The 108,680-nt window shown below is 46.7% G+C and overlaps 12 protein-coding genes and 1 non-coding gene across 13 annotated transcripts; 8 read left to right on the forward strand and 5 right to left on the reverse strand.

The window, feature by feature from the left end:
- Positions 1 to 5,893: 5,893 nt before the first annotated feature.
- LOC117842790 (purine permease 3) lies at positions 5,894 to 9,435 on the forward strand. Its single transcript, XM_034723303.2, has 2 exons — positions 5,894 to 6,889; positions 8,876 to 9,435. Exons 1-2 carry the CDS (start codon positions 6,098 to 6,100, stop codon positions 9,218 to 9,220), a joined length of 1,137 nt encoding a protein of 378 aa, XP_034579194.1. The 5' UTR covers positions 5,894 to 6,097; the 3' UTR covers positions 9,221 to 9,435.
- A 4,075-nt stretch (positions 9,436 to 13,510) lies between these two features.
- On the reverse strand, positions 13,511 to 14,717 carry LOC117845371 (glutathione transferase GST 23). Its single transcript, XM_034726397.2, has 2 exons — positions 14,167 to 14,717; positions 13,511 to 14,059 (listed from the first exon to the last, which is right to left on the reverse strand). The coding sequence occupies exons 1-2, from the start codon at positions 14,482 to 14,484 to the stop codon at positions 13,709 to 13,711; spliced, it is 669 nt and encodes a 222-aa protein (XP_034582288.1). The 5' UTR covers positions 14,485 to 14,717; the 3' UTR covers positions 13,511 to 13,708.
- Positions 14,718 to 15,023: 306 nt separating this feature from the next.
- On the reverse strand, positions 15,024 to 19,064 carry LOC117845369 (phosphoribosylaminoimidazole-succinocarboxamide synthase, chloroplastic). The gene is made up of 12 exons (XM_034726396.2): positions 18,665 to 19,064; positions 18,479 to 18,580; positions 17,838 to 17,967; positions 17,610 to 17,702; positions 17,439 to 17,527; positions 16,876 to 16,956; positions 16,463 to 16,552; positions 16,039 to 16,128; positions 15,855 to 15,905; positions 15,707 to 15,753; positions 15,468 to 15,525; positions 15,024 to 15,388 (listed from the first exon to the last, which is right to left on the reverse strand). The coding sequence occupies exons 1-12, from the start codon at positions 18,986 to 18,988 to the stop codon at positions 15,332 to 15,334; spliced, it is 1,212 nt and encodes a 403-aa protein (XP_034582287.1). The 5' UTR covers positions 18,989 to 19,064; the 3' UTR covers positions 15,024 to 15,331.
- A 2,612-nt stretch (positions 19,065 to 21,676) lies between these two features.
- On the forward strand, positions 21,677 to 25,472 carry LOC117845142 (serine/threonine-protein kinase PEPKR2). The gene is made up of 3 exons (XM_034726072.2): positions 21,677 to 22,663; positions 24,492 to 24,788; positions 24,861 to 25,472. Exons 1-3 carry the CDS (start codon positions 21,904 to 21,906, stop codon positions 25,160 to 25,162), a joined length of 1,359 nt encoding a protein of 452 aa, XP_034581963.1. The 5' UTR covers positions 21,677 to 21,903; the 3' UTR covers positions 25,163 to 25,472.
- A 3,354-nt stretch (positions 25,473 to 28,826) lies between these two features.
- LOC117845869 (uncharacterized) lies at positions 28,827 to 31,134 on the forward strand. Its single transcript, XM_034726949.2, has 2 exons — positions 28,827 to 30,380; positions 30,478 to 31,134. The coding sequence occupies exons 1-2, from the start codon at positions 29,319 to 29,321 to the stop codon at positions 30,871 to 30,873; spliced, it is 1,458 nt and encodes a 485-aa protein (XP_034582840.1). The 5' UTR covers positions 28,827 to 29,318; the 3' UTR covers positions 30,874 to 31,134.
- Positions 31,135 to 32,657: 1,523 nt separating this feature from the next.
- LOC117846115 (uncharacterized) lies at positions 32,658 to 34,596 on the forward strand. Its single transcript, XM_034727230.2, has 2 exons — positions 32,658 to 33,904; positions 34,001 to 34,596. The coding sequence occupies exons 1-2, from the start codon at positions 32,885 to 32,887 to the stop codon at positions 34,394 to 34,396; spliced, it is 1,416 nt and encodes a 471-aa protein (XP_034583121.2). The 5' UTR covers positions 32,658 to 32,884; the 3' UTR covers positions 34,397 to 34,596.
- A 10,507-nt stretch (positions 34,597 to 45,103) lies between these two features.
- On the reverse strand, positions 45,104 to 48,667 carry LOC117841944 (putative wall-associated receptor kinase-like 16). The gene is made up of 4 exons (XM_034722268.2): positions 48,127 to 48,667; positions 46,970 to 47,393; positions 46,707 to 46,874; positions 45,104 to 46,507 (listed from the first exon to the last, which is right to left on the reverse strand). Exons 1-4 carry the CDS (start codon positions 48,565 to 48,567, stop codon positions 45,336 to 45,338), a joined length of 2,205 nt encoding a protein of 734 aa, XP_034578159.1. The 5' UTR covers positions 48,568 to 48,667; the 3' UTR covers positions 45,104 to 45,335.
- A 1,443-nt stretch (positions 48,668 to 50,110) lies between these two features.
- Positions 50,111 to 57,148, forward strand: LOC117844881 (uncharacterized). Its single transcript, XM_034725706.2, has 15 exons — positions 50,111 to 50,445; positions 50,874 to 50,962; positions 51,855 to 51,921; positions 52,006 to 52,121; positions 52,531 to 52,597; positions 52,690 to 52,738; positions 53,149 to 53,234; positions 53,367 to 53,620; positions 53,693 to 53,748; positions 54,197 to 54,282; positions 54,558 to 54,650; positions 55,083 to 55,494; positions 55,605 to 56,125; positions 56,233 to 56,461; positions 56,557 to 57,148. The coding sequence occupies exons 1-15, from the start codon at positions 50,266 to 50,268 to the stop codon at positions 56,850 to 56,852; spliced, it is 2,601 nt and encodes an 866-aa protein (XP_034581597.1). The 5' UTR covers positions 50,111 to 50,265; the 3' UTR covers positions 56,853 to 57,148.
- A 13,244-nt stretch (positions 57,149 to 70,392) lies between these two features.
- LOC117842547 (ABC transporter G family member 1) lies at positions 70,393 to 75,111 on the forward strand. Its single transcript, XM_034723020.2, has 7 exons — positions 70,393 to 71,021; positions 71,196 to 71,275; positions 71,379 to 71,843; positions 73,285 to 73,371; positions 73,500 to 73,628; positions 73,761 to 73,952; positions 74,047 to 75,111. The coding sequence occupies exons 1-7, from the start codon at positions 70,550 to 70,552 to the stop codon at positions 74,806 to 74,808; spliced, it is 2,187 nt and encodes a 728-aa protein (XP_034578911.1). The 5' UTR covers positions 70,393 to 70,549; the 3' UTR covers positions 74,809 to 75,111.
- Positions 75,112 to 86,746: 11,635 nt separating this feature from the next.
- On the forward strand, positions 86,747 to 87,275 carry LOC117844281 (EG45-like domain containing protein). The gene is made up of 2 exons (XM_034725023.1): positions 86,747 to 86,864; positions 86,959 to 87,275. The coding sequence occupies exons 1-2, from the start codon at positions 86,747 to 86,749 to the stop codon at positions 87,273 to 87,275; spliced, it is 435 nt and encodes a 144-aa protein (XP_034580914.1).
- A 9,490-nt stretch (positions 87,276 to 96,765) lies between these two features.
- LOC117843437 (uncharacterized) lies at positions 96,766 to 101,925 on the reverse strand. The gene is made up of 4 exons (XM_034724021.2): positions 101,061 to 101,925; positions 100,023 to 100,152; positions 97,809 to 99,947; positions 96,766 to 97,307 (listed from the first exon to the last, which is right to left on the reverse strand). Exons 1-4 carry the CDS (start codon positions 101,831 to 101,833, stop codon positions 96,927 to 96,929), a joined length of 3,423 nt encoding a protein of 1,140 aa, XP_034579912.1. The 5' UTR covers positions 101,834 to 101,925; the 3' UTR covers positions 96,766 to 96,926.
- Positions 101,926 to 101,988: 63 nt separating this feature from the next.
- On the forward strand, positions 101,989 to 104,578 carry LOC117843438 (protein WHAT'S THIS FACTOR 1 homolog, chloroplastic). The gene is made up of 2 exons (XM_034724022.2): positions 101,989 to 103,416; positions 104,090 to 104,578. Exon 1 carries the CDS (start codon positions 102,112 to 102,114, stop codon positions 103,342 to 103,344), a length of 1,233 nt encoding a protein of 410 aa, XP_034579913.1. The 5' UTR covers positions 101,989 to 102,111; the 3' UTR covers positions 103,345 to 103,416; positions 104,090 to 104,578.
- An 858-nt stretch (positions 104,579 to 105,436) lies between these two features.
- Positions 105,437 to 105,522, reverse strand: TRNAY-GUA (transfer RNA tyrosine (anticodon GUA)). Its single transcript is given in 2 exon segments — positions 105,437 to 105,472; positions 105,486 to 105,522. It is a non-coding gene; the product is annotated as a tRNA-Tyr (tRNA).
- Positions 105,523 to 108,680: the final 3,158 nt, after the last annotated feature.

Below are 108,680 nucleotides of genomic sequence, written 5' to 3' on the forward strand. Positions count from 1 at the left end.
ATCTGATTTCCCATATATGATGATGCTCCGTGAAAACCTATGCATAGGGTCATTTCCGTCCACCCAAATGGCCGCAATCCGTTCCATTTCAGGAGCATTGTATCTCCTCTGATCAACAAAAATACTGGTATTGAGCTCAATCGTGTACTCTTGAATGTTTGAAAGACTACCAAGGCTCTTGAATGCTTGGACGTATGGGTTGTCTTGTAGAGTTCCTCAAATCAAGCGAATTAAGTTTTCACAAGATTAGGGGACCTCTGGGTCTGGTGAGCAATACTTTCATCAGTGTCATATAAATAGAGCTGCATATGGCACGGTCCTTTTCTACCAGGCACAAGAGGATCTAGCTTGTGGTAAATTTGGCCAAATGTGCCTTAAATGTATACACACCGGTACCTTTCGCTGATGCGAGACGACAATCGATGGAAACTCCAAAGCAAGTGAAAGCGAAGTGAGAGTTAAAGTACCATATGTGCTTTCGAAAATACCTTGCATCCTTATCTGTTTGACTCGCAAACAACCTCCGGAGCTCAGCTGGCACTTCTGGTATAAATACGTTAACCTTCCCATTCTTGCAACAGAAAGCAGGACCTTCACCTAGGAACCTCTTTGCATGGCGGAACTGACAATTATTTGCTTTCTTCAACACAAGATGCTTCTTAGGAAGCCCTTTGTAAACTGCATCATATGGGTTGGGACCCTTTGGTACTAGATCGGGATCTCTAAAGTACTCGTATACGACATCTGCAGATATACGATCATAATTGAGTCAGGTACCAGACCATAGAGATGTATATTTGATGCAGTAAAGAAACATACCCTTCCGTTGAAATATCCTTGCCTCATCATCCTCTAGGATGTCCGGCCCATCATCGTGTGGGTCCATTTGATCAAGATCATTCTCTGTTGCATTAGAATATAGATTTATAACAGTTAGATATAAGCGTTTTAATTATCGATTCCTGAAAATATATATTAATAATATATCTTCTACTCCATGCATTGGATCGTCTGGTTCCCATATGCCTGAGTCATGTTGTTCTCCACCAACTGGATTGTTAATAAACCCCCTTGTTATTGGACCAGACCTTAATTGGGTTACTGCAGATTGCAAGGTTCCAATAGGAGGGGTTGGTAACCGTTCATCTTAAACAAGCAACAAAAATTAAGAACATATTTATTAGTATATGATGTCAATGCATTACTTAATAATGTCTGCACTGAAATAATATTAGAACCTAATTTCTGTAATTTCAAAAAAATGTATTAACCTTGTATAGCTCGTGTACTGCACCTTGGTTACACATGCTCTCATCGCCAACTCTCGTTACTTTTTAATATCTTCTATTGCTTTTTAAAGTCCGACAGCTCAGCATATCTTTTTCGGTCTCTTAACCTCTTCAGGTTCTCTGGAGACACCTCATTTCCAACTGAATTGAGCCAAAAAAACCATCAACATAAATGTACCGTCTTAACAAAAATAAAAACATATCATACATCTTTGTACTCAACAAAAAAATTATATATAGATATTAATATGTCGAACCTGCGTCTGGAGTAACGACATTCGTCGTTAGTGCAGATTGTACGGTTCCAATTTCATTTGGCTGTAACAGATTATCTACATGATTACAAAAGCATAATCTCAGCCTCTGAACCATAATTTAAGTGATATACAAACATCAACTTTAATTGATCATCTGAATATACACCATAGGTTTGTAGAGTCATGCTGGTCGAACATTTTCCTTCATCCTTGTGATGGTAATTTTCTCAACATTTTGCATTCCTCTTGGCCTTATGTTCTTCTATCATGTTAAAATATCTGTTCCTTGCCTTGTGCCTATCTTTCTCCTTCCGCCGTTCTTCTGGAGACACACCATTAACCCTGGCTAGATTGAACATCGACAATATTAATATATTATAATGGAAGAAAGCGTGCAAGGATAATTAATGGTAATATATTATAACCTGTTCCTGACAAGAGATTTTCTCCAATTAGCGTTTGATCTATTACAGATTCTTGATTGCTCGTCTCTATCCTTGTATATGTATCATTGCGATGAAGCCAATTTTCATGAGCATCTAGTGGAACATCCTTGGATAATACTGCGCACCAAAACATATCATGAAGACCATGTACAAACATTTTTGTTATGATTCTTTACAAATCAATAAACAAAATTTCATCTTACAGACAAACCTACAGTGTTTGTTGGGGCCATTATGGATGAAGCACCTGTCATGTGCAGTGAATTAAACTGTTGGGACATGAAAAATACACAAGAACAATGCATTGCACATAGTAGTACCAGGTGTTTGCAAAGTTGCATTGGTTGATTGTCTTTCGGCTTTTCTACGATAATAGTTTTCCCTTTTTTTGCATTCAGCTCTGTTTTCTTCTCCGTTGGCATGCTTGCATATCTTTCCCTTGCCTTTTGCTGTTTATACTCTTTGATCATCAATACCTCCATTGGCAAAACACCACAATGTAAATAAAATTATGAGGTCAATCACTCATAAGAAGTTAAGCACAAACACAGAAAAACACCAAGGTCGCCACTGGCAACATTTTCTCCTTCTCCCGACAATGTTGGCCCTAAATCCGAACCTTGCATCTTAAGAACACCACCAGAATGATGATTTGATGTGTTTGTAATATCTCCGAGGGGAACACGACGGTCCATTTGGAAGACATCAATCACAGCTTGCATTGTGAACATGCTATTTATCAGCCACGTACTCACATCGCATCTAGGTAGTAGAAATATATGTAGTTAGAAAAATTATAACGGAACGATAATTTTCTGGACAAATAAAGCAATCATAGAAAAATCGTATACATCCAACCTCCTTTGATACAATTGAATGCTTTTACCATTGACAAGTGCATTGTCCATACAACTAATAATCATATATTACCTCCAGGAGTAAGAAAAACATGGGAACAATTTTATTTCTTTGATGGCAAAGAATCCAAACATGATAATAATATGCTATGAAAACAGTAAGCTTTACTTGTTTTGAAACAGTCAGTTGCAACTGTCAATGCAGCAGTGAGAATTGAAAGGAACCAATGCATTTTGACAACATGACGAATCAGTGCAATTTAATCTTTATAGTATGGATTACAGAGGTAGCTAAACACTGGTCAAACGAATCCCATATGTGTAGATTATTATAATTTAAATGAACTACTTGGCAATGGTAAAAGGATTCCACATGACAATTGTGCAACTAATATTGGCATAATAAATTTGGTGAATTCAACACGATAACTTGTAAACAATTAATAGGTGAAAATCGTATATGGACAAGTTCACACGAACCTTGAGGTCACCATCTTGTATGTACCTATCAGATTCACGCATATTTCAATTCACATACCAGGCGAGTGGCTTTGTCGCGGAGGTATTTCACGGCACTCCGGCAGCGGACTGCTGTTGGTGCCCGGCGATGGAGGTCTCGCTAGTCGCTAGGTCGTGTCTTCCAGCGACTACACTGTCCTGTTATTCGCGTCTGCATGCAACATACCAGCACGTACGCAAGCAACCGGAATCAAATTTCATATTGACGTTGCAGCATGCAATTTGGATCGAACTTCACGTACCTTGCATCGTGCGCGGTGTTATTCATCAGCACTGTGAATTGTTGTTCCGGCAACTGCGTTCGTCGTGGTGGCCACGTTGCCGTTCCTGCTCTTACCTGCGTGGTTCCGATCGTCACGTCAATGCCGGCAAAAGATGTCGACCTCGACGTAGTTGAGGCCTCGCCGCCGTCTAGGGTTACGTCCGAGCGCGCGGCGGACGGATTGGAGCGCCTCGGATCAGGGTTGGCCAAGCGCGGCAAGCGGATGGGTACTGGACCTGGTGGCGCAGTTGTGATCTCCTCGACGTCGTACCGAGGGCAGGCTGGAAGCAAATCTATATTATCAAATGGAAAGAGCTGGCCGTGATCTCCAAATTTTGGCAGGGTGCTTCATTTGCGTGATTGATGATTGACCCATACCTTGATTTACGTCGGAAATGTTGGGCGGGAGGTAAAATTTACGTGGGTACGTCAGGGCGGGTAAGGGAGAGCCGCGGTGTCAAAACAAATTAGAATTTGACGGAATCATTTTTGCTTTTGTGTTTTTTCCCGACTCCCCCCATCCTATCACACACCTCACAAGTGGGTCTATTGTAAGGGTACTGGTGATTGAATCTAGGTAAAAATTGTTTTCAATTCTCTCACTCTTTATAGTACGTAGATATGTGTTTTTTCTATCTCCCTCATTCTATCACGTACGTTGACTTGATAAGTGAGCCTATTGTGAGAGGTACATGTGATTGAATCTGGGTAAGAATCACTCTTTGTAGTATAGGTAACGCGCTGGGAGCTTTTACATACGTTACGACGTTACGTCCCGGGCTGGACGCTGGACCGCGCCGTCGAACCTGCCTGCTGCTGGATCTCGTCTGGTGCGCGCGGCTTGCACGGACGTGACGCCATGATGGACCTACTATCTATCCTGTGAACCACGACCTGATCCAGTGAGGTCAGAGTGTGACTTGGGAGGAGACGCGTGCGTGCCCTGTGTCGGCACGCAAGGCATGGTCAATGCTCGCACAGGCACAGCCACCGAGGGCGTCTTGATGCGTTCCTATCGCATGTCGCCGTCTATCTATCCGAAGGGGGTGCTGGATCCGAGCAAAGTTTGAGTACCTGTAACATCCAATGTTTAGATACTAATTAGGAGTATCAAATATAGACTATTTACAAAACATATTACACAGATGAAGGCTAAATGACGAGACGAATCTATTAAGCCTAATTAGTTCATGATTTGACAATGTGCTGCTACGGTAACCATTTGCTAATGATGGATTAATTAGGCTTAATAGATTCATCTCGCCGTTTAGCCTCCATCTGTGTAATTAGTTTTATAATTAACTCATATTTAGCCCTCCTAATTAGCCTCCAAATATTCAATGTGACACGGACTAAACTTTAGCTTCAGGATCCAAACACCTCCGAAGTCTCGGGTCTGAAATCTGAACCGTAGGACAAAAAGCCGGACCGGAGAACGAACCGGTCAGCCACTGGTTCACCGGTCCAACCAGTGATTCATCATTTATCAATGTAATACTTATTTGTCATGATTTATAAGAGTAATATGCAAGTTTTATTACCAAAACATATCACATATGACATTATAGATGGGATTACATAGAAATAACATAATAATCTATTACCCAGAGTTCCAAAACCAATGTCCAAACGTCAAGCTGTTCACTGATTCAATAAAAAATAGGTTCATAATAGGTTCATAAGTTCAACCCAAAACAAGCCGGTTCGCACCGGTCCAATTGCATGACCGATTTTTAATTGAACTGAACCGATCTGGCCACCGGTTCACTATTTTTCCGATTCAACCGTGAACCTGTTCAGTTTTTTTCTATGCTCTGAACCGTGTAAAATGAACAAAAGTTCCATCCTTTTCTTATCTCGGAATACTATTCTGTTAGGCCATGTAGCTTGCCCCGGCTGCTCTCCGTCTCCGGCCATGGGAAGGTGGGGAGTCTATTCTGTTCTCGTATGCCGAACAGAGCCGTTGGCAACGTGTGGTGTGATATGGTGCTCGCGTGGTCCAGGTGCAGTGCTAGCATTAATTGGGCCGCGTTTCGGCGAATTCGGTCCCAGGGAGGGCACGCAGCCACGCAGGGGATGGGTCCAAAATGGCCCAAAACCGCCGCCAGACGTCGCCGAATTCCGAAAACCACCCGTCCCGCGCAGCTGATCTGCCGCTGTTCTGAACTGGAACTGGAGGAGCACACCAAACACCAAGAGAAAGAAGTCAGCAGTCCAAGCATCTACGGGACTTCGGCAGATATTGGACGCACAGGAGCTAGACAGAAAAGCAGCCTTTCGTGCTCTTCAGGAAATGTCAGTTGATTGGGTTCAAGGCTATCCCACAGTCCGAAAATGTCCAAGAAAAGGCAGCCTTTCGTGCACCTCCCCAATATATTATGGACACATCCGTTCTGGTGCTTTGCTGTTTGAGCACATCACCCAGCGACTCTAGGCCACCCCGTGCATACCCCGGCGCTGTTTCAATATGGAGGTCGAAACGCCGGCGCAACCCCGGGCGTCGCAGCCACGCAAGAACGCCGGCGCCACGCAGCCCGGCCAGAGCTACAGCAGCTCTAGGCTGCTGCGCAACCCGCTCCTCGTCGTCAACTTCGTCCTCATGGTCGTCGGCACGGCGGGCGGGCCGCTCTTCCTCCGCGCCTACTTCCTCCACGGCGGCGCCCGCAAGTGGCTCTCGGCCTTCCTCCAGACCGCCGGCTTCCCGCTCCTTCTCGTGCCGCTCTGCGTGTCCTTCTCCCGGCGGAAGAAGGCGGCCGGCGGCACGCCGTTCTTCCTCATGACGCCCCGCCTCCTGGTGGCGTCCGCGGGCATCGGCCTCATGACGGGCCTCGACGACCTCCTCTACACCTACGGCCTCGCCTACCTGCCGGTCTCCACGTCCTCCATCCTCATCTCCACGCAGCTGGCCTTCACGGCCGCCTTCGCGCTGCTGCTCGTGCGCCAGCGGTTCACGGCGTCCTCGGTGAACGCCGTGGTGCTGCTCAGCGTCGGCGCCGCCATGCTCGGGATGAACGCCGGCGGGGACCGCCCCGCGGGGGTGTCCCGGGCGCAGTATAGCGCCGGGTTCGCCATGACGCTCGGCGCCGCCGCGTTGTTCGGCCTCGTGCTCCCCGTCATGGAGCTCAGCCAGGCGCGCCACGCGGCGCGCCCCGGCGCCGCGCCCGTCACCTACACGCTCGTCATCGAGATGCAGCTCGTCATCGGCCTCACTGCCACCATCTTCACCGCGGTTGGCATGCTTGTGAACAATGATTTCCACGTAAGTTTGATTGTCACCTGCCAACTTTCTTTATTTTTGGCGGGGAACACCTACCAACTTTCTGTAGGAGTGTAGCTACTGCCTCCCGGCGCGCTCCGTCATACTTTCTCACACCACTGCTACACCAATAATGGCGACATCGCTGCAGCGCGCCATCTTCCTCGAATCCTTTTGCCACTCATGCCCCCACCACCCAGATGCGCAGCGCCACTGCTTTCGCAGATCGGCAGATCCCCACAGGCAAATCCCCCCAAATCCAAAGGCCATTGTGTCAATTTGATCTTGTTGACATAGCAAAAATTTTCCCTAGTAACGAACACTAAGGCCCCATTTGGATCCCTTTATTTTGAAGGAATCGGAGTCTAGTTAATGGGGTAGGCTATTTATCTTGGAATGTGGCATTCCACAACTTTCCAAAGTTTAGATATAAGTCTATCTTAAATTCATGGGGGTGGGAGATGGAAATTGATTCTATAGATCCTCATGCTACATCCTCACGCTACGTTTCTAATATGTAACTTATAGCACGCTCTTTGACTTGCTTCCCTATAGCAGAAGTGCAGCACATAAGTATCTCTCTCATATGGCCAACAATAATATACAAATATATTCCACATACAACTATATTAGCTTCATTAATTTGTATCTAAATTATGATTATTAGAATGGAATTCAATTCAAGGATCCAAACGGGACCTAAGTTGTAACCAAAAAGTTTCTGACATTTGTTTCTGGCGCTGCCAATATTTTCCCTAAGCTAGTTTAAAGTTTAAACTCAAACTATAATTTCAGGAGCCGCATTCCCACGCTCTGTGCTGTAGTAATGCTCTGATTGCAGATGCCTTTCTATTCTTTTTCCCTTCTAATTGGCCAAATTTTTCTAGTGAAAGTCAGAAAATTTAGGAGTGGAGTTGATCGCGAAATCTATACGTGCTAGTGCTAGGGATAGAGCATTGACAGCAATGGACCAATGGTCATCCAGATGAGGTTCCTTCTTTTCAATGAAGTAAACGAGTGGAGTTCCTCTAGTCATCCTTTAGTGATGTCATCAACAGACTACTAGTAAAAGGCAGTCCAAAAAAGTGCAGATATTGTAAACTACTGGGCCATTTAGGAATTTAATCTTATTTTATCCATAAAACCGTATACTAGTGGAGCTCATGTGCAAAGATTGAACGCCCTTTTAAAATGAAACGTGTGTAGATCAGAGCAAGTTTTTGAAAGATACACACTCAATCAGTGACATAAACAATTCCTAACAACTAAGATGAATATAGAAAAGTGTAAAATACAGCACAATACATCATTGCATATCTACATATTTCTATTTACGGGCACAAGAACACGGCACCGCCATTGTCTTTTGCAGATCGGCCGACCCCACAGTTGCCAATGTGCAAAATTTTGCCAAAAAATTCATCGTTGGGACAGTGGCCAAGCCAAAATGTGCCATTGTGTCAATTTGATCTTGTTGGTATAGCAATATTTTTCCCTGGTGATACCTTAAATTATTATAACCAAAATAAATTGCGTTTTTTTTTGCACTACCAATTTTTAGTTTTGATGTCAGTGGCCAAACAGACCCCTTAGCTAGTCTAAACTCGAACTAGAATCTGTAGTAATTTCAGGTAGATCAGAGCACTTTTTGAATAGATAGACACTCAAACAGTGACATAAACCATAATCAATTCATAATAACAGACAAAAGGACAACAAAAATACCTCATTGCATATCTCTTTGAGTTGAACGAGTTGTATGCATAGGTGGGTTAGGCTCACACAATCATGGGCAGTGTATGCTTGTATTCTTGAACAGGGAGCCCCTAGGAGTGTAGGCCTATAAAGGTTTCTTGCCAACACAAGTGCACTCCACTTGTGCATGTTGAATACGAAGTTTGGATCAGTACGAGTACCCCCAGCGCCTTTGAAATGGTGCCAGGCTGCTAGCTCACACTGACTTCAGACGCAGAGCAATGAAAAATGCAGGCAATCCCAGAAGAGGCGCGGCAGTTCGGGTTCGGGCGGTCAGGCTACTACCTACTTCTCGCCGGGTCGGCCGCCACGTACCAGTGCTTCTTCCTCGGCACCATCGGCGCCATCTTCTTCGGCTCGGCGCTGCTCGCCGGCGTGATCATGACCGTGCTCATCCCGGTCACCGAGGTGCTCGCCGTCATGTTGTTCAGCGAGCCGTTCAACGGCACCAAGGGCGTCGCCCTCGCGCTCTCCCTGTGGGGCTTCGTCTCCTACTTCTACGGCGAGGTCCAGACGTCCAAGGCGAATCACCAGTCCGACGACAGTGATCCACCAAATGCCGAGCATCTGGACCCGTAGATCATCTCGATCATAAATGTCCACACAATACTTTACGAGTAAGTTTTTACCCAACATTTGAGGGATTAAGTATTAAGTAGGTCATGCCAGACATGAAACAACATTATATGTAGATGGAGTTTACATGACAATATTTTGGATGAAAAGAAGCATCAACGCAGCAAAAGAACGGTGAATGCTGCCTTGTTCAAATATACTCGTACTGTCTACAGCGACGTTATAGAGTCAGGGCCGCAGGGCAGTTTTCACTTTTCAGTGTGCCTACTCCTCTGTAAAATTGATTTCCGAAATATCGACCGATGTGAACTCACCTTCTGGCGAGAACATGAACGCGCCACCAGCAAGCTTCTTCTGCGGGATCTGGCTGATCTTCAGCCGGTCCTTGTCGGTAGTTGTGGGCTTGTGGCTCACAGTGTGACCCGCGTGGTAGAAAACGATCGCGCAGCTGCGTCATTAAGAGGTATACAAGGGAATCGCTAATCAACACCCTTCTACCGTATTCGGATGTACACCTCTTTTACTGCACCTCCATGGTCCTTAAATATAGTATGCTGTTTAGAACAATCAAGCTAAGTACTTCTTTTTATATAATGTCTATGACAAACTAGTTCATTTATTTAAGAACTAATTAACTCAGGACCGAGCGAGTACAATCAAATTTTAGTTATATATTATTGAAGAAGGGGTTATTTTTATTCCAAAATTTTGAAGGGGCTACTTTCATTATTAAAGAAAAGCGAAGGAGCTACTCAGATACTCCGTCTGTTCAAGAATGCAAGGCTTTCTTCTATTTCAGAGAAGACAAATTTGTATATTTTAACTAGTCCAATAGTGCATAAAAGTTATACAAGTAATTTCGCTTTCACATACGACGCATGCTATATTGGTTTGTAATTATAGACGATACATTTTGTGAGAAAAATATCAAAGTTTCTCCCCATCCCCTTTCTCCGTTCCTTAGTTCTCGTGTAGACATGGTTTATTACGTGAGAAGATATTTCTTTCTCGGCAGGGCTATATAGCGCCTGTCGGCTGAAGACGTTGCATGCGTGTGCTGGTGATTTGGCCCAACTCCACCCTCTTGCTGTTTCGTTTTTTTTTTCTCCGAGCTGGCACGCGGAGGGAGAGGTGCCTCCGGTTTCTTTTTCTTCAGTGTTTCTTTTCCTTTTTTCCATCCGTTATTTGTTTCATCCCTTCCCTGTGTTATCTTTCATTCGTTTTTTTCTTTTCACTATTTATTTCTCTTCTCCGGTTAACATATTTTCTTCCTTTCTTTTTCTTTTTCTTTTTCTTACAGAAGCTTTTCCTTTTCACTCCATTCTTTGTTTCTTTTAGTCGTATGACAACCTAGCAGACTCATTTATATTATAATTTGTTTCGCAAGCTCATATAACTCTATTATGACTATTTTTCCTTCTTTTTTTCTTTTACTTCAATTTTCGTTTCTTTTATTTTATCTTCGATCTTATTTTCATTTCCTCATTCTTCTTTCCCTTTTGATTTCTTTTCCTTTTTATTAGTTTAATTAATTATTTTTTATATTTTAATTTAGATTCTCTTCTATATATTTCTTCGTGTACGTAATTTATATTTTTTTCTTTATTTGATTCATTTTCCTTTTCTATTTTTACTCTTCTCTTGTATTTTTTTATAACACTATATATTTTTCTTAGTACATAAAAAAAGTATATTCAAGATTATTACTTAGTAAATTTAGTTGTTCTATATATATTTATTAGTTTGGAGTGTAAAATTATGTGTTCAATAGACTCATTCATTCGCGAATGCAGTTACTTATCCTAAATGTATTTGTTCAGAGTGTACAAATTTGTATTCGGTGAGTTCATAGAATTTGTTCTAGGTGTATAAATACTTGTTCTATGAGTTCCAGCAATTTATTCGAGGTATGTAGATGTTTTATTCTGTGAATTCATATAATATGTTCGATGTGTACTACTATTTTGTTCTGTAAGTTCGTATAATTTGTTTCGGGTGTATTTATTTTTGTTCCGTGAGTTTATATAACTTGTTCAATTAGTATAACATATGATTTCATATAATTTGTTCCAGTTGTACATATTTTAAAAGAATGTTCTAAATTGACGTTCATATTCTACTATCTTATCTTACACAATCAAATTTTCAATCTTTTGTTTACTATACGTCTATTTTATTTGTATCATGCAATCTTCGTGATGTTTAGTATTTCATTCGCTATTTATAATCATTTGTTCACCCTATTATTTTTTTTGTTCATATTAGACAATTATTTGTTCGTAAGAAATACAGTGGTGCAATCGGACTTTAATTTGGATGCTCAGTTTATAATTTATGACTTTTTTAATTTCAAAACTGCATGCACGTGGATGATGTCATTAATAATGTCTTCGTTTGCATGCATGCAGAATCTTTTCTTCTTTCTTTGTAGTTTTCTCACATAGGTGAATACACCTCGACGCTCTAATTATTGTGTCCGCCCTACTAAAAAACACACTGGCCCACTAATCCCTTTGGGTGGACGGACGCGCTAATTAGAAGGTGACAAATGCAGATTTGTCGCCTCTAGCGACATATAACCGCGTCCATTTCCTTCTCTTTCCACGTTAACTCTCATGCCACATCAATTTTTTCCATACATAACATATATTTAATTAATGCTATAAAAAAACATACCAGTCACCGGGTAGAGGTTGGGACTGTCCTCAAAGAGGTTTAGATACTAAGACAACTGTTAAGGTACGCACTTGTGTAATATAAATACTAGTCCTTTTAGGAGCGGATCCAGGTAACAGCCAAAGGGGGGCTGAGCTCTTCTTCTTCCTCTTCCCCCACCTCTTCTCTCCCATCTTCTTCTCCCCTCACCTTTCTCCTCCCCTACCTCACCTTGCTCCAATGGAAACTGCCTGGGGGACTCCAGCCCCCCTTTGGATCCGCCACTGAGTCCTTCCAAGTTTCAAAACTTCACCAAACTGTATCATCTATTCGCTGCATACACTATAATAAAATTTGCATTGATATCCCAAGCCATAAAAACATAGTTTTAAAAAAACTCTTTACACTAACTGGATCTTAAACCCGTGCACAAGTTATTAGTGTTTTAATAGACCATAAAATTTGCGTGAAAACTTCCAGTTCCAATCGGATCAGATAGATCCGTGAATTAGGATTTACTCCTCCATCCCAAAATTGTAGAGTTTTTGTAATTTAGGAGCATGCGTTGGGATTTATTTTGTTATTTCATTTTATAATAAAGAAATTGAAAAATTTAGAAACACGTCCACTGGCTATTTGTTTCCATTGATATTTTACTCCTTTGTGAGAATTTATAGAATATCTTTTTTCTAGTAAGTATTGTCTCAGAATTAACATGAAGACTCAAAAAGGTTACGAGCTTGTCCTAAAACCTAAGCATGCAACTAGTTTCTACTGTTCGTATGACTTCTGGAATTACTTTCACCATGTACCTCAGTCCTCACTGATTTGATTGGAGAGCTATGTATAGTAAAAAAAGAAAAAGTGTACTTTTCATCCCTGTGTATTGCAAAAGTGTGATATTCATTTCTCATGTTTTATTTGGTGCAAATCAACCTCTTAGCTAACTAAACCGGTGCATTAATCATTCACACCTTAGTTTAACAATGGTTAGTACCATGCGATGGCAGTTTATGCCACGTAATCATCTTACTAATCCCTGCTCAGCATTGTAATATGCTGAGTTGAGGATATAGAGCATACAAAAATCAATAAATCCTCTAAATTGGCTGCTCCATAAAAAATTTATCGAAAAAATTAATGGAAGCAATTTATGCCGGGTGATTGACTCAACATTAGACGTGGCTAAACAATGACTAGTAAGATGATTACATGGCCTAAACTAATATTATATGACACTAAACCATTGTTAAACAAGGTAGGGATAATAAATGCATCGGTTCAGTTAGTTAAGGGGTTGATTTGCACCAAATGAAATATTAGGGATGAATGTCACACTTTTGCAATATTTGAGGAATGAAAAATACTTTTTTTATAAAAAAAAAGTTGCAGGCAACCATAGCAGAGCTGGGAGCTCGAGCTCGGCCAAACGGGCCACTAGCTGCTGGGCCTACTGCTGGCCCCGTCGGGCGACATATGAACCAGTGCTACTTCGTCGCGGCCGCACCAACGGTGCCAACTGCCAACTCCAGGCATCGCCCTTTTTAGGCAAACGCGGAGCATCCGAACCCCTAGGAAGATGATCGCATTTGGACATGCCTATACTGCGCATTTGCTTGGTCTTCGGTACTGAGGGAATTAACGGATAAGTAGCCAATACCATATCATATCATATGATACAACAGCGTACGGATAAAACTCTGGAGTTCTGAAACGGACAGAGATTGACACGTCTTCCAAACCTCTGTTGCGCGCCCAACGTGCTAGTGCAACTTATTCAGCTATAGGTGGCGTTGATGAAGCAAAGCGTAGCTACACTAGAATCACCAGCCGTCTCTACGCAGAGTGGAGCTGCTCACGGCGGGCCTTGTTGGCCGCGACGAGCCTGTCCCTGTCGGGCAGGGCCGCCTTCAACACGTCCACGGCGAGGATCCGGTCGAACCAGGCCTTCATCAGCGGCAGCTCCTCGACGGTGACGATGCTAACGCCGCACACCTCCTCGACGACCGGCAGCCAGTGCGCGAACCACCCGACGACGATGTCGAGGTAGCCCACGGCGTCGCCGCCGAAGAACTTCTTCCCCTCCAGCGCCGTCTCCAGGGTCTTGAGGCACTGCTGCGCCTCCTGCGCCACCTTGCGCTGCTCCTCGCCGGTCGCGGTGAAGATCGGGTACAGAGCGGCGTTGCACTGGAGTAGAAGCAGGCACACATTTCAGTCCTCCCTCCCGTTAGACCACACCCTCTGCTCCTTGAGCTAACAGAGTCTAGTAGATCATGCAGCTGCAGGTTGCGTACCTTGTCTTCAGCGTACCTGGCCCAGAACCTGGCCTGAGCACGCTCGTAGGGGTCGGCCGGCATGATGGGGTGGCCGCCCTTCCAGGCCTCGTCGATGTACTCCACGATGATGGTGGACTCGGCGATGGGCTTGCCGTCGTGGACGAGCACGGGCACCTTCTTGGTCACCGGGTTGTAGCGGAGCAGGTCGGCGCTCTTGTTGGCCAGGTCCTCGTCGACGTACTCGTACTCCACGCCCTTGAGCCGGAGCGCCCACTCCACCCGGATCACCATCGGGCTCGCCCACATGCCGAACACCTTCACGCCCTTCTCTGCCATTGCTGGAGCTCCGCTCTTCTGCTGCTAGTGCTTCTGTTGTTGCAAGAGAGATGATGAGATTTTGTCCCCTTATAGATCAGGATACCCTCCGAAGTCAACGGTTGGATTCCGGGTCATGGTTGGCCTTCCAAAGGAGTTAATGGTATTATTTAAAAGTGAGTCACAACAGACAAGGACACGAGGAGAGTGCCGGAAGATCTCTGGTCACAGAAGCTTACTAATCTGGTCTGAGTCTCAGAGAAGCTTACTAAGAGAGGAAGGTCTGGTCAGAGACTCAGAGAAGCTTACTAAGAGCGTGGTGTACTTCCACAATACGTAATCCACAGATAAGCTTTATAGGAAAATTTTACTATATTGGGGAAAGGTCCGATTACGCTAAAACATAGTACTGAAACTGTTTGGATTGTGATTTGCGACGTTTTCTTGTTTAAACAATTATGTTCTAAAGTGTGGACAAGACTTGGCAAACTCAGCCATTTGATAATGTTACACTGACTTACACGAGGAAATTAGAGGAATAACGGCATGCACACTGCATCTTCCTGTCTCAACTCTCAAGTATGCTTGTTGCATTTCTCTATTTAGTATCCCTTGTCATGCTCCAAGCAGATCAAACAGCAGAGCATGGCAGTAGCTCACTTAAATACAACTGGCTCCTGATAGAATTTATTACCACAATACATCACGGAAGATGTGGATAGTTTCGCTTCATCAAGCCGTCATGGCAACCTTTACTGGAAGGATATATGGCATGTGCACATGCTACAATTACCGCGGGAATATCAGTACCAGAAATTCACCTCTTGCTGTCATCAGCAATATCTGCTCCGGGATACTCCATCAGCAATTACAGGTCCCGTAAGGCTTGAGCAACATTCCTTGAGATCCTTTCATGAATCGGTTCCTGCATCTTACAAAACATTGCTTCTAAGGATTTGTTTATCTGCTAAATTAGAAGCACACAAATATAGTCTTCTGTGTACCTGTGTTTCAGGGATCTCGAATTTTGCATTTGTGATTGTCTCGAACAGGAAAATGTAACTGCAGTGCATATTCAAGCAAACTCTTATTCAGCTAGAACAAAAATCATCCTTGCATGAGTTTCATGTTACATGTACATACTTAATGTGCATAAAGTTGTTGGTTGGACAGGATATAAGAATCAATGAAAAAACAAACTGAAATGGGACATGACAACAGGGGCTTATAGAAATAGACATACCGCCAGGCTAGCTCACAGACCAGCTCCTCCGGAGCTTCTGGCAGAACCTAATTTTTTTCAGTGCATTGCACTCAACAGAATTAAGTTGGTTCATTATAGAAGAAAATTCTGTTAGTGGCTTTAAAAACTGAGTACAAAGAAAATATACCTTGTCTTCATATGGATTGCAGTTGTCCTTGAACCAAAGCCTTAAAAACTCCTGTGAGAATTAATTAATACATTCAGAAACCTCATCACTATAAATGAATTAAACTGTTTGAAAGGCATAAAGTGCATCAAGGATTCAAGATGATCACCCCATACTAGATGTGTATGACTCAAGGGTAGTTTACCTTGTCAACATTTTCAGGTTCAAGACCAGATTTGAATCTATCTTCATATGAATTAGCAATCCAATATCTGCTGGAGTCAGGAGTATGAACCTGCTTGTCAAAAAGAGGAGACCATTACTTTTATAAACATGCAATTCAGCATTTCAGTATCTCAGAAGTTATAATACACTTTTACTCAACATAATTTTAAAAATTTAAGAGACTACTTAGTAAAGAAAGTTTTCAACAGCATGAAGTGATCAATTGATTAAACAATTCCGCTAATATTTATTCATAGAACAGCTAGTTAGTACCATCCGATTCCGTGGAATATGTTTCGCTGTTGCAAAATGGTAAACTCATACATAATCTGCTAGTTGCTGGGTATAATGAGCATAAGGTTTGCAGATAAGAAACATTTATAAAATCATGTCAGAATTACAACCTCATCAATCAGCACGATTGTCCCATCCGCTGTTTTTCCAAACTCATACTTTGTGTCAACTAGAATTAATCCATTCTCTAAGGCCACTTGCTGCAAATGGAAAAAAGGAAAGACAAAAGAGTATCAACAAGTTACACAATTGCAATGCAGCTTTAGCATAGAAGATCACCAAGTGGACTCATTATCTCAAAACAACTCTAATTCCAGTGCATATATGCAAAGATAACTACAGTCGTAATTTGTAAATACCTAAGTGGCAAGCTGCAGGGATTAAAACTAGAAGCATATCAAAGTAAAATCCGTAACGTTGCGAGTCCATTGTTCGTAGTGCTTGCCAGTAAAATTAAATTGGAATGCTACTGTATGGACCTGAAAATATCTCAACAGAAACAGAAGAAATAATAATTCACCACCTGTCCATATGCAAACAAGCTTAAGGCTTTGCTTCCTGCCTCATCAAAATCATCCTTTGACATCAGCCCTGATTTGATTATCTGCGGAATATAATGGCAAGGTAAGGGCCTCTTTGCATAACAAATAGAATCATTAGAAGCAGGTGATGCAGGCATGCAAAAGCATTCAGATGCCAAAAAAAATACTACCAATTCTCAGATGTTCATGTCCCAACTAAGTATAACCTATACAGCTGATAATAAGCTCAGAAATCAAACAAAGACTACCAGATCCCTCAATCCTGCCAAAATACCAAACAAAATGACATAACTATCTGACAAGCGACAGGCAGACAAATTAGTGTAACTTCTTGATTCTCCAGAATATGGGACCTACTTCATCAGATCACAGAACATAGGGCCGTCTATTGACCTATGGAATTGCAATGTTTGACTAATCTAAGAGCATTTCTTTATCCTTTTAGCATGTGATCTAGTGTTAGTAATAACTTACATGGGGTTATAACTCTTAGATTACAAGAGGAAATATATAAAAAGCAATAGAGAAGTTACTCAATTCATACCTCATCTGGAGTGACAGGGACATCATGATCTGCAGCTTTAGTCGTTGGTGTCAGTATATTCGCAGATAGCTTCTGATTCTTTACCATGCCTGGACCAGAGAGGCCAATTATCAGTCTAGAAAGAACAAAACGACTTCTAGTTTGATGATTATTGGTTAACATGTGGCATACCGTTAGGAAGAGCATTTCCACAATAGTTCCTGACACCCTTATTGTAAACTGTCCACAAAGATGTATCAGTGGTTCCTGTAACAAATCCCCTCACTGAAAATTAACATGAGAAGATAATATCAGTAATAAGAATGATAAACTAACAGATTAGCATAGAAAACAAACTTCTGCTTAATACAACTGCAAACTGGTAAGACAAAGATATATGCAACAAGCCTTAGGTCTCACCAACAAATTCAACTGGAAAAACTGTGCACCTTTTGGCAATTGTCACATTCTTATCAGGAGAAGACACTACTGCATTTGGAGTAATGTGACGGGTTCGATTGAACCACCAAAGGCTTGTCTCGTTAAGAACCTGAAATCATCCATATGACAGCATACTAAAACACATAATCATGGAACACAATTATTTCTAATCCCAAGTGCGCTCTGTTTCCAGCTTCATTATGTTGGAACAGACTATGATACAGCATAGAAATAAAGAGGTAGATCAAAGTTGGTAAAATTGTAGACCAGGATATGAACAGACTTGAATTATTTTCAAGTCAAAATCATTTGTGATTTTGGGCCATACTGTCAAAGAACTAATTTGAGTAGACTGATCGGTGCTTCTAACTCCATACACAGTAAATGTTTATTTACAAATTGCATTGAACAGAGTGCCCTTGAGTCTGAAGAACGGAGAAAGCAACTTCACCCTAGTAAATACTGCAGCTGCATCAAACAACAAAAGCAGGACCAACACAAGGACAAGGAGCACCCTGGCAACCCTTCAACAGTATGACAAATTCATGCAAATCTCGCAAATGGTTATTACTACTTATTAACACTAGTAGCTCAGAATAACGCGGAGATGAGGAGCATACCTGGCCTTTAAACGGGATGGAAGCAAGGACACGGTCGAACGCGCTCTGCCGGTCAGTGGTCACCAGCACCAGGTGCTCCCCGCTCTCGTACACGTCCCTCACCTTCGCACCAAACTCCAAAGATCACTCGCTGGAACCAATCGAGAAGAGAGTCGCAACACGACGACAGGCCAGCTGTTTGCTCACCTTGCCCTTGGCGGCGAGGCGGAGCCCCGGGACGGCGAGGTCGAGGCGGGTCTCCCCGAGGCAGTTCCCCATGGCGGCGCGCGCGGCGAGCAGGACGGCCTCGCGGTGGCCCGGGTCGGCGGCGAGGAGGGAGGGCGCCACCGCCGCCGCGCCTCTCCCGCCGGCCGCCGCGGCAAGGGGTGGGGCGCGGGGAGAAGAGGTGGACATGGAGATGTGGGGCAAGCGAGAAGGATGCGGGGATGAAGGTGCCCGGAGGAGCGTTTTGGCCGGGGTCGCGACGCGGGCGGTCGAGGCGGCGGCGGGGGGCGGCGTGGAGGGGGACATGGGAAAGGCGCGGAGAGAAGCGGCTTTTCGCGGCGGGCGTGCCTGGGCTTTCGGCTGGTTGCTGTCTTTTCTGAGGGCTGCGGCGAGGGGTTTTGGTGCCGCCAGCCGCCCTGGTTGGGGAGTTGTATTGAGTGCCTGAGAAAGGATGCTGGAAGGCGCACATTCGCTTCGAGATTGCACCTTTGCGCTAACGGTTGATAGATGCCGTGACAGTTTTTCTTTTAGCATAAATATATAGATGCCGGGACAGTTGATTAGCTATGTTATGAGAGAGGCAATTTCAAGCTAAAACATGGCAATAGAAATACTAGTAAAGACTAAAGAGGTGTACTTTCTTATAGATCATAACAGCAATGGTACACTGAGGTATTGTTGCATTGGGTAAAAATATAAACAGATTTGCGGTGCACAGACTATCAATAAATTTTCTCTTCGGCGGAATATAAATCTCAATGGCATCGTGCCACCACATCCAGCTATCAACTGTCATCCACTAAGAGTTTGATACCTAATCAAGCTTCCAATGTGAGGTGACAAGTTATGCTTTAGAACTTTATGCTGACTACACATGTGTTGAGTCAATTTAGAGGAGGAGATATACTACTTCTCTGGTGAAAGAGGCATGAAATGAGTTAGGAATGTTTAGCTATATGTCTATATAGGTTGAGCTTCTTGTGTTGGGATATGGAACTAGAAAATGTATCTTTTCAGCCAACACATCAAGTACCACGAAGCCTTTGTTCTTATAGTTCCATATAACCAGTATTACATCTAATCCAAATCCAACCTAGTACATGGCTAAACATACTTTGTTCTTATAATTCCATAAAACCAGTATTACATCTAATTCAAATCCAACCTAGTACATGGCTAAACATACAAGCAGGTGTCACTCCAAAGTTGAACTTGAGTTCACTCCCATAAAAATGGCATGCATGATCATTAGTCATTCCATAATAATGTTAGGTCTCGAATTCACACATTTTGTTAATTTAGCATTATTATATATATAGTAGCATAGCATTAGGTGTGAGACAGACAAACTCTCTATTAATTGCATATTAGTGACTGTATTTTTGTGAAGGAACATGCACCTTCCCCGTGGAATGGGAATTGGTTTTCCTCCATTTCAAACAGTAAAAACAAAAAAACTTTTTCTAAGAAATCCATTCATTTACTTTTTCTATAAAAATTATTTAGCAAAGTGAATGGTCGGTCTTTAAATTGTCGTGCTGTGTCATTTTGATCCCCATATTCTCAAAATGCATGTTTGGCTCTCTAAATTTTGGTTCGGATGTCATTTAGGTCCATATACTATTAAGAATACAGATCTAGTCACCTAAACTTGGCTTCATGTATCATCTAGCTTCATATACTCTCTAAAGCATGACCATCCCAATTAAATTGGTATTTTTTTATATATAGATATAATTTAATTATAGTAAAATAAAATGAACATGTGTAGAGAATATTGATATGCCGAATTCAGAAAGCTGGATGATCTTTTACTTCGGAGGCAACATCTTAGTTTGCTAGATGCACATGACATCCGTGCTTTATTATTCTTGGAAGATTGTTCAAATTTAAATAACTCGTAGTTGCACTTACCAAACTAAAATTATTAGAAACTTATAAGCTCCGTAAATTATTATACGGATATTGGGGAAGCTAACGAGGTAATAAAGCAAGTCAGGAAATATGTCAATAGAAGTAATAGCTTATTTGAAAGTAGAAAATTTGATCTTATTATGTTCTATTGGGTTGACTACAATACATTTCAAGAATTTAGGACCTAAATGATAACAGAACTAAGTTTAAAGGGGGGTAATCCCAAATTTAAGAAACCGGATCTATATTTTAGAGTACGAGACATGCACTTTACACAAAATCCTTGATTCCAAACTCAAATCGCTCTGGCGTTGAGGCATGGAACTGGAGGATTGATCCAGACCTCGCAGGCTCGAACTCGACGGAACAACAGCGAACAGCGGTGCACTGTGGACACGCCGTGGCCCTCACCCTCACCCTTCGGTCATCACCTGCTGGCTGCTGTAGACGTCTCTGCCAAGCGGAAACAAATACGAGGCCTGACCAACTCCGTGCCAGTACGCCCACGTACCGCCCGTGAAACATACTCCGTACGTCGATACGTGCGTGAGCTCCAGTCCAGCCCGAGAAATTACTCGGATTCCGCGCCAGCGGGAGCCGCCGACAATTCCAGCGCCGAACGCCCCGAACCCGAACTGCTATCCGTGAGTCCGGCGGTCAAGAGAACTGGGAAGAAACCCAGAGGCCCCTGGCAAATCGCTGCCGGCGGCCAGCTCAGGCGACGTCAAGCTCGTCCCGTCGCCGACTAGCCGTCGCCCCAACAGCAAACGCAACGCCCAGAGCAGGAACCGTCGCGTCGCGTCAAGTCGCGTGACTTTCCCGCAGGCCGCAGCGCCAGATCTCCCCCGCCCCGCCCGACTAGGGCCTACGCCCGACACCATCACGCTGCCCGGTTCCGCCCGTACGCTGCAAGCGCACGCGGCGCCCCTCCCAAAAAGCCGTGCCTTCTCCCGTGCTCCGCCCACGGCCCCACCCCACGTCCCCCAGTCCCCACTCCCGATCTGCCGACTCGACTCCTCGAGCGCCCGAGCCGGCCCGACGACGCCACACGACACGAGTCCAAGAGGACCAGCCAACTCCCACCACCGTCCCCTCCCCTCTCATCTCTCCCATTCTCCTCCCTTTTCCTCTCGTCCCCTCTTCCCCTCCTCGAGCCCCTCGCTCCCAATCCCCCCCATCTCGCAGACTCGCACCACCAAGGCACCAACCTTCCCCGATCCAGCGCCGCACTTCCCCCCACCCTCATGACACGCAAGAGGCGTAAGCACGCCGCCGCCGCCGCCTAGGGTTCCCGATCCTCCTCTCGCATGGATTCGCTGCCGCGGAAGCGGAAGGGCGCGCGCGCCGCGTGCTCGCTGGCCGGATCCCTCCACGAGGCCCGCGCCGCCGCCGCCACCGCTCGCAAGCGCACCTGCCGCGAGCCCAAGCCGCGGCCCGAGAAGAAGAAGCTCTCCTCCGGCGGCGGCGACGAGGCGGCCTCCGCCTCGGCCCGGGGTGGCGTGGTGATGACGGCGCCGCCGGCCAGCGGGCGGGCGGCGCCCGACAGCCCCGGCCGCGGGCTGAAGCGGAAGCTGGGCTGCATCGAGTCCGCCACGCGGATGGGGCGGAAGAAGCGGCTCGACAGCGAGTACGAGCTCGGCGCCGAGATCGGGCAGGGCAAGTTCGGTTCCGTCCGGATCTGCCGCGCCAGGGCGGGGGGCGAGGAGTTCGCCTGCAAGGCGCTTGCCAAGAACGGCGAGGAGACGGTCCACCGCGAGGTGGAGATCATGCAGCACCTCTCGGGCCACCCGGGCGTCGTCACGCTCAAGGCCGTCTTCGAGGACGCCGACCAGTTCTACCTCGTCATGGAGCTATGCGGCGGCGGGAGGCTGCTCGACGAGATCGCCAGGGAGGGGAAGTTCTCTGAGCAGCGGGCTGCCATTGTGATCAAAGATCTCATGGCGGTGCTCAAGTACTGCCACGAGATGGGTGTCGTGCACAGGGACATTAAGCCGGAGAATATTTTGCTCACCAAGGCAGGGAAGATGAAGCTCGCTGATTTCGGACTTGCTGCGCGTGTCACTAATGGTAAATTTTATGCAATATTGCTAGCTTTCAGTTTGAATCTCAACAAGATGGTATTGGTTACATTGTTATAACAGTGAATTCCGACAATGTAGTATCAATCAGGAATTTAGCTGTACTGTTTATATATTTCAGAAATATTTCCATGTTACTTGGGGTTATTGTTGGGTAATAAGGCTTAGGTTTCCAGAATTCCACTTGATGTGCACACTCATCACTCATCTATGTTTCACCATGGCTGCTAGCACTTTTGCAGGTTGCCCATATATGTGGAGGTTGCCCATATATGTGGCCTTGAGTACCAGCTAGTGTGATGTGGATAAGTTGGGAGTCAACTAATTTATACGTTTATGGCCTAGGAACCTAAGTGAGCCATGTAGCTCTGGTCTTCCTGGCTTGGTTGTGATGAGGTCACATCTCTGGAGTCTCCCTTAAGTTGGCGGCAGTCGATATCTGGTCTCAGTGGTCTGTTTTATTTCCCATCTGAGTTCTAACTGACAATTGATGTGATGTTTTGCGTCGTGTACATTACTCCATAAGAAGAAATGTTCTCAATACGTGCTCAGAGAAATGAGCGCAAGCTGTGTTTTTGGAGTCATGAGTTCACAACAAGTGTTCATTCACGTGTCATCTCCTCTATCTAGGTATGATAAGATAATTGAGACCTGGTGCTAGGAAATCTTCATATTGAGTTTCTGTTTGCTTGCATGGAATGTCAAGGTTAAAAGATTACATTGATGCACAAGACAATGATCTACGAGTCTACGACACCCTAATGTGCTAAGAAGTGTACTTTGCTAGCTTGGGTCTCATTGTCTAGTTATGTAACTAACTAGTTAGAGTAACTAAAAGATATCAGCTCCATCACTTGTCTAGTAAGTACCTGGTTAGTTTGTCGGGTACTTATGTTTTGGCTGCTTCGCTATATGTGCCGTGCTGCATAATAATGTGTTATGCTGTGTTTTTGGAGTCATGGACTGGTAGCAGGTGGCATCATTGTATCATCCATCTTGTTAGGCATGCCAAGAGAATTGATGCCTGGTGCTAACTGATGCTAATTAATGAATTTTTATTTGGGAGTGCTAGTGCTGCTTCTGGTTGTTGGCACAGAAAATTGGATTTGATGTCCTGAACTTGCACCAGTTCACAAGATGATTATTAAGTAATATTAGTTAATGTTTTATTATGCCACTCCAAGTCAAAGTGTGTTCTGTCAGAAGACAAGCATGGTCTTCCTAGTAATACCATATGCTGTCGTGTTTCATGTTCCAAATGCGGTTTAGTCGCTTAGAAATCAGTGCAGCTTTTGAATGGAGTTATATAATCTATGATTTGGAGTTGTATGGCAACATGGGCATTAGTTCCTGAAAGTAGCTACTTATATTTCATTATTTTGACATTTGTAGGGTACCAATGTATTTTAGCAAATCTGCATTGTTTAATTTTTGCTTCAAAATGTTTTGGCTACACACTTGTAGCCAGCACGGATTTGGTTCAAATACCTGGATCGAAAATAGCCCAAGCTGCAAGCTTACATCTATGCATGTAAAAACATTCTAATGAGATTTTCTGGATAAACTTAAGGTTTATTCTGTCTGGCTAGAAGGGATTTGTTATTTCTATCACTCTGCCAGCAGTAACCGATCCTAATTCCTAAGAGAAACATTTGAGCATTGAAAGTGTTTCTATTTCTTTTCCTGTTATACAGTAGTGTTTCTATTTTTTATTCTTCATCTCCTTATTGGCAAAATGCCATCTATGGAGTGTTTTACATGCATGTTTTTGTGGTTGTGCCTGTAGAACACTAGCTAATGTTTGGTGCATTAAACAGGTCAGAAATTGTCTGGCATAGCTGGGAGCCCAGCATATGTGGCACCTGAAGTTCTTTCTGGAAGCTATTCTGAGAAAGTTGATATATGGGGTGCTGGTGTGCTACTGCATGTACTACTGCTTGGCTCACTTCCATTTCAAGGAGGCTCTCTGGACGCCGTCTTTGAGTCTATAAAGATGGTTGAACTTGATTTCAGCAGTAGTCCATGGGAATCAATATCAGGTCTCGGAAAGGATCTTATTGGTCGAATGTTGAATCGAGATGTCTCTTCTAGATTGACTGCTGATGAAGTCCTTAGTAAGTTCAAGCTTCAAAGAGTGCCTTGCTTTATGTTTTGAGGATGTCTTTACTTACTGATGCCTATTTCAGGTCACCCATGGGTCCTGTTTTACACGGAATGCCCCCTGAAGGTGGTAACTGCTAATTTGTGTGTCACTAACAAGATTATAGCACCCATAATTCCACGGGGCAGACTTAGGTCAGAATGTGAGTCATTGTCAGACTTAAGCCAGAGTTCAGAGGAGCAGGATGAATGTGGCATAGTTGACGCACTGACAGCAGCAATAACCCGTGTTAGAATATCAGAGCCGAAGAGAAGTCGGCTCTGTAGCCCTGCTCTTCAGCAGGAATGCTCTTCAAACTTGAAGAGCAATCTGTGCACGGCTTTCTGACCTGACCCAGTGTATAGCTCCAGATCGCAACGGTGTGTCCATTTTTCTCGCTGAGATTGTTTTACAATGGCTCCACTGGCTGGTGTAGAGCTGAGGATAATAACTCGGGTTTTTCGGCAAAGCAACAAGCGGTTGGTATGTAGGTTTTCTTCAGTAAATACTGTTGAACCCGATGGTAGCCATTGCTGTAAATTTTGTAAATAGCATGATCCCTCCACCTAGCTGTGCGGCTGTGCCTTGGTTGCTAATTTATGTTGTCAGAACTGTTTCAAGCAATGTTCATAATTCATAAGCGTGCTGTTTTCCAATATGATCTTTGGCATGCGCTATAATGAACAATTGATCTGATGCACCTCAGTCAGATGAAATATGCAAAATTTCTTTTAACATGATCTCTGGCATCCGTCATAATGGGCTGCCTATCATTAACTTAGTACGGTCCAGTCGTGCGTGGATATCAATTCTTCGTATCCAATTATCCATAAGCAATTTTTTCTGAGACAATAAGCAAACTGTAGTTGTCTTCGGCCCATGCCGCCCGCGATCTTTTCCAAGTGAACCTGGGCCTGTTGGGCCTCCTAAATGGTCGTACTTCCGTTACGGAATGACACCAAGCCCAGCAGAGTCGAGTAATTAGCTCACAACCACCGCAGCTGCACGCCCACCCTGCACCTGTCTGTCGGTCTAGTGAGCACGCTGAGCGACCGGAGATCCGTTCTATTTGGCGAATCTTGTCCAGAACTTCGGATTCGAAACTTTTGTTGGAGTCGATTTAGGATTCATTTGGTGGCTGGGTCGAGCGCTGGCCGGCCGTCGGGCCTGCTCCCGCTACATATAGGCAGCTACAGGGTTCGGGGGAACCACCTTGTTTAGTCTGAAGATTACGAGGTCGAGATCCCCGGGACTTTCAATTAGATCGCGGGCGATGGTATCTCGGAAGCGGGCGGCGACCGCGGTGGAGCAGGATGATATTGATATCGGATGCAGCTTCCTGCACGAACTGTCCGGCGAGGAGCAACTGCCACCTCGAGCGCAAGCGCAAGAGAAGAAATTGCTGGATAAAGGCATTCGCTGCGCACGGAAGAGTAAGATCCCCTTTAGCACGGCTCATTTCAACTTTAGCTTCATCTATTTTACGCAAATCGAGATACTGTAGCGTGAAGCTGTTTTGCAAGCCGAGATTAAAATGAACTAGAAGCTGGGTGAAACCAGTTTTTTTAGCTTCACCGACTTTAACTTCACCGGTGAAGCCATTTTGGGATGAGCCGTGCTAAAGGCGCTTAAGTCACCCCTACTCTCCCCCCTCCGTTGGACTGGGTCCTGGCCGCTACTAGCAAGCAAGCGAATTGACAACTGAAGAAAAGCCTTCGTCGTGGGGAACGTCCACCGCGCCCTCCGCCACTACAACGCCAGGCACCCGGTACGCTCAGCTTTGATATGTGCTCATGTTAATTATGATATTATCAGAAACAGAAGACATGATGACTTGATGGATTCTTCCAGTTCATACACAACGCGCGCATGGCATGGCAGGGTGGATCCTGCGAAGCCCCTGATGGAAGCCCGCGCGTGTTTTAAGAACCACATCTGGTACCATATCAACTTCTGGGCTCGCAGCCGCAGCAGTAACCCAGGAGGGACTGCGAAGATCAAGCGCTCCTTCGCTGAGCTGCGCTACAAGCAAGACGATGGCCCAACAATCGTTGAAACGTGCACCCTAATCGGTAACTTCCGTTTTATGATTGATGTCAACAACAGAAGAGCCGCTTTGCCAATACAAAAGGCCGGAGCTGCGGATTTTGCCCCGGTGAGTACGACATCTTGCACCCCATCAATGGCAAGTATCTAAGCGGGAAGAGGTTCCCCGTCATAAAAGGCGAATTCACCTGGCACGGGCATACACTCCTTGAGCTGCCATTCACTGGCCGCCGAGACCAAGCCAGAAGAAGATATGAGGATGGTACTGGGCTGTTCCGGTGCCTTCTCAACTGGGTACAATGCATCTTTCACTATCTGCGGGCAGCATTCGCTTTCTGGAGGGCTTTTGGTCCAAGCGAACAGGCATCTGATTAGGGCGTTGTTTCAGAGTGTTTTACAGTGGCTTTGGCTTTACCTGTTTTGTGTAAATTAAGGTAATTTAGCGTGAAAGTCGTTTTGCGAATCGAGAAAAAAAATTAACTAAAAGTTGGGCAAATCCGTCCAGTACTAATGAAGCTGTTTCGGGATAAACCCTCCCAAGCAGCCTCTAGATATGCTACAATGGTGTAAGTTTTTTCTTTGATGATTTTTCTTTTCTGAAATACGGTATATACCTCAACGCTTACATACATGTACATCACCCTATGAATACACATATGTACACTTATGGGCATATTTGAAAAAAACTGATTGATTGATCTTGAGATTGATGAAGTAATTATAGGTGTCTCACTGTCGAGTATCGGTAGACACATTATGTACGAATGAACACCAAAAAAAATAAAAATAAAATTAAAAATACGAACACCTGTGTGATGATCTTACTGCAAATAAAAAAATGCGTGCTCCACACAGTGCACACACCTACTGAAGGCAAACTTATCTTTTAACGAAAATTTCCTATTTTTCGGTAAACGTATATATAGGCAGACAGATATGCGTGGTCGATGGTTGCAGGTTAGAAGTGGACTACTGTGGACGGAAGGTTAGACGGTGAAAATTCATCCGAGTTTGAATAGTTTACCTCTTTTTTTTTGAGAGGGTACCATTTAAAAAGGAAAACAGCAGGGGCTCAGCTTGGCCCAATCACAAATACAGAGCAGCTTTGCTTCGTTTCTACTCCAAAGCTCCACGTGCACCGCGGATGGGCCGGCCTGACTTCAAATGCGCCGACGCAAAATTCACAATTCAGATTCTCAGTGCGCAATCTCTCCTCGGCGTCTGCATTTTATACCGCGAGTGCACGTGGATCATGGTCAACCTGTTTCCATTTTTTGCGGCTTGAGGCACCGTAGGTCATATAGGAGCTAGTGTACGGGGAACATTCTAGCGATCAATACAAATTCATCCATGCGTGAACGTCATTGCTGTGCAACCTTTCTCGCTTAAACATGGAAACGGCCAGCCATGGAAGATCACCCAAACTAGTGGCGGACGCAGGATTTTAAAATTGGGTATACATTACCACGCCAAAGATCGACCATACTCTACCGTAGCTCAATCGCGCTGCCCTCCGTTAGAGCTTGACCACACCGCCCCTCTTGTGCTCTCCACCTGTGACGTGACTTCGACCCGACCACCCCTGCACTTGCGCGGACAAGATGAAAGCGGCATCTAGGGAGGCAAGGCAATGCCGATAGTCATCCGTGTTAGCGTTGTGAACTGTGAAATTTTATCCGTCTCATTTCTTTCCATCTCTCCTACTTCCTTCGTCCCAAATTACTATTCGTTTTGGCTTTTCTGCACCTAGATATATATTATGTCTAGATACGTAGCAAAAATTATGTATTTAGAAAAGACAAAACAAATAGTAATTTGGGATGGAGGGAGTACTAAACAAAGAACTGGGATCCTCGCATCCAACCCATCCAAAAAAATAGGATGATGTTACCTCTTGTACTCAAATCAAACACATGCTTATCTTTTTTTTCCCTTTGGTAAAACTCAGTGTCAAGATCTTAAATGCTTAAATACTTGAGAGGAAAAAATGAACGGGGAGTTAGTGTGGGGTTCGTAGGTGCGCTAGAAAACCAATGATGCAACAACAGCTCCGTACGGCCAGCACAAAGTAGTCTAGCTCAACACAAAGAGGGAGGCTAGATTGCTTTGGAGCTTTTGAGCAGGTTATTTCTCTTGTTTGAGCCGAAGTATATATAATTGGACCCAAATACGAATATACATATGTGTATATGTATGTACACCCATGTCCATTAGCTGGGTCCGCGCCTGCCACAAACACGGACCATGCCATTGTCAAGACCGCGCTCTGCCTCCTCCCTCCTCTCCTGCTCGCCGTCGTCTTCTACCTCCACTTCCAAACACAGCTCAGCATATTCTCCCCCGTCTGCCGGTGCGCCAGTCAGCCTGCCGCCGCTGGCGCAGCTGACGACCACGTTGACCGCCTCCGCGCGTCGGCCACCTTCCTCCCGCTGAAGGACACCCGCCAAGGCGCGGAGACATGGTACATCAGCACACTCAACGCCACGGCCGAGCCAGAGGGCGAGGCGAGGAACCTGGTCTTCCCTTCGCCGGCGTCGGCCGGCCGGCTCCTCTGCCTGGCGCCCCTGCCACAAACACGAACCATGCCATTGTCAAGACCGCGCTCTGCCTCCTCCCTCCTCTCCTGCTCGCCGTCGTCTTCTACCTCCACTTCCAAACACAGCTCAGCATATTCTCCCCCGTCTGCCGGTGCGCCAGTCAGCCTGCCGCCGCTGGCGCAGCCGACGACCACGTTGACCGCCTCCGCGCGTCGGCCACCTTCCTCCCGCTGAAGGACACCCGCCAAGGCGCGGAGACATGGTTCATCAGCACCCTCAACGCCACGGCCGAGCCGGAGGGCGAGGCGAGGAACCTGGTCTTCCCTTCGCCGGCGTCGGCCGGCCGGCTCCTCTGCCTGGCGGCCCCCTCCCGCCGCGACGGCGCCAAGAACGCCTACGCCCTCGCGTGGCGCGACGCGCTGCCCCGCGGCGCGGCGCTCCTGCCGGGGCTCGCTTTCGTGTCCGAGACGGCCTACGACCACACCAACATCTGGCATGGGCTCACGACGCTGGTCCCGTTCGCGTCGTGGCACGCGAGGAGCGGGTGCAGGGCGCGGCCCGCGAGGTGGGCGCTGTTCCACCACGGCGAGGTGAGGACGGAGATGAGCGGGTGGCTGGCGACGCTGGCCGAGGCGACGACGGGCGCCGCGGTGGCCATCGAGACGTTCGACGCGCCCGGCCCGGTGTGCTTCGAGGAGGCGGTGGTGTTCAGGGCGAACGTGGCGGGCATGAACAAGGAGCGGATGCTCCGAGCCGCCGACTTCATGCGGTGCAAGGCCAGGGCCTACTGCGGGGTGGACGCGTCGAAAGCCGGAGGCGGCGGCGACCCTGCGGTGCTGCGCGTCACGCTTCTGTTCCGCACGGGCGCGCGGGCGTTCAAGGACGAGGCGGCCGTGACGCGCGTGTTCCAGAAGGAGTGCAAGCGCGTGGCGGGGTGCGCCGTCGCCGCGGCGCACCCGACCAACTTGACGTTCTGTGACCAGGTCTTGCCCCAGTCCCGTGCACAATTCCGAATGGTTTGCAAGAAGATCTTGAATCCAGTCCTCTTCTTCTTTTTATCTGTATCTGTTGTGTTGGCAGGTGAGGTTGCTGAGCGCGACGGACGTGCTGATCTCGTCGCACGGGGCGCAGATGACCAACTTGCTGTTCATGGACAGGAACAGCAGCATCATGGAGTTCTACCCTCTGGGTTGGAAGCAGAGAGCCGGGGGAGGTCAGTACGTGTTCCGGTGGATGGCGAGCTGGGCCGAGATGCGGCACGAGGGTTCGTGGTGGGAACCCGTCGGCGAGCCGTGCCCCAACAACCCCGACATCCTAGACTGCTGGAAGGACCGGCAGATCGGGCACAATGAGACCTACTTCGCGCAGTGGGCGGCTAGAGTCTTTGCCGCAGCCAAGGAGCGCAAGACGGGCAATGCCGTCGGGGATTCGGAGGGAGGTCCACCGCGAGAAGCGACAGTATGCAGGTGCAGTTAGTTGCGTTTGCGTTGCTTGGAGTGGGAACAGCTGACCTCATACCAGGTATTTATGAGATTTGAGATGAGAGCTCCAAAGGCATCACCACTGTGAATGTAAGTAGAAGATAAGACAAACAGCGAAGGTTACATGAGAGGATTTATAGGCATGTTGATATCTCTAAAGTACATGATTATAAACCACAAGCTCACAGGGTCGGGAGACCCCTCCTTTCTCGTTGTCGCCCGGTCCCTAGCCTATATAAGGGGAATCAGGCTTTCATTCTTCTCTCTCGACTCTCACACATTCATACCAACACACACTCACACGCTTGCTTACGAGCGCCCCATTGTAAGCCCTCGCACGCTTGAATCCGAGGAATAAAGACTCATGCCGAAACTGGATATAGGACCCATTCCTGAACTAGTATAAACCCCTTGTTCTTGAGTGTGAACCATTTGGAGCGAGGAGAGTGCGACGTATAATCACTAGACGGTGGTACGAAACACCACCAAGACCATACATTTTACTTTAAGTCTTAGCTCTATAAATATAGATGGTGCTACAGCGTACGGTACGGTGGTCACCCTGATCAGAGTCTAGCCTAAGTTAAGCTCTAAGAAACCACATGCTCTCGACCCTCAAAAGATTAATCTCCCTCAACTTCATTGATCTCTAACGTACGAATGATGGTTTTAGATCTAGTGACCCCTATTTGTGACATATAAGATACGTAAAAATGGGTCTATTTAAGGCAACCCGATTGGCTCAAATATAGTGAGACGATTTGTTCACCTTCCTATTTTGCCTCACACATTAGTTTGCCACCAATTCTTCGATAGATTGGTTCCCTGGTATCCAAGAAGGTATGGGATGTTGCATATGGGTCTTTCATGGTCAAACTTATCTAATTTTGATCAAATTTATAGAAAAAATTATTAGCACCTATGATATCAAATAAATAAACTATGAAAACATATTCCATGCTCTATATAGTGAAACTAGTTTAATGTCGTGATTATTTATGCATTTTTCTATAAATTTGGTCAAATATAAAAACGTTTGATTTGAGATAGAACTAAAAACGACGCAAAATTTAGTAGAGAGAGTAATATAATTTTCATCTAAATATTTGGCTATGGCCGATGTTGTAGGTTTAGACGAAGTTGAGCTTAAGTCCACACAGATCGGATTAGCATCAGAAAAGGGCTTCAGATTTATTTTAAATTTTCTAACTAGAGCGTTACCTTTAGCTTGCAGCACGCAAAAGCAAATAGGAGTAAAATCTACTACACGCGTAACCAAATAAAAGATTGGCAGCATTTCAACTTTGTCTAGCTTGGTCAAACACGTGTCCTCGAAGGAAAATTATACATCCATTCGACCATGTAAACGTCTAGACGTGCAAGGTTAGATTGTGTACTTTGTGATGAACCGAAAGATTAGCCATCAAATTCATTTGTGATTGGTAGGTTACGCTTGGTACAACAGTACCTTCTGCATGCCAGAGCATAATCACGTGGCTTTGCTTCGATTCTTCACGCTCTATGCTACAGGGATAGGAAGGACGTTGACGGAACATAATTTGTTAATTTTTTTTGTGATGGAACTTGACCCATCAGTATATGTAATTTTATTTTGATCAATTTATTTCGAAATTAACATCGTTATATTTTAAGTGGTAAATTACGTGCCCACGTACTTATAGAGGTACATGAGCGTTTGCGTCTCTGATTTTCGCAAAAAAGATGGCTAGGGCGTTTTACTTCAGTATTTCAGATAAGCCAACTCAAAGTTTCGTGCACTCGTAATTCAGATTCGGATCTTCCCTACGCGCACTCTGTACAGTTTACTACCTGGACTGCACAGATACCATGGCCAACTTGTTTCCCTTTTCCGCGGCTGGATCGGAGGCACCCAAATAAAACATACTGTGCCAGAGTGCCAAGCTTGTCGTTACTAGGTGCTACTACACGATAGCAGCCGGTAGGTCAACGAGTATTCTCCACTGCACAGCAGTACATAATCACCCATGCATGCACGAGCGCCATCCCTCAAACTGTCTCTCGCCCGCCCATGCATTATGAAGCAGCTCGCCACGAAGAAGAAGGCGATCGCCAATAACGTGAGCCATTTCAAGCGCGCAGTCTGCCTTCTCCCTCCTCTCCTGCTCGCCGCCGTCCTCTATCTCCAGTTCCAAACGGCCACCGGCCTCTTCTCTTCGATTTCCCGAATCGTTAGCCAGCCAGCAGCCATCGACGACCTCGTCGACCGCCTCCGCGCGTCGGCCACCTTCCTGCCGCTCAAGGACACCCGCGAGCGGTCAGAGACGTGGTTCATCAGCACCCACGACGACGTCTCCGAGCCCGACGGCGAGGCCAAGAACCTGGTCTTCCCTTCCGCGGCGTCGGCCGGCCGGCTCCTCTGCCTCGCGGCTCCCTCCCGCCACGACGGGACCAGGAACGCCTACGCGCTGGCGTGGCGCGACGCGCTCCCCCACGGCGCGGCGCTCCGACCCGGGCTGTCGTTCGTGTCGGAGACCGCCTACGACCACAGCAACCTATGGCACGGGCTCACGGCGCTGGTCCCGTTCGCTTCGTGGCACGCGAGGAGCGGGTGCAGGGCGCGGCCGGCGAGGTGGGCGCTGTTCCACCACGGCGAGGTGCGGGCGGGGATGAGCGGGTGGCTGACGGCGCTGGCCGAGGCGGCCACGGGCGCGAACATGACCGTCGAGACGTTCGACGCGCCCGGCCCCGTGTGCTTCGAGGAGGCGGTGGTGTTCAGGAGGAACCTGGAAGGGCTGACCAGGGAGAGGCTGCTCGGGGCGTTCGACTTCATGCGGTGCAAGGCCAGGGCCTACTGCGGCGTGGACGCGTCGAGCGCCGGAGGCACCGACCCGACGGCCCTGCGCGTCACGCTTCTCTTCCGGTCGGGCGGGCGGGCGTTCAAGGACGAGGTGGCGGTCACGCGCGTGTTCCAGGAGGTGTGCGCGCGGGTGACCGGGTGCACGGTCGCCGCCGCGCACTCGGACAACGTGACGTTCTGCGACCAGGTCTGTGCAAGGCACACGAATGGTTGAACTCGCTGAACCTTCAAGTGTGCGTGCGACATGAATGAAATTTCTTTCCCCCTCCTTTCTTGTTGGCAGGTGAGGTTGCTGAGCGCGACGGACGTGCTGATTTCGGCGCACCGGGCGCAGATGACGAACCTGCTGTTCATGGACAGGAACAGCAGCATCATGGAGTTCTACCCGCTGGGGTGGAGGCAGAGGGCTGGGGGCGGCCAGTTCGTGTACCGGTGGATGGCGGATCGGGCGGGGATGCGGCACGAGGGCTCCTGGTGGGACCCCAACGGCGAGCCGTGCCCACGCTCCCCTGACATCCTCAGCTGCTACAAGAACCGGCAGATCGGGCACGACGAGGCCTACTTCGCGCAGTGGGCAGCCAGAGTCTTCGCAGCGGTCAAGGAGCGCAAGGCTAGGAGGGCCGCCGAGGTACCGGCCAGTGAGCGCCGGCGAAAGGCAGCGACCTGCAACTGCAGCTAGCAGTGCTACACTGCTACGTGCTGTGGACGCACGTCCCGCCAGCAAGTCTTATAAGTTCTTTTGGTTTCACTAAATAATATATTTTTAAAGCACGTTGGAAATGGATATATTGTTGCAATGTAGCAGGAAAAAAAAGTAGATATAAGATAAATAACAACATGTCTATCTATTTATTATCTTAATACAATAGTATTAAAAGAAGTTACCACGTTTGCCGAGAGGGTCTAGAAATTACTACATTAATCAGAAAAAGAGAAGAATACACCCCGTTGGATTTTATGATCATCTAACGGTCTATATTATCCCAAAGAGTCCATATCGCATACAATTAACAATAACATAAATTCAAGAATAAAAATTAATAAATAATCATACCCATTACATCGTCCGTACTAATTATAGAATATGCATTGGTTTTTACTATCTGACTTGGGCTCCATGTCTCCGAACAAACAAAGTAAGTTTATTGATATTTCCTATCAGACTTGAGTCTGCACGTTTCCATACATTGATATTACTTTGTTGTCCGTTTAGTGGTCATGAGATATTGTCATATGCGACCAGGGCCGGTCCTGAGATTTGGGAGGCCCGGGGCGAAAGTAAAACTCGGGACCCTTTCATATAAACATTATAACAAATATATATAAAATGTTACCGATAAATATTTAAATGTATCTAAAAGCAATATTTATATCAAATTATTTATACATATTACCTTAAAAATTTCTTTTAACATTTCTCGATGCAAAATCACTTATGATAAGGATGATGCCAATCTTATCCAACAAGTTCTTCTCGATGCATAATGTTGCCAAAACCATTTACCCTCTCATGATGCATAATGTGCACCTGATGCATTTACTATGTTCTTAGAGTCACTTACATTGTTATCATCGACGTTGGTGTTAACATTTTCTTGGTTCATCCGCAACAACTATTGCCAACTCATTTGGGTTCGTCGAAGCGCCCGTATTTCTCGCAGGGCCTTGATAACTCTTGCCAAATTTATCTATAGCTTCTCCCTGTGATTCTATCAACTCATCCACACATCTCTTCCTTTTCCTTTTTCTCGCAGCCTGATTCATATTTCCCATAATTGTTATAAATCAGTTGAGATTAAATAACTTATGATAATGAATTAATAATTAATGATACGGAGAATTAGGAAATTGGCAATCCAGTAGCGTACTTAGGTGCCGACGGAGTCGAACAGGAACAGTCTGATCTCGTCCGACGCAGTCGAACAGGACAGGAACAACTCGACGGCACGACGGGGATCACGCGCGCAGGCGGCAGGAGTGCGGGCGCAGCACGCGTGCGGCGGCGGCCCTGGGTGGCACTGTGGTACTCGAGTGTGCGCGTGTGGCGGCGGCGCTACGGGAGCGGTACTCAATCTACTAACAGGCGAAGGTAATCGGCAGGTCAATTCGTACCAGCCACTATATAGAGATCCACGAGGAAAAGTTTTACCAATTGGAGCAGTGTCTCGGTTATAGTCTATGTTTACTTGTTTAGCCTGGCAATCTAGGCGTTGGCCTTGGCCTCTAGGCCGGCCTAAAGGCACCTGAGTACATGACGGAGGGCCCTGACCTGACGTCCAGCTATCTGACACCGGGGCCCCTGGGATTTGGGGGCCCAGGGCAGCCGCCCCCCTGCCCCCCCTCAGGGCCGGCCCTATGCGACCTTGCCACCTTGCTTCATTATATATTTGCAATACATCCATGACACAGTGAAATACGTAAACACAGAGTACACGACTCCTGTGTGTACAGCATGCATGAGCATATAATGCCACGACACGGGAACACAAGTACTTATTTGGGACTATAAATCACGTAAGTGCCCAAGATTTCAGTGTTAAAAGATACCCATAGAGGACCTATAAATCACCATATTAATAGAAATACACTATTAGATTTTACGATGATTTACGGTCTAAACAAATCTAATGAGTCTATCTCTGTCATGTACGCTAATAAATTATATAACTAAAAAATATGGAAGTATTTTTATAGACGCATATGTTCATACACACGCAGACGTCTAAATACACGCATGAAACCACACCTTATAGGCACCTCCGAGAGACTGAGCTTACAAATCTCGATATTGACAATGTCACTATGGGTGCATCGCTATTGACAGATACGTCACCTACCAGCTACCGCTAAAAAGAATAACGTAAGTTAAATCTTGGAATAAATCTAAAAAAATATGGTACTGAGTTGAGTACTCGAAGACAAGGAACGAGAAATTTATTATGTCAGTAGAAGACTTCTGGATGCTGAAACAAGATATCCTCCGGTGGAGCGTTTGTGCCTATGTCTTTACTTCTCATGCACCAAACTCAGGCACTATCTACTATCGGCAGAATGCGTGGTCGTGTGCAAAGACGACGTAGTAAAATACATGCTATCACTGCCGATCTTGAAAGGACGAATCGGCAAATGGATCTTAGCGTTGTCAGAGTTCGACCTGCGTTATGAATCGGGAAAAGCTGTCAAGGGACAGGTCATGACCGATTTCGTCGCCCAACACTGCGGACCGGAGATTACCCCCGTAGAGCCGGCACCTTGGACTTTATATTTTGATGGGTCGTCATGTGGGGTCGGATCAGGAATCGGCATCGTTCTCATATCGCCTCGGGGGGCAAGCTATGATTTTTCTCTGCCGATAGAAGCCACCGCTACTAATAATCAAGCGGAGTACCGAGCTGTACTGAAGGGCCTGCAACTATTAAGAGAAGTCAAGGCCGATTCTGTTGAAGTCTTCGGGGATTCCATGCTTATTGTGGATCAATTAACCGGAAGGTCCGAATGCAAGGACGATGTGTTAAGAATTTTTTACGAAGATTGCTTACAGCTCTTAAAAGAATTTAGATCGGCAGTAATCGAGCACATCCCAAGGGGTCACAACGAGGATGCCAACAAGCTCGCCCAGCACGCATCTGGATATCGGCCAATTCTAGGCGCTATGGCTCTGGAACTCACGGCCGATGACTGGCGGAAAGAGATTGCCGACTACTTGAAAGATCCGTCTAAGAAGGTAGAGCGACGAGTACGTTTTCACGCCACTAAGTACGTACTACTCGAAGACGACTTGTTCTACCGAACGATTGACGGCGTCCTGCTTAAATGCCTGGGAACAGAAGAAGCCAAGACTCTAATGGGAGAAATCCATGAAGGTGTATGTGGAGCACACCAATCGGCCCATAAGATGAAATGGATGATTAGGAATAACGGGTATTACTGGCCGACCATTCTCGAAGACTGTTTCAAATATTATAAGGGATGCCAGGATTGTCAGAAATTCGGGAATGTCCAGCGTGCACCCGCATCGGCCATGAATCCCATTATCAAGCCATGGCCGTTCAGGGGATGGGGAATAGACCTTATCGGCCAAATTTACCCACCATCAAGCAAAGGGCACAAATTTATTCTGGTGGCTACCGATTACTTTACCAAATGGGTGGAGGCAATTCCGTTAAGAGCCGTGACATCGGCTATCATGGCCGACTTCGTAAGGGCTCATATCGTCTACCGATTCGGCATCCCTCAGACTATAACGACCGATCAAGGAACAATGTTCACATCAGGGGAATTCGAGGAATTTACAACCGATATGGGGATCAAATTGTTGAATTCTTCTCCGTATTACGCCCAAGCTAATGGTCAGGCCGAATCCTCCAACAAAGGGATAATTAAGTTAATCAAAAGGAAAGTCGAAGAGCAGCCGAAGAAGTGGCATCTATGTTTGACCGAGGCCTTATGGGCGTACAGGATGGCTTGTCATGGGGCCACCAAGTTATCCCCTTATCAGTTGGTGTACGGTCACGATGCAGTACTACCGTGGGAGTCAAGGGCGGGATCGAGACGCATTTTGCTCCAGGACCAATTAACGGCCGATGACTACTCGTCGCTCATGAAGAGGGAACTCGATGACTTGGCTGGCCAGCGGTTGAGAGCGTTGATAAGCATTGAAGAAAATAAAAAGAAAGTAGCCAGGTGGTACGATAAGAAGGTCAAAGTCAAACAATTCTCTCCTAGGGACTTAGTTTGGAAGTTAGTATTGCCGATTGGGTCGAAAGATCCTAAATTCGGAAAGTGGTCCCCTACATGGGAAGGGCCGTATAAAATCGGCAGATGTGCTCCGGGAAATGCTTACATTTTGGAAACAATCGAGGGAGAAGAGTTTACTAGGGCTTTGAACGGAAGGTACTTAAAAAGATACTACCCTAGTATATGGGTCGGAGCATAAGGGATTGACCGTAATACAATCGCACACAACCGATACAAAAATGGTTCAAACATATAATCGTCCAAATCGGCCGATGTTTTCATTCGGTACGGACGGTGGATTACACGGCCGACAAGATACAAGTTGCCCTTAGAACAAAAAAAATGACTACTAACTATTCTTCTTGCGCTCCCTCTCAGCCCGGCCTAATGCTATCATACGGCGAATGTACTCTTCGTCCATCTCTGAAGCCTCACCAGCCTTTTTCTTACGTTCTCTCTCCGTCCTACCCAACTCTATCATAAGACGGAAGTACTCGTCTTCTATTTCCTTCATTGAAGCCTCCGCTTCGACTTGACGGGGGAGAGGGTGGCTCCGGTCCACCGCCGGGCGTGACGTTCCTGCCGCCGCGTCTTCAAGGGCGACTCGCGGAGGAAGCGGATGACTCCTGTCAGCTGGAGGTCGTCGACGGCCGTTGCTCTCCAGAAAGTCCAAGACCCGACGGGCATCGGCAGAGACATGGTCTCGGAGTTCGTCACGATGAGCCTCGATTAAATCTTTATCCTCCGACGACAAAGGTTCATCAGAGTGTATAACTTCGATGGCGCGCTCAAGTCCGGGGCTAAGGCGTCGAGGCTGGGGAAAGAGAGAATAAAAAAGGGATATCCTTTAGAAAAACGGAACGGAGAAGAAGGGTGAGGGTTTCACCTGGTTGACAGAGGAGGAGGAAGTCGACGAAGACATGACAGAAGGTCGCGCCGACGAGAACGAGTGAGAAAATAAAGCCGAAGCCAAGCTGGTACTCTCGAAAAGGGGGAGTCTAGGCCGGTATTTATAAGAGAAAGGGGCGTGGAAATTTGGTAAGGGTGCGTCCCATCGGAAGTAAGAAGGGCAATAAATAAAGGGGCGTCGCGAAGGACGGTCAAAGCAGTTATTAAATGTCCGTACAAATAGTCGGTGCCTTTACAGATTACCCAGAAGGGTATCGATAGCCGCGATCGCCCGACGCCGGATCTGATCGGCAGAGTCCAGGACCCGTTGGTCTTCATCTGCCGATCCAGGGACTTCTGACGCACTACGGTGGAGCTTCAGGGCTTCGTGGGCCAAGTGCTGCCTCTCCTGTTTCAATTCGGCAATGACTGAAGGAAGTTCTTGGAGCCTTTTCTCTTCGGCGCTGATTGCCTTGGTCACTTGCTCCATTTCCTTGGCAAGCTCTGCCCTCCGGCGTTTGAGGCGGTCTATCTCACCGACGATCCCTGGGCGGGAGTCTTCCAGAAAATGGATACGCTGGTGCACCTCTTGAGCTTGACATTTGAATGCGTCCTCCTCTTCACGAGTCTTGGCTAGCTTGGCGCGATCGGCCATGTGACGAAGGGCTCGGAAGACTGGGATCCTCATGGACTCGATAAAAGCCGCCGGTGCCAATGCTTCCTCCGCTTCTTCGGGCACTCGTCCGCTGACGTCACCAAACAGCTGACGAATCGGCGAAGCGTCTTCTACCAATCGGCCGATATCTCCTTGAAGAAGGGATCGGATGGTGGTAAGCTTGGCTCGGACATCGTCAGGGATGGAGCTCAGGGCGATTTGGTGAGAGGCGACTTCTTCATCGTCGGAGAGGGCAATCGCAAAAGAGAAGAGGCTGTTGTCGGGGGTGTCTTGTTCCTGGAGATAATAAAGAGAAAAAATAAATCGGCTGATGGTGGAAGCAAATCGGCTAAATAAAGCCACAAGATAACTTACCACTTTGAAGCGAATTTCTTCATGTTGCATTTGGGAAGCCGTCGTGCCTTGCTCAGGGGCTTGCACCATGGGTTCATCGGAAGAGGAAGACTCCACGATGATCGACGCGGTGCTTGGACCAGCTCCCTGAGAGAAGACCAGTGGTTGAGGAGCGCTTGGCGTATCGATGACCTGTGTCAGAAGGTTAAATAAGTGTATTATGCAAATACGAGGGAAAATCGGTGAAATAGTGCTGTACCTCAACGGATGGAAGCGGGGGCGCGTCGATGGCCGATTGGGTTGCTGCCGATTGTTGTGTGTCCATGGGAGTGCTCTGTGCAGTCTAAGATAAGAAGGATTAATATCAAAACAATAATCGGGAGGAATAAAATATAAGTTTACCTGAACGGCCTCTAACAACAATGATGTGGCGGCTGCCCCAGCCTGTGTAACGATTTGAGTATCGACGTCTCTGGTGACCTGAGGGGGCGGCACGGCCGGAGTCTCTGCCGATACGAGCATAGGAGGATCCGCCGATTCTATACGGGCTCGGACTCGGCGACTGGTCTTCTTGGCGATTCTCTTCTGAACTTGTTTCGATCGGCCAGCAATCACGTCCACGGACGGAGCATCGTAGCCAATGAGAGGGTAGGAGGTGTATGGATGATGACCCTCTATTAGCCGACCACTCCGGCTGTGTGTTGGAGGAGTACGATTCTCGGCCTGAAGAAATAGTGAAACCATTAGTGTTCAGTCGCGTTAAGAGGAGTAAAAATCGGCTAAGGAAAATACCTCGGCATTCGGGTCGATATTGGCTGGATCCAGGAGGTTGCAGTATGCCGATGCCGAATTACAGAAGAGGAATTGTTTCCAATCGGCCCACCAGAGTTTGAATGGCTGGACAACAAAGGGAGCTACTATCCAGTTGTTCAGGTCAATGGTGTTGGAGTCCGAAATCCGGTCTCGTACCCGACTGTAGTCCAGACCGGTTGTGAGCTCATCTCTGAACTTGACTCGGCCAGCAAAATACACTTGAATCGGCAGCTGACCCATGCCGAACTGACGTGCTGCAACAGAGGGGTTATAGAACTCGTACGTGGGGGCATCTTTCCCCGAAAAGAAGTTGGCTGGCAAGATTCCTAGCTTGATTAACTCGTCGTTAAGTTCTTCGTCGAATCTGCCAGTGCTTGAATCGAAGCAGGTTGGGAGTTCAAAGATTGGGTCATCCCGCCGATAAGGAAACCAAACGGTTGCATCTTCATTAAAGCCGTTATAAAAGCATCGGAAGTACTCGGCTACTTTTGTGGCAGAATACGTGCAACCTAGAAAGGCCGATGCTGCTTCACCAAAAGACATGCATCGGCGACGTTCGGTAGGATCCTCTGCCGATTCGATGTTGGGGAACATCATACGGTCCACCCTCTGCTGAGTGATCTCGCTCATATAGAGGTTCAGCCATAAGTTGATGAACCACCAGGGTCCGCCTGGATTTCCGATCGGCTCTCCCTTGGATAGTTTGATGCCGATTTGGTGGAGCATGTGGTACGCCGCCCCTAGCAAGTGTTTCCTAAGGGGAACACGGGTTCCTCTGGACAGTGCTTCGGCTAAAGCCTGGGTGTTAGTTGATGGGCCGGCGGCTCTTCCACAAAAGAAGTGTTTTTCTAACCACATCATTAAGAAGGCCGCGTGCTCCCTATTCTCAACAGACCCAGCTCTTTTATTACATCTGATGAATCCTTTCCACCCGCCGATTCCCCTTGTGTCCAGCCGATGCGACGTTGCGGCTAAAAGGTGGAAAGGTGTGTCCGGGGAAGAAATGTCAAGGCCGGTCAACAGAACCACATCGGCCAGTGTTGGGGTCATAGGTCCGTGACCAAATAAGAAAGCATTAAGGGCATCAGACCAAAAGTAAGAATCCGCTATTACCAACGGCTCATTTCTCTCCATCTGGGATAAAGACAGGTTGATACACTGACCGATTTTGAGCTCGTCCCATGAGACACTCTTCGACGCGGCTACCCGTTGGTACCACTCCCTCCAACCTGGGGTTTCATTCGGCCAGGACCTAAAAGTGCCCAACCAGTGATCTAGGTCCATGTCGGATCGTTTGAAGGGGATTATGTGGGTTTCTAAATTGATAAGTTCTATTGGATCTGGGTTCCCCATAGGACCGAGGCAAATAAGGCCGGGATTTCCCGTGAGATGGATAGTAATGCGATGCCTAACCGCCTAAAAAAGGAAAGGGGGGTGTAAAAAGGTAAGAAATAGATCTAAAGTAAATGCATTGCCGATAGAAGAGGGATTCGGTAATAACCTCTGGGATGAAGTTCCGTGTGATCGGCGTGGTCGCCAGTGCAGATGCGGACGATGAGGCCGCAATGGGGATCGCCACTGGGATCTCTGATGAAGCTCCTTCTTCTGTCGATGGAGCAACTGCCGTCGCCACTACCGCCGGAGGTGCTACTTCCGGAGCATCGCGCGCTGGAGAGCTGCCAGAAGGAGCCGCCATTGGAGAGGAAGAGAAGAAGCAACAGGAGGATGGCGTTAGGAAGCTTCGGTGATAAGGGAAAAGTGCCGAGGGAAGAAGAAGGCGCGCGCGCGGAGGAAGAAAGACGTGAGCTTGAAGATGAAGTGCGGGGTGAACCGCTATTTAAAGGGCGCCTGAAGAGGGGTAAAAATGGGATTTTCACTGCGCCAGCGTTTCGAGTTTTTCGGGAGTAGTGGTTGTCGTGGGCGCCCGTTTCGAAAAGATTGCAATCATCAGCTGGAAGACCGCGAAACGGAAGGATATTTTCATTGGGGCTGTTTCGGAGGAGAGGTTAAAAAAGAATTTCGAAGTAAAAGATTATGTTTTACTCCGAAACTGGGGGGCATGTGTTGACGCCAGATTTCGTCACTAGTAAAATCGGCACCAAGAAGAGAGGGAATTGGAAAGTACAGTTGGGAATCGGCCGAATGGCGTTACAGTTCTAGATCGGTTGATTGGCGCTACAGTCCAAGATCGGCCAACGCTACAGTGCGGGATCGGCCAGTGACTTCTGCCTCGCTTCCGGATCGGACACGCCAGGTTCCTGATCGGTTACCTTTTGCCGATATGGAATCGGCCGATTGAGGAGGTTGGGATAATTGGGCCGTTATGGGCTTGGAAAAGAATAGAAGGATGAAGAGGAGATCGGCCCGTAGAGCGTATAATAACCAACTCAGCACGAATCGTGCTTGTAAATATTCGTTTTCTATTTGAATTAGAGATAGAGTTCTAGTTAGTTAAGGAGTCATCTATACGGGGCTATAAATAGCTACCTTTGTAAATCTGTAATCATCAAGAAATTAATACAACCAACTACTTTTTCCTCGTACTTACTTTCAAGCAGGCGACTTCGCCAAATACTTTCTCTTTTCACGAGTTCGTACGGGTTGGCAGGGCTGCATCAACTTGATCTCCGGCCGATCTTGTAAGTTCCGTTTACCGAGTATATTCTAAGCTCTAACTTCGGGCGCATCGCTGTTGTTTCGTTTAGATTTATTCACTAGTTATCGATATTTACTAGAATTATAGGTTTTACCTGTCTTTCTAGTTTTATCACCAGTTATCCAGCTAGGAATCGGTGGTTTCGGCTTTCTTTACGTTCTGCTATTAAATTCATCTATTTTATATTGCCGATTGGATCTATTCCTAGTGTTGTTACTATGGCATTATGTCAATTACTCTAGTAATTTTCTGTCTACAAGGCTACAATGATCGACTGCCTTATAGCCGATTTCTTTATTACGGCAAATCGGCCGATTCGCTGATAAGCTCTCTCGAGATCGGAAACTTAGCCGATCGCGATTTCTGGATCTGACACGTATTCTACCTTGCCAATCAACAGGTCAGATTGGCTGGCACGCCGCGCGAACCGCACCAGGGCGATCACCCGAATAGGAGCTAAGCAGATTCTCCCGGGTCGTGTGTCAGACGCTGGGGATTCGGTTGACCGATTTCTAGCGCCAACACATAGTTTGTTGCATACTTCTTGGAATAATTATACTTATTTCATTCAAAACCCAACAGGTACGGGGTAAATTGCTCGGTGCCAAGATGTACGGCGCCAAACTTGGCGCTAAGATCCACGGCGCTAAGGCTTGGCGCCATGATGGATGGCACCAAGCTCCCACCATGTCGGCATCCGCGTCAGCAGCTGTGCATGGACCTTGGCGCCAGGATGGCTGGGGCTGAGACGTGTAAGCTTGGCGCCAGCGTGGATGGCGCCAAGCTGAGGGTCCAGATTTTGAAATGGTTCTGCCAGGGGACGTTATTGTGAGAATCTTTTTTGAAAGGGCAAAAAAAAAGACGGGAGTCAAATACATGGCCAAAATGCTGCCATCTATTCATGAAGAAAGTCTACCATGATTCTAGGCACGTTGGAAGCCAAGAAACTTGCATCTATGTTTAAAAAGTACTATCACATCCTACCTAGCCGCGCTATTAGCGCGGGTTGTCTTGCTAGTTATCTTAATACAATAGTGTTAAAAAAATCACCACCTTCGCCGAGAGTGTCTAGAAATTACCACATTAATCTAAAAGAGAAGAATATACACCGTTGGATTTTATGAAGATCTAACGGTGCAAATTAATCCAAAGATCCAAAATATCTATGCAAAATACAGTTACTAAATAGCAAATTTGGAAATACAAGGTTTACTAACATGTAGGTATCGGATTAGAACTCTATCATTGAAAGTCAAATGAAGAAACGTGGATGGCTTGGAGAGTTTAAAAATAAGGTGAGACTGCTTGATCTCTTTGTATTTAGCACCATAGCTAGCAACACGGTGTGTATCAGCATCGTGTCAAGAATACGACATGCTGTTTATATACAAACCACTAACATAGATGAAAAATTATTACTATGAAAAGATCATCTAAACACTTATTTGATAGATATTCCCAATGTGATATTAAATATATCATACGCTATCAGATTATTGGATGGTGAATTTGTGATCAACGTCCCGATTCTAGACTCCTGGCAGCTTTCTTCTCGATGCTTAAATTTCCAGTGTTGACAACCTCTGAGCTTGCCATTGATGACTCTCCAAGCAGGGACTCCATCTCCTCAGGGTTCTGCTGCGCCCAAGGATGCTGCATCACCTTTCTCAACCTATCAAGCCTCTCGGAGACTTCCTTCATGGATGGCCTATTCGCACCAGACATCTCCAAGCATTGCTTTGCTAACTCTGCAACCTCTTCGAGAACCTCCATGTTCTCGTCATTCTTGATCTGATCGTCCAGTATCTCCTTAAGCTTGTCCTCCTTCGTCACAGAAATAAATCTTAGTGCTAGGCTCTTCTCATCTTCAGGCCCTCCAAGCTTGAATGGCTTTCTGCGTGTAAGTAGCTCCAAAAGAACAACCCCGAAACTGTACACGTCGCTCTTGTCCGTCAATTGACATGTCTGCATGTACTCTGGGTCTAGGTATCCACAAGTTCCTTGAACAAGGGTGACGAACTGCGATTCATCAGTTGGTGCTAGGATGGAAGCGCCAAAGTCAGATACTTTCGCGGTGTAGTCACAATCAATGAGGATGTTTGATGATTTGACATCTCCATGGATGATAGGCGGGGATGCCCATGAGTGCAGGTAGGAAAGAGCTTCAGCAGACTGATGGGCAATCTGCACACGAGTAGCCAAGGAAATCTGCTTGCCATGGTTGCCATGGATAAGCTGGAACAATGTACCATTTGGGATGAACTCATATACTAGCATGGGGACCTCCACTTCGAGGCAGCAGCCAAATAGTTTAACGATGTTCTTGTGGTTGACCTGAGAGAGGATCAGCATTTCCTTGCCGAATTCTTTCTTGTGCTGCTCATCAATGGACATGCATCTTTTTACAGCTACTTCGAGGTTGCCTTTGAGAAGACCCTTGTACACAGTTCCATGTCCACCATGGCCCAACACTCGTTTTTCGTTGAACTTGTCAGTGGCTTCTTGCAATTCTGCTTCTGAGAATATTTTAAATGCAATGCCTTGTTGTGATTTTATCTCCTCAAACAGCAGCATACCCCCGTGTTGTTGGAAGTATCTCTGTTTGATGTGCTGTAGCTTTCTTCTTTGTTGGGTCAAGTATGCACAGGTTATGGTAACTATAAGGACCACTAGTCCAACACTTGCGCCTGCAGGATTCACCATACTAATAATCACTACTTTTATTCTAGAAAAAGAAGAATAGGCAACCCATATGAAATCACAAATTGCCTGTAGGAAATAATATAAGAAAGTAATACTTGCATTGATAAGGGCATGCTAGAGCATGATCAAACAGGGACTGTTTCAGATTTGTATTCGTGATGAAGGCGGGAGCAGGATACCTACCTACGACTGGCATCACCCAAAAAGAGGACTTCTGATTTGCCATACACATGTCACTAATCATTTGTTTTCCTGAGGGACATAAGCAGGTAAATTTCCCCTGTGTATTTAGACAAGTCCCCCCACTGCGCGTGCATGGATTCATAGTATTCTCAAGGCATTCATCGATATCTGAAAGGAAACAACAATACTTCATCCTGTATTTCTGTGTACTGTTTAGAATTGTCGCGTCAATTTTTTCTATGTTTTAAGAGAGCAGAAGGAACCTGTGCATCCATCCTCGACGTACGGATTGCCTCGATACCCGTCCAGGCACTTGCAGCGGTAGCCTCGGTTGGTGGTGTCGTCGACACACTCGCTCTTGTCGGCAATACACGCATATGAACCGTGGTTCGTTTTAGCAACCTCGCACGACTTTCTTCTAATGGTCCAGTCCATCACAACAGGAACTTGACCCTTGTATTCATCAAAGAAATTGCTTGAGTAGGCGTATGTGGTGCTGTAGTTGAATGCCTTCTCTTCCATCACAACAATGTAGCCGCAGGCAGTTGTATCGTTGTAGTTTGGATTGAAGTAAGCTTCAAAATACCTCAGGTCCTTTGGAACATCCGCTTGACAGCAGCCAGCGCCAACGGAGCACGAACCGTTTCTCAGTTCACCAGAGCATTGAGACAAGCAACCTACGGTATACTGCACAGCAAACATATGCAGGAGAAGCGTTAGCCCTTTTGCAGTGTTATTCCATCATATGGTTATTATGCGGAACGCGCGGGGCGAAAAAAAAAACTCTACATGCGAGTGCGGGAAAATAAACCCTGGAAATCTGTCTCACGAGATGGAGGTGATCATTTTATGATCTCGGATTTAGTAAAGAGAAATTTTAGAATGATCGGAAAAAATAAGAGCCGTCCATCCCGAGACATCTAATGATGGAAACAAAGCAAGTACCTAGAAGTACCAAATCTAGGTACCAAATTGGAGAGACCAAGTACAAAAATAATCCTTAAATTTATTTTTTTTAATTTTTTCCCGATCAGAAGGTGGAAACAAAGGAAGATGCATCTAATTACATCATTGTCGAGTGTCACAATATGAGCACTCGTGCTAAGTCTAAATCTGAATTCGCAATAAAATAAAATTTCTCCTAAACTCAGTTTTACTAAATAGCTTTGTTACATTTTTTTTTGCGGGGAAGCTTTGTTACAATTGTTGTAAAGTAGATACTTTCAGGTACTTTTTTATTCAATTTTTGCTAGCCGTTAATCTAAGAAAGATAATTAAAAAATTAAATTGAATTGGGTACGCATGGACGTCTCTTATTTTTTCAACCATTCTAAAAATCCTCTTAACGCAGATAAGAAGAACCAGATGTAACATCTCATAGGTATTCAATTTTTTAACGGCGAGAGTCCGAATCACTTACAGATTCACTCATCATATAGGCGAGTGTTTTGCAGCCGATGACCAAAATTTTGTTATCCACGGATGAGAACGCAAATGGTGTGTTTGTGAAATTTACTCTCCATATTTCTTCATTCATCTTGCGCACTCGATCGTCATAGCATTGCCAAGAGATGTCCATCTTCATCCAAGCTTTGGCGTCGTCGATGGAGATCTTGGTCACCTCGAACGGCCCCGACAAAGGCCTCTCGGTGCCATTGACCAAATTGCAGCTGATGTTGAAGCCGCTGTGGATGGCGCACTGATCGCCGATGCCGAACGGGTACGGGACGTCGACGCCGCCGCAACTCGGTTTGCAACCTGGGCGGTGCGCCGGCGGGACGTCGGCTGCGGCTAGGACCCAGACGGCCGGGAGGCAGAGCAGGAGAAGACGGACGGAGAGAAGCAGCCTTGGGTACTTCATCGGCTGTAGTTACCTGTGTGTTCAGGGAGTTCTGTCTAGCTAGCTTTGTGTGCGTGGTTGTGTTGCCATGCGCGTTAGCGATATAAATAGATGCATCTTCCAATAAACAAGAGTGTACTCACGCAGGTCGGCAGGTGTCTCTGTAATAAAAAGAAAAGGAACAGAAAAAAAATTGATTCAGGTCAACTGCACTGTTAGGCGTTAGCCTGTCAGTTTTAGGTCCGGGGCCTGATAATTAAGCAAGACCTGGTCTCCATGGCTTGGCATTTACGTAGAAGGAGAAGACGTCGAGGACGACCTCGAGTCAGCGATCACTCGAGATCAGCCGCTCAGGACGCCCTTTAACTCCCAGGCACCATCAGTCCATCACATGAAGCGGGAGACTTGGACTCGGCAAGTCTTTCCGGCACAGTTCATCACTGTATCCCTATTATTGCGCGGTGATGTATCATATGGTAGGGCCGAACTCTGCGATAAGGGTTGTCGCTGAATATGATCGTTGTTACGTAGAGCTTCTGCCTCATATTCAGGGACAAAATTACCTGCTCCCAAATTCCTGTCTAGGAGAAAATGTATATATCTATATATATATATATATATATCAAAAATTATGTACTTAGAAAAATAAATGAATAGTAATTTGGAACGGAAGAAATATACAGCTAGAGAACAAAGGACAGAGAGTTAGCCTGCTTACGGAGTCAGTCCACACGAAGGCAACATTTCTGCACCCAATGACAATGACTTTGTTATCATCTGCCGATAAAATGTAGGTGCTGGGAAGCTTCATCCACGCGTTGAGGATGCGCATGCTGTTGTGGTTTGGTTGTAGCACTGCCGAGCGATCCAAGTATTAACCCAGGCCTTGCCGTCGGGTACGGAGACCTTGATCACTTCTAAGCCGCCGAGAAGCAGCTTGGTGGCGCGGCCCACGGTGGGGCAGTTGAGCGCAATAAAGCCGCCGTGGATCGCGCATTGCGGGTCTAAACCGACCGGGAACGGGACGTCGACGTCGCCGCACCTCGTTGAGCAGCCTGGTCCCCTCGCTGCCGGGATGTCCGCTGCCGGCGCCGCGGCGGCGAGAGCCCACACGACCGGGATGCCGAGCAGAAGCAGCAGTGAGAACTTCATGGTAGTACATATACATTAGTCATTTTTCTTGAGCTCTCTATCAACGAATGGCATATATATTTTAAAAAGCTAAAACAATCTTATCATTTGGAACAGACGGTGTATGACTCGTTAACATCCCGTTGGGAAGTTGTACATTTTTTTAACAACGCACATCATATAGACTAGTGTTTAATTTTTATCAATGGAGACTGTTTATGCTGGGCCGGAAAGTTTAGCGGCCCAATGGGGAAACAAAATTGATGTAAAAGCGTAAAAGAGCACTTTCTCAGCCTATAAACCCATCTTGTAGTGGGCTACACATTGAGCCGACCAACCTCTCTCTGCCACGCTTCAATCCAGCCCACTCGGAGCCCAAATGGCGCCCCTCTCCTCCTCCGAGACTCAGTTTTTCCTCCTCCCTCCCACCCTCGAACCCCAACCGCATCGCTCGCCGCGCCGCCACTCCTAAACCCCGGCCCAGAGGCAAACCCCGCTCATCCCTCTCGCGCCAGCAACGCCGCCTCCCGGCTCCCGCGCCGGCACGAGGGGCAGCAGCAGCGCGCACGCGTGCGAGAGGGAGGTGAGATGGGAGGCGGGCGGAAGCGCGGGCGCACGCAGCGCCGCCACTTCAAGCAGGGCCGCGAGAACGTCTGGAAGCACAACCCCCAGCGCCCTCCCGCTGCCGAAGGAGGCGAGGGGCGCGAGGGGAATCCCTCGTGGCAGCCCTTCGCCACCGAGAACCCGGCCTTCGAGGAGTACTACAAGGTACTGCCGCTTCGTTCGGATCATGCTCTGCTTCCTATTATGGTTTTATGATTTGGTGCGTTTCTAGATCTTGATGGCAGTCTGATGGTGGTGGCATACCTCAGGGCGTTGTCTATGTGCTTGATTTTGTTGGGGATTCATGGCTCGCTTTTCATGTAGCTATGATTTGTCGATGTGTTCATTTAAGTTATTGGTTTGTTAGTCTAGTCGCTGCTATATGAGTCTACTGCAATTTGTAATGTTAAGCTCTACTCTTTTTTTTTGCGGGTAAAGCTCTACTCTTACCATATGCTACTAGTCAGGTTCCTTAGCTTGTTGTGATTTCTTATATGTTTTTAGCTTTTCAGTTGGATGTAGAATTTCATAGAAACTTTGGATTGGGATCAAAGGTAACCCTGTTGAATTTGGTGCATATATTTGTCTTGCAGGAGCAGCAAATTATTCCTGAGGAAGAGTGGGATGACTTCATGAGTATGCTCCGGAAGCCATTACCTTCCACTTTTAGGATTAATGCGAGGTAATGCTTCTATCTGAAGTATGAAAGTGGATGCAAAAGTTCTGCTTGATTGCTTGATTAGTTTTTGGACTAAGCTGAAGGGCAAAGCAGTCTGCTTATGAACCAATATCAGATATCATACTCTTCGTTAGTTCTGCATGGAAGTGTGTGCATTGTGTATGGTACTTTTCTGTGACTATATGTATTGACAATAGCTTGCACTTCTGCTTGAAATCACCAATTCAACAATTTCTAGTGGTTCTGGTTTATTTGGTTCTATGTTCAGGATGTAAAAATAATCTATATGCTGCTAACATACCGCCTTAATGCCTTATCCTCATCACCTGTTGATATAGAGGCCACAAGATGTCATGTCCTCTTTAAGAAATTTTTAGTGTTGCTAAGCACGTACTATTTGTTGAGTAAAGCTTCCTTACTCTAAGTGGAACCAAATCCACCCTATCTTATTTCGTTAAAATTAAGTTGATGCTGTATATTCTGTTTGCAAGCATATCGGGCCATTGTTGGTCTTAATTCAGTCATATAGACAGAACTGCTTTGTTTAATGGACTTTGGACTTAAGCACCATGTTGTTTTAGATCCTTTACCTTTTTCTTTTATAAAGGATTACACTATCTGTATCCTGTTCAGTGTGCTGTTTACATCCTATGGTTCATCAGCTATTTTGTTGTGCACATTGTTCATTGTTCAACTTTGTAACATTTTTATCTTACAAAAACTTAAACAACCGTCCATATGGTTGGACAGAGTAACTGTACAAAAATACTATAGTAGTTTTAATGGGTTTTTCTTCTATTTTTTATGATTTGCAAGATCACAGAGTAATTAATTTGTTTATTTAGGGGTTTTATTACTCTATTTTGGTAAGCTAAAGTTTTCTTTGCCTTTTCAGCTGTCAGTTTTTTCAAGATATCTGCTCACAATTGGAAAACGACTTCAGAAAATCATTAGAGACTGAGGTTGCTTTTTAAAACTCATTCATAAGTCTAGGAGTTCGTGCTCTTGGGACTATTTATTTTGTAATCCTTTTTTGTCATGCACAGGTAAGTGATGAACATGAAGAAGATGCTATTCGGCCTTTGCCTTGGTACCCTGGTAATCTTGCATGGCATTTGAACTTTTCTCGAATGCAACTGAGGAGAAACCAAGCACTTGAGAGGTAAAGGATAACAGATGCTGCATGATGTTTATTTTGAGATAATCTTCTCAAGTGGTAGAATGTAGCAGTCACTTAGAACTTTTTATGTTTTCATGTTGAAGTTTCTTGTAAGAGTTTGAGGTGCTAACTGAAAAAAAGTACACTGTAGAATTTTTTATGATGCCTTGGATTTGCAGATCTATTAGCGGTGTATTCACGTGCAAGTAAATAAAGACATCATATGAACCAATGAAATGGGTTCTTTCTTTTCTTTATTTTGAATTTTTAAAAAATAAATTTGTTGAAACCATTGCTGCACCTAACAGTTTGCTGTCATTGCAACATTGAAAGCATGTAGCCCCATTTTAATACTCTTATTCCAGTGAGATAACTGTTAATTCAACATTGTTTTTTTCTTCTTGTGCTCCAGTTTTCATGAATTCTTGAAGCAAGAGAACGAAGTTGGCAACATAACTAGGCAAGAGGCTGTCAGTATGGTGCGTTACTGATTTTTATTTCAGAGATGCGCTACATTATGTATGATGCTTTACATATCTTGGGTCAATTTCAATGGTATGTGTTGTTGCAGGTCCCGCCATTGTTTCTGAATGTGCAACCTGATCATCATATTCTTGACAGTATGTTATCTATCATCCTTATTTATTGATTCGCATATTGTGCAGTATAATTAACAGCTGGTGTCTTATGTTTGGCTAATGGCTATGTTTTCCAGTTTATAAGGTTTGCAGCCTAGATATTCGGCCAACTAGTTTGTCCATTTAAGTTACTGTTTTTCCCCCTATACATGAATAAACAGGTTAAAAAATAGAAAGAAAAGAGAAGTATGCTACAACTTGTGTTTGTAGACTAGCCAATTCTCTTATTTAAGCTGAGCCTTTTCTGTTAGCCTCTAGCTTGCTTACTTTTTGGGAGTTTGACATTAAATCAAGGGCAAGCAGCTTCCACTTGGTGATAGTATTCAACTCTTATTTTGAGACCATCAACTTCTCTAACCGCAGTCTCATGGATTTTTTTTTATCTTATGCAGTGTGTGCTGCTCCAGGATCTAAAACTTTCCAGTTACTTGAGATGATTCACCAGTCAACGAAACCTGGACTGCTTCCAAATGCCCTGGTGTGTTTCAATATCTATCACATGTGTAACTGATGTACTTGTACTTTTTTTTTTTGCTTCTATTGATTTTTAGAAAGGAAGATATTGATTATGCCATCAGTTTCTTACCGGATGCTTCCCCCATGTAATCAGGTGGTAGCTAATGATGTTGATGTGCAAAGATGCAATCTTCTTATTCATCAGACAAAGAGAATGTGCACAGCCAACCTGATTGTGACAAATCACGAAGCACAAAACTTTCCTGGTTGTAATCTTGCAAAGTTCTGTTCAGAAACGTGTATGGATGAGGCCAAGCTGCAGAGATTGGAGTTTGACCGCGTGCTTTGTGATGTTCCTTGTAGCGGTGATGGGACTGTCCGTAAGGCTCCTGATATGTGGAGGAAGTGGTGAATACTGACTCCTTATTCTGTTCTCTACTGTGTTTACTTAGTCTCTTATCTACTGGATTGATTCTTCAGGAATGCTGGTATGGGGAATGGACTTCATCGTCTGCAAGTAGAAATTGCAATGCGTGGTAAGGTTTAGGAGCGTTTCATGATTCATTGAACTCCCAAGCTGTTTCATTATGTTAGAATTTTCTTTTGTCAAATGCTTTTAACAGTCTGAAGTCACCTTTGCAGTTCTGATATGTTGATCTACTTGCACAAGTGAACTGTTGTTGTGTTCTTTGATTGTGAATTAGGTCCTTGTAGTAGTGGATCTCCATTAAATATTTCTTGAATTTGATTGCAGTTGTCAACTGGATAGCTTATTCCTTTGGAACCTGCAAATTTCTTGTATATTTATTTCATATACGTAGGGTATGTAATTTGGATCTTTTTCATAATTATATTTAGAAACTGACATTAAATTATACTTGTCTTTTTCCAACTATGATGGGTAAATGATATGTTATTTGTACTGTAAGGATTTGTTACTCATGATATTAGGTTTTTATATTTGATTGTTTGTTGCTTGTTCAGGTATGGGTTTGCTTAAAGTGGGCGGGAGGATGGTTTATTCAACATGCTCAATGAACCCTGTTGAAAATGAAGCTGTTGTTGCTGAGGTATTTTTTATGCTTGATTTAAACTGTATCCTTTATTGAATAATGTTTAATTTGGTCAAATCTCCTATTGTTTTTGTTACGGTTTACTATTATCTTGAAAAATAGTGTTCAGGGCATAGCAATTTTGTTTCTGAGCAATGCTTAGAGATTTGACCAACATGCTCCTTTATATATTTATATATTGCTTTTGTAATTTGCTCACGACAAATAGTTTATCTCATTCTCTCTTTTTGTACGTCGTTGTAACATCAACAATGCTCTGCATAATTCAATAGATTCTACGGAGATGTGGGGATTCTGTTGAACTTCTTGATGTTTCTAATGAGCTACCTGAATTAGCCCGTCGTCCTGGACTTAACACCTGGAAGGTTAGTATACATGTTACTAAAACCATTCGTATTTTCTTGTTCATATACTCTATTTTGCCCATCGAGTGTCTAGTTTCATGATTAGTTGCGATTTCCTGTGAGCCTAGAGTTTGCTATTCTTTCTGGAAGCAGATGCATTCAGAAAACCTTAGATAACGACACCGAACCTCTTTGAGAAAAATATGCTGCTTTTCTAATATTCTATTGGAAAGTAATTCTTTTTATTGTAACACTTCTGAAGAACTATTTAGTGTAGCAACGTGTGTTTCAGCTTGACTGTTTACATTTATCTAGTATTTGTTTGCATTCTGGACTTTCCGTTAGTGTCCACAATTCAGTCACAATTCTATCTTCTGAGGTCTCCATAAAATTTGATAATTCAAGGTAGTATAAAATTATTTTGCTCTCCCCTCAGTAGTTTGAGTATTGCAGGTACGGGATAGAGGTTCTTGGTTTGGTGTTCATGAAGATATTCCTCGCTATAGGAAGAGTGTGGTATCACCAAGCATGTTTCCCTCTGGTAAAGGCAGCAAAGATGTTGAGGTCAACACAGATGTAATTGATGCAGACATGAAGGATTCAACTGACATGGTAGAGGGAGAACAAGAAACAAATACAGCAAGCAATAAGAGCAATGATGATGATGATCAGAAAACTGAAGAGAAAGCCGAAGTTGATTGTGAGTCTGGTGAAGCTCCAACTAGATATAAAAAGTTAAATTCTACTTCCACCCGTACAGAACATTCGGATTACCCGCTGCATCGCTGCATGAGGATTGTTCCTCATGACCAGAACAGCGGGGCATTTTTCATTGCAGTGCTTCATAAACTCTCTCCTCTGAACGGTAATATTCTTCCACATCATTATGCATATTTTGTTGTTTATTGCATCAAATCTCATATACATGAGAGTTAGTCTTCCTAGTCTGAAGTATGGTATATTGCACCGTTTCAGAGAGCCATGTGGTAGATGGGGTAAAAAGCGAGCAGAATATCTCAAAAGACAAGACCGGGAAACTTGAGAAGGATTTAGGATCAGATAAGGTATCATCTGAAGAAAATATAGTGCACCAGCAAGTGGTTGATGATACAAATGTTCTCGATGGAGAACAAAACAGAGACACGGGTAGCAAAAGTTCCAAAGATAAGACCTCTGAGGATACTAAGGTGATTGGTAATGAGGCAGAAAAAGGTCAAGCAGGAACAAGAGATAGGAGGAGGCAGCAGAACCAAGGCAGGTGGAGAGGGGTTGACCCTGTGATATATTTTAAAGATGAAGTGACAGTCAAAAGCATAGTATCTTTCTATGGTATCAAGGATTCGTTTCCACTTGATGGTCATCTTGTGACTAGGAATCCTGATACTAGTCATGTTAAGAGAATATACTACGTGTCAAAATCTGTTCAAGATGTTTTGGAGCTCAACATAAAAGTTGGCGAGCGGCTTAAGATCACCTCACTTGGCCTAAAGATATTTGTAGGTGTCCAATTAATCTATGTTCTTTATCAACTTAATCTATTAGCAGAAGCTAACATATTCTGATCTTAACATGGTGATTCTATTCTATTATTGCACCCTTTCAGGAAAGACAGTCATCCAAGGATGGTTCACCATGCACATTTAGGTTGTCATCGGAGGGATTGCCGCTCCTGCTTCCATACATCACAAAACAGATTCTATATGCATCAGCAATTGATTTCCAGCATCTTTTACAGTACAGGACAATTAAGTTTCCTGATTTTGTTGATGCAAAATTTGGTGAGGAAGCTTCAGCTTTACTTCCAGGTTGCTGTGTCGTAGTATTACGTGAAGGTAAGATCAATTCTTCTTGGTGGTTTAAAAGAGCTCAAAAACTTGATGCAAACTAAACATCTGAGGATGACTAAACATCTTCCTTGAAATTTCAGGGCATCAGGATATAGGATCCATAGCCACAGATCCCTCTGCCATCGCCATTGTTTGCTGGAAGGGAAAGACCAATTTGTGTGTCATGGTATCTCCACTGGACGGGAAGGAGTTGCTTGAGAGGATTTCATTACGTTTTGGGCTCAAAATCCCCAAATTGGATGAAGAGAAACCGAACCCGAAGATTACTGGATCAGATGAGCAGCCTGATGGTGCCACTGAGACGGATGATCAAGAATGTTTACCGGAAAGCAAAGCATCCGACATGGAAATTCCAGATGCTGGGGAGGCTGAGTAGCTTTTGTTTGGATGCAGCAGTATCCTCCTAGTTGTCTACTGTTGTTAGTCTTCTTTCTTGCATTTACACCCATTCTTCATGTACGGATTATACTGCTAAAGGAGAGGTGATCGCCACACAGGAACGACAACACATTGCACGAGATTCAAAAAACATGGTAATCGTGCCCCTCAGTGCGAATCGCTTGTAACTTGTTGATTTTCTTCTTTGAGCGGATGTACTGCACCGATTTTGAATTGTTACCCTGAACACAGAATCTAGCCAGTGAGATTTGAAACAGAATATTATTTGAGACATTTTGTGTGTAGGACTGTGGGTTAGCACTGAATGAGATCTGAGAAATGGAATTGAAAATTTCCATGCTGGCTACGCCGTTGTCTGCTTGTGGAGGTGTTGTTGAGCACCAATCACTGAACGACCAAGACCGTCGTGCCGTATCCAGCCGGTCTGAGCTTATTGGCGCCCATTATCTCCGTTGTCAACAGAGAAACACGCGCTTAGAAATCTCTTGTATGGTAAACAGGCAGGTTGCAAATGAATTGATCAAATGGTTGGACCTGTGATTCTAGTGCAGGTGGACCTAGTAGACTCCCAAGTCAGCCATCTAGTCTGACCAGAGCACACGGAGGTGGTTAGTTTGGTTCAGGGCTTTCCACCACAGACGCAGCTTGGTCGCCAATTGTGGCACCGACCCAGGCGAATCAGCACGGTTCCCCGCTCCCGGTAACGCAAGAAACCAGCGCCCATACGCTCAGGTCGTCGCGGGTTGAAGGGAGCGACGGAGAAGAAATTGACGGCATGGAGCAAGCGACGCAGACCGGGAAGGAAGATGTCCTCCGTGGACGACCGTAATGACCGCCGTCTCTCGTCTGACTCTTGTTTTAGCATTTGGAAATCGGGAAATGGTAAGATGGATTATCTTTAATTTTTTTTACCACCATACTAATCACATGCTCGGTGGATCATTTAAGCAAATTGGATAGGATTATGGTTAGATCCTATACAATTCGTACGGTCCCTTTGGTTCGTCTGCAACTTGACATGAACTTGCGGATCATGGGGCCCTGACCTGCAGTTTCGGGGAAGTTCGCGAGATGCAGCCAACACAGAAGGTCACGCAGAGTTAGGCCTCAGTAGGTTTTCGCGTTGATGTTGCAGGTTACACGTCGGCCTGCTGGACTGTGCGCTGCGGAAAATTCGCCGTCCTGACGTCGAACAGACAGGCTTCATAAGCTTGTTTGGTACGCACCTCACTGTTCTGGTTGGCAGCAACAACAGTTAGTTTCAACAAGCCGTTCAACGAATGTGATTGTTATTACTTTCTAGCACTTCTGTTTTGTTTGCTCAGGAAACATAGACGTTCAGTACCATCAAGTTTATCATATGAATGCCACCATAATACTCACTAGACAGACCTTAAGACAAAGTGTCGTTTCCGGGAAAAAAACATTAAAGTCGTCGATCGACGTGACCAATATAATTTGCAAAATTTGCGTGCATGTCGCGTGCGGTGACACTCAGGGTTGATTACTGATTATTTAGTGGTGCTACTAGATCTTTAGTTTGAAAATGTTGAGCAGAGATGACCTCTTTTTTTTTTTAAATGATGCTGAGATTGTTTAGCATTCTGATCGGATAGGACAGTGACGAACTCATGTTTGAAACTGTTGCCGGAGACGCTAGATAGAGCACTTCGAAATGATGAAGCCTTCCAACACATAATTAGGAGGACTAAACACATAATTTGAATCCTGGAGCTAAAATTTAGTCCATGTCACATCGGATTTTCGGATGCTAATTAGGAGGACTAAATATGAGCTAATTACAAAACTAATTGCAGAACCCCTAGGCTAAATCGCGAGACGAATCTATTAAACCTAATTAATCCATCATTAGCGAATATTTACTATAGCAACATATTGTCAAATCATGGACTAATTAGGCTTAATAGATTCGTCTCGCGATTTAGCCTAGGGGTTGTGAAATTGGTTTTGTAATTAGCCTATGTTTAATACTCCTAATTAGTGTCAAACATTCGATGTGACAGGGGCTAAAATTTAGCTCGGGATTCAAATACCCCTTAGTGTGTTGTGAAAGAGGGAAACGAACTAGTAGTTCGGCCTAAGTGTGTTGTGAAAGAGGGAAACGAACTAGTAGTTCGGCCGAAATGTGAACGTGATGTGCCAATGTCAAGACGATGTAGGTAATATAAGAATCGAATTTGACCACGCGACCTCATTTGTTGTTAATCCAGATAGGTAAATCTCTATGGTTAACCATTACTAGACACGCTATGTCGTCTATGAAAGCCGTAAAAACTGGTCCGGTCCTCTAAACTGTATGGCCACTGCACACGTAGAATCACGTTAACCGTCTATTAAATGACAAAGATTACTACTAGTATTGAACCAAGATGAGTGCATTTGTTTGAAACTGAGTCCTGTAATATTGTCCTATATATGGAATTATGGACTGTACTTGAAGTCAATGGCCGTATATAAATAGTTTCTTCCAACTCGCACTTAAGTATGAAACTTTGCATCAGCGAACAAAGTAGCACTTGCCATTTAGTGATGTATACATGCATGTGTATACATACTCCTCCCGTTCCAAAATACTCCCTCCGTCCTACAAAGATTGTTCGTTTAGCCTTCAAAACTTATCTCACAAAGAGTGTCCATATAACCTTGAGACAATCCAACAAAAACCCTCATAATACCTTCTGGCCCAGTTAATAAAACGATCATCTACTCCCACCATCGATACCCGAGCCACACTCGAAGGCTAATAGATCCGACAATTACTGCAAACGTACATGTATAATTAATTCTACTCGGTAATCCATCCGATTAAGAAGAGTTATTAGGGGTAATTTGGACTTTTAGCATTGCTACTATCTTGTCTAAAATTTTCTAAACGAACAGTCTTTGTGAGATGGAGGAACTATAAGCATTTCTAGCTCTATCCTAAGTCAAACAACCTTCAGCACAACATTATGGTGTCAAATCTGTATTATTGGATCCATTATGAAATACATTTTCACACCGTCCTTCTTTGATGTGTTACATGTTGAATCTCTTCTATAATAAATTTGGTCAAGCTTAATACAACTTTACTTAAGATAAAAATAGAAATACTTACATTCTTATTAGGACAAAGGGAATACAATGTTCAACTTAAAAATTCTGATTTTATAATGGTATATGTAGCCTTGGATGGTATATTCTGCTAAAGTACCTTGCAAATTCTAGTATAAAGAAGTTAAATTGACTTTTATATCATGGTATAAGTAAATTACGCACTTGACTTAGAATGTTTTTCATGAAAAAATGACCGGTGCACATATGCAAACTTTTTATATTATATAAATTAATGTGCAAAAATTATTTTTTAAAATTACTAGCAAATCGACTTCTTAAACTATAAAAAGTCATTACAAAACACTCCCAATTCTCAATTTTTTATATTTGCATCAAACTAAGAATTGAGAGTAACAAGAAATTAAAATAAAAATCTAGCAAAAATTAAAATAGATAAATAAAAAAGGAAATTATAGGAAATGTTACTGTTCTTCTCTATTTTTTAGTTGAGCTAAAACTCAATGCAACATGTCATAGGCTGCATCTGATATTCTTTTGCTGATGGTGAGGTTTATTTAAAGCAGATATATCTCCATGTGGGAGTAAAACAGAAAACTAACATAAGTCAATTTGAACTCCATGTGGTAGTTTTTTTATGAATATTACCAAACAATTTATATTACCTGCCCATGTGGATATTCCAGAGCTACTAATTCGTTCATCATAAAGATTAGGTCGAAACTAGTTTCTCTATTAATTCACTGGTCTATTGATCCAAGTTTAATCGGAATTAGGTCCAAACTAGTTTCTCTATTAATTCATCGTAGTGTTTACAAGTCCCAGAACTACTGTACTGAGATTCAGTGTGTGAAAGCGGACAGGTTAGAATGTAGATGCGGCAAAGTTATTAATCACATGTTACGTGAGTGCAGAGAAGACTGGCCATGTGTTTTTCATCATCCTGGATGAACACAGTAAATTCTCAGTCGTAGTCATCGAAGCGTATCGCATTCCTCCTACTGGATAATTAATGACTTCACATGCATGACAGCTTAGTTAGTACTGCATTATTGATTGCTTAGAGAATGTTGGGGATGCATAAGTTTCACATTCTTTCTTGCTGCTGCCATAGCACGTACAGTACTGCAGCTTGTTGCCATCACTGTATTCTTTTCTTTCCTGATATTGGTTATATGAATACATTCTGAAAATTAAATTACCGTGGAATATTTACAGAAACAACAATAAAATTCAAAGGAACTCATTTGGTCAGAAAGACAATACTGCACATCAGTGCTCAAGCGTTAGACAAAATCCAAGTTCCCACAACTACTAGTTAAAATTAATCCATTTACATGCATATGTACGTATTGAAGAGGAGGACGTAGACACTGCTACGATATAATCGATTTACTGCCTTCTGAAAGATTAGGAAGTAAAGAAATATGAACTTTCATCCCATGCGGGTGTTTGGATCCATGGACTAATTTTTAGTTCGGGTCACATTGAATGTTTGATACCAATTAGAAGGATTAAACGTGAACTAATTATAAAACTAATTGTATAAGCCGTGGCTAATTCACGAGATAAATCTATTAAACCTAATTAATCCATGATTAGCATATATTTACTGTAGCATCACACGGTCAAATCATGGACTAATTAGGGTTAATAGATTCATCTCGAGAATTAGCCTTCATTTATGCAATTGGTTTTATAATTAACCTATATTTAATACTTCTAATTAGTATCTAAATATTCGATATGACAGGGACTAATCTTTAGTCCCTGTCTCCAAACAGGTCTTAGTACCGAGTGCATTTTGAAACATTAGTACCGGGTCCAAATTTAAGGTTTAAATTGGAATATGTAGTCAACAATCCATATGTCATCCTGAATAAAGATGACGACTGACAACACAGACTATAGATAATTTGCACAGACCCGCCCGCTGACAAGCGAGAAATTTCGAACTAAATATTCTACGGAGAATTCTTCCGAATGCCTCCAAATTTGGTCAAGTCTATTCGAGCTAGACGCGTCTCCTCCATTGTTTGCTTGCTGCAGAGATTTCTACCAGTGCGATTCACATGCATGTTAAAGAAAGAATAGCGTACTGCAGCAGACCGTTAAGAAGTCAGTCAAATGTTTGGCGCCATTATGAGACATTAGCTAACTAACTAATCGCCCTGCTTGTACGTAAATGGACATACCTATACGCGTGTAGTACGTAGTCACATGTCACGTCATCCTTCTTTTTTCTTTCTGCTGCGATTAATTTCATGTGCATGAATAATGCGTCGGAAACATAAGAAAATGGAAACGGGGAGGAGAATACTGAAAACACATACAAATGTCGACTTGCACGTGGATTGTTTTTGGTCCAACATTTTATGAAGACGAATATATTTTTTTTAAAAAAAAATCATTTCCGTGCGCGCGCGCGCGACATAACGAAGGGAAATAACTATTCAATCAAACCGGCAGGATCGGAGACAGCTAGCTGTTCCCTAACAAAATTCTCAAGCACGTAAGCTAAATAATAAGGTGGCTTGTATTAATAAAATCGAACAAAATTAGTTTTTCATCATCATTTAGGCTGGCGCTGAGCTTACCGCTTGCATAACCTATCGAAAAATATTGCCTGACAGATACGGGACATCTCACGTATCGATCGAGGATCCACAGTTCGGCCATCTTTTTCGTCTCAATCGCCTATTAAAATTTTTTTATGACCTCGCTAGCAATTTAGCAGTAGCTAATGAATATATAAGAGAAGCAAACAATGGCATGGTCAGCCAAGGTGGTTGTACATCTATCCACCTGCACGTGGTTGATGCCTTGTTTGTCTCATTAATGCAGCTATTTTTAGTGGTCGGTTATAGACCTGTCTCATCACCAGTCTGAAGATCTGGGCTCATGCTCATGGCGGTGAGTGTTGTGGGGTGTGCAATCATCTATTTTTTTTTATCGTATTTCTTGAAAAAGAGAGTTTCAAATAAAAAACTGCATACCCAGCAGCTAATTATCCACGAACGAGTGAACGACTGTATAAGCAACTAACTTAACTTCGATCGAATTATGAGCATATGTGCTAATTAATAATTGAGTTCTTCCGACCAATATCAATATATATATTAGAAATCGATCAATATTGTTGGTTCGATCATTACACCAAACACACAAAATTATCACTGAACTTCGATTTCCAATTGCACCAGGCACCATAGCTACGTTGACGTTTTATGCCCCAAGCTTGGATCTTGGCGTGTTGCGTCCTTTTTTAATAATAATAATAATAATAATAATAATAATAATAATAATAATGAGCATGTGTTTGACGCGTGCGCAAAATATTAGACGTTTGGCAGCCGCATGACTACTTCACGCCCCTCTCATTCTTATCCTTTTGCAGGCTACCAGACTTATCCCCTTCCTCTTCGCACTACTCATCCCGTTCACATCTCTCTCTCTCTCTCTCCCGTGTCACTCTCTCTCTGGCGAATCCAACAAGCCAGCGGCAATCGGCGGACTTGCTGGCTGGAGCAGGGCAAGTCGCGGCCGGGCAAGCGGCGGCGGGAGCAGGTCCAGCGCGACCGGGCAAGCCGCAGCCATGGCGCCTCCCCCCAGCCGCCTTCCCTCGGCGTGCGGCGGTGCCTCCCCGTGGCACGGCAGCCCGCGGGACGCCTCCTCCCGGTGTGCAGCGGCGCCTCTCCCCAGCCGCCTTCCCCCAGCATGTGGCGGCCCTCTCTGGACCGTGTCCAGTCACAGGCGAGCGACGTGGCCTCAGGCAGCTCCGGCCTCGGCGGTGTTGGTGACTAGCGCAAACTGCTTCGGCATGGGCGGCGACCCTCCGGCGAGGGAGCGGTTGTCGAGATGGAGGTGGAGGTGCGGCGAGAAGAGCATTTTGAAGATTTTTTAATCTGAAGATTAGCGATGGCCATGTTGCAATAGGTACTTCACGGTGTTGCAATAGAGATTTTTGGATGTTGCAAGTGCTGTAGATGTGCACGGATATTGCAGATGAATGCATTTTGTGATGTTGCACGGTTGATTTTCTTAGATGTATCAATGTTGCAATAGTTGGCTTTTGATGTTTCATCCATCGATTTTTCATGTTGCAATATTTTTTCCCGTACGAGCTCAACCCCAACCCAACATATGATGATTTGTTTGAAAATGTTGCATGAAACGTGTGTTCGATGTTGCGGTGGGAATTTTCCCTCACGAATATTATGTTTACATTGAGCTATTTTTTCGCTTCTTTTCATGTTGCAACCATAGATTTTTGATGTTGCAGCTGTTTCGTTTTGATGTTGTAACGGAACGTCCGATAATTAGTGATATTTCATTATGATGCTACTGTAGCTGTCAGATTTAAAACAGATGGTGACGTATGCGTCCGACGGGAGTTACTCCCGTCTGACGTTCGTGCGCTAGCAAGCCACTGATAATAATAATAATAATTCGGCCAGCTAACAAATTCCATTCCTCAACTGCGCGCCCGCGTCGAAAATGAGTCAAGGATATAATATTCTTCATGGCACGCGAGAAGAGACCGGTCGAGTCCGGACAGTACAATGGTCGTATTCACACAGATTATATCAACTCCCGCCCGATCGCCGCCATATTCCTTGAACGCGCGCGACCAATCGCTCGAGATGATCGATGTCAAGACTACTCTGTTCGTGCCAGACTGCCGGTCATCATTATCCTTACTATAATCATATGTAAAGAAAATAATTGAAAATACTTCTTACTCAGGTCTTGTTTAGTTCCCAATTTGGGAGTGGCAAAATTGACATTTTACCATAAATGTGACACTGTAGCGTTTCGTTTGTATTTGTGAATTATTGTCTAAATATTGACTAATTAGGCTCAAAAGATTCATCTCGCAAAGTACAACAAAACTGTGCAATTAGTTTTTGATTTCGTCTACATTTAGTACTCCATGCATGTACCGCAAATTTGATGTGATGGAGAATCTTCTTTTTGCATAATGCTAAAGTTGAGAGTTGGGGTGAAGTAAATAAGGGCTCAGAGTTAAAACCCTTTGCCCCTCACAGAGGATCCACTTGACAGATGAAGAAGGGTACCAAAGTTTTGGTAAAGGGTGAAAACTACGCTTTCTAAAATGATTATGCCTTTTTGCTGCTTCTTTTTTCACCCATAAAGAATTTTACCCGCCTGCGCACCCACCTCGTCCCGCCCGTCAATATTGTGCCCAGATCACCGTGCCCCTGCGCTTGCCATGTTTGGCGCGTACCGCATACCTGTTCGTCCGCCCGTTAATTATGTGTCAAAATTTTCGGTCCATGATTTTTCCTCCGCGTGAGACATCCACCCATGCATGTTAATCATGGTGATTAGAAAGGAAGCTTATTCACGTTGGACCTTTCCTCCGCGTCCATCCATCCAATCCAATGGTGATTTAGAAAAGGAAGCTTATCTTAATCACCGTGATGTTTTCCTTTTGATTCAAATCACGTCACGTTGTTTCCTTTACCTCCTGACTTGAGTCACGCATTAGTTTCTTCTGCTTGTATCACATCGTGGAGGATGTCTCCTTTTGAGTTACCATTGACGTGTGCCTTCAAGCCGTATTCAATGCTAAGGGGCCGTCGCTGCTGCATGCCTGCAAAACGTAGACCTCCACATCCGGCTTGTCGATCTTATCCCAGTGCCCACAGGTGCCTCCAAGTCCGCCTTGCTGAGCAGGTCGACATCGCAGCTGTAAACTGAAGGCAAGGTCAGGCCCTCCATGCTATCCTCTTAATATCCTTCTACGGCCATCGCCCTGCCAACCTTCTACGGAGTCCGTGGTTTCTACGGTGAGCTCACCTCGTGTGTATGAGGCGGCATGGATAAAAAAGATCGGCACCGAATTCTGTTATTAGCATGCACATGCTTAGTTTGACGCCCAGGTAACATTTTGCGTCTCCTCATTGGTTAATGCTACAAATGATTAGTGTAATAGCCACAGGTAGATTGATGATCTCTAATCCCTCTTATCTCGCAGGAGTTTTTTTTAGCTATTTATAACTGATGGATAATCATTGTCCACTTGGTGATGTGACAAACACAATTGACCTCGGATCTAAACGTGGTTGTAAGAGGTCAAGAAGAGAGTTTGGCCTGCCTCATTTGGCATTAGAAGACACAGATGTTGGCGCGGAGCATGGTATATACCTTTTCTTTTCATCTTAGATTACTTTTGGTTTTTGCCTGCTCATCATTTCAGTTTCAAACTTGCAGTTCATGAAGAAAATGAAAATGTTGATCCGGTAGAGCTTAAAAGGCGATAAATATGCTAGTTTGCCCGAGGAGGAAAAGGAGAAGATGCGTGCAAAGGCTAGGGAAGATTACTATCATAGGAAGGTTGAAAGCAAAACAATCAAGCCACCACAACACTTAGAAGGCACACCATTATCCTTAAACACCACGTCATTTTGTGACAGAACAACCAAAATTGGATCAGGTAATGGACCTCAGTTTCCACCACCATGTTTGTCTCATAGATGTATTATTTTTTTAAATATGATATTTCAAATAGCTTTCAAATGCTACGGACATGATATTTTGACATTATTTGTATGCACAAAATTACTTAAAGAGCTTGGCCAAGATGATTGTGGCAACAAAAGGCTACATAAAAACCATACTTATAAAAGGGTTAATATGTCAGGATCTGGACATGTGTTCGATCAAGATCTACATTTGTCATTATCATTACAAGGTTATAATATCTAAGATGCCTTTATTTGTTGTGCTCTCTTTGTTTTGTTTATTTCACCATTTATATATACGGCTTCAACTAATTTTCAATCCAGTAGATGTTCAAGAGATGACAACTCCTGAGGAACATAAGAGGCTTAGAGAAAAGGAGTGATACGCTAAAATGTCTTCCACAGCAAAATAAGATAAAATTTCAAAAAAAGATGAGGCTCGATTACAGAAGAAAACAAGAACACAAGGTGCATTTCTTTAATGACCCGTCCCCCTTGGTTTGAGGATCTCGGCTGCCGTGTTTTCCATGAAACTCGCGCAGTCTCTTCAAGATCCAATCGGTGGATCAGGTCCTTGGGAGGCCCCTTCATCGTCAAAGAAGTCATCCAGCCAGACACCTATCGACTCCAATGGGCGAACGGCTCAGGCGTCCCCGATTCGTGGAACATCAAGCACCTGTGGCGCTTCTACCCTTAGGATTTAAAAGTTATGTTTTTTTTTCCTTCTTATTGAATGAATAAAACCTCCGAGGTTCTTTGCATACCTCCCTCCCTCCTTCTTGTTCCCTTGCCCAAGCTGTTCCTAATGCTCGGGGGGCTGTCCGACCTGTTAGACAGACCACTCGCTTTCAAGCTCGGGGGCTTCCCCCAGGCGCCGACCTCTGGGTCTTTTGTCATCCTCCTCCCCCTCTCAAGGCAATACGACTAACACGTGCGGTTGGTGTCCTAGCTCGTGAAACTTAGACAACCTTGTATTCACCCCTTCTACAAGCTCGAGATTCACTCTCAGCAGAATGCTGGTCAGGCAAAGCTGGGCGCTTAGCGGCTACAGGCCTCAGCTACACAACTACACCAAGGGAGGGGTGGAGCCCTTTATTTCCACATACGTTAAAACAATTAGATCACTTGTCTCATCATACAGTTTGATACACCATAAGTTTTATTTTACAGGTCCAGCTCCTTAACGACGTTTTCCGCTATGCCACCCTCCGACTCAACCACGAATCAAGCTAAGTCATATATTCAATTAAATATTTTTATGGCTTCCGTATATCTCCATACGCCTTGGATTTTTCTCCATATCTCCGTGACTTCCGCTGACCGCCTCGGCTCCTTTATGTCTCTGTGACTTTCGCCGACCACCTTGGTCGCATCCCGACTGCTTATACAGCTTGGTCCGTCCACTGCATGGGCGGTAGGGGGCTACACCCCACGGGTACCCAGATCATGTTGGTGCTTTTCCGCACAGTTCCGACTGCTTTGCGACTTGTCCGTCTTCTCTTATCAGTTGCTAAAGTACTTAGGTAGCACACGCCTTAATCCGTGAAACATTGACTCATCTTGCGTATCTCCTATATGCGAGCATCGGGTCAACCCCAGCGCTATAGCCTGAGATAAGCTATCCTCTCCGTGAGCAGTGGTTAGCAGGGCTAGGTGCTTAAACGTAACAGGCTAACTACTCGGGGAAATTACACGACCTACAAGAGCAAGACATGCAAGAATTTACTTCTATAGCGAATTAAACTTCCCAGTTGTTCAATTATTAAATGATCTACACTATGCTACATATTGTTTGTATTGTCCTTTTACATCTCAAAAACTACTCGGTGTGCCTCCCGTCGTCCAGCCGACCTTTTTGGCCTGGGGTGGGAGGTGACTTGGCGTACTTTTGCGGCTCATCCGACTCCCAGGCTCGGGGCCTGGGCGCCGCAGACGACTCGGCGTGCCTCCCGTCACCCAGCTGACCTCTTTGGCTCGAGGCAGGAGGTGACTCGACGTGCTTCCGCGACTTGTCCGGCTCCCAGGCTTAGGGGGTTGGGTGTCGCAGACGACTCGGCGTGCCTCCCGTCGTCCGGCCGACCTTTTTGGCCTGAGGTAGGAGGCGACTTGGCGTACTCCTGTGGCTCTTCTGACTCCCAGCCTCGGGGGCTGGGCACCGCAAATGACTCGGCGTAACTCCCGTTGCTCGACCAACCTCTTTGGCTCGAGGCGGGAGGTGATACGACGTGCTTCGGTGACTCGTCCAGCTCCTAGGCTCGGGGGCTGGGCACCACAGACGACTCGGCGTGCCTCCCGTCGCTCAGCGGACCTCTCTGGCTCGGGATGGGATGCGACATGGCGGGCCTCCGTGGCTCTGCCAGTCCTTGTACTTGGGGGTTGGGCGCCTATCTCAGGTCGGCGTGCCTCCGTGGCTCCGCTAGTCCTCGTACTTGGGGGCTGGGAGCCTATTTCAGGTCGGCGTTCCTTCATGGCTCCGCCAGTCCTCGTACTCAGGGGCTAGGCGCCTATCTCAGGTCGGCGGGTTGGCGTGCCTCCGTGGCTCCGCTTATCCTTATGCTCGGGCACTAGGACCTGCTTCTGGGATCGATTTTCTCTTATTTTTTTAACCATTGGACCAATAAGACTAATCGATTCAATGCTCAGGGGCTACTCCATATGGAGTGCGCCTTGCGACGACCTCTGTATCCTTCGCTTCGACTTACTGGATGCCTGCCATCCATCAACTCGGCACTCGACTTTGTTCTGCGCATATGACTCTGCGTTCGCTCGGATTTTTTTTAGCATTGTGCACTCTCTCCGTCACTATGACGCCAACACAGCTTCAGCTGACCACATTCCAAGCTTCGCTGCGATGACCTCAGATTTCTATTCGCCTACACATCGCTCGGAGGCTTGAGGGATATGGGTACCCCATGGTCCCCACCGATCAGGATACTGGCCGGTCCTGGCAAGTGGGCCCGCCCAACCAGAACGTGCGGGCCAAGGACGTGAAAATACTTGGAGCACAAGTCAAGGAGGCCGGGCGATTCAAATCAGCCTGGATATTGCGGGATACTTGTTGTAATCCAACTCAGATTGCTTGCCATGTAGCAACCGACTAGATTAGATTCAAACCAACTTGTAACCCTATGTCATCAGCCTATATAAGGTGGCCAAGGGCGCCTCCCGAGGGCAATCCGAACCTATCGTACATTAATTGTCCGCGGACCATACCAGCAATACAATCCAGCAAAATACAGGACGTATGGTATCTCTGGAGGCCCGAACCTGTCTAAACTCTCGTGCTCTCGTGATCACTTTCGAGTTCTTGGTTTCACAATCCTCCCTACCTACAAATCAACCACTTAGGTAACCCTCTGGTGGATTGCCGGACTACTAAATCCGACAACTAGCATTTTGACTTTTCATCATTTGACATTTTAGGTTTACACTAGTCGGATTCTGTAACTTTGACCAAATTTATATAAAAATGCATCAACTTTCAACATCAAATTAGTTTTATTAATCAAACATAAAGTATGTCACGACAATGCATTTATATGATATAACTTTTGTTAATATATATAATAATGTTTTATATTATACGACAATGCATTTATATAATAATATTTTATATATAATGTTTTGCAACGTGCTGTGAGTTGCTGAACATTGTCGTATAATTGCATTTATACGACAATGTTTTATATTTTAAGACGAGGGCGTACATATATAATAATACACCAGATCCCGAGAACTTCAGCGGGTACCTACGTGGACACCTTCCCAGCTGAAAAGGAAGTGGAAAACCACACGGTACAAGTTGGCTCTACGGCGCTCTTGACCCACTCCCCTCCTCAAGAACCATGCCAAGATCAACTTGAAATATTGGCCACCAATAAACTAATCGCACTCCCGACCCTTCACCTGTGAGCGCGCGCTCGGCCCCTCGCCTATTTAACCAGCCCAGCTCGCCAACGCCACGCCACCCTTCATAACACACCACAGCAAGGCAGGCAAGCAACAAGCGCAACACGAGCTAGCTCCTCGTTCCCACTGCTGTTCCAGCCTTGGCCAGCTCAAGCTAGCTTGCCTGATCACGTCGGTCAAGCTAGCTAGCTAGCGTTCCGACATGGCGTCCGAGCAGCAGCAGCAGCGCGTCCCCGCCGTGCCGAGGTGGACGCCGAGCCCGCCGCGGCGGCTGGACCGGGGCGGCGACGCGCACGACGACGACGCCGCGGACTCCGATGTCGGCGCGTCCTCCATGCGCAGCACCGACGGGTTTCCCTTCGGCAGCGGGCGCTCCTTCGCGCCGCCGCCGTTCCCGCTGCCGCAGCCGTCGCTGGAGATCACCAGCGCGTCGGGGAACGGGAACGGGGTCGCCAGCGGCGGCCCCGTCGCCCGCGAGAAGTCGCTGCGCCGGACGGACGAAGGCGTGGTGATATCCTGGGAGGACCTCTGGGTGTCGGCGAGCGGCGGCGGCAAGGGCGGCGGCCGCTTGCCCATCCTCTGCGGCCTCAACGGGTACGCGCGCCCAGGCGAGGTGCTCGCCATCATGGGCCCGTCCGGCTGCGGCAAGTCCACGCTTCTAGATGCCTTGGCAGGTACGAACAACGAACGTGTGGATTGCATACACACCCACGTGAATCTTGCGAGGTTTCGTGACAAATCAAGCAAAAGATTTTGTTCTTATGCATCGTATAGCAAATTAGTGGCACACGATCGATCTGTTCTTTGGGGCCTGACACCATTTACATTCTTCTTTTTTTTGTTTACAGGTAGGCTAGGTTCTAACATGAGCCAGAAGGGAGACATCTTGATCAATGGCCGGAGACAGAAGCTATCCTATGGCACATCGGTAAGTGCATGACATCCCACGTGGTGTCATATCACATCTCGTTTTCTTTGAGCTCGATCATACAGCATGGGCATGGATCATTCATGAGTGAGCGTGTACGCAGGCGTACGTGACGCAGGATGACGTGCTGATGACGACGCTGACGGTGCGCGAGGCGGTGCACTACTCGGCTCAGCTGCAGCTGCCGAGTGCCATGTCCGCGTCCGCCAAGCGGGAGCGCGCGGAGGAGACGCTGCGTGAGATGGGCCTGGAGGGCGCGGCGGACACGCGCATCGGCGGGTGGATGCACAAGGGCATCAGCGGCGGGCAGCGGCGGCGCGTGAGCATCTGCATGGAGATCCTCACCCGCCCCGCGCTGCTGTTCCTGGACGAGCCCACCAGCGGCCTCGACAGCGCCGCCTCCTACCACGTCGTGGGCCGCATCGCGCGCCTCGCCCGCCGCGAGGGCATGACCGTCGTCGCCGCTGTGCACCAGCCCAGCACCGAGGTCTACGGCCTCTTCGCCGGACTCTGCCTCCTCGCCTACGGCAGGACAGTCTTCTTCGGACCCGCCGCCGACACCAACCAGGTACGCTACGCTGCATATTAGCCACGTAACGTATGCGTGCATTAATCAACCTGCAGATCCGTGCAGCTGTTAGTTCGTTATCAATTGCTGTTGACTTGTTGATGCTGCTAGCTAGGAGAATTGGATCCCATTGGCGTCGTCAATGCACCCGCTTTGAAATAAAACAAAAAGGGTTAGTGTGGATGGACATGCATGGTGTACCCAACCAGAGCTGGTCTGTCGATTCACACTTGCAAGTTTGAACTCGGTAGGAACGAACTCGGCTAGTTGGAAGGAAATCGTTGTACTGTTACAATTGCACATGAAGTAGTAGAAAATATGAACTGAACCAGGGGGAACATCCGATCCGTTTCGGTACGAACAAATTAAATTAAATTCATGGCCCTGCCTTCATCTAGCACGGGTCAAATTTATTGCGCTCAGACAGTGACCCACCTGGCCTGGTTACATGCGTGTGAACTCTGCCGTTGAACTATGTCAATGCCAATAGCAGGGTAGAGTGGCGGATCATATCCTAATCACTGCAACTGTGCCACTTGTTTATGTCTGATTTGATATCCATGCATGCTTCTGCATATCAAGTTGTTTGTTAAAAATCAGAGAAGGCACAATCTGTAGTGCAGATAACCCTGCATATATAGATAGATAGTGATTACAATTTACAAGTGCTCTATAAAACTTGGTAATACTGTATTAGGTGAACAACTATGCAAGTCAAGTCCGGATACAACAAAAGTATTGGTGTCATTGAAGACGAATAAACTAGGAGGGATCATTAGGTCATCTCTTTGAATAGCATTCTCATGGACAATTTTTCAAGTCAAATCCTCGTCAGACCAGTAGTTTTCATCTAGGGGAGCGAAGAAATTAGGAAGAAAAACACACGTCTTCCCTAACTAGAATCTGAAATCAGATAGCGAACTAAGAATCGAGGAAAACGACATGATCGGTCAGTAGTCAATAATTGAATACACTTTGTTTTCAAACATTAAATAACTGAATATTTGTAGTTGTTCAATATGGTATGGACCAATCATGTCATGCTGGCGCCAGCTGCCGTACTGTTCCTTTTTCATGTTGGTGGGACCCACGTGAAAAGATTTTGAAAAAAAATTGTAGTTTATTTCAATAAAAAAATTTCGAATACTTATTCGAAGAAGTTTTCTCGAAAGCTTATTTTGAATGGGTTCTCGAAAACTTGTGCAAAGAAATTCTAGCTTGTGAAAAAAGTTAGGAGGGGTGACCATCGCGCAACCGAAAGCCTCCTGGTGTGTGCACCAATTAAGACTCCCAAAAGGCCATACATTTGAAACTTCAGACTTGCTTTGTTGTTAATTTTAAACGACTTGCGGCAGAAAATTCATACTGGTAGAATAGTATGATTCAAAACAAAGCTGCCACTTTCAGCTCAAAAGTGCTCAACCTGCTTCATTTTTTGCAGTTTTTTGCTCTGAGCGGATTCCCCTGTCCATCCCTGATGAACCCTTCTGACCACTTCCTGAGGACCATCAACAAGGACTTCGACAAGGTGAGCACATCACACGACTTGAAGAGACATTTGCACAATCCTGCAAGCTTTTCCTTAATACTTATCCAGCATCTGAAAGCTGCTCCTTGCATACTCACTTCCCCACGCATGTACACTCTGTTCATCAGGACATCGAAGAAGGCCTGGACGGCGAGAAGATGACCACTGCTCAGGCAATCGAAACGCTGGTGAACTCGTACAAATCCTCTGCATACATGGAAAAAGTGACTCGGCAGATCGCCGACATACGCGAAATTGTAAGCCATACATTACATACTGCTTTACATTCCTAATGGACATATGCACGATCGAAAGTGCAGAAATTACCACATTTGTTTCCTGCACCTTTTACACCCCAAGGTTACAAATTGTGTACGGCCTTTACGCAGGGAGGGGCAGTGGTGAAGAAGGAATGGCAGCCAAGCTTCGTGACGCAATCCTTGGTGCTCACCAAGAGGTCCTTCGTGAACATGTACAGGGACCTGGGATACTACTGGTTGCGCTTCGCCATTTACATCATGCTGTGCATCTGCGTCGGCACCATCTTCTACGACGTCGGAAATAGCTACGGCTCAATTCAGGTAAGCAGATACAGTATTCAACATCTCACCATCTCTGTTTGATGTACTTATTATGTAGAGTGCTCATCTGAATATTAACTCGATGGATCTTCAGGCTCGTGGCTCCATGCTCAACTTCGTGGCCGCTTTCCTGACCTTCATGGCCATCGGGGGCTTCCCGTCTTTCGTGGAGGACATGAAGATCTTCGGACGTGAGAGGCTGAACGGGCACTACGGCGTGGCCTCGTTCGCAATCGCCAACACGGTGTCGGCGGCGCCGTACCTGGCGCTCATCTCCGTCGTCCCGGGCGCCATGGCCTACTACATGGTCAGCCTCCAGAGCAGCTTCGGCCACTTCGCCTACTTCGCCCTGGTGCTCTTCGCGGCGATGATGGTCGTGGAGGGGCTCATGATGATCGTGGCCAGCACCGTCCCGGACTTCCTCATGGGCATCATCACCGGCGCCGGCATCCAGGGCGTCATGATGCTCAACGGCGGCTTCTTCCGCCTCCCCAACGACCTGCCCAAGCCCTTCTGGCGCTACCCCATGTACTACGTCGCCTTCCACAAGTACGCCAACCAGGGGTTCTACAAGAACGAGTTCCTGGGCCTCACGTTCCCCAGCAACCAGGCCGCCGCCGGCGCCGGCGCCACCATCTCCGGCCGCGAGATCCTGAGAGACTACTGGCAGGTGGAGATGGGGTACAGCAAGTGGGTCGACCTCGCCATCCTCTGCGGGATGGTCGTGCTCTACAGGCTGCTATTCTTGGCCATCGTGAAGCTCGCTGAGAACGTGAAGCCCATGATAAAGGGGTTCAGGTTCAGTAAGGCCGCGCCGTCCGTGCACGTAGCCGAGAAAGGCTCCAGCAGTCCGTGATCCATGCGGAAGCCCATGTCGTCACACACCAACAGTCGGTGTATGATATGCGTAGCTAGTGTAGTATAGTTGGGTGGTTATGCATGCAGGTGCAGAGTGTTGTGCAATCTTGTCATCTTCTAGACAAGGGGGGAGACATTGCTAGGCTTGCGTGATAGAGTTCAGTGCTCTGTTTATTTCCAGCAAGTTGGAATGGGTTATGAAGTTACTGGGAGTCCATTTCCTGTTTTGTAGCATTAAAGTGTGTACTGTGTATATGATGATTTAGTAGTAGTACTACTTTTCTTTTGTTGTATTTGCGTATATTTCTTTCCAATTTCCCATGTTTAAAACCCTGGTGATTCGAATCATATGATAATTCTACCCGATTCAGCATGCCGCCACGGGGATTTTACAGCTCGAGTGAAGAATCCCGAGGAATTGGCAGCACACCAATTCGATCAAGGATCAGATGAGTAGAATTGTAGGGAAATTGGGGAGGGATAGAGGAAAAGAGAGGAATGAAGACATAGGGTTTAGGGAGGGGATCGATTCCGCAAAGCTAATCTTACCTCGCTCATTGTTTTCTTTTCTTTTTTTAAACATTAGCAGGAGCACTGCCATATCATTTAAGTAGAAGAGAGCAGGCAGTTCATTACATAGGTTTTATTACATAAATACGGATAAACTCTCGAACTCGATAAAAGGAATTAAAAGCTAACATGCTTAAAATTAAGTTATACTCGGCGCGCCACAAGCTTGTCTTCTCAAGTCCATCTCATGCTTGATGAAAACCACCACCTGCACTGATGAAGTCTGCATTCCTTCAAACACTCTTCAATTTCTTTCCTTCCATATGTTCCATGCCGTGTACATCATCACTGCAGCTTTCAAACGTCCAGTGTTTCTTGGTAGTGCCATCAGCTCATCTGTCCACCACTTGCTCACTTCGATGTCACCTGCAGGCACCTTTACCAAACCTTCTGTCCACTCCCTCATGCGTTCCCAGACTTCCTTCGCAAATGGACACTGTAAGCATAGATGTGTTGCTGACTCCGGTGCTTGGTTGCATATAGCTGACAGATGGGATCACACTGCCAGTTTCTAGCGAACAATTTGTTAGCTGTTGAAATCTTGCTCTGTACGAGAAGCCATGCGAAGAACCTGTGCTTGCCCTCAGCTTGCGCTTGCCAGATTGAGTCCCCATGGAAGGTGCTGTATGAGCCATTGAACTGAATTTTGTATGCAGATTTTGCTGCGTATTCTCCATTCGCCGTCCACCGCCATGCCATATGATCAGGCGTGTCTTTTAGGCTTACTTGCTGCACCATGTCCCATAACATCACAAATTCAGCCATTTCACTCACTTCTGTTATCCTCCTTAGGCCCCTTGTCCATCCCTGGTTTTCCAGTTCCTCTCGCACGGTGTTGTGTTTCCTCCATACCAACTTGTACAGCTCGTTGTTTTCCAAACCAACGATCAACGCGGACCAGCTGCTGTTTGCTCTCACCCGTGACCCGTTCACACTCGCTTCAGTTTCTTTCTCTTTCTTACTTTTCTCTCCCTTGCATGGCTCCTGCCCCTCGGCGATGCGAGGATGGGCTTCTCCAGTGAAACAATTTTTTTTTTAAGCTTGTCTTTTTGAAAAACGTTTGCCAAAACAGTTTCTCACGTATTTCTAAAATGAACGAAAGTGATCAAATATCTGTAATAACCTATCTTTCGTTTCTTTTTCCTTCTTTTTTTTATTATCCCTATTTATTTTCTTCAATTCTTTTTTCCATTTCCTTCTTTTTTTCTTATTCTTTATTTACCGGGTAAACCTTATCCCCACCCCACCGTAACTCCTCTTTTAATTTTTTACTAGCATGCGGCGTGTCTTATCTTCTCTTTTTTTTCTAGTGTGCCTTCGGCCTGTTCCGCAGATAGTTTCTCCGGCTGAAAAATATTGTTTATGCTATTTTGTGTGAGAGAAAAATATTGTTCCATGGTTGAAAAGTAGAGCTGATTCTCAACCGAACAGGCCAAAGAATAGAGTTTTTCTCTCACACACAGTTTTCCCGGGCTGGCGTCGCGTGCATGCGTAGTAGCCCCTCCATTTTGAGAATAGAGATTTTTATGACAGTGAAGGGCACATACGACCTTTTACTTTTTGGATGGAGGTGAAGGTCGGATGAGCCATTTTTTGCTTCTTCAACTTAGTAGAAAAAAGATGCTGGCTTCTTGGGGCTTTTCAGGAGAAGCCGTTTTGAGGGAGAGCCTTTGGCAGGGCTTCACAACAAGCCGGCATAGAAGCCGCTTCATAAGCCCTACTAAAGAGAGGCTTAGACTGTCTGAAACCGATGGCTGGAGGCTTCCCAGCGCACGCTAACCAGCAAGCCCCGGATTGATTCTTCTCTTCATGCAATGTACTCTGTACATCTAAATGGGTCATGCCCACACAACATACAAGCCCATGGGCTGGAAAATAGACATGCACAATTTGTCGCTCTCAATTTTGTTGCGTTGGTGGCTGACTGGCTGGTTGGTTCCAGAAAATCATAAGCAACTGTACCATGCCGTTCGCCCACCACCCCCCTCTCCCACCGCCACCGCCGCTGCCCCACCCCCAGCCGGCAAGGGCACCACAACCCTCCTCATCGCGCATCCTACACCACCAGCAACAGCCCCAGCTACCACGCACCCCGCCCGTCAAGCCGTGCACCCTCTCCTCCTGGGAGAGATTCTTCTCTGACTCCCCGCCACCACCACCCTGGCGCTGCTGGCCGGCGACCGTTGACGACAAGTTCATGCCGGAAACTCTGGATCTGCGGGCCACAACATTGGATCTGCGACCTGCGCTGAAGAATCTTCCCTCCTGCCACGCCGATTTTGCGGATCTCATACGCCGAAGCTATCAGACGAGGAGGCTTCAATGTCCTTTTCGGCTCAGCGGCGCAACGCCATCAAGAAGCCAAGTGCACCTCTGACCCCGAGAGAAGCACTCACTCTAGCGACGGGACAAGGCCGCGACACATTAACTCCGCTGCCGTGGCAAGGACGGGCCGTGCCGAGGCCCTATGCCAAGCGCCTGCAAGCCACGCCACTCAAGTCCCGCCTCCGCTATCTACAGTGCGCCAAGAATGGGTGCCAGTGACGCGCCGCAAAGCACATTCACAGCGAGCACCGGCCGAGCAACTCCAACAAGATGGCAGACGCAGCGGCGGAAATGACTGGCACCACAGGGAGACTTCAAGAAGGCCAACCACAGGAGCTCTACACGCCTTCATCCAAGTGACCGCCGAACGCTACTTCAAATGTCTCACCCCAGACCACCACGCGGCCGCTTGCGTGACCCAATCCGTTGCCTCAGGTGCCGCCGCTTTGGCCACAGACAGCGCCATTGCAAGGCTCCACGGCCCTCCTCCGCGCTACGGACCTCTGCCGCCGCCCACCATAGCCCGGCAGTGCGGAAGCGCCCACTGCCTCGTTAGCCGAACCACCAGCACCCTCCACCGCCGCATTCCCCGCCACTGCTTTCCCCACACCCACCGCCACCACTACCACTGTCCAAGCCACCAACACCTCCTCAGACCAAGAACGTCGGCGTGGCAACAATGGCGATAGGGGACCCCCACCCACGCCTGGAGGTGGAGACAGTCTTTGTCTCCAATTCTTTCCATCTCGAACACGACGCGCGGGACTGGGAATCTTGCGCCCTCATCCCATGGGCACTCCACTTGCCGCCAGACGCTAGAGCGCGGGACATCACCGACCTCATCACTCGAGAGCTCCGCCTACAACCAGGGAAGGTCTCTGTCACGCTTCACCAGCCGAAGCCCTACCTGATTCGCTTCGAGCACGCCGCCGACGCGGCTGAGGCGTGTCACCACGGGCGCTTCACCGGAGGAGGCATCGACATCTGCCTCCGTACCTGGCGCAGCCTCACACATGCTCTCGGCTTCCGCATCTTCTACAAAGTGCGCCTCTATCTCAACGGCATCCCGTCCCACGCCTAGACGCTAGAGATCGTCGGCCACAAATGTGCAGTGCATCATCATCAGCCTCATCCCACCGGTGGACTAAAGGCACATCGAGCTGTGGGCGTGGACGGCGGACCCAAGCAAGATACCCAAGAAGGTATGGCTCACCTTCACGCACAAGCCGGCGGACAAATCCTTGGCTTTCCTCGTGTCAGCCGAGCTACCGCCAGAGTCATGGCAGCAGGGTGCCCACTACGAGGTCTTATCCACATGCCTCTCCTCGAGGACTACACGGCGACCGCGTGCAACCTCCAAGAGGTGGTCGACAACCCGGCTAGTATCACTCTGATACGTCGGAGTTACGAGTGGCGCTATGGCCTTGTGGACGGCGCGCCGCCGGACACCCGTTCACGCTTCTCAACTGTAATGACCTTGGTTAATCAGCCGAGTTAATCTTAAGCCGAGTCCCTAATCCAGCTGACTCAGCCTTTCCTGAGCTTGAGCGCCTAAGGTCCGGTTCTCAGCCCCGACCCCTAAAACCCAAACCAGACCGCCGGTTCTTCTCTAAGTCCCAAAGACAGTGTTCCTTCCAATCTTAGAGCTGGGGAAAACCAGAGACTGAGTGGTGGACCCACAACTAGATTCCCGGATTCCCTCAAGACAAATGCGCCAGAGCAGCGTGCGTCCTATTTCAGAGCTTCCCCGCCGCGTGGCTCGATCTCTCCGACGCGCGCCGCCTCGCTCAGTCGCCGGCCGCGATAGAATGGATCAGCGCGCCTTCCTCCCAATCGCAGCGGAAGCCCCTGCAACCCTTTCTGCCTCGCCTCGTCTCGCTCGCACCCTCGCCGGCCGCGCCAAGGTGCCCTGTCGCCGCTGTGGCAGAGTTTTTGCCGCTGCCGCGTCAGATCGCCTCGCATCCCGCACCCATCACCTCGCCCGGATCCCCGGCTGCAAGCCCCGATGCTTTCCGGCTTTTCCGCCTCTCCACAGTTGCGCTGCCCACGAGCTCGCTCCACGATGATACCGCCCCCGCCAACCATGGCTCCGACAGGGACAGCTCCTTTTTCCGCCTCGCCAGTAATGTGCCCTGGCAAGCCGCTGTTTTCCGCTCGCTCGCGCCGCCGCTCGCCCTGTCACCTCGCCTGCTGCGACCTCGCTTGCAGTGCCTTCCTTCCTGTCACGCCCATCAAGTCGCCGCCACAATCCACCGCTTGACGCGACCAGACCCTGCTCGCCCCCGCCAACTCTAAATCCCGGTAAAACCGCGCCTGTCTCCGAAGCTGTGTTCCGCCGCCCATCGCCGCTCAATCGCCGCCAAGGCAGCGCACTCCATCCTTTTCTTCTCGATCTTCGTGCTGCTCAAACTCTCTCTCTCTCTTCCGCGCAGCTATAAAAGGAGTACCAGAGCCCCCACCGGAATTTCCTTCGCCATCGCTGTTTCGCCGCCCCATACTCTGCTCGCACTTGAGCACTACCGCTTGAGCTCTCGAGAAGTTCCCCTCTCCGCTCAAACCCACTTCTCCCCAACCCACCAGCCGCCGGAGCACCGTCAAACCTCGCTGCCGCCCAAGCTTTAGCGCTTTAGTCTTTCCGCCCAAGTCTGTTCCTTCCCGACCCCAAGACTTCACCAGTAGGCCTAAAGGTAAGCTGCCGACCCCTTCCCGGTTCGCCCAACCCCTTTTTCCATCTCGCCCGACCCTGTCTGTTTCGCCGACCCATATCCACCTCGCTCGAGGGCTCGACTGTATCTTTTCTTTGACCCGAGGGTATCTATGTAAAATATCAGGGATTTCTCTGTGTTAAGTCTGAGGACCTCGGTATGGTTATTCCTTAAGTTTAAGGGTCAGATCATAAGTTTATCCCCATCCGACCCTTTTATCCTGTTCTCCCCCAACTGAAGTTGGACTCCCCCACCTTTCCTATAGCTTTGCTACAAGTGTCTGAGCTAAAGCTTGCAAGTGTTGTTGAAATAACCATCTAAGTGCTAACTCCTGCATTGCATTCGTGTAGAGCTACATCTCACCAACGGCACCTACGAGCAACATCCAGCGCCAGAAGACGGAGTAGTAGCTGAGCCGCCGATCGCAGAAGACGAAGCATAACCCGCTGAGGACCAGATTGCCTCCACCTCGCTTGAAGGCAAGCCCCGGAGCATGAACCCAACTTTCTAAACTTGCACATGCCTTCCTTCTTATGAATGTGCATTTACGTATAGGAGTTGTTTGAAACCATAGATGCATGACTTACTTCCTTTGATCTGAACACTAGTCTGTTGGGTCCTAGTAGTTGCAATGCTTAATAGGACTCGGTAAAAGTCGAGTGATTTCCTGTCACTCGCGAGTTATAGGAGTTGTTTGTTCTCCTTCTGGTTAAAACTATAAGAATGATGGACGGGGCAGGGTGTTGGTGAACTCTTTTAGTGGTCGGCTGATCGCCCCGTCTGTTTATTGAATCTGTTTAAGGCCCGACAGTGGTGGTGTTCGTGATCAAGTGTTTGAAAGTACTAATCTCATACCCATTATGGGATGGGGAAGCCTAGTACCTGATTGAACCTGGACGTGAGCGGTCGATCCACTGTCTCTGGAACGAAGTTCCCCTGCGGCCGCATGTGGTGGCAAGTGTGGTCACGGAACGGCAGAGGCCGGGTCTGTGGAGCCTTGCATCAAGGGAAGTGGGCCCGACACGGGTTACGGAATTGATGGGGACGGCCGACACAGGAAGCGACCCTCGGTGGTGTGCGGATGTCGTGAGGTTAGGTTTGCCATGCATGGTTAAAGAACTCGAATCGATTCGTCTGCCTCTCACAGTTTGAGACTGCTTGATCGCTATGCTACACTGAGTAAAGAAGGAGTCTGATGATGACATGGTCTTGATGTTAAGTTTATACACATAATGTTGGATCTATGCTTGTTTAGTATAAGTTGCCAATGTAGACCGGTTAATGAACTAAGAATCTGAGCTAAAACCTTGAAAGTAAGGACCTAACATAGTCCTTTTTGGCAACAAAACCCCTCAGCCAAAGAGCCTGGCATGTCTAGAAGTGGTGGAGTAGCCTTCCTACCGGTCGATTAAGTCTTGTTGAGCTTAGAAGCTCAGCCTTGTTTGTGGCATCTCTTTTTAGGTGAAGTTGAAACTTCCGAGCTTGCTACTGTTGGCACTTGGCCGCCCAAGCTTCCTCCTGGGTGGACGGTCGAGTGGAATCACTGATGTCCTGTTTGGCCTAACCAGGGACATCCGATCCCAGCGCTAGCTTCCGCTATGTTTTTGTTTTCCGTTGTTTCTTTCGAACCTTGTAAAACTCTGATTTCAAACCAGTGTGTAATGAATTGTTAAACTAATTATGGATCTGTTGTATTCTCTGGAACCACTCACCTTCGTGTGAGCTATGCTAACTCGGTCCTGTTAAGTGGTTAAATCGGATGAAATCCGACGGATCGTCGAGTTAACTTGATTAAGGCATGAGATTCGCGTGTTGAGTGACATAACCGATCTTTAGTTGAGTTAATCCAAGGTGCTCCGTCACAGCTGGTATCAGAGCTGGTTTAGCAGGACAGAGAACACAATGGGTCCTAAAACACGTTCTTTTTGAATAAAATTTGCAAGAAAAATGTTGAAAAATCTCGTACGATCGTTAAGGATGATCTTAGTACGAGAGGCCCTAGGGGATTTTTGGGTTATTTTAGGTGGCTATTACTTATTGGTTATTTTGCTAACCCCCAGCACTTCGCCACGTGTATCATACGTGTGCTGAGTTGTTAGGGAGTTCCATTCAAAGGACCATATCATGGCGGTTGTTTTGCCCATGTTTATCATACGTGCGCAGGTTCCGTATGTTAATTCATGCGAAGGGTGGTATGGTTCGATTCCAATGAGCCTATCATCATGGTTATTCGCCCACGTCTATTATACGTGCGCTGATTCCGCATCTCGAGTATGCGAAGGGTTATATGGTTCCATTCAAATGGGACCTATTTCCACGGTTGTTGTGCTGTCCATGCAGCGTTAAACGCATGGGTACCATTTCTATAGTGAACGATAATGCTTAGGGACGCTTTCGTGAGTGCTGGCACAAAAGGTTCATGTGATTGTGTTTTTTTCTGCAGGTACACTAACTGCGTTCGCTAGGGAAACGATGCTAGAAACTGACTAGCTACTATAGGGAGCGACGTACTGGTTGCCTTGCCACCGGCACTGACCGCGTAAGACCAAAGTTTTTGGCAGTTGCTTTGGTTGAGAGGACGAGGTAGGTCGTGCATGCGTCATGAACTAAAATCTGTGAAACCACCTCCCTACAACAACCTTGCCTTGGTAAAAGCTCTTCTTCGCTTTAAGGACTTCTAGTTGCCTTCTCAGCTTGCGCTCTGGTCAAACTCCGAGTGTTTTTCCTGCCCAATCTGTTCTCCTTGGGGTTCTATCTCACGCTTGTTTCGGTTCTTGGTTCCAGATGGCTGCTCCCGGGCATGTGTTTCACGACGCTGATGGCACTACCCACTCCACGTGCCTACACTTCGAGGGTTTTCCTGCTATTTTGTGGGATACCTTGAGGTGGTTTGGGTACCAGTCACCGCCTCTTTACGCGGGACGGGAGTACCAGGAGCACGAAGTGCAACGGTGCAATGTGCAAGTGGTTGTACCTCCACCCCCTGTACAGCCCGAGTGGCCCCAGCTCGAGGTCTCGACCTATGGTCACGCCCTTGAGGACACCTGGGAGTCGGCTGCCCTGCAGGCCCTCACCCAGTTTTGCCGGCTACACCCGCTTGAGGTCCTTTTGGACCCGATCGGCTTGTTTCCCGCCAGGGATCGGCTGGACCCAGCTTGGCTTGATCGCGTCAACAACATGGAGGTGTTGGCAACCTCCCACTCGTTGGTCACCCTCTCTACCACAACCAGGTGCATGTCAGCGTTGTACCGGCTGATTGAGCTTCAAGGCCGGGCTATGGCTGTCTTGGCTCGAATAGCCGTGGATACCCAGGAGCATTTCAACGCCGCCAAGAGAGATTTGGTGGAGCGGTCATATCAGCTCATCCAGAGGAGCATACAGGTCCATGACATGCAGGCTAGGATTTCTGAGCTTGAAGAAGAAGTGACGGATATGGAGCATGACATGATTCAGCTTGCCGAAGAAAAGATGGAGGCTAAGATGGAGCTCGCAGTTGCTAATGCCCACTTGGACGAGCACCACGCCGAGCTCGATGCTATCCATGCCTTGGAAATGCAGTTGGACGAGCAAGAAGATCATGTGGAGGTAGTGGGAGCGTCCAGTATGGACATTGAAGATGGCGACACCCCTTCTCCGACACATAGTGTTCCCTCAGTAGGAAACCTAGATAACTTTTAGGTGGAATACTGTAGGAGGCTAATCTTTTGTTGTACTCCTCGGCAACCTAAATTTTGGATAGTGATGTAATAGGTTAGCCTTCAGTTGAGTGCTCCTCCTGTGTTAAGGAACCTGCACTGTTAATAAAGCTGGATATCTCAAAGGCCTTCAACTCGGTGCGTTGGGATTACCTACTATCTGATGCAGCACAGAGGCTTCCCCACAAGATGGCGGGACTGGATTGCGACAATGCTAGCCACATCCATCTCAAAAATTCTACTGAACGGCTTCCCGTCTGACCTGATTGAGCACGGACGCGGCCTACGACAAGGAGACCCGCTGTCCCCTTTTCTCTTCATCCTCGCGATCGACCCGCTATACCAGCTGATACACAAAGCAACGGACATGGGATTGCTGAGCAAGCTGGGAGGGCGAGTAGCACGCACCCGTATCTCAATGTACGCTGACGACGCAGTCATCTTCGTAAAGACAACACCTGTGGACATCGCGAACACCACAAAACTGTTGCGCCTTTTCGGAGAGGCAACTGGACTAAAACAAACCTTCAAAAAAACAACCGTGGCTCCCATCAGCTGTGAGAGAGTTGATCTGGAGGAAGTCCTATTAGAACTGTCAATAACTCGAACAGGCTTCCCAATAAGATACCTCGGACTCCCCCTAGTGATAAGATAACTAAAGAAACTCGACTTTCAACCTCTGATTGACAAAGCAGCAAACAAGCTGTCGGGATGGCACGGCCGCAATCTTAGCCAAGCAGAACGAGCTTGCCTCACCAAAGCGGTACTAACAGCACAACCGCTATACCTACTGATAGTAATCAAAATGCCAAACGAAATACTTGAGGATCTTGACAAAATAAGGAAAAGATTCCTGTGGGTAGGAGACAAAGCACTCACTCGTGGGAAATGCAAGGTAAATTGGGTCAAGAGTTGCCTACCGAAAGTAAACGGAGAGCTAGGTGTGCTTAATCTTCACAAATTCGCAAGAGCACTGAGACTATGATGGCTTTGGCACGAGTGGGAGTCACCACAAAAAATGTGAATTGGAATGGAGACACCATGTGATGACACGGATTGCCTTTTGTTTGCGGCATGCACAAGCATCACAGTGGGGAACAGGCAGAAGATGAGCTCCTGGCACTCGGGCTGGGTGCAAGGCATGAGACCAAAGGACATTACACCAAACATCTATGCGATCTCCAAAGGGAAAAAAGATGTCTGGCGAAGGCCATATAGGGGGAACAATTGGATCAGAGACATAAACATACACGGCGGAGTAACAGCGATGCACCTGCAAGAATTCATGATGCTTTGGCGACTAACCATAGAGATCCAACTGCAACCGCAACAAGAGGACATCATTCGCTAGAAATTTACGTCGAGTGGGAAGTACTCAGCGGCCTCGGCATAAAGCACAGTTCTTTGGATCTACCAAAGCACCGCATAGCAAAACACTTTGGCGCTGATAGGCACCGCTGAAGTGCAAATTCTTTGCGTGGCTGATATTACAAAACCGAGTGTGGTCAGCTGATTGGCTTGCACGTAGGAGATGGCCACACTCCCCTACATGCCCCTTATGCAGATGCCAAGAAGAGACAGCACATCACCTACTGATCGAATGCAGATTCACCAGGAGAATTTGGAGCCTGGTGGCGGAATGGACGACACAGCCAAGCATACACCCCTCAGAATGGCGACAAAGCAACAACGTGTTGGACTGGTGGATAAACATGACCACTAAAACAGAAACCCCCCAGGAAGGGAACGTGCTCCATGACACTGCTGATCATATGGGAAATTTAGAAGGAGCGGAAGAGGCGTCTATTCAATCAAGAAGAGATGACAGCCATCGTATTAGTGGCAAAAATCAAGGAAGAAGTGGGAGCGTGGATAATAGCAGGGGCAAAGGACTTAGCGTTATTTTCGTCTAAAGAGTAATCGTGTAATTGCGTGTACCCTACCCGATTAGCGGGCTGTAACTCTCTTCTCTATCAATGAAATAAGCACAATCTCGTGTCCATTCAGAAAAAAAAATCATAAGCCGGCTGGCAGCTGCGTTTGTCCGCAGCGCGGGCGGGACACGCCCTACGCCACACGCGGTGCGGGTGCGACCGCCGAGAGAAGCCAAACCGGCGGGCGACGCGAGGACTCGCAGGCAGAGGTCGCGACGCCACCAGCCCCAGCCGCGCAGTCGTGACGGCATGCGCGCAGATCCATGCCCGAAGAATAACCATTTTTACCATCTACTAATCATCCTTGGGAGATAACGAGCCGTACCTCCCGAGGATTGAAACGGACCTCGCTCACTCTCATTGCGTTATTTTCACTGGATTCCCACTGGCGGATACGGATGCCTCGCTCATTCGAACGTTCGTGGAGTGGCATTCTGCGTAGGAAGTAACGAGGTGTAGTGTAGCGCAATGTGGATCCCATTGCTTGGACCGCAGCGAGACATCACTTGGCTTTCTTTTTACACATTTTTCTTGCTTGGGCATGGCTCTTGCCTCATCTGCTGGGACCTCGCGCAGCTTGCCTATAAAATGCGCCGCGGATCCCAGTTAGTTTCGTCGCACCCCTCGTAGTCGTATATCCTTAGCCTTGACCACTCCTGCCAGGTGAGCAAGTACTGCTCTGCCTCGTGTACGGGATCCATATGGCAATGACGATGCCTAAGGCTACAGCCTCAGCGGTTCTGGCCATGGCGGTAGGCCTTGCGATGGCGTCCCTGGTCGCGGGGACTCGTGGGTTCGCAACTTTCTACACCCCTAGCTACACACGTGCGTAGACTAGCTACTTGCTTTCATTCCTTGTTAATTATCACTTCATCTCAATAACGTAGTCGATCGCGTGCATGGATGCACATGTATGCAGCGTCGGCGTGCTACGGGTACGAGGACCAGGGCACGATGATAGCGGCGGCGAGCGACGCCTTCTGGAACGGCGGCGAGGCGTGCGGCCACCGCTACGTGGTCAGGTGCAAGGGCGCCACCAACGAGGGCGTGGCGCACCCGTGCACCGGCCGGAGCGTCACCGTCAAGATCGTCGACCTCTGCCCCGCGGGCTGCGCGGGCACCATCGACCTCTCGCAGGAGGCCTTCGCCGTCATCGCCGACCCCAACGCCGGCAAGGTCCAGATCGAATATCGCCGGTACGTCACATTGCTCGCGTCGTCCCTAGAGCTGAAATAGTATGCAAACTCATGCCGCGCGCGCGACAGATTTTGACATGTATGTTATTGTTTTCAGGATCTGAAATATGACGACCGATGAATAAATAATGATATATATAGATCGTCTTCAGATCAGAATCACAAGGGCTTGAACTTGAAGCGAATGTGTGTGCTACCCAGCTACTTATCAGTAGCTGCATGTCGTAGCTGTGTGGGAGGCGGAAACTTCAAATAAAAACAGTGATGCGCCTGTTTGGTTTGCGTCTTATTAAGGGTTCCCCTGGAACTGTTCCAGTTAGAATGATAAGCTTATTTGTATTAACATTGATCAGCTGGAATAGTTCCTAGCCTCAATCCAGACCAAACGAACGAGGCCTGACGAAGCATATGAAATGAAACGCAAGCGGAAAAAGTAGTGTTATACCACAATCCAAAACAGAATCTGGCAAGCTTTTGGAATCTTCTTATTAGTTTGCTGCCTCCACCTTGTCCTTGTCGTCGGTGAGCTCCTCCTCGTCGCTGACCTCCGTTTCGTCCTCCGCAAAGCCCAGAGCATCGTACTGGGCGAGGAGGGCGCGCTGGTAGGCCGCGATTTTGTGAGCGATAACCTTTTCTGCACCGTAGATATCGCGGAACTCCTGGGAATAGTACTTGGCCAAGTCGTCTTCAGGGATGTCCTTGATCGTGTAGAGCCTTTCCTCCATATCGTCGATGTGCGCCTCGGGCAACTTCTTCTTGACCACCTTCTTCTTCTTCTTCCCGGCCCCGGCCGTCTAGGCTTCCTTCTCCGTGGGCCTCGCCGCCGACAAGCGACCCTTCGCCGCTATCGCCTCATTCGCCTCCTTCAACCTGAAGATCTCACACCCCTCCGAGGCTCCGACGCGCTCGCCAGCTGTTTGCCCCCGCGGTCGAAGTCACCGGCCTCAGACACGCTTGCCTCCTCCTTACTGCGGTTACGGCGAGGGGACCCCATCGCCCGCGATCGAGCCCTAACCTCTCCCTCTCGAGCCCTAGATAACGATCTGTGGATTGTGACACTGTGAGGCTGCGGCGGCTGTCGGCTTGGACACGGAAGAATGGGAATAGCCCACTTATAATGGGCCCGGTACTTGGGCCAGATGATAAACGGGCTCGTTGCACTACTATTCTAGCCTGGCATTGGACTATTATTAGCCAAAGGCCCAAAGGAACAATTAATGGACAAGGTCACAAGCAAGAACGTCCACGAGTACGGACGGACGAACAAAAGGGAACAATTTAATTTGTCTCGTTATTATTAGAACAAGAGTATGCTAAAAAATTCTTTCCCAAAATGAGATATTGGGGGCTATGCTAAAAAATTCCTCCCCCAAAACGTATCAGCCTACAGCAGAATGCTAAAAAGCTAGTCTTCCAATATTTCAAATCAGACCACGTCATCGTATTGGATCTATTTTAGAATTCATTTTTTTTCTAAAAGAAGATCACGCCGCCGGCTTGGAACCCTCCTGTTGCCGCTGTTTATTTCCTCACGCCATCACGAGTGACGCACCATCACGCCGCCAGGCTGTTTATTTCCTCACGCACCATCAAGCCGTCAGAACCCAGGAAGATTGCAGAAGGACCATTATCTCACCACCGGAGAAAACTGGACGAAGTGTTTCTATTGATTCCTCATGCAATGAATGAAGATTGCAGCTAGCATTGTCACGAAGCCTCAGTGCTTACTGCTTAGTAATTAGTACTGCTCTATAACAGCTTTCCACACCAAATCATATGGTACTAAAATAACATCCAGCAGGTCAACAAATGCTCAGTTTGCAGTCCATGAGTCTAACTTCAGGGGTACAGCCAGACAGCTTGCAGGCCATGCAGTCAACAAATAAAGGTTAATTAGAAGTTAACCAGATATTAAAAAATTGCCAATAACAGGTATTCTGGTATAGTAACTTGGAAACACACATGATACCACCATTGTCTCACACATAGACCTTCAGCATTTACATTGAACTACAAAGATCAACACATTGAACCCCTTCAACAGAAGATATTCCAGCACGAGTAATAACAAGCACCGACGCTGTCAGGCATCTAAATGACAGCCCTGAGAACCTTCCCATCATAGAAGCCTTTCTCAACCTGCACAGAATTTCTTTTTTGATCATGATAGTCGGCTCATGATCTCAGCCGCAAGAATATGTAGTATTTCTTTTGATCATCTGGCATGGCAGTCAGGTCCATGGTCATAATTCTCTCTTCGTCCCTCCATTTCTGCAGCTGGACCTCCTGGCTCCTCAACTCAAGAAGTAGCTTTTCATTTGCAACTCGATCTTGTTCAAGAGCAACTCGATCTTGTTCAAGAGTAAAAGTTTTGTTGAACCTCTCCTCTTTTTTCAGCTCTTTCTCCACATCAGCTTCTTTCTTCTGTGCCCACATATTTTTTAAGGTTGTTGTCACACTCTTTTTCTTCTCTTGCAGCAATGCTGCTTTTGCCTTCTTCTTACCAATTAGCCTTGTCAATGCATTATTCTCTAGGCCTTGAACCTCACCTTATCCTATTTCACTTGGTGAACTTGCATTCGGGTTAGCAGTTAAGCTTATCTTCTGCTTCTTGTTAGATGTTTTACCAGCAGCCAATTCATCAATTTTACAAAGCCATTTTAGTTGTATTCTCAGCTTATTCCAGCAATGCATGAACTAGAATGCTTTCTGATGTTTGTCTTCAGACTTGTACAAAGCACATGCCTCTGCAACCTACATGCACCAACATACAAGGGATGTATTAAAATAAAATAGTTGAAACAAATCGTGGTACTGCATAGTGAGTAAGTACCTTGTCTTTCATTGTACTACCACTCTGATGCCTTAACTCAATCCGTGCTAGGCATCCACAAAACTTGTTCACACATTTTTGTATGGTCTCCCACCGGTGCATGAGAGAATTTATGGTACGCTTTGAGGTGCACGTCTTGTGTTCATGGAAGTAACCACAGATATGAGACCAATACTTGCCACCTTTTTTATCTTCACCTATGACCGGATCCAAGCTTACATTCAGCCATGCTGAAACCAAAACCTCATCTTCATGGTCACTTAAATTCTTTGATCTCTTATGGTTCAGCCTCACGGAGGGGGCTGCTGGACTAACTTCAATTGCCTGTGAGTGTTGATCAGCATATGTGTTGCTATAATAATCAGAATTTCCTAGATTAGTTTCATCCATCATCATGTTGAAAAAATATCCATTTCCTGCGAGCATTTCATCGGTGGTAAGTTTTTTTGTCAAAACGCAATGAATAGATAATAAGAACTATAGCTGTGGCTGTAGACAAAATAAGCAATATGTCCATTTAAGCTAGATATCAAAGAGCTGTCCACACCAGAGTATTGCATAGGCAAGCAGACTTGCTGTCTGATTCATGAATATTCAAACAAGCTGCACCATTGCACTAATTATCCAGCAGTAGGGATAAGTCTACTAACCCATGAGATTGAATTTCAACCAACGAAAACTTATAGGCTATATTAATTCAATCTTTCAAACCATGTACATTAAAGCATGGAAACGAAACTGTTCACTTGGGTACTTTTAGCAGATTGCATTCCAATCAGTTTACCACACAGAGATAGTCTTAAGAACCTTTATGAATCAGAAATCAATCCATTACGAATCTGAACAATGACCAAGCAAAATTAGCAAAGTTATCAGTAGCAGATCAAACTAAATGAAAGCTAAGCCAAAATGCTGCATCGCAAGGTTGACTAAATAATGATCAGTAATACAAGGCAAGAAGGCCTCAAGATTGCCATCAGTAATTCATGAATCATGGGACATGCATATGGTGGCCAGGCGAAGTGATTCAGCGAATTATACCATGATTCAAATTCCTGGTTTGATGCGAATATTCAAGCACCTGGAAACTTTTATCTTACGCGTAAGTGGTCATTATGATTACCTAAATACATAACTAATTTCATTTTGCATTTATCATTTGGAATGTCTTGTTTGAAAATACAATCTAAATGTCTTGCAAAAAGCCACAAACCTGAAAAAGTTGTAATTGAAATACTAGGAATCAGAGAGCTGCTAGGGTGTAGCTTCTTTCATTTACCATAATAAGCTCAACTCTTGACATCATTGCAATGGCAAATGATCCATCTCATCTTAGTGACAACAGACATCAAGATATAAATTTCATCCAACATCTGAACTTTAGGTACATGAATGAAGTGCTCAGGAATCATACCATTCACAAGTGCAGATGGGTCGTCGCTGCAAGGGTCCACCATTGATGCAAGGGGATCCGAATCGTCAATGGCAGGTGCATCAATCGGAGGATAGGGTGGTACAATACCTTCAATTCCACCTCTCCCACCTCTCCAGTCACCACCGCCGGCAAGGCCATGGCCTTCGCCCATGGCACTAAGCTAAAATCGGTCGCCGCTAAGCCATTGGGGGTTGTGGCCGCGTGCGGCAGGCCCCTGGCGCATCCTTGCCCCGCCGCCGCCGCCCCTAGCCCCACCGCTCGCCCCGCCGCCGGCAAGCCCCTAGCGCATCCTTGCCCCGCCGCCGCCGCTGGAACTCGACCCGGACCACAGCCGCTGGCACTCACACTGGCCCGCCGCTCACCCTCCACCTGGACCACCGCCTAGCGCTCGCCCCGGCCCATCGCCGCCTGGCACCCCTCGCCCCGCCGGTGGAACTCGACCTGGAACACCGCTGCTGTCGCTCGCCCTTGACCAGAACCGCCGCCTGGCGCTCGCCCTGGCCTGCCGACGCCTACCACCCCTCGCCACGCCGCCGCCTGGCGCGGGAAGAAGCTGCGTGGGAACAGGCTGCGTCGCGCGCGCTAGAGATTGGGAAAGAATCGGGGACATGAAAATATACGCGGTGCGGGGTTGATTTTTGGCATCGCGAAAAGATTGGGGGAAGTTTAGGGGAACCGTTGGAGTTCCTTTTTGTTCATTTTTCCCCTAAAAAATTATTAGGGGTAATATTAGCAGTCTCTTTGAGATGCTGAGCAACTCCAAGAGTTTCTTAAAAAATTCTTCCTCAAAACTATGTATTGGATACTTTTCCGAAATTTGCTTTCCCCAAAATTATATCATCCCACAGCAGATCCCCAATAACTAGCCCTCAATATTTCAAAACAAATCACATCATCATAATTGGGCCCATCAGTTGGGCGGCCCACCTCCCCTCACACACGATCACCTCCCCTTCTTCGTGATCTCCTGCGCTGCCGCCGGGAGACTCCTGTCGCCCTTCCCAGCCGCCGCCGTCCTACCTAGAAAAATCTATCCCTGCGATCTCCAACTCCAATTGGAGATAGGCAAAATGGAATCGTAATGAGTCGACGAAGCTTTCTCATGAATCAGGAGAATGGATCAGGTGCGGTGCAGGGGAAAGGAACCGCGGGGCGATTGGGGGAGGAGAGACCCATGCAAATATGCAAGGCGTCGGTCTCTCGATTCGGGATGGCGAAAAGATGCGGCAGGTTTTGGGAAACTGTTGGAGCGCTATTTTTTTTCTTTTTCTCCCTAATTAAGGTATTAGGGGTAATTTAAGGGACCTCTTGGAGTTGCTCTAAGGGTTCCTAACGTTTCAACTTTTTCCAAAAATATAAGTGATTTGAAGATAATTAAGAAATAAAGGGAATGTTATCACACCTACATCTCTAAATCTAAATGATTTGCTTTACACTAGAACTCAGCGCTGTTGTTATCTGAATATCAATTAATCATCGGATTTCAAATATTTTTCATATGCAACTTCATTAATAACGTACTATATTACATGATTATTTTCATTGATACTGAATTCTACCACTTGGTATTATGTATTTTTTACTATGAAATTGACTTTGTTTACCATCAGTAACACTACACCAATCCTCTTGCTCTATGGGCTGCACAGGGATAGGGGGGCTCCAGCCCCATACGGCCATACTAGATCCACCTGATGTGCCCCATGGCTTCACGTTTTGCACGCCTCTTCCCTCACCACCCTCGGGCCTCTCCTTCATAGCCCTTGGAGTACCGCAAATGGTAACCCTAGCTAAATATGGAATCTAATGCACACGCTATTCCTGCTAATGCACGGGTACGAGCAAGCGTTGCGTTCAGCTTCCTTGCAAGAAGAGTCATGTCGATGTGCCAGCCAGTTCATCAAAGTAGGGTCTGACACCATATGTTACTACTTCCCAATGGTGATTTTATCCATCGTTGTGATGAGATTATTTCCGGATGTACTGTGTGAATATGTCCCCACTGTGATGAACTGGCTAGCACCGGAGCCACAACGATTATTTTGGTTGTGATTTTATCCATCGTTGTGGTCAGAAAAATAAGATCATATGGAGGGCCAAGAAGATCAAAGAAAGAAACTTTAGACGAACCGAGGGCTATTGATGTAGTATCTTGTTGACAGAGCCATAGGGGGAGCCAGAAGCTTAAATTCTTTTTCTTGTCGGGACAAATAAAATTTAATCAATTTTTGAATTTTTTTACTAAAAAAATAGAGGAGCGGGGAAGGCCCCTTGCACACCGCCACTGCCTCCACCACTTGGTGGAGATATATTGCGGAAAGGATGATCTTCAGGAGATCAACAAGGCCACCAACAAACTTCGACGATGTGCGAAAGCTGGGAGGGGGAGGCCACGTGACGTGTACAGGGCCTACTTTCAAAAAACATGGTCATGTCCATAAAGAGATCCAAAGAAATCGCTCAGCAAGAAATTGACGGTTTCATCAATGAAGTCACCATCCTATCTCGAGGCCAAGTGCCGAATCCTGGTGTACGAGTTCATCTCCAACGGCACCTTGTTCTAGCACCTATCCGCCGATGAGGATAGAAATTTGTTGCAATCTAAAGATTTAACATTTTTGCGGAGGATCCCCAATCACTATCCTAGATGGATCAACTACCCGCATTGCCACGGGTAGAACTAAAGCACTGGAGTACCTCCGCGTCGACGTCCGTGATGCATCAAGATATCAAGTATGACAACATCTTGCTGGACAGCACCCGATGTCCAAGGTGATGGATTTTAAGGCTTATAGGGGAATCCTGACTAACCCGTTCAAGGTCGTGACCAGAGTGCAGGGCACGCGTGGCTCTCTAGACCCCGAGTACTGGTTCACGCCTTCACGGAGTGCCTGACCAAGAGAAGCGACATCTATAGGTTCAGCGCGATGCTCTTCGAGCTGCTGACGAGGCGGCGACCAGATCACATAGTCTCCTTGGGCATGGGCTGCTGCCTAATTCCTTCTTGGTGCTGGGCGACGGCAGGCTGCTGCAAATAATGGACTTCCAGGTCCGTCTGGAGGGCGCGGAAGCCGTGGTGTGGTAGGGATGAATTGCCTCAGCATGACAGGTGAGGACACAATGATGTAGGCAGGGGGCACCCCCCCCCCCCCCACCACCACCACCACCACACACACACACACACACACACACAAAGGTTATGCAAAGTTCCCAAAAATAATTTTTAGCTAAATTTTGAAAAATTTAATATTATTGACCTCCCTAGCCAGATAAATTTAAGCTTCCGACTCCATCACTATAAGAACGGTGACCACCATGCTCCAACTCGAGACAGCGCTCCAGGCTACTGCCCGGGCCCGACACCCGCGCCATGACCCACCATCTCATCTCCCTCATGCATGCGGCGGCTATGAGGCGGTGGACGGCAATGCTGCTACTACCATGCAGTACAATCTTGAGGAGGAGAACTTGGCGTCCGTTACTAGCTGCCTCGCTCCGTCGCTCGGTAGCGATTCGCGGAAAGGATGATGTTCATGGGATCAACAAGGCCACCAACAACATTGATGACATGCGCAAGTTGGGAGGGAGAGGCCAAGGGACGCCATACAAGGTCCTTTGAAACAGCCTGGTCGTGACCATTAATAGATCCAAAGAAATCACTCAGCAAGAAATCGACGGTTTCACCAATGAATTTGCTATCCTATCTCAGGTGGTTAGAACGTGGTCCGCCTCTTCGGTGTTGCCTCGAGGCCCAATTGAAAAATCCTAGTGTACGAGTTCGTCTGCAATGGAGCCATGTTCTAGCACCTATCTATTAAGAGTTTTTCTTTTGTAAAAAAAAACTTACTTGAAGAAGACATGTTTGTTAGAATCTAAAGTGTTGGCCGAGGTCCCCAATCACTATCCTTGATGGATCGGCTACGCGCATTGCTGCGGGCTGGCGTAACTCCATTCCTCCGCGTCGACGTATGTGATACATCGGGATATCAAGATTGACAACATCCTGCTGGATGAGCATCAGATGGCCAAGGTGGCAGATTTCGGACCTTCCAGGGGAATCCCCACGAACCAGTGAAGCATCGTGACCAGGGTCTAGCGGATCCAAGTTGAAGCGAGTGAGGGCACATGCCCTTACGCAAAGTTTTTTAACCTAAGCTAAATATTTTTTAACCATGCATCATACGCTTCAAAAATTCCATTAATCCTTAAGGTGTGCCCCACTCTAATTTTACCCAAGGTCCACCGTGTAGGACACGCGGGGCTACGTGGACCTCGAGTACTGGTTCACCGAGCGCCTGATCGAGAGGAGCTACGTCTGCAGCTTAGAGCGTGTTTGGTTGCTGGTTGCTGCTGCACTTCGCCGCTGTATGTTTGGTGTGGCACAGCTCCGTTTGGTCTGCGCCGCACCTCAGGCTGCCAAAGAAACTGTGGGCATTGCTTGTGCCTGTGTTCGGTTGCTCTTTTCAGCCCGTAATGCAGCTTATTCTCTCTTAAAGAATACTATTGAATCAGTCATAGAAAATCACTGTGTTTTTCTACGTGATTCCACGCCAAAAATATGGCGATCGATTTTGAGCGCCGCACTTCCGGCGAGCTGCACCTCTGACGTGGTTTGCTGCGGCTACTGCTGCTACTACCAGGCAGTACATTTGTGTCGTTAGGAGCTTGCGATGGGTACAGATTGCAGTGCGTGCGTGTGCATGCAAAGAGGATCGCGTTTCGAAATGTTAAATTTGTGCGTTCATCTATTTGTTCCCTCATCATTATCAGTTTTTTTCTCACAAGATTATGCTGTTACATGTCAGATTGAGCTACAAAAGGTGGTGCAGCAGAACTGCAGAAGTATATGTATGGAGATTATTAGAGCAAGCTCAGAAGATGCTAAGAGTTCTAACGGAAGTGACTTCGAAAATAACATGAAAATGCAGATGGATATGTGCAGGAGCCCATATGGCCGTGTGTGTTCTGACTTCTGAGTCCATCCAAACAACTGAAAGATAAGTATTCAGAAAGTTGCAGGACATCTTACAAGGCTACTGGCAAATCCAAAGGGAAGGGAAAAATTGACGAAACTGAACACACAGTCGGCAGAAGTGATGACAGTGACTGGTTAGTGGTTACCAACGGACCCTGAAAGATACCATCAAGAATCACCATCCAGCAGTCGGCCAGAACGCCCAAAGAGCCAAAGCTTCACAAATACCCTCACGCGGCAAGGATTCTAACATGAAAACAGTCCTTAATTGTTTCGGATCGCCCACGTTAACAATATCCTGAGATTTCAAGGTAAGCCATTCCTCAGCACAAGGCCACAAGTTCAAGGGGCTACATACACACCCCAACAAGTGCAACTTGACTCATATTAACTAGAAACTGATTGATAGTGAACCACCAGCAGTTTGGGTTACAATATGAAATGGATCTCAGATAGACGGCCCATTGATGCCAAGATGACCAGAAAATTTTCCCTTGCATGACGGACAAATGTAGCCAAGGGAATCTGCCTGCTGCTCAGCAATGGTGCCAAAATGCTGGAATTGGCTGTTGCACCACACGCACACAGATTGAAGCACACCGACCATCTTTGAATAGGATGGTGCCCCCCAACCCAACTGGAACGGAGGAGGGCAGCTACCAAGTGGTGGTGCATATCCTAACATCAGTGTCGGCTCAGGTACAGGTACAGTGTCATGCCTGCCCATGTTCCCATACGGTGGAGCTCCAGCAGAGGCCATCCTTAGCTGCTGCTCAAAGCTAGGATACATGGGCTGCTTCGGGCCACCAAATCCAAGTTGCAAATCACACTGTTCGGAGAACAATGAAAGATTGCTATTAGATAACAGAACATAAACAAACTTGATTGCAATTGGAAGCAAACATAGAACCACTACGGAATAGTGCATGATGAGTAAAGGTATGTAGTACACCTATGACATAAAGATAATCGTATGATATAGAAGTATTTACGGTTCAACATAATATATCATGTGATCACACATTACATACGCTTCTGTGATAAGAAGCATCTTTCTCAAATACATATGTTTTAGTTATCAAGTAAAAGAGCATATTATCCCTCCATGCCATGCGTAGAGCATGGCCAACATAATTAACAGTGATTATTCTGATTAAAAATCATTCGACTAGGAACTTTTTCTTAAAAAAACAATCACTGATGCGCGAAATCCAATGGCATAATAACCAACTGGAAACCTAAGCAGACTAGATGACAGGTAAAACTGTCAAACAATTATTAAAGAGGAACAATGAGGAAGTGGAGAGTCAGCATATCCTGCAAAGTATACCTGATCTTGAAGAATCCTGCTCAGTGGAACATCTTCAACAGCACGAACCAAAGAGGTAAAGCTACCAAAATTGGTTTGCATGGACATAAAATCATCAATGTTCCCATTTGTGCCAGCCGCAGGGAGTGAGTCACAAGAAGGTCCCGCACCATTGTATTGATTGTCCAAGTCACTGTCAGATTTTTCGAGTGCCTCAAGCATGGAACCCTTGATATCAAAATCCAGTGTGCAATGTTCATTTTGATCAGTGCGACTGGTGGAGCTAACAAAAGAATTCCTCATACCGTGGATGTCAATTTCATCAGTTGCAGAACCACCAGTAAGTGTGTTTAGGTCAGATAATGAGTAGCAGCTTGCAAAATCGTTTTTCATATTGATGGCATTATTCAGCTGGGCAAGACTACTTTCTGTGATAGTACTATTGAAGATATCACTGTTATAAGTTTCAACATCAAAACCTGTTTCATTACTTGCCATGTTCTGCGAGTTCACCAATGCTTCTTTGCCATCATCTTCACCTCTGTTGCCATAGCTCTTGATTTCAGGAGTCATTGAACAAGAAGTGAAACAATCCACATTAATTTGAGCAGGAGGGATAGGGCCCATGGTCAAATTAGATTGATACACTATGTCATTTTCCTGACTGACAAAATTTTCCCCCTTACCAGCACTGTTTTGGTTGGCAAAGTTTCCATCCTTACCAGCATTTTCATCATTAGAGTTAGTGCCAAAGCATTGGGCAATAATGGATGATCGAATAGCATCATCAGGAGTACTAGATGTTTCATAGTTTCCACCAGAAACAGGAGAAGATATTGTATCCGAACATGAATTGAGGTTTACATTCCTTATTGTGACGCCACTTTTGATACCATCCTCTTTCAAAGAAGTCATTTCACACTCCATAATCTTGTCATCAAGAGGTCTCTCACTTTTGAAACTTGTGGGATTCTCCACACTACAAGTTATATTACCATCATCCACCTCCATACCAATTGAATTAAGATCCGGCTCATCCCTAGTTCCAGAAAGTGGGTTACTTTCCAGCTGGTTGTGAAAATCATTTCCTTCAGAACTGCCAAATTTTCCATGAAGCAGATCATAGGGCTGAGAGACTTGTTCTGTTTGTGTTATGTCAGTACACTCCATCAGATCATTTGTGCTTTTGCTTTCAACAGGATCATCTGCTGCTGGAGAAACCTCTTTAGGTACACCATAAGTTTCATCAGACCTGTTGGACTTTTGGGAATGATCTGTATTTGAAAGTTCTAGATCTTTTGAACAGTCATTCTCATGAAAATTAGTGGCATTGCAAGTACTCAATTTACTTTCAGCATCAACAGAAAGAGAAGCTACAGCACTGTCACATGTTTCATCATGTGTTCTATGGTCTGAATTGTCAACAGCATCCAGATGATGCCCCGAGGTGGGCCCTCCAGCAGAAGGTCCTTTTTCCAGTTCAGCTGCGCTGGTTGAACCAGAGACTGCTTCTCTAGCAGCAGGTTCTTTTTCCTGTTCAGGAAAGTTGATCATCTCCTGAGGGTCCTTACCATGCCTAGAAATGGGTTCTCCAGCAGCAGATTCTCTTTCCTGTTCCGGAAAGCCAGACATCTCCTCAGGAGGGTCCTTATTGTTCATAGAGACTGGCTCTCCAGCAGAAGGTTCTTTTTCTAGTTGAGGCAACACAGTCATCTCCTGAAACCCTAATGGCGCTGCCTTCAACGATGGTTGAACACCTAACTGGCCTGAAAAGGTCCCATCGAACAGTTTTGCTGGACTCTGACCTTGATACCTTACATCTGCAACACCATGGCTGGAATTGCCAAATCCCTCTCCAAGAGTCTTCTGCTGGGTTTCATAATTTCCATCTACATAGGTGCCTAGTTCACTGGATTTACTAACCCTGCGCCTTTTAGCTTTCCTTTGGTGAAAGGACAACTGATGTTGCATATAGGCACCCTGATCATGAAACGTCAAGTTGCATTTCCGGCACTCCTTTGGATTCACTTCCATCTGAGCTTCATCCTTCTGAAGTTTTTGTCCATGGGAATCACCAGAATGACTAAACAATGTAACCGAAGTAAGTGGCACTGCAAGTTGCCTTTGCTCAATTGAGATGGTTTGCTGATGACCTGCAGACTAATAAAAAAATACGTTTTGAGTTAAACCATGAACACTCAAGCATGCAGATGAGGTGCATAGTCAAAAACTCACATTGATATCTAAGTCATGCACTCCTGCACTGTTAATCTGTGTGGTAGTTGGCTTTGCCTCTGGATATCCAAGCAGAGACCTGAGGTAGGTAGACACTTCTTTGCAAGTCGCAAACTGATGTCCTTTGGGGCTGAAAAATGATATATGCAGTTGGTAAACAATGGTGCTAGGAATATAACATGACAAATCACAAATGTAATCTCAAACTAATTAGATGAGGAAATCAGTCAAAAAGTGCATATGCCCAGGTGCTGAGGAGATGAAGCACTACAACTCTATAAAGGCAAATGCTATAGTGGCATACTGTTCTAACAAACACTTGTGTCGCAGTTAAGATCTTCATTAGATATCTAGAAACTAACGTGAGTCAGGGTTGATGGCGCATTCCGCGGCCCAGGGACATCGTCCCAAATCGAGGATCAGGGTCGAGCAGGGTCAAAGCCCCCTCTTTCTACATGGGTAACGACTCCGCTGTAGCAGGGATGTCACTCGTTCCGAAATAGTCATTTTGATCCATGTTTTTAGAAACCTACAACCCACGTCCCTCGACTGCGGGGTCATCAACCTGGTCAACCCATATTTCTGGTGACTATGGCCTTGATGCGACGATACTTCACTAATTCCTATTTCTCAAATGTGTACGCAGAAGAGAGTTGTTCAGATATACATAGCTTGTACCTGATTGCCTGTTATTGTGTATGTTTAATATTAAGCCAGGGCATGAAACTCAGGATCACGCGAAGTGAGAAGCACATTCCACACACAAGGCCAATGTTCCTAATCTCAGTTTAATGTTTGCTTTAGGTTACTGATCCATTGACAATTTTAAAGACAGCTCACTGCTAAAGAGTAAAATAAGAAATCTTTCTACAACAGATGAACTGTGAGGTCACCATGATCCGTTGATCCTTGTGACAAGCATTTGCAAGATGCAAACATTTTGAAACACAATCTGATTCATCATATGCACTCAAAAAACCTAAACTGATGCCAAATGTAATCAAACAAGCATGACTGGGTAGAGGAATAGGAACGAACCTCACATAACGACGGCAATTAATCCATGCAACACGCTCCTTCCGCTTGAGCCCAAGTAGCAACTTCCAACCACGAGGCAGGTGGTCCGCGAACATGCCGGCGTCCACAAACTTCCTCCGACGCCGCCGGCTTCCCCATTGCCCTTCCAGGGCATTCATGAATCCCAGCAGCTCGGACTCCGACCCCAACCCTGCCGTCCGCTGCTGTAGCTCCACCCCGTACGGGTCAACCAGCTCCGCGAGCCTGGCCAGATCAACCGCCACCCCTTTTGGATTCAACACTTCCCTGTCGGGGTCCGTGGCCGCCGACGCCACCGACGCCGGCGGCGGCGGCAGCGACGTCGCGAGGGGCGCAGGTGCTGTTGTCGCGGGAGCGGTTAGGGTTTGATGTCGGGGTGGAATCGCGGGTGGGGCTGGGTACGATGGGTCATCGCGCGCGAAGAGGCGTTGGAGGTGGAACACAATGAGGCGGTTCTCGGAGTCCTCCTCCGCGGGGGCAGCGACGGCGGCGGCGGAGGGGGAGGCCGCGGCGGTGGTGGGGGTCAGGTTGTGGGAGATGTTGGTGGCGGGGCGGTGGCGGGAGAAGGTCTGTTTGCGGGAGCCGGAGCTCTCGTTGAAGACGGCGCGGTCGATCTTCGGGGGCGGGAGGAAGTCGCCGTCCCGGCGGCGGCCGCGGCGGGGGTCGACGGCGTAGGGCGACGCGGCAGCGAGCGCCACGAGATCCGACTGCGAAAACGCCCCGAGGTCCACGACGGCTGCCACCTCCGTCCCCATTGCCCGCGGCGCCGTCACCGGCGGCGGCTCTGGGCGGACGGGGGGGATTTGGGGGTTTGGCTCAGGAGGGAGGAAATGCAAGAGTACGGGATGCGACGAGGACGATGGGGACGGGAGAAGTCAGATGTGGCAAGTAGGGTGGGAAGTGGAGTGGACCCCACGATCGGACGGTTGCAGTGCCTTCAATTTTCGTGCGTCTTTTGATCAAACCCTGGACTGAAGTACTGAACCCAGCTAATCCCACGCGGCCGCCGCCCGCCGCGCCGCCGCCGCCCGCGATGGCGCGCCGCCTCTTCTGCGCCACGAGAGCGCTCCTTCTTCCGGTCCCAGCTCCCGCTCCGGCGCCGGCGCCTGCCCCAGTATCTTCTGCCGCAGTTGCGGAAGCGGCGGCCTCGCTCCTGCCACTGCTCCCCTGCAAGCGGCGAAAGAAGCTCCTGAAGAAGCTCAAGAGCCCGCGGGTCGCGCCCATTGAGCCGGAGGCGGCGCGCCGCGTGCCGGCCCTCGACGCCGTGCTCGACCGCGATACGGCCTTCCGCTTCCTCCACCGCGCGCGCTCGTTCCTGGCTTCCCTCCCGCCTCCGCACCGGATCCCCCTCTCCGAGGCCGGCAAGCTGCACCGCGAGCTCGGCTTCCCCCGCGGCCGCAAAGTGGCTCGCTCCGCTGCGCGCCACCCGCTGCTGTTCCACCTCCCCGTCGTGGACTCCGTCCCGCACCTCGCGCTCACGCCGCTCATGTGCTCGCTCCTCGAGGAAGAGCGCCGCATCCACGACGAGCTCCTCCCGTCGCGGGTGCGCGCGGTCCGGAAGCTCCTCATGCTCACCGCCCACCGCCGCGTGCCGCTCGCGAAGCTCCACCACTGCCGTGCGGTGCTCGGCCTCCCCGACGACTTCCGTGACCGTGTCCGCGACTTCCCCGACGACTTCCGCGTCGTCGTTGACCCCTCGGACGGCCGCCACGTCCTCGAGCTGGCGCGCTGGGACCCCGCGCTCGCCGTCAGCGCGCTGGAGCGCGACTTTGTCGTGGACGAGCGCCGCGTCCGGCGCACTTTCCGCTTCGCCGTCCCGCACCGCCGGTTGATGCCGCTCGACGCCGAGGACGCCGACCGCCTCGACGCGGCGACCACGTTCCCGCTGGTCTCGCCGTACACCAACGGCGCGCTGCTCAAGCCGTGGACACCCGAGGCGGAGAAGTACCGCGTCGGGGTGGTGCACGAATTCCTGAGCCTGACGGTGGAGAAGCGCGCCATGATCCACCACATCGTCGAGTTCAAGGTGGAGTTCGGGCTCACGCGGCACATGTACGAGTCGCTGCAGAAGCAGAACCGTGCGTTCTACCTCGCTGGCACGGAGATGAACTGGGCCCTGTTCCTCAGGGACGCGTACGACGAAAATGGCGTGCTCAAGGAGAAGGATCCCCTCGTGTTGTTCAATGAGAAGCTGCAACGCTATGCCTGCATGACCAAGATGGATTCCGAAGAGATCATGGCTGATGCTGCAGGCTTGACTGAATAGAATCAGCTTTCAGTTTGGTGGCTTGTGCCTTGTGCATCTCCTATTCGACCATTGAACTCAAGTACATGTCAGGTATACAGTTCTCGCTAGAATTACATTCATGTCTATAGATTTTTCAATTGTTGTTGAATGGGGAAAAAATCATTTTTATACTTCCCAGTTTCATGTCTGTATTAGTTCCCCTCCTGATGAATGCTCTCTCACTTTTTTTTTAGCCAAATACTCTCTCTAATTTGAGAATGGTCACCATTGAACAATGTAACAGTTTTTCTTGTTAATTGCATAAAGCGTTGTTTTTAGAAGTAGTGTATCCACATTTACCTAAAGTCTCCTGCATTTGATTACCAATTACTTCGTTGTATCTTGAACTAGCTACGGTATCCTACACTTTTCCTGTATTAGACATTTAGATGGGTGACATGCTTCGATTGTGGTTGTGGCAAACAAGCAGAAAATGTGCTAGGCATTTTCATGTCTGCAGAAAAATTCACTAATCCAACCCTTTTAGTCGAAGACTCCTTTTGCTCTATAGCAAGGGCAATCCATATGCTGTGGGTGCTGTACACTTTACCTGTTTTGCTAACAAAGAATTGCAGACATCAGAATATACAATTATTCTCATTAGCACTTAGCACCTATGAAATTTGTGTGGTGATCATTCATCTAACTGATTGTATATTGCCCATAATACCTGGTCATGCCATTATCATCAACATTAAAGGCTCTGACCACAATTCTATTGCAGATGTCTGTCAATGGGTATCATTCCTAGTGTCTTAACATGGACCTATGAATGTCTTAAGATCACCCATCTTGGAGAGCTGCCCCCTTAGACCATCCACATCAGGGGATCATATAGTGATCTGCGGCCAGAATATTTACACTCTACACTCATTGTGGAAACCTGGGCACTTTGCACGATTACACTGGCAAGAATACATTTCAGAGCATGCATTGCAAGCACTGGATTCAAGATTTCCGCCATATGCTGTTGAATGGGTTAGGTTCTCAGCATTATGCTGACGGCCTGGCGCAGACTTGCCTCTATTAATTGTCCTTTTAGAATGTGCTTTTAGCCCATTCAGTTAGAAAAGTTGGTGATTATCTGTATGGAGTATGGTAAAATGATGTACTCCTTCCGTTTATAAATGGTCTCCAACGTATTACTTTTACTATAACTTTATATATATGTGGTAATAAAATTTTACAGAATCCATACTGTATTATGAGAGAATTTTTCATAATGAATTCAGTGGTATTATTTCCATGTGACGAATCCAAATACGTTTACTTTAAGCCAATGGTGAAAATTAGAGAAATTTTACTGCACGTGTTCCAGGACGTGGCTCTCGTTATCATTAGACATTGACATATAAAGAGTTTCGGAGAGTCAGGCGTTTTGCTTCTCCCAAAGCAGACATCTCGGTAGACATCTCGGTACTAGCTGAGTTTTCGATGATGGATGGCGAGTTGCCTACTTGCATCAAACGTTTGGACCGGAATGATCTCTTGGATGTGTTGCCGGAGGGGTCATCTTCTGAACCTGACTGCAGGACTATAGGTCGATTAACAGAGCAACGACTTTTTTTTCTTCTTTCTTTTTTTGCAGAGAACCAGAGCAACGACTTTCACAGGCATTGTTAAATGCAAGGATGGTGCAGGTGCGGAAACCTCGCCTTCCTGTAAAGAGTAAAGACCATGATGTTCATCTAGTTAAACAACTCGTCCTATGCTTTTTCAGCGTCGAATCGCTGAATTTGTTTGGTGCGGTTCTGATGAGATGTTTGGCTAGGGTAGGATTCCAACATCTATCTGTTATTTTGTTCTACTATTTTCATCTGAGTGGATTGACCCAGCTCGATGCGTGGATCACAACCCACCCTGGGTAACATGTTTTGTACTGGAACAAGTGTTTGAATCCTACCCCAGCTGGAGGAAAAGTTCTGTAGCCATTTGTTAAGCACTTCCGCTGTTCCTGTAGCGCTTTGAATTTGAATACCGTCATTTAAAAAAAACTGAAATCCACAAGCAACGTGTTGTGTTAATACAAAATTTAAAAGTTATTATAGTGGGGAGGAAAAACAAAAAATAATCCGACCTGCCGGATTCGAACCAGCGACCTAAGGATTTATCTGCGACGACTACAGTCCTCCGCTCTACCAACTGAGCTAAGGTCGGTTTTGTGTGGTTTTGAAGGTCTTTAAATTTATTATATACATGTATTTCTCCAATTGCCAAGCCTTCACGAGTCAAATGTTTTTTAGCAAAGGAAGATGTACCGCAGCACAGTACATCCCCTTTTACAATCAGGACAAAATGAAAAGAAATATCCACCTTCATCACCTCCTTCCTCACCTCCTTCCAGATCCACCTTCCATCTCGCCAAGGGACTCCAAGCTTTGGTAAAGTCACAAGATCCAATGCCTGATACTCCACCATGTGCATCGATTCCGCTGAACAAATATCAGCCATCACCATGACAGAATGGAAGAGGAATAAGAGATCACCATCGCCAGCCAAAAGACCAGCGATCGGAAGAAGAGTCCGGCGTCGCCGAGGATCCCAGCAACCCGGACAAGCCACACACCCACGGGGATGCCTCGAACTCCCACCCTTTCGCAAAAGAACAGGAGAAACAAATTCACGCCGTCGTCGCCGAAACCCATGAGGATGCGCCCACCAACAGCAGCACCAAGCGTACTGTCGTGGTCCAAGCAGCAGCCACCCACTCGATCGCCGGAGAAGCAGCAGCGGAGACAAAAGATCCCCTAACACCGTCGAAGAGGGAAGATGGAACCCTAACCTACCAAAATCTAGTAAGAAAAGGGTATTTACATCGGATAACGATTCCGTGGATCCCCTCCTCCACCACCGACGAGATCGCTGGAGGAGAAGGGGATCCGGCAAAATCAGCGCCGGAAGCGCAGATCGCCCTCGAGTCAAGTTGAACCAGATGGCTGTGACTCGATGATCTTCCGTGATCTGCTTACGTTACAGTCATCGAACCAAATCATCAGTAGTAACCAGTAAATATCCTCTGTCCTTGTCCAACCTATGTATGTCCAATGGGTGGAACCGACCACCAGAGAAGCACCAAGCACGTGTGTGACTGTGTGTATTCGCGCCATTTACCGCGGCACAGGAGAATGGAACGCGAAACAGTTACATTTGACTGGACTGAAGAGGATCTGTCGGCTCGCATGACACCGAATCCAGGGGGCAAGATTGGGCGCATAGATCGAGCAACTTATAGCGGCCCGTTGACAGTGAAGCCTGTCCCCCCATGGAACTCAGGCATTTCAGCTGACAAAGATTGCGCGGCTTCTTATTTTGCCTAGAAACAGCTGAGCAAGAAACAGCAGTTGGTAAACTTCGGTGAGAGCATGTACCCATTCAACCAGAGTCCGGAAATCCAGAACGGAGTACTCTCCTACTTGGCAGAGCAGAGAGAGATAATTTATTTAAGGGGGTGTTTGACAACACCCTGCTAAAGTTTAGCACCTGTCACATCGGATATTTGGATGCTAATTAGAAGTATTAAACATAGGCTAATTATAAAATTAATTGCACAGATGGACTCTAATTTGCGAGACGAATCTATTAAGCCTAATTAGTTTATGATTTGACAATGTGATGCTACAGTAACCATTTGCTAATGATGGATTAATTAGGCTTAATAGATTCGTCTCGCGAATTAGCACAGAGTTCTGCAATTAGTTTTATAATTAGCTCAATTTAATCCTTCTGATTAACATTTGAATATTTAATATTTGATGTGGCACTGCTAAAGTATCAAACATTCCCTGAGAATCGATTCTAGATAACTAAGCAAAGCACGGCAGTTGGCAGCCATGCACGATCTTTTCTCCCGCATCCACGTGCGTTAATTAGAGATCCAATACATTCATAGTAGTGGTAAGCCGGAGCCCGACAGGTCGCCTCAAGCGACAAGAATAAACACATCATCTCACTGACCGCTCAGAGGTCAAGTCGATCTCCGAGCTCGTAGTTGTAGGCACCACAAAGGCACAGTGCAGCTTAAGGCTGCTATAATTAAAGCTTAGCTCATCTAATGGATAGAAGACTAGAATTCATGAAAAATCATTTTTGACCTTTTATCTCCTCACCTCCTCCCTTTGTCTCTCCCCTTTTTATCTTTTCACAGACCATAACACCCATTAGCTCCTCCAAGCAACTAATACTTTTGCACCTTTTTAGAGTAGACTAAAGTTTAGTACTCCCATTTGGATGGACTAATGCATAAAGATGCTAAATTTTAACACTTTCATCCATGACTAACACTTTCACCCATTAGTCATGGGATCAAACAGGCCCTAAACCGCAAACGCCAATGGGTACGGTTCGTATACCACTCCAAAGATCAACAATTAGTTGGTGCTATTTGGCACGGTCCATAGTCCATTGTCCATAGCATTAAGAAATGCAAAACAAACCATCTCCTACTCAGCGGCGCAATGCCTACCCGGGTCACGTAGTACTTGGATCTATCTCGAGTTCGATTCGATGGGAGGTGGGGCTAATTGCTCCCTCGGTTATTGTCTTGTGCCCTCGGAGGCTCGGACCCTGCTGGTGTGTGGCGATCTCGATCGGCCGTCAGACATATTGGACAAGGACATCGACGATGGCGAGGACGTGGCCGCTCAGCAAAGCGACAGCGCAGTTCGCGCAGGGGCATTTCCATATGATATACTAATACTAGTTGGAAAGGCCCTCGCACGTGGATCCTGTTGGTTCTTGGTCTAGCCGTCTAAGGCTCGGTTGTCGTTTCTCTCCATGCATACATCCACAGCAGCTTGCGATTGATGTTGTAGTTGTCCTTTTCCTATTTTTATCACAATAAAAAAGGTGCCTAGTTTTCCAAGGCGGCAGCACGCTTGCATTAATTAATTTCCTATTTATATTTAATAATTAAATCAGCACTATCTTGTGACATTCATTAATTTTTTTAAAAAAAGGAAAGGAAAAAAAAAAGAGGAGTGGCCGGAGGGAGGAACAAGACGCCAACGCGAGAACATGTTCAGGGGTTGGGTACTTACATGAGTGACCCATCAGACAATGCGGGCAAGCTGGGCTCAGCAATTTTCCTTACGGGCGCCGCAAGCTCTGGCCCCCCGACAGCCTCTTGCTCCCTGAAAGCTTCAGGGTCAAGTCAGTCGGGCAGAGGCCGAGGCTTGTTCGTTCCTCAAACTTGGGGGAAAGGATGCCAGATGATCAAGTTAAGCATCCGCTTATCCACATATAACAACCAGGCCAGCCGATAAAGCACTTAGCCTATCAGATCCCAGCATATCTATGAATCTATCCATGGGCTTGTT

This window comes from Setaria viridis, chromosome 2 (genome assembly GCF_005286985.2).
Source record: "Setaria viridis chromosome 2, Setaria_viridis_v4.0, whole genome shotgun sequence".
NCBI classification, from domain to species: Eukaryota; Viridiplantae; Streptophyta; class Magnoliopsida; order Poales; family Poaceae; genus Setaria; species Setaria viridis.

What these genes read in the sequence shown, in the direction of transcription:
- LOC117842790 (XM_034723303.2), top strand. Translation starts at nt 6,098, where the DNA reads ATGGAGGTCGAAACGCCGGCGCAACCCCGGGCGTCGCAGCCACGCAAG. An exon ending in TTGTGAACAATGATTTCCAC is followed by an intron (nt 6,890 to 8,875) that starts GTAAGTTTGATT and finishes TGAAAAATGCAG; the next exon opens with GCAATCCCAGAAGAGGCGCG.
- LOC117845371 (XM_034726397.2), bottom strand. Translation starts at nt 14,484, where the DNA reads ATGGCAGAGAAGGGCGTGAAGGTGTTCGGCATGTGGGCGAGCCCGATG. An exon ending in CCAGGTACGCTGAAGACAAG is followed by an intron (nt 14,060 to 14,166) that starts GTACGCAACCTG and finishes CTTCTACTCCAG; the next exon opens with TGCAACGCCGCTCTGTACCC.
- LOC117845369 (XM_034726396.2), bottom strand. Translation starts at nt 18,988, where the DNA reads ATGTCCCCCTCCACGCCGCCCCCCGCCGCCGCCTCGACCGCCCGCGTC. An exon ending in TTTTCCAGTTGAATTTGTTG is followed by an intron (nt 17,703 to 17,837) that starts GTGAGACCTAAG and finishes GTTAATTTTCAG; the next exon opens with TGAGGGGATTTGTTACAGGA. An exon ending in GCTTGTTTGCATATGGACAG is followed by an intron (nt 16,553 to 16,875) that starts GTGGTGAATTAT and finishes TTCCATTTGCAG; the next exon opens with CAAGTGGCCTTAGAGAATGG.
- LOC117845142 (XM_034726072.2), top strand. Translation starts at nt 21,904, where the DNA reads ATGGATTCGCTGCCGCGGAAGCGGAAGGGCGCGCGCGCCGCGTGCTCG. An exon ending in TGCTGCGCGTGTCACTAATG is followed by an intron (nt 22,664 to 24,491) that starts GTAAATTTTATG and finishes TGCATTAAACAG; the next exon opens with GTCAGAAATTGTCTGGCATA. An exon ending in GACTGCTGATGAAGTCCTTA is followed by an intron (nt 24,789 to 24,860) that starts GTAAGTTCAAGC and finishes TGCCTATTTCAG; the next exon opens with GTCACCCATGGGTCCTGTTT.
- LOC117845869 (XM_034726949.2), top strand. Translation starts at nt 29,319, where the DNA reads ATGGTACATCAGCACACTCAACGCCACGGCCGAGCCAGAGGGCGAGGC. An exon ending in ACTTGACGTTCTGTGACCAG is followed by an intron (nt 30,381 to 30,477) that starts GTCTTGCCCCAG and finishes TTGTGTTGGCAG; the next exon opens with GTGAGGTTGCTGAGCGCGAC.
- LOC117846115 (XM_034727230.2), top strand. Translation starts at nt 32,885, where the DNA reads ATGCATGCACGAGCGCCATCCCTCAAACTGTCTCTCGCCCGCCCATGC. An exon ending in ACGTGACGTTCTGCGACCAG is followed by an intron (nt 33,905 to 34,000) that starts GTCTGTGCAAGG and finishes TCTTGTTGGCAG; the next exon opens with GTGAGGTTGCTGAGCGCGAC.
- LOC117841944 (XM_034722268.2), bottom strand. Translation starts at nt 48,567, where the DNA reads ATGAAGTACCCAAGGCTGCTTCTCTCCGTCCGTCTTCTCCTGCTCTGC. An exon ending in CCTATATGATGAGTGAATCT is followed by an intron (nt 47,394 to 48,126) that starts GTAAGTGATTCG and finishes TTTGCTGTGCAG; the next exon opens with TATACCGTAGGTTGCTTGTC. An exon ending in TTGGGTGATGCCAGTCGTAG is followed by an intron (nt 46,508 to 46,706) that starts GTAGGTATCCTG and finishes TGAATCCTGCAG; the next exon opens with GCGCAAGTGTTGGACTAGTG.
- LOC117844881 (XM_034725706.2), top strand. Translation starts at nt 50,266, where the DNA reads ATGGGAGGCGGGCGGAAGCGCGGGCGCACGCAGCGCCGCCACTTCAAG. An exon ending in GGCAAGAGGCTGTCAGTATG is followed by an intron (nt 52,598 to 52,689) that starts GTGCGTTACTGA and finishes GTGTTGTTGCAG; the next exon opens with GTCCCGCCATTGTTTCTGAA. An exon ending in CACTTGGCCTAAAGATATTT is followed by an intron (nt 56,126 to 56,232) that starts GTAGGTGTCCAA and finishes GCACCCTTTCAG; the next exon opens with GAAAGACAGTCATCCAAGGA.
- LOC117842547 (XM_034723020.2), top strand. Translation starts at nt 70,550, where the DNA reads ATGGCGTCCGAGCAGCAGCAGCAGCGCGTCCCCGCCGTGCCGAGGTGG. An exon ending in TCGCCGACATACGCGAAATT is followed by an intron (nt 73,629 to 73,760) that starts GTAAGCCATACA and finishes GCCTTTACGCAG; the next exon opens with GGAGGGGCAGTGGTGAAGAA. An exon ending in ATAGCTACGGCTCAATTCAG is followed by an intron (nt 73,953 to 74,046) that starts GTAAGCAGATAC and finishes ATGGATCTTCAG; the next exon opens with GCTCGTGGCTCCATGCTCAA.
- LOC117844281 (XM_034725023.1), top strand. Translation starts at nt 86,747, where the DNA reads ATGACGATGCCTAAGGCTACAGCCTCAGCGGTTCTGGCCATGGCGGTA. An exon ending in CTACACCCCTAGCTACACAC is followed by an intron (nt 86,865 to 86,958) that starts GTGCGTAGACTA and finishes ACATGTATGCAG; the next exon opens with CGTCGGCGTGCTACGGGTAC.
- LOC117843437 (XM_034724021.2), bottom strand. Translation starts at nt 101,833, where the DNA reads ATGGGGACGGAGGTGGCAGCCGTCGTGGACCTCGGGGCGTTTTCGCAG. An exon ending in AATTGCCGTCGTTATGTGAG is followed by an intron (nt 100,153 to 101,060) that starts GTTCGTTCCTAT and finishes ATCATTTTTCAG; the next exon opens with CCCCAAAGGACATCAGTTTG. An exon ending in GCAGGATTCTTCAAGATCAG is followed by an intron (nt 97,308 to 97,808) that starts GTATACTTTGCA and finishes TTCTCCGAACAG; the next exon opens with TGTGATTTGCAACTTGGATT.
- LOC117843438 (XM_034724022.2), top strand. Translation starts at nt 102,112, where the DNA reads ATGGCGCGCCGCCTCTTCTGCGCCACGAGAGCGCTCCTTCTTCCGGTC.